Source organism: Psammomys obesus, unplaced genomic scaffold (genome assembly GCF_907164565.1).
Source record: "Psammomys obesus unplaced genomic scaffold, mPsaObe1.curated_primary_1811, whole genome shotgun sequence".
Taxonomy (NCBI): domain Eukaryota; kingdom Metazoa; phylum Chordata; class Mammalia; order Rodentia; family Muridae; genus Psammomys; species Psammomys obesus.
The window spans coordinates 1,619,806-1,755,247 of record NW_026591497.1 but is presented as its reverse complement, the minus strand read 5'-3'; the positions used below and the strand labels follow the sequence as shown (position 1 = coordinate 1,755,247).

The 135,442-nt window shown below is 49.0% G+C and overlaps 6 protein-coding genes and 1 non-coding gene across 12 annotated transcripts in view; 5 read left to right on the top strand and 2 right to left on the bottom strand.

The window, feature by feature from the left end:
• The window catches only part of Tango2 (transport and golgi organization 2 homolog), a 41,012-nt gene extending 23,518 nt beyond the window's left edge, over window positions 1-17,494 (top strand). For 2 of the 4 annotated variants that reach the window (XM_055610227.1, XM_055610226.1), the window contains exons 3-9: window positions 3,341-3,429; window positions 6,589-6,708; window positions 7,662-7,776; window positions 10,044-10,114; window positions 13,777-13,930; window positions 15,138-15,242; window positions 16,606-17,494. In XM_055610227.1, the coding sequence (XP_055466202.1) occupies window positions 3,341-3,429; window positions 6,589-6,708; window positions 7,662-7,776; window positions 10,044-10,114; window positions 13,777-13,930; window positions 15,138-15,242; window positions 16,606-16,726 (775 nt within the window). In that variant the 3' untranslated portion in view covers window positions 16,727-17,494. Of the gene's footprint in view, window positions 1-3,340; window positions 3,430-6,588; window positions 6,709-7,661; window positions 7,777-10,043; window positions 10,115-13,776; window positions 13,931-15,137; window positions 15,301-16,605 lie in introns of those variants that run through there. The other 2 variants (XR_008720533.1, XM_055610228.1) reach the window with 2 other exon arrangements.
• Window positions 17,495-26,719: 9,225 nt separating this feature from the next.
• Dgcr8 (DGCR8 microprocessor complex subunit) lies at window positions 26,720-64,712 on the top strand. Its single transcript, XM_055610257.1, has 15 exons — window positions 26,720-26,826; window positions 31,201-32,200; window positions 32,634-32,793; window positions 42,378-42,520; window positions 42,832-43,114; window positions 46,027-46,224; window positions 46,445-46,546; window positions 47,313-47,411; window positions 50,764-50,846; window positions 59,498-59,598; window positions 60,130-60,236; window positions 61,241-61,368; window positions 62,792-62,905; window positions 63,886-63,970; window positions 64,072-64,712. Exons 2-14 carry the CDS (start codon window positions 31,481-31,483, stop codon window positions 63,967-63,969), a joined length of 2,322 nt encoding a protein of 773 aa, XP_055466232.1. The 5' UTR covers window positions 26,720-26,826; window positions 31,201-31,480; the 3' UTR covers window position 63,970; window positions 64,072-64,712.
• Window positions 64,713-65,932: 1,220 nt separating this feature from the next.
• Window positions 65,933-70,514, bottom strand: Trmt2a (tRNA methyltransferase 2 homolog A). 2 transcript variants are annotated; one of them, XM_055610260.1, is made up of 12 exons: window positions 70,168-70,514; window positions 69,399-69,943; window positions 68,863-68,971; window positions 68,443-68,624; window positions 68,172-68,286; window positions 67,969-68,084; window positions 67,780-67,891; window positions 67,189-67,311; window positions 66,959-67,034; window positions 66,661-66,777; window positions 66,468-66,564; window positions 65,933-66,364 (listed from the first exon to the last, which is right to left on the bottom strand). In XM_055610260.1, exons 2-12 carry the CDS (start codon window positions 69,929-69,931, stop codon window positions 66,139-66,141), a joined length of 1,806 nt encoding a protein of 601 aa, XP_055466235.1. In that variant the 5' UTR covers window positions 69,932-69,943; window positions 70,168-70,514; the 3' UTR covers window positions 65,933-66,138. The 2 variants fall into 2 exon arrangements, with proteins under 2 accessions (XP_055466235.1, XP_055466234.1); XM_055610259.1 differs by having other exon boundaries at window positions 70,178-70,514.
• A 219-nt stretch (window positions 70,515-70,733) lies between these two features.
• On the top strand, window positions 70,734-79,838 carry Ranbp1 (RAN binding protein 1). Its single transcript, XM_055610261.1, has 6 exons — window positions 70,734-70,901; window positions 72,029-72,165; window positions 75,222-75,379; window positions 77,881-78,009; window positions 78,836-78,901; window positions 79,404-79,838. The coding sequence occupies exons 1-6, from the start codon at window positions 70,887-70,889 to the stop codon at window positions 79,508-79,510; spliced, it is 612 nt and encodes a 203-aa protein (XP_055466236.1). The 5' UTR covers window positions 70,734-70,886; the 3' UTR covers window positions 79,511-79,838.
• Window positions 78,950-79,075, top strand: LOC129679305 (small nucleolar RNA SNORA77). The gene has a single exon (XR_008720539.1). It is a non-coding gene; the product is annotated as a small nucleolar RNA SNORA77 (small nucleolar RNA).
• Window positions 79,839-84,260: 4,422 nt separating the features above from the next.
• Window positions 84,261-98,703, top strand: Zdhhc8 (zinc finger DHHC-type palmitoyltransferase 8). 2 transcript variants are annotated; one of them, XM_055610281.1, is made up of 11 exons: window positions 84,261-84,482; window positions 90,503-90,624; window positions 90,787-90,944; window positions 91,026-91,198; window positions 91,389-91,491; window positions 91,819-91,910; window positions 92,073-92,208; window positions 92,543-92,663; window positions 92,746-92,855; window positions 94,114-95,111; window positions 97,745-98,703. In XM_055610281.1, the coding sequence occupies exons 1-11, from the start codon at window positions 84,379-84,381 to the stop codon at window positions 97,953-97,955; spliced, it is 2,328 nt and encodes a 775-aa protein (XP_055466256.1). In that variant the 5' UTR covers window positions 84,261-84,378; the 3' UTR covers window positions 97,956-98,703. The 2 variants fall into 2 exon arrangements, with proteins under 2 accessions (XP_055466256.1, XP_055466257.1); XM_055610282.1 differs by lacking the exon at window positions 97,745-98,703 and adding an exon at window positions 96,042-97,738.
• A 420-nt stretch (window positions 98,704-99,123) lies between these two features.
• Window positions 99,124-101,077, bottom strand: Ccdc188 (coiled-coil domain containing 188). Its single transcript, XM_055610304.1, has 9 exons — window positions 101,067-101,077; window positions 100,859-100,921; window positions 100,638-100,745; window positions 100,328-100,384; window positions 100,183-100,242; window positions 100,030-100,094; window positions 99,863-99,917; window positions 99,567-99,616; window positions 99,124-99,478 (listed from the first exon to the last, which is right to left on the bottom strand). Exons 4-9 carry the CDS (start codon window positions 100,340-100,342, stop codon window positions 99,292-99,294), a joined length of 432 nt encoding a protein of 143 aa, XP_055466279.1. The 5' UTR covers window positions 100,343-100,384; window positions 100,638-100,745; window positions 100,859-100,921; window positions 101,067-101,077; the 3' UTR covers window positions 99,124-99,291.
• Between the last annotated feature and the right edge of the window lie 34,365 nt (window positions 101,078-135,442).

Below are 135,442 nucleotides of genomic sequence, written 5' to 3'. Positions count from 1 at the left end.
CTATCTATCTATCTATCTATCTATCTACTTTCCCTACACTTGGATATCTCTGTATATATACAGTCATATATCTATAGAGGAAACTCAGCTGCCAGCCTACAGGACACTGATCTGTGCTTTGGATGGAGATGAAGCTAAATCAGCCCTGGACAACTGAATGAATACAAGCCATATTTTTCCAACTGGGTGGATAAAGTTTACTTTGGTAGCTGCTTCTGTTCCAGTTCCAGGGATGTCCAGTAACAGTGGCAGGCTGCAGCACCCCCCCCCCCCCCCCCCCCCCCCCCGTCACTCCAATTGCAGCCAAGTAGCCTGACTTGTTCACTGGGAGGACAAGCGGGAGTGTTTTAGATTTGGGCCATGATCCCCAAAACCACAATCTCCAAAGATCAAAATAAACATCCTTAAGGTCTAAAATCTCCTAGATCATAAAACAGTCCTGGAAAAGATGCTTGAAATTCTTGGGGCTTGAGGTATATACAGCTCAGTGGTAGATAGTTGGCTTCAATCCTCAGCACTGCAAAAATAAAATACAACAAAGCAATCATTGGATTCAACCTAGCAAAATGCCTTCTAAAGGAATAGATCAAAAGCAGATAAATATCAAGCACTGCAGTTGGTGACTGTGTGTACCTCTTCTGGCTGTATGGAATACTCTTCCAGACAACCTAACAGATTGACAAGATTGATCAACAACCACAGTAAGTCAGTGTAGCCTGTCCAGTCACCCAAAGAGTCATGATCTGAAGAAACTTTCATTCTTTATAGATGTAAATGCAAGCATTCCCCTCCATCTACCAGGGAAGCTGAAAATGATGCATTCTAATTAAAAATGCTTTTCAAGAGCATGTGGTGTGCATGCATGTGTGTGGGTGTTTGTGTGTGTTTGGTATGCATGTGCACGTGTGTGCATTCATTTGTGCACATGCATGTGGGGGCCTGAGGTTCCTGTTGCAAGGCTTCGATCATTGCCTGCTTTATTCAGAGTCTCTCAGTTGAACCCAGAGCTTGCCAGGATGGGTAGACTTTCTCCAAGGACTGGAATTATAGACAGGCCACCATGCACACCCAGCATCTACACGGGTGCTAGGAACTTGAACTCAGAGCATAGACAGACCTTCATGGTGCTGAAGTCCCTCCAACTGTTAACTGAGGGAGTTGTTTTCTGCTCTCATCCGGGATTGATGTGGGTGCTCATTTGCCCAGCATATTCCTGATTTACAAAACCCCTGCAAGCCATCAACAGTTCAACCCGTGATAACAGTAACCCAGTAGTCAGTGTTCTTGAGTAATTGGGCAAACACCTTTCTTGCTTAAAAATAGGCATTTGAGGGACTGGAGAGATGGCTCAGCAGTTAAGTGCAGTAGCTGCTCTTCCAGAGGACCCAGGTTTGATTCCCAGCACCTGCATGGTAGCTTACAACCACCTGTAACACCAGTTCCAGGGATCCAGTTCTTTGGCTTCCATGGGCTGCAGGTAGGTGATGTATAAACATACAGCCCCATACACAAAAATAATAAAAAGTTCAAGAAAATCTATTTTTAAAATAGAAGTAGTTGGACATCTAAGGATAGAAGATTCTGCTTAGTTAGCTTTTTTCTTTCCCTTTTTATTTATTTGTTTCATGTTTCATTTACTAAAGTTTTGTAAGAATCAGTTCCTGGGGCCAATGGTCCCAGCCTGGTTCTGCCATCAGGAGTCCAAGAATAGATGAAACCCTATTTGAGCAAGGAACTTGCGCAGGACCAGGTAGAAGCTGGGAGAATGGGGGCTCCCAGCGCCCCCCCCCCCCCCCCCCCCGTGTCCTCACTGCAGATCATGCCTTGGAGGCTATGGTTTCTTTCTCCTGGCCGCTGCAGGCTGGCCTCAATGAAAAATATGGCCATGGGCATGCTAGCGTTGCCGCCAAGGTAGGGGACAATTCTACCCTCATAAAGAGGCAGAACAGAGAAAGGAAGACAAGGGCTTGTTGGAACTTGGCTGTTGAAGATGCAGAGAACTGTTCCAACTGCCAGTGTCTGTAGGAAGGACAGTGAACAACCTCTCCCTACCCTAGGTGACTCTGCTGAAGTGAGAGTTGGGGGCAAGAGAATAGGCCTGTCTGGAAGTGGTGAGGCTTCCATGGGAGACCCAGAGCACCCAAGAGCCAGTTCCTGGATCGTTCCCATTCCTCTTCTGAAAGTAAGATGGAACAGTCTCCCAGAGGATCCCCCTACCCCAAAGGGCTTTGGATGTCCAGTGTGTCCTCTCAAGCTCCTTTTTTTTTTTTTTTTTTTCTTTTTTTGAGACAGGGTTTCTCTGTGTAGCTTGGCTGTCCTGGACTTGCTTTATAGACCAGGCTGGCCTTGAACGTACAGAGATCCTCCTGCCTCTGCCTCCCTGAGAGCTGAGATTACAGCTTCTCAAGCTCTTTTTGATGGTCTGCTTGGGCATTTGCCCTGAACGGAGCAGATAGGCAGTAGGACCTGCCCTACTCTCTAGCCTGTTGCCTGTGTGCTTGGTAATGCCATGAAGAATCCTTATTGGTCTGACCCTTTTGGGTGTGGCATGGAATGAGGCTAGCCCACAAGACCTGGTAGGTCTGTCTCCTCAAGCTGAACCACAAAAACCTGTCAGTGGCCATCAGGCAGAGACCAGAGGTACAACTCCATGCTTTCCCACCGCCTCTTATAGCAGCCTGAGAGGTTTCTGCTCAGGTAAGGTAGTAAAGTGTGATAGTGTGATTCTTGTTATTTATTTTTTTAGATGGAGGTCCTATTGTGTGGCCCTGGCTGGCCTGAAACGAAAAAGATTTATTTTATTTTGAATTATTTATGTTTTTATGACTATGTGCACCTAAATACAGGTGTCCACAGATACCAGATGTGTGGGATCTGTGAGCTGGGGTTACAGGTGATTGTGAGCTGCCTAATGTGGGTTCTGGGAATTGAACTGCAGTCCTCTGGAAGAACATTCCATGCTCTTAACTGCTGAACCTGCTCTATGAAGGCAATCTTAACAGTGAATATTAATTATACTAGAGTTTGCAGCTCTGAGTTTGTGAGACACATCAATCCTTTCCATTCCCACAACTCCTTAATTTTCTTTCTATCCTCCCTCATACTTGCATCTTTTCTCAGCACCTGCCTGTCTCCTGAGCAGGGCCTCTGAGTGTGGGTTCTCAGGAGCTGCTAGAGCGTCTGTGGACCTGTGGCACATGGAGAGGACTTGTGGGCAAGGATCTGGTTTATGTTGCCGCTGCTGCAGATTTAACACTAAGCAAGAGAAGCTGCAGCTCCATGGCGGAGCACATGCAGGTCAGCCCCCCGCACATGGGTTCCTTGAACTTTCTTCTCCCAGGCTCATCTTGGCAGCTAACAGAGATGAATTCTACCACAGACCGTCCAAGTTGGCAGACTTCTGGGGAAACAACAATGAGATCCTCAGTGGTAAGTGTTTCTTCACACCTGGTGAGCAGCAGCTCTTCACTGTGTTCCACTAGTTTGGTGAGGCGGTATCCTCTAAACAGGCCCTGCCTCCACACACAAGTGCTCAATTCATAGGTAGGCATGAGTGGCTTTGAGGATCATCCAGCCCCAGAATTAAGTACCTCTCAGAACTGGCTACTCAATATGCCCATGTTTCCTTATGTGCTATGGAGTCCTGGAGGAATGGTCAGCCAGTGAGAAGGGACCACATTGCTTGGTTTGGGGCATCCTCCTTGTGTGTCTCTCTACGTATGTTTTTGTATCTGTGTTCATGTTTCCACCTAAGCCACTGTTTCTCCCTTGACTCCCAGCAAAGACTCATATTGGGTGCATTTTATGTTCCTAAAAATATTGCCATCATCATTAAATCTTTTCTAGATACAGACTAGTTGTTAAGAGAGTTTGATATTTGCTTTAAGACCTGTTAGGCAGGTGAGGAGCCAGCCCCATTAGAACTTAGTATTTTTGACTCCTGAGGCATGGGTGGCCTTCCTGGTGGGTAGTTACTCAGAGCCCCAGAGTTAATAGGTTTTCCAGTATAGCTTCTGAGCGCAGGCAGCCCTCCCTGTCCTGAGTCAGTGCTGTCCACTGTAGTCCTTCTGTGTGGTTCTTTTGCTCCTGTCACAACTTACTCTCTGGAAACAGTTCTGGCCCCTTTGTTCTACTGTCCCATGAACTTTGGCCTTAGCCTGCCTGAACCTCCAGTTCTGTTCTCAGAGTCTGCTAGGTCCTGAGGACTGTAATCACGGGGCTCATGGTCTCATCTCATTTGTTTCTTGTCTCTCAAACTCTTTATCTTTTTGAAATTACATTCATTTATTTATCTGTTTATTAATGAGTGAGTGAGTATGTGTGCGTGTGTGTGCACATGCCACCTTCACACGCACACGTTGCCTTCCTGTATGGGGGTCAGGACAACTTCTTATCTTACCAGTTCCCTTATTGTTTTTGTTTGTCCATTTGTCCTTCCTTCCTTCCTTCCTTCCTTCCTTCCTTCCTTCCTTCCTTCCTTCCTTCCTCCCTCCCTCCCTCCCTCCCTCCCTCCCTCCTTCCTTCCTTCCTTCCTTCCTTCTTTCCTTTCTTCCTTTCATGAAAGGACCTCCCTATGTAGCTCTGGCTAACCTCAAAGTTGGAGAGCCACCTTCTTGTGCCACCACACCCAGCTTTGCTTTCACTTTATTTATTTATGTGTTGTGGGGCTCTCGTGTGCACGCCCAAATGTTGTGTGTGCGTGCGTGCGTGTGTGCGCGAGCGCGCGCGCTCTCACTTTGGCTAGACAGTGAGAGCTCATTCATTTTTCAATTGTTGATTTTTAGGGTTTCTTTATGCATTCTGGATATGCATCTTTTGTTGGATAAATGGGCTGTCCACTAATTTCCTTAGTATCTTATGGTGAGCAGAACACTACTTTTAACAAATATAGTTTTATGGTTTGTTCTTCTTTGTCTTTTTGAGGAAGCCTGTTCCTCCTCCAGGCAATAACGTTTTTCTATAAAAGCCTCTAGTTGACAGTCTGACTTTTGTCTCAAATTTTTATTGTGTGTATGTGTGAGTTCATGTATATGTGTGTGCATACGTGTGCATGGGCCCAAATAACAGCTTCAGGAACACTAGCCACCTCCTTTCAGACAAGTCTCATTGGCCTGAAGCTCACTCATTAGTTTAGACTGGCCCATCAGTGTCCATGATCGTCATTTCTCTGCCAGCACCCCCACACCCTAAATCTTACAGGGTTCTGGAACTCAAACAGGTCCTCATCCTTGCAAGGCAAGCATGTAGCTAACTCTCCCCAGCTCTAAAATCAGTTTTTGTGCCTGATGTGAGCTAAGGGCTGAGATCTCCCCCTCCAGTCATTGTAGTGCTGTTTATTGAAATCGGTTGAGGATACATAGGTGGCTCTGCTCTGGACTCTCGTGTCACACTGATCTGGCTGTGTCACACCGATTTGTGTAGGTCCTGTGCCAATACCTCAGTCTCTGTTACTGTCCTGTGAGCTGAGCACGCTCATCATACCTGATATTTTGAGCCCAAGAGTTCAAATTTTAAATTTCATTTTCTAAGCCAAGTGTGGTGGTGTAGCACTAAAACTGCAAAACTTTTGAGCCTGAGACAGGAATATCACCTTGAGGTCCAGGTCACAGCCTTCCAGACTTACAAAAACAAAGTAGGGATAAGGGTTTGGCTCAGTGGAGTGCTTGCCTAGCATGCACTGCATACACCAGCCATGGGTGGCGCACACCAGTAATGCCAGCACTTAGGTTGAAGCAGAGGAATCAGGTGTTCAAGGTCAGTGTTAAGTGCGTAGTAAATTTAAGAGCAGCCTGAGCTACGTTAGATCTTGACTCAAAGAGCAGCACTAAGTAAGTGTGTGTCTTCTAGTTCTCGAGCCCATTTGTTTGCTAGTTCTAGTGGGTTGTCGGGTTTATTTGGGCTTTCTATGTCTATGAATCTGCTCCCTACCTTTCAGTTTTATTTTCTTTGCTGTGTTTACATTTTATATTTCTTTTTTTTGTTGTTGTTGTTAATATTGATTCTGAGAAATGACATTTTAGGGTCAGGGAGATGCCTCAGCAGGTAAGCACCAAGGATCTGAGTTCAAATCCTAGCACCCACCATCATGGCCATGTGTGTACCTATAGCCCAGTGCTGTCGGGGCAGAGACAGGATCAGTGATGCATGCTGACCCGGCCTAGTTCTAGATTTAGAGAGAGATGCTGCTATAAGGGATGAGGTGGAAAGTGATAGAGCAAGACACTTGTTCTCTTCCTGTAGCTCTCACTTGTGCACAAGCACCTATACTAGCACACAATGTACAAATAGCACATTCATATTACACATACACACTCTATAAACAAGTACTTTCTTCTGTGATGTCTTAATAACTCCTCAGACTGAGTGCAGCGACCTAATAGTCTGACTGTGACCCCTCCTGTTGTCTAGGGTCTCTCTCTCACATAAACACCCCTGGGCCTGGAGAACCTAGTGTAGGACCTCGTGGCAGCAGCATTGACCCTATGAGAAGCTGTATGTCCTGGCATGCCCCATGAGGGCTGGGCAAGAGGGTGCCAGTGAGGCCCATCACAGGAACCTGGCTGGTGGTAATGTTGTCGTCTGCCATAGGGCTCGACATGGAGGAAGGCAGGGCAGGAGGAACATGGCTGGGCATCAGCACGCGTGGGAAGCTGGGGGCGCTCACCAACTACCTGCAGCCCCGGCAAGAGCCAGACACCCGTGGGAGAGGTATGGGGTCTGTGGGCTCGGGTGGGACCTGGGGAGGGCAAGGCACATTGGGGTGGAGCTAGGTAAGACTGGCAGGGCAATGGAAGTGAACAGGTCCTGGTACAGTGGGGAAGGAGTAAAGAAGAGGGCACCTTGCTAGGGCTTCTGCTCGTGAGCCCCACATCCTCCATGTGCCTGTCACAGCAGTGACAGGAAGAAGAGCTGGAGGGAAGAGCTGGCCAAATGTTGCCAATATGATTATACCAGGCAGTGTCCTTCAGGCTTATGACTCCCTGACCCTGGCCGTTGAGTTTCATCTTTTATTTATTTCTTTTATTTTTATTTTTTAATTATTATTGTTATTTTATTTGTTTGTTTGTCTATTTATTTATTTATTTATGTTTTTCTAGTCAGGGTTTTTCTGTATGTAGCCTTGGCTTTCCTGGAACTCACTTTATAGACCAAGCTGGCCTTGAATTCAAAGAGCTCCACCTGTCTCTGCCTCCCAAGTGCTAGGATAAAAAACATGCATCCCATGCTCAGCATTTCTTTTATTTTCGAAAGAGATTGATTTATTTATGTTTATGAGTACATGTATTCCTGCACGCCAAGAGAGGGCAGTGGATCTCATTATAGATGATTGTGAGATGCTATGTGGGTGAGTTGAACTTAGGACCTCTGGAAAAGCAGCTAGTGCTCTTAAGCACTAAACCATCTCTCTAGCCCCGAGTTTCATCTTTCCTTTTTTATTATTATTATTATTTTTTTTTTCAAGACAGGGTTGCTCTATGTAGCCTTGGCTGTCTTGGACTCACTTTGTAGATCAGGCTGTCTTTGAACTCACAGAAATCCAGGTGCTGGAGTCTCAGTGGAACCCCTCTTCCTACGTCCTCCCCGGAGACCCTATCTCAGTCTTTCCCGGGGCAGCAATTCATGTCTGCTGCCTTGGCTGTTGATGTTTTCCCTGCCCGCAGGTGAACTGGTGTCTCACTTTCTGACCAGTGACATGGACAGCCTGTCCTACCTGAAGAAGGTCTCTACAGAGGGCCACCTGTACAATGGCTTCAACCTCATAGCAGCTGACCTGAGGTGGGTTTGCCTTGGAGACTCGGGCTTTAGCACTTCTCTATACAGGCCCCACCCCAGTCAGCTTGGTACCTTCCCCAGGACTTCCCTGGATGGGTGTTTGGCCAGCATCTGATGGTTGGGCCTGTCTCAGATTCACTACCTGAGAACAGGAAGTAAAGCTCAGGGATACTTGAGATGGCATGAAGGCCGCAGGCTCCCTACAGTGAGAGAACTGGGAGCTGGCAGTGCTCAGATTGAAGAGCCTCTGTCTTGGGGTGACTCCAGCTGGGCATCCGTCTCCTCCTCTGGGATGCTTCATAACAGCTGGCATCAGTCTGTCTTGACCAGGTACTTGAGCTTCCAGGTGGTTCTCATCTTGGCGATTGCTTGGCCTTTCAGGGAGTTAAATATCCTTTAATTCTCTTTTCTCCCTGATGTCAGTGAATGCTGTTAGCTGGGGTCTTCCTCCTGAGGTACGCTGCTGTCAGCCTATGTCCAGATGCCTGTTCTGTGCTGCCTCCTTCTGCAGGAGCAGGTCCGTAGGTGAGCCCTAGGCCCAGCATGTCTTGAACATCCATTGTGTAGGGTGTGCCCTGTGTCATTTCTGAACTACAGTGAGCACACTGACTTAATTTGGAAGCTGAGTGAAGTGCAGTAGTCGCAGGAAGAAGGCCCAGAGTAGAAGGGCATGCTTCCATCCTCCCTTCTCCCTTCGGGGGCTCCTGAGGCCATAAGCCTATGCTCCCTCTCCTCTTCAAACATGGAGCTGTGTGTGCATTTTCAGTAGTAGTTCCATGTGTGTTTGATCCAGTCCCAGGAGACTGGAGCCATGGCTACAGTGCATGAAGGAATGGTTATTCAGTGGCTATGTCAAATGCTGGAAACAAGGCTGTTGTTCTCTGAGCAGATACACAGTGGCTCCTGCAGCTGGGCCTCTGGAAATCTGAGTAGCCTTCCTTGCTATAGACCCTGCAGGGTCAGAGGACAGCTAAAGAGCCATCCCACAAGTCAGACTCCTGATGCCACAGCTGATGCTGCAGGGCAACAGTTGGGTACTGATAAACCAAGGTTTAAGCTAGGCGTGACATTGCACACCTTTAATCCCAGCACTTGAGAGGCAGAAACAGGCAGATCTCAATGGGTTCAAGGCCAGTTGGTCTACATGAAGAGTTGCAGAGCAGCTAGGACTATATAGTGAGACCCTGTCTCAAAACATGCAACCAAGGCTGGAGACTGAGGCTGGACAGAGGGTGCATTGGCTAAGAGTGCATACAGCTTTTGAAGAAGACTGGAGTTCAGTTTCGGCATCCATGTCAAATGGCTCCTGAAACTCTAGCTTCAGGGGGTCCTATGTCTCTGGCCTCTATAGGCACCCATACACACACAATCAGAAGTAACACAAATCTTTAAAAACAACAAAAAGAAACCAAGACCTATAATGGAGAAAGATTTGTCCTGGACACAGCTGCCCTTTCCTTTGTCTGGTCCATGGCAATGGTGACAGAGACCCTCACATAGGAACTCGGTTCCATGGGTCCTTACACACCTGCACACACATCTTACACAAAACAGCCTGCACCCCACCTCCAACCAACAAAATCTTCAAAATTTATTATCTAAACATCTTAAGAAAGTTGCAAGGGCTGGGGTGAGGAAGAATGTGAAAGGGATATGAACCCAGACTAGGGCTGGGGGCAAGTCATGCGTGATGCTCGTGTGGAACCAGAGGAGTCATCTCAGTAACCACCCCTGTTTGTATGTCCATTTGGAACGTATTTCAGAATCAATTCTGAGGTCTAACTTAAAGGCTCACTATGGCATGGAGGAGCGGGGGCATTTTCAGCAGGTAGAGCCTTGTAAATAGTTGTAAAATGTTAAAGTAGTAGAATATAGTCTTTGCTACTTTGCTCAAGGGCCTATTCTGAGGCTACGTGTCACAGCACTTAAAGATTACCATATGGGTGGCAGCCGTGACCCTCCAGATGGGCTGAGGTGAGGTGCAGCTGTCACAGCATGCCCATGCCGTGGGACATTTAGAGAAGTATGGGGAATTTCACATTCTGCTGGCTCCAGTAGTGAGCCAGGAATGTACCTGTAAGGCTGGACAGGGCCTTGTGTCTCTGCACCAGCTTTCCAGGCCCCTAGTGGGCTGAATGGTCCATTGTCTTTGTCGCCAGGCCAGGCTAGAGACAGGGCCATGAGATCACTAGGCAGTGCTGGGAACTGCTATCTAGGGGCTGCTGGTGTCTGCTATCTGACCTTCTCTGGCTTTTGGCTTCCATTCACAGCACAGCAAAAGGAGACGTCGTTTGCTACTATGGGAACCGGGGGGAGCCTGAGCCTATTGTCTTGGCACCAGGTGAGCCTGCTTTGGTGTCCAGACAGACAGGGTGGGGGCTGCCTCCTGTGTTGGGAATACTGTGTGCCAAGACTAAGCAGGACCCCCAGACAACAGCATGAATGGGGTCCCACACAACACAGGGTGAACTAACCTGGGGTCAGCTGCTTTCTCCTTCATTCACAGCCTGAGGGTAATCCTTGCTGGTGACATCTTGGGTCTGTGGGCCTTGGACACTGACTTTGGTCCCATATCAAGCATTCCTTCCCCTAGGGTAAGAGTCAGTGTCCTCAACAACAGCTATATCCCACCTCTGTGTGATAGTTTTCCTTCATACTACAATTTCTGCATCCCCAAGTCATGAAGTTTTTCCTAGGCAGTTGGCACAGGCCACTAAGTTATGTTGAGGGCACATGTCACTGCCTCCTACTGGGGATCAGTAGTAGGCCCAAGATGTGTACCAGGTGGAGCTCAAGGGAAGTGGGAGCCCCCAGGATAGCTGAATAGCTCTATCCTGCCTGTGCTATTGGGGGTAATAGTGCTAATAGTCCTGGGTTGCTTCACACCAGAATTTCTAATACTGGGTTTGAACCCCAGAATAGGTAGCCCACACCAAAGCATGGTTTCTAGTCCATTCTACTGGCTCTCTTACACATTCCTCACATAGGGCTCTCTGCAAGCTCTGGGCACCCTAGCCATGGCACCCTCACTGCCCTTGGTGGTGTATATCCTGTCCTTCCTGTGCAAGCCCCAGGACAGGCCCAAGAAGCCCCAGTAGCACTCCCAAGAAGCAGTCGATGCCTGACTTGGGTTCATTTGGGTTCATCTTCAGCCAGGTCTTGCCTCTCTATTTTTCTCAGAGCCCCTTTGTTTCAGCTTCTTGGGGTCTGCAGATCCATTGAATGGGGCTTTGTATCCCAGGAGCCCTTCTCATACCAGCCCAATCTCAAGTGGGAGAGCAGTGGGAGAGCCCAATCTCAATCTGGGAGAGCAGTTGGAAGCCAAGGGATGAGGCCTACTGTTCTCAGAGCTGAAGACTCCCTGATTGGAGCTTATTTTCTGCTCAGTCTTTTATAGTAGAATTTCTTTCCATCTATCTCATGATTTAGTCCCAAGCTTGCCCCTACTTGAGCTATATCCACTTCCCTTCTTTCTGGTGTTGGGAACTGAACTGAGGCAGTCACACCTACTAAACACCCTCTTAGCAAACACTCAGCCCCCTGCCTTTAAGCAGGCAAATTGTCCTGAGTTTAAATCCAGCAATGACTACATAGTGAATGTCAAGCTACCCTGGACTACAGAATGGGCCCCTGTCTCAAAAAAAACAAAAAAAACAAAAAAACAAAAAAACTTCCATTGAAATGTGACTCTCACATTACTGTGCACATAAAATCTGTCACACAGCCAGCTCTGGTGGCACAAGCCTAAAATCCCAGCACTAGTGAGGCAAAGGCAAAAAGACAATCAATCATAATTTCATGTCCAGCTGATCTAGAATAAGTTCAAAGCCAGCCAAGGCTCCATGACAAGCTTTTCTTAGGAAGGAAGGAAGGAAGGAAGGAAGGAAGGAAGGAAGGAAGGAAGGAAGGAAGGAAGGAAGGAAGGAAGGAAGGGAGGAAGTTAGTTCTATACAGGTTGGGGGTGTGAGGCAGGAGGAATTGTCAGGAGGGTGAGGCAGAGGAATTATCCTTTGAGGTCAGTCTGGGCTCCATTTACAATCAAATGTGAAGCTGGATGTAGTGGTGCATACCTTTCAATCTCAGCACTCAGGAGGCAGAGGCTAGCGATTCTCTGAGTTCAAGGCCAACCTGGTTTATACAGCGAGTTTCAGGCCAGCCAAGGTTATGTACTAAGACCCTATCTCAATAAACCAAAAAAATCAATGAAATAAAAAAACAAATGGTGACTTGGGCTTGGTGTGCACACCTTTAATCTCAGCATTCAGGAGGCAGAGGCAGGTGATTTCTGTGAGTTTAAGGCCAGCCTGGTTAATGTAGGGAGCTCCAGGTAATTTCAGAATTTGTCACCCACCAAGAACAAAACAAAACAAAACACCAACAACTAAAACCCAGAATCATCTGCCCTTGCTCCTGCTTATCCACTGTCTCTCAGGATTATACATTCTGGACATTTTGTTCAGATGAACCAGCCATGTAGTGAAGGAAGCTGACTTCTAATTTGGCTCACTTATCTTGATGTTTTTAAGTGCCTTTTTCCCTGAGCCGTCTCACTGGCCCAGAACATCTCCTTCCACTTAAGCCTTTTGAGGAACTTCCACTGGTTTGCCAAAGCACCTGCACCATTTTACGTTTCTGCCAGTGGTTTATAAAGGTTCCTCTTTTCCAAGGTCTCACCAGGAGTTAGTGTTCTCTGTCTTTAGAAGGAGAGGGTTCTAGAGATGGAACCCAGGCCCTGAAACATGCTGAGCACATACTGTGGCACTGAGACACACCCCAGCCTGTCTCCCCATGCCCAGCCTGAGGTGCTGGTAAATCAGACCCAACGCCTCTGGCATACTAGGCAAAGCTCTTTACCTTTGACATCATTACCCCCACCCCTTTCTTTTTTTTGGGGGAGTGGGGTGGGCAGGGGGCTTATGTATCCAGGCTAGCCAGACTCAAACTCAGTGTATATCCAAGGATATATACTGCCACCTTCTGAGTGCTGAATTACAGGTGTGGTCTGACCATTTGAAAATTTTGGTTTTTTTGTCTTGCAGAAGTTCTTTCTTTAATCTACAAATATCATGAGATATCTAACTTTCAAAACTCCTTTCCCACATTTTGTGTTTTATTTAACTTCTCTGACACTTTTTTTAAAATGCATAACTTTAAATTTACATGAGGTCCCATTTATCTCGTTGCTATGCTTTTGTTGACTTACCTAATAAATCATTGCTTGATATAAGGTTATGAAGCTTTTTCTTTTAAAAATGTGTTTACTCTCTCTGGTGTGTGTGTGTGTGTGTGTGTGTGTGTGTGTGTGTGTGCATGCGTGCTGCCTGAGCTTTGGGACACACTCTCACTCTAGCCCAGGCTGACCTGACCTGAATCTTGCTATGTAGGCTAGCCTCAAACCTGCCACAATCCTACCTCAGCCTCCTGAGAATCTGGGACTGTAGATACATGCCGCCACACTTGATCCTAAAGCTGTTCCTTTTTGTTTTGGTTTGGTTTTAGGAGACAGCGTTTCATGTAAACAAACTTGCCTCAAACATTGTGCATATGTGTATATGTGTGCCTGCATGCTCATGACTCAGCTTGCATGTAGAGGTCAGAGGACAACTTGCAGGTGTCAGTTCTCTCCTTCCACCATGTAGACACAGAGCTTGACAAACTCAGGTCATCAGGCTTGGTGGCAGGCGCCTTTACCCACTGAGCCATCTTGCTGGCCTTAATTTTTGTACTGGGTGTGAGATCAGGTCCAATTCCATTCTTTGTGAATGGCCCAGCTCCATTACAGAATGATCTTCCACACTACTTCAACAAGAAAGAAAACAGTGACATTTGGACTGACAGCTTGGCCTTGGGGGCTCCAGCAGAGCCAGAGTGGTGTTCCAGGGATTCAGCTGGACCCACATCAGATTAGGCTTCCCCTGGTGTCTTGTTTGGATGCTTGGCTGGAAGCCATCTGCCCCAGCTACCTGGGGCCTCTGCATGGCCAGGCTGACCTTCTTCCTACAGGAACCTATGGGCTAAGCAATGCCCTGTTGGAGACGCCCTGGAAGAAGCTGTGCTTTGGCAAGCAACTCTTCATGGAAGTGGTGGAACAGAGCGAGGCACTCCCTAAGGACACCCTCGTCACCCATCTCCTAGATGTACTCAACAATGAGGAGGCGTAAGTGAACGCGTCCAGTGGGGCAGCCACACAGGTCTAGTGCAGGGAGGAAGGCAGGCTCTACTACATTTAAGGTTTGCGAAGATGAGCAGGTTGGCTCCCAGCTACAGGAGAGCCTGCCTGACATATTCCTCTGTCTCCTTAAGACTCAGGCTTATTCCTCTTGGGGATGCAGTCAGGGTTTCCAGTAGGGCCCTGGAAAATGAGAGGTAGTGCAGACAGTGCTCTATGCTCTGAGAAACTTGGTGTTTTCTGAAGTCTGGCCTCCTACAAGGAGAGCTAGTGTGATATTCTAGAAGGTTCTAGCTGTTCAACAAATCTTAGGGAGAAGAGCCAGAAAAATACAGAAGCCAATGAGAGCAGGCCTAGGGTTTGACATTGTTTGCTATCCCCTATCTCCAGAAACCTTGGAGCTAAGCATTAGGCATAGATACACCCGTCCCTGGAAGGAACAGACCCTCCCACATACATACACACCTTCCTCCATGCCCATGGACCTCTTCATGGGGTACACTTAGACTCTGGGCCCTTGGCTTCAGCCATCCCAGCCAAGAATCCTGGTGTCCACCATGCTGGCATATATTCTTTCATGATCCCATGCATCTTCCCATTCTCATCTAAGCTTGGCCACTTTCTGCACAGATGACCTAGTATCCTTCCACATTTCTCACCTTGCAGTCTCTTAGAGCAGCCTCTTCCCCACCCCATTCTGTCATCCTTCACAGGGTGAGTTGCCCTGACCCCTGCCTAGTCTCTCTTTTCTGTTGGCCTTGAGCCATAGCATCATTCTCCAGCCTTAGCATCAGCTGCTCTCTTGGGGGTGTTGTGCTGGGCTTTGCTCAGCAAGTGATGGTCCTCAGTCACTTGGACAGGCCAATTGCAGCTCTGGATGTTCTTACTGATAACCCTAGTCATGGTACAAGTTGTGCTGGTTGGTGAGTCTCAGGGTTTAAAGGGGCTCTCGTATATGAACTGATGCCCACAGGGTACCACTAAGACAATAGAGAGTGCATATGCCATTTGGATGCCTAGGCTTAGTGATGGTGTCATAAGTGATGGAGTGGAAGGATGACAAAGTAGAAGGAGCCAAGTAGAACACTTATAAGTAAGCCTCCTTGGGAATCTCAGGCTGCTAGCATTACGAATGGGGTTCCCTGTGTACAGGCAATAAGGAACTAACAGCTTCTCTGACCTTCTATCCTTCTAGACAGCTGCCAGACCCAGCCATTGAGGACCAGGGCCGGGAGTATGTACAGCCAATACTGAGCAAGTATGCAGCTGTGTGTGTCCGCTGCGCCACCTATGGCACCAGGTGATCGGAGTTGGAACTACTGGGCACATTCACTTTGGGTGTCCCTGACCATGACTAGGTACCTCCCCTGACTCAGTGTATTCCAGAATCTGTCTTTAGATTTATCTGCAGGTTGAGTAGATTCCATAGGTAATGTGTCCATGCATACACAGGACCAAGTGGTCAGAACTCCTGAAATGCCACTGTGTCCTAGGTGGGGCTCCTGGCTGCCTTGCCTGTTTAAAGATGAGCTAGGCACAGTGGTACACGTCTGTAATCCTAGCACTCAGTTGGCAGAGGCAGGCGGATCTCTGTGAGTTGGAGGCCAGCCTGGTCTACAAAGCAAGCCCAGAACAGCCACGGCTACACAGAGAAACCCTGTCTCAAATAAAACCAAAGGAAGGAAGGAAGGAAGAGAAAGAAAGAAAGAAAGAAAGAAAGAAAGAAAGAAAGAAAGAAAGAAAGAAAGAAAGAAGAAAGAAAGAAAAGAAAGAAGAAAGAAAGAAAGGAAAGAAAGAAAGGAAAGAAAGAAAGAAGCCAGAGATGACATTTGGAATGTTCCTACTGTCAAGTGTTGGTTATGCTCTGGTACAGATTCTCTAAAGCCTGTGATTTACATGCTGGATGGCAGCTATCAGCTGGTCTTTCCTATGTGTGCCCACCCTTCTGAAAGGCAGGAGCTCACACATGAGAACCTACCATAGGGTGGGCTAGAAAAAAAAGAAAGAAAATTAGCCAGCTGACTTAGCCTGGGCCAGTGGAGGAAGAAGATAAGAAACGAGTTTTCTAGCTAAGCAGATCATGTGCCCAAGTAGTTAGAACTTAACTTCTTGTTCTTGAGTGCAAAACATGGCCAGGTGTCTGGGGGCCTGGTTTACTGCCAGTGGGTCAGTGCTGGGGCCACCCTGTGAGGAATGTGGTGGTATATATATATATTTTTTTTTTGTTTGTTTGTTTGTTTTTGTTTGAGACAGGGTTTCTCTGTGTAGCCCTGGCAGTCCTGCTTGATCTGTAGACCAAGCTGGCTTCCAACTTAGAGATTCACTTGCCTCTGCTTCCTGAGTGCTGGGGTTAAAGCTGGGTGCTTCCACCACCTGGCCTGTGAATTGGTTCTTGCTATAGAAAAAGGTCAGACCAAGCTGGGTTGTTTTAAGCAATGGTAACAGGACTCACTGAGTGCGAGGCTGGCCAGAGAGCCCAAATGCCTCTGGTGAGCTCCCTCATGTCCTCAAAGTTGAGGCTATTATTTTAGTAACCCACCTGAAGGCAGATCTGAGTAGCTAGCTCAGGCCCTGGCTGTGATGGTTATGCCTCCGGGCCTCAAGCCTGGTCCCAGCTGTGGCTCTGAAAGGTGGGGCTGGGACTAAAGGATGCTTTCTTTCAGAACCAACACCATCATCCTTGTGGATGCAGATGGCCACGTGACCTTCACAGAACGAAGCATGCTGGACAAAGATACCTCCCGCTGGGAGACCAACACCTATGAGTTCACTCTACAGAGTTAGCCACTGCTAACTCTGCTAGATTCCTAGGATGCTGTGCCTCAAGGGCCAGGCATAGACTGGAACCTTCTATGGCCACACTTGCACGTCTGGGACTCCGCCAGTATCCCTAGGACCAGGACCTTCTGATCTGTGTGTTACCCATACTCAGCTCAGGGTTTGTCTTTGTGCCAGTGAAGAATGACTAAGTTGAACACTAGATCTGAGGCCTAGGTGAATGCATGGCCACTGCTGCCATGTACACACACGTGTGTCTGACTGACTAGCAGAGTTGTGCCTCTCACTTCTCATCTTTGGCCAGTGGGTCTCCTCCCTGGACTGGTAACAAAAGTAGGCTTTTTATAGAAACTGGCCTTTCCTCTCCTGACTGCAGAGCACAACTGTGTCTCAGTTCTTCATAGTCAGACATCCCCCTGCAGGAGCACTGGCCGTGTTAGAAACTGAGTGAATCAGGCACAAGAGAAGCCCACTCTGATAGAAATGAAGTCTCATTGGAGATCTTGTAGTTCTGTATGTGTTAGGGGATCCCATGTGTGTTCACTGGTTCTGCATGAATGAGAACCCTGTGTGCATTGGTCAGTCCTGTTGTGTGGATCCTGGGATCTCTTGAACTCCTGCTTGCCCAGCAGGCATTGTGGGTTCTGAGCAGGACTGTCTCAATAAGTGGCTCAGCCAGCCCCTGCCATCGCCCTCATCACAAGCCGGACTCCATAGGAATGTGAACATGAATGTCCACTGTTGATAATAAAACTTGGAGGCTGTGATGAGTAAGGCTGTTTCAGAGTTCTTCCTTTGTTTGGTGGCAACAGTCAGAACTGGAACTGTCATGGTGGGTCAGATGCCCACTGGAGGATCTTTCTTTTTTACATACCTTCTGGAGCACTGATGGACACTTGCAGGTCTATCTGTATGCCCGTCTGTCCTTAGGGTAGCCAGGGTGTAAGAGAATGTATTTGTGACTACAGGGTGAGATGCCACCAGGGATTCACCAGATAGAGTCCCTATGATCCTTTTTGGTTTATAAGGAGTCCCCACAAGAAGAGATAGCTAGAGAATGGTGGGGATGGGTGAGTGTGGGGCGGGTGTTCTTAGCCCTGGGCCTTGGGAACCATGCTCCTCCACCCTGCCAGCTAGAAGCCCCATAGCTCAGGCTCCCTTGTAGCTCGCAGCCACCTTTGTGGCATTTCAGAGTAGTGAGCCCAGGGTGGACGTGAACGGAGCGTCCTAGGCTGAATGTGATGAGTTGCTGGTTCCTCTAGAGAAGAACACGAGCCTGTCTTTACCATTCCTGTCTCTGCCACCCTTCTCTGGGTCCAAGAGAAATACTAGGGTTCAAACTAAGGTTGAAGTGGGTAACAAAGCACGTCACCCCGGCCTAAAAAGAAGCAGGTCCTGAGTGTCACACTGGCTCAACCCCCTCAGGTTGTAGCTCCTGCACTCTTGTTCTATAATAGTGTCCACTTTCAGGAGAACCCCTCGGATGTCTAGTCTACCTCTGTGCTACTGGGTAGCCGGTGAAAGCCTTCCAAATCCTGATCATAGAGCCCTCTGACCAAGTCTGCCTGGGGCTTCTCAGTGGCCTCCTGTGGAAGGAGTTGCCCCAAAATATAGCTTGTATTATGGTCTAAGTTACATTTTCCCTAAAAGGAAATCCTTATCCCAGTCTCTCAGAGACTTTCTGGAGACTGTCTTTGCAGAGGCAATGACAATAACATGGAGTTGTTCTTCCACATCCCAAGGGAGTGTGACTTTTTTTTTTTTCTTTTTCAGACCAGATTTCTTTGTGTAGCCCTGGTTGTCCTGGAACTCACTGTGTAGACCAGGCTGGCTTTGAACTCAGAGATCTGCCTGCCTCTGCCTCCTGAGTGCTGAGATTAAAGGCGTGTGCCACCACTGTTCAGCTGTGACTTATATAAAAGGGATAGCAATACAGACACATGCACAGTGCATACATGCTGGAGTTCTGCACCAGGAAAGTTGCACCTGGAACTTGCACAGGGAGCACAGCCTTGCTGCCACCTCCATCCAGACAACCAGCCTCCAAAGCTCTAAAAGAAGTGTCTGCAATACCAATGGGCATCTAGCTCAGTGCTTGTCTAGCAGCCCTGACACTCCAAATTCAGTCCTCAGCCATCGCCCCAAATAAACAAGCTGAATGTAGTGATGTATGCCTGTGATCCCAGCACTCCAGAGACTGAGGCAGGGAGGATACACATCTTTAATCCCATCACTGGGAAAGCAGAGTTTGAGTCCAGCCTTGTCTATAGAATAAGTTCCAGGACATCCAAGGCTACACATTGAAACCCTGTCTCGAAAAACCAAAAAAAAAAAAAAAAAAAAAAAAATGGAGATCAGCCTGGACTACTTAGTGAGATCCTGTCTCATAAAACGAAAACCCTACTCAAAACCAAACCTTGAATAAATATTCTTCTGAATAAGGTATTCATTACCACTGTGTTTGCTGTGAGAGCAAACAGCTTTGTCTGTAAAGAACTTGGCTTGGAAAGCGCTTTATGGTTCCTTGGTTGCCACACAGGTGAGGAAGCAGGGACATGAAGCCAGGAGAGAGGCAAGGCAGTGCCTCCAAGGGTACCCAAGGCTGCAAGCCTCACCTGTCCATGCAGGTCTCACGTGCCCAGCACCCTGCCTTCAGCTCAGGCCCCAGGTTCCTCCCACTGCTCACAGACATAGTTCATGAACTGGGACTTTTATATCCACTGTCCCTGCCCGAAGCACTCTTCCCTCAGGTACCCAAACCGTACCCTTCCTCTCTCCCTGCACTGCTATCTTTGATGCTAGTGTGTATATGCATACAGAAGTCAGGCATTCTCCAAATGCCCTCTTCCCCCACTGGCCTGGAAATTGACAAGTAAGCTAGGTTTGCTGGCCAGTGAAACTCCAGGGATTCAGCCCTCTGCCTGAGGACTGGAATTACAAACACATGCCACTCTCCATCCAGTTTTTTTTTTTTTTTTTTTTTCCCCACAAGGGTTCTGAGAACTAAGCTCAGGTCCCCATGCATGCAAGCTAAGCAAAGCCCCCTTTTACTAATCATGTCTTGGGCAGACACCTGCTTAAAGTTGAAATCTCTGTATAAGTGAGAAGGCTCAGGGGGTAGAAGTCCTTGTTGACAACTCTAGTTCAGTCCCTGAAATCCACAGGAGAGAATCAGCTAAGTTGTTTCCTGTCCTATGCATGAGTGGCACACATACCTTGCAGTCACAGAGATCACACACACAAACACACACACAGAGACAGAGAGACAGAGGGTTGGCCTGATGTGGTGGCAGCACAGGTCTTTAACAACAGCACTCAGAAGGCAGAAACATTAGAATGTCTTGAGTTCGAGGCCAGCCTGGTCTACATAGCAAGTTCCAGGACAACCAAAGCTACACAGAAAGACCCTGTCTCAAAAGCAAAAAGACCAAAACAAAACACCCAAAAAACAAAACCCTGAACCCTCTGACTAGGAATGCAGTTCTGTGGTATAATGCTCCTTGTCTTCACCTTTCATTTCCTGTTTTGGAAAAATCCTTTACTTTAGTACAGAATCTTGTTTTACCAATGGAAAGTCTTTCTGTAATATCAGCAGCCAAAGCCATATGGTGTCACCTCGATAAAAGAAAAACAAAAATCATGAGACAAAGCAACATACAAACAGATGTATCAACTTAGAGTAGAATCCAAATTATATTTATGACAGGTAACACTTTCAAATGACCTCTAAACAGTGTTAAACTACAAGGCTGATGTAGGCAGACTTGACATCTGCTGGGATTGTTTTTTGTTTTTAAGGTGGGGTCTCATTATTCAACCTGGCTGGCCTGGAACTTATAGAGGCCCACCTGTTTCTGCCTTCTAAAATGTTGGGTAAGTGTGCACCACCATGCCTGGCTGCTGCTTGGATTTTTTTTTTTTTAAGGTTTCATCTTTGGGGTTTAGGGGGAATCCCTGAGATGGCTTGGTTTTTATGGGATCATTTAGAGATTTAGAGATTCACCAGTTTGACAATTAATAAATTTTAACAAAGAAGCTTTTATTCAGATACTGGCACTAGGTCTACTATACTCAGGACTCAGGACTCCTGAATGCAGCACACAGCCACCTCAGTCAGGGACTTATAAAGGCAAAAAAACACAAAGGGACTTCTCTGCTTGCAAACAGCTTGTTTACAGAAGCTGGAATGGCAGAAAACAAACAAACAAACAAAAATCCCTAGCAGCCTTTAACATTTGGAGGCCCAGTTTTGTTCTTCAGTTCCCTTAAGCACAGAGATTGAAAACTTTTAAATGTAAGCTTAACCACCAACATAATGGGCAAGGTGCCTGTTGCCTGATCACCTAAGTCAGGCTCTGGGACCCACATGGTGGAAAAGAGAACCAACTCGATAAAGTTGTCTTCTGACTTGGATTACTCACACACCACCACCGCCACAACCACTAGCCACAACGACGACAAGACTTTTTTTGGGCTGACTAGATGGTTCAGCAGGTAAGGGCACCTGCTGCCAAGGGTAACTACTTGAGATGAATTCCAGAACCCACATGGCAGAAACAGGGAACGGATTCCACAAAATTGTCTTCTGGCCTCCACATGTATGCCAAGGGACACAGGCACCCGAAAATATACAGAAGCATACAAAAATAAATGTAAAAAAAAAAAAAAAAGCCCTTTTCAGAATGTTACATTTTAATAAGAGCTGGCTAAGATAGCAAATGGCCTTGGGCAATTTTCTATCTTCGTAGGAAAAAGCAGGAAAGAAAATACACATATGTTGGCCCTGTAACTGTAGTCTTTTTTTTTTTTTAAGATTTATTTATTTATTATTTATACAGCATTCTGCCTGCATGTGTGCCTGCTCACCAGAAGAGGTGAGCCAGATCTCCCTATAGATGGTTGTAAGCCACCATGTGGTTGCTGGGAATAGAACTCTGGACCTTTGGAAGAGAAGCCAGTGCTCTTAACCTCTAAGCCATTTCTCCAGCCCTGTAACTGTAGTCTTGTAGTCCCCTGAAGAACTGGGAAAGCTATTAAATAGTTACTTTTTCTGGAGGTCCTACAGAAGACTTATCCAGCAGTGCATGCTGTACATGAGTCCCAGGACCAATGATGGTAAGCTCCAGCCAGAACATTTATTTATTTTTAAAATAGCATTGTGTCAGGCAGCGGCACTGGAGAGATGGCTCAGCAGCTAAGAGAACTAACTACTCTTCCAGGGGACCTGGGTTCAATTCCCAACATCTACACGGTGGCTCACAGCCGTCTACAACTCCAATTATAAATGGTTCCAACACCCTCTTCTGGCCTCCATAGGCACCAGGCATGCACATAGTACATAGACATACACACAAGCAAAACATCCATATGCATAACAATAAAAAATGAAAAAATAAAAACACAATGAACCAGAGAGAGATGGCTCAGCAATTAAGAACATTTGTTGCTTTTGCAGAGGATCCAGGTTTGGTCTCCAGCACCTATATGGTGGTTTACTCACTGCCGTAACTCCAGTTTCAGGAAATCACTGCATTCTACTCATCCTCACAGGTACTAGGCAAGCACCTGGTGCTCGTAGATACATGTAGGTGAAATGCTGAAACAAAAACAAAACAACAACAACAACAAAAAAAACACCTTAAAAACTTAAAAGGCTGGAGAAATAGATAGGTAGTTGAAAGCACCAACTAGCTGCTCTTCCAGAGGACCCAGGTTCAGTTCCCAGCACCTGCATAGCAGTTCACATCTGTAACTCTAGTTCAAGGGGATCTGGTACACACACACACACACACACAGGCAAAACAATGCACACTAAAAAGATCCTGTTCTTTCTGTTTTCAGATGCATCCTAAGCTTTTGTTTGTTTTTCCAGACAGAATTTCTCTTTGTAGCTCTGGCTGTCTAAGAACGCACTCTGTAGACCAGGCTGGCCTTTAATTCCCTGAGATCCGCCTGCCTCTGCCTCCTCAGTGCTAGGATAAAAAGATGTGTGTCACCACCATCTGGCTCATTTTTCTCTCTCTCCTTTTTATTTATTTAATTTATTATCATTTTGTTTTTTGATAAAGGGTCTTACTTTGTAGCCTTGGCTGGCCTTGGACTCACAGAGATCTGCCCACCTCTGTCTCTGGGGTGCTGGGATTAAAGATGTGTTCCATCATGTCTGTCTTATTCCTTCTCATAAGTGCATTTATATTCCACCTAAAGCTGACTGCTCACTTATTATTTCTAGTGCTAGTGTTTGGATTCTAGATTAACATGCAGAAAAAAAATCAGGAATATCAAATGATCTTCACTGAGGGAAATAAAAAGCCAAGATATCTTTAGTTAGGTTTCTTCATATTCACAAATGCTTTCTTTGCACCATCTTAATTGTCAAACATAAAACCAGCTTTGGGGGCTTAGCTCATGTTGTTCTTAGAGACGGCCAGTTCTGATCCCGGTGCCCACATGGTGGTTTGCAACCCCTGTAACCCCAGTTCCAGGGGATTCAACACCCTCTTCATACCTCTGTGGGTATCCAGCACATATGTGGTACACATACCTATTTGTAGGCAAACACTCATACACATAAATCTAAAACCAAGAAACAGTAAGACCGACTGGAGTACCAAACGGTAGCTTTTTCTCAAACATTTCCTCCTTCCTTGGACCCATTTCCCACCCCTGAAATCTAAAGCTTCTTTATGCTAGCTGGGGATCTGAGTCACCATCAGATTTAGGTGCTCATTTCAGATTGGCACATTCAGCATTCACTCCCAGGTTAGTTCCTCCTGTCGTGCATTGGGTTTTTTCCTAAAGGTTTGAAGAAATGGGACTCTGGTGGTTGTCAGGTCCAACAGAAACTCAGGACAAATGGCTGACTAACATACGAAAGCATTCACAGGCCTCCAGGATTGCTCACTATCTGTAGCTCCTTTTGGCTCTTTTTACCCTACCCCTTAACCGAAATCTCTCTAGTCCATGGCTTCACCCCTCCCCCCATATTCTGATTCCTATAAAAATATGCATTTCCGCCATTCATTCTCCTTTTCCTCTCCTAGCATTTTTTTCCCTTGAAGGAAAAACACAGTATGCTAACATCCCAGGATCCCTTGGTGCTTATCTATGAGTACAAGGGACTACTATGTGTCTCCTACAGCTAGTAGCTTTAAAAATGTTTATTTATGTATATGAGCTTTAAAAATGTTTATTTATGTATACTTGCTCTATCTGCAAGTACACCTGCATGCCAGAAGAGGGCATTAGATCCCAGTATAGATGGTTGGGAGCCACCATGTGGTTGCTGGGAATCAAACTCAGGACCTCTGAAAGAGCAGACAGTGCTCTTAACTCTGAGCCATCTCTCCAAGCTCCTGGTGGCCTTTCATGTTTTTTTGGTTTTTTTTTTTTTTTCCCTAGGTAAAACTACTGTTTGTCATTTGCAATTACTAAGAATTTTGGGAAGAAACTTTCCTACTGTGCTAAAATACACTTACAGTCTCCCAAACAGTAAGGTGTTGTGCTTTTAGCATAACTCAAGTGTGAGTGAGACCTTGAGTTCCAACTTGTCACTTTTTAGCCCTGTTTCTTTTTTTTTCTTTTAATTTTATATTAGTTTATTTACTTTTCATTTTGAAGGTGCTCCCTTCCCCTCTGCCAGAGCCCACTGGCAGAGTCAAACAGTTCCTGAGTGGGGAGTGAGGATTAAAATAATTAAAGCAAGTCACACTACACAGGGGGTCGGCTCGAGAGGGCTGTCAGTAAGACTGCAGCGTGGGTTTATTCCACAATTCCTTTTTTATAGGTAAAACAAAAAACAAGTCACATCAATACAAAAAGAAGTTCGTGGAACTGCCAGACTTGTTTTCTAAAACTACTTCCTTATAGTAGATATGGTCCAGGGTCACACAAACAAGTTTTAAGGAACATGGAGCAAGTTTTAAGGAACTTGGAAAAACTTCCTTTTTTCTCTGTCTCAAGGTGAAGGCCAGGGTGAAAAAAAATTCTTTTAAGATTTATTTATTTATTATTTATACAGTATACTGTCTGCATATGTGCCTACAGGCCAGAAGGGGGGCACCAGATCTCATTATAGATGGTTATAAGCCACCATGTGGTTGCTGGAAATTGAATCAGGACCTTTGGAAGAACAGTCAGTGCTCTTAACCTCTGAGCCATCTCTCTAGCCTGAAAACATGTTTTTCAATAAATAACAAAGTAGCTTGACAAACAAGCAGCTCTCCACACCCCTCCTCCTATCCTCCCTACTTCTCTTCTTCCCTTCCCCTCTCCCTTTTTCCCCAGAAAAGGGGACTCCCCCCCATATTAACCTTCCCCAGCACATCAACCCACATCGGGACTGTGCAAATCTTCATCTCTTGAGGCCAGGAAAAGCAGCCCTGCCTTGGGCAAGTGAGCCAAAAGCAGGCAATAAAGTCCATGTTAGAAACAGCGACCCCCTCCACCCGGCAGTGGAGTGTAGGTAAATGTAGGGATAATGAGGGAGCAAAGATAGAGGGCAAATCTAAACAATAATTGGTCCAACCTGAGACCCACCCTTCAGTAGAGTCAGCCCCTTACACAAATAATGATACTCTGCTATGCGTTCAGATGGGAGCCTAACTTGGCTGCCGTCTGGGAGACTCCAGCCAACAGCAGATCGACACAATGTTGCGACTTGCAGCCACGCATGGGGCGGAAATTTGGGGGTCCTGTGGAAGTGTTGGGGGAAAGATGGAAGGACCTGAAAGGGACAGGAACCTCATAAGACCAACAGAGACAACTAGCTCAGTCACAAGGGGTGTTTCAGAAACTGAGACATCAGCCAAGGAGCATGCATGATCTGGACCTAGGCCTCCCTGCACACATGTAGCAGACAGGAAGCTTGCTTGGTCTTCAAATGGGGCGCCTGGCGAGTGGAGGGGAGAGTGTTTTTAAGCACCCGTAATTTTTCATGTCCAAAAGCAATTACTGAAGTGTTTGGTCAACAAAAGGCAATCTTCTATCACTGTTCTTACATTTATTGACTGAAATGAGAACCGAAAGCGGAATCGTACTGTCCTTTTCTTCATTTACACTCGTTTCGAGGTTCTGGATAGTATTAATATAACTTGGCCCCACCTTAGTCCCTGACCCATAGCAATGGCTTGACAGTAGGGATTTGGAGGGCTCAGGGACAGACCTGGCTAACTCCACTACATACTTCTTCCTTGGGTGTTAGAACAGACTTGATAAACAGCTCAAGTCCCTTAATGGTCTTTGGCAATGAATGACACAGCTCTGCGAGGCTGGTCTAAGGTCCTTGCCAAACCAAAAGGATTATGACCTTTTGTTTTTTCGAGACGAGGTTTCCCTGTTGGGACTCGCTTGTAGACCAGGCTGGTCTCGAACTCACAAAAATTACTCCTGACTCTGCCTCCCTGAGTGCTGGGATTACAGGCGTGCGCCCGGCTACAATTAGGACCGTCCTTAACGGAATCCTCAAAGTGGCCTGTGTTTCCCTTCCGTTTTTGACACGGAGGACGCTGTAAGCACAGCGAACATACTTTCAGTCATTAGACTTTTATCCTTCCCGGCATGGTGACGCTGCGAGTAAAACTCCTTTCCTGTCGTTCTGGGATGGGTGATCCTCCAGCTAAGTCCCTGGGACCATCCAGAGTCGGAGCAAACGCAAGTCACTATGGAGCTCCACAGAGGCCGTTCTCCCTCGCTCCCGCGCTCCCGGGCTCCCGGCAGCCCCTGCGCGCCTCTCTCCCGGCGTGCCTTGCGGCCGCAGACCTCAGCGCGCCCAGCCCCTCCCGGGGCGACGGCCGTTAGCTCTGCGAGGCTTGCGCTTGGTCCCGCCCACGCGGCCGCTACAGCGGCTCGCAATTGGGCCGCGCGCGCCTCGCGCCGCGGATTGGCGGCTTCCTCAGCCCGCTCCCGGCTCCCCCAATGCGCGGCGGCCGTACGCCGGGATTGGCCGCTCTCCGCCAAGGCCCGCCCTCCGCTCGCCCGCGCGGCAGCGAGTCTCCGGAGCCGTGAGCTTGCGAGGGCCTTCGCGGGTTTCGGCGGCGCCGGGGCGGTGAGGGTCGGCCGGCTGTGGTCGGGCTGCGGGCGGCTCGGGCAGGTCGCGGGCGCCACAGGTAGGTGCGGGGCGCAAGGGGCGCCCCGCGGGCGGCGGGTGCTGCGGCCTGGAGAGGCTGCGCCCTTCCCTTTCTCCACCCCCCCATCCCGGGCGAGGCCGCAGGCTGGGGCTCGGGGCGGGGCGCGGCGCGCGAGGCGGGCTGGGCCACGCGGAGTCGCGGCCTTTGTGCAGCGGCGGCCGGGCCCGGAGCCCAGGCGTCTTGGACGTAGGGTGCTGTCGGCCTGGTAATGAAGCCTCTTGGTCGGTGGTCCCTAAGCCATCGCCTCGCCTTCTGGCGGGAGAGGTGTGGGCAGGGACACCTCTCGCCCCGAACTCTGCCTGTTTTTAGCGTTTGGAAAAGCCGAGTAACCGCCCAAGTCTCCACCAAATTACCCATGGATGAAGTGTCATGTAGTTTAGTCAGGATGTGGTTTTTACAGTAACAATGAACGTGGTAGAAATAAATGGGAAGTGGTAACCTGTTGACAGTGATACCTGTCAAGTAGTATCATCCAGTGGACTTGGGTTGCTCGTGGTAGGGATTTGATTTGCCGTCTTGCATGTTTGCATGTACTCGTTGCCGGATGCAGAGATGCCTTTTCTGTGGTTGACTCTTGTAAGCCAGTCACTAGGAGGGGACCCACTCTGCTGGCACAAACTGGACTCCCAGTCTTGAAAGTGGCTCAGTCCCCGCTGTAAGCCATTCCTAACCAAAGGGAGTGAATTGACTGGATAAGTGAGTGTGGCCTGCAAGTTCAGGATGGGAGGATTTGCAGGGTGACAAAGGAATCAATATGGTCATACTGCCTTTGGGTTGAGCAGGAGGCTGTAGTACTGTTCACCACAGCGACATCTCCATGTCAGTCCAGCAAGTAGAAATTGTCCAGATGTGTTGATAATCCCTGTGCCAGGATCCAGGTAGCTGGCTGTGGGTCTGACTTGCTCACAGTCCAATTGGCAAAGCAAAATCTGCATCCACAGGTTCAAAAAGCTGAATAGTGGGGCTAAAGGGTTACCCTTTGAGCTCTGCATGGCCAAACAGTCACTTCACACTTTTACCTGTGAGAAACATGATTTTGACTGGTTTGCCCAGTTTTGGCCTTCTGTTGTCATCATCTTCCTCCCATGTGATCTGATATAGTTTTCACATCAACTTTCCTTGACATCTTCCATGATCATCTTCAACTCTGTCCTCCCTTCTGATCTCCAACTCCCTGATTCTAGTTGTCGTTTTCACTTTGCATAGATTACTTTGATACCAAATAGTTTGATCCAAGCCAAGCTGCAGTCGCAGGCCATGCCGAACAGCCCTTATGCTTGTCTGAAGTCACCTTGGTGCCTCTCTCAGGAAACGTTGCCACCTGTTTCCAACAGCAGACCATTTCTCAGAAACTGCAACTTATAAAAGTCCTGGCTCAAGCTACTCAGTGAACTTTTTAATCCTTCCCTCAAATTTGAACCCCGCTCTTACCCTCTGAGTAGTTTCTTTGGACACAGTGATTTGTTCAATTGCAAGATGTTATAAAATTGAGGTCATACAGAGTCAGGCCTGCTTGTTTGGGTGGCAGAACAGCTGTACCATTTCCTGGCTTTGTGACCTTGAGCACGTTGTTTAACCTTTCTGTCACAGTGCTGAGTGAGTTGCATAAAATCCTTAGAGTAGGGTCTAGGTGAGGGTTGGCTGCCATTGTTAGCCATGGATCAATGAGACCACTATTTTGACCCCTTGTGTGCAGTATCCTGTTTCTCAAGATAAAAAAGGTTAAAAAAAAAAAAAAAAAGACTCCATGATCTGGTCTGCTCTCACTTTCCCTCAGCATACTACCCCACCTTGGCCACACCATGTCTCTGAGCTCCAGGGTCTTTGTTTTCTTCACAATGACCCTTTTACCCTTACTGCCCACTTGGCTCCATTTAGTTCATCTTCAGGTAGGCACTGGCTGTAGAACCTTTTGAAAGCTTCCTATTTCCCAGCCTTTTTCCTTTGTTTTAGCTAGACTATTTCTCAGCATGTGGCATCATTGATACTTCTATTGTAATTATCCCTCTTCCCCACTAATATGTAAGCTCTGTGGGGCAAGTGTTTTGTCGCCCCTGTGTTTAACACATAAATGTGTGTGCCTTATGGAAGGCATTCGGGAAATAGTTGATTAATGAATTCAATTCAGTAAGCTTTCAAAGAAAAAGTACAAAACTTACCTAGGACTCCCTACTGCTGAGCCAAGAGCTAGACAGTTTTCCTGCTCCCACAAGGTGTCCACTTGACTTTCCCAGGGCCTCGGGGTCCCACCTGTGCTGTGTATCTCTTTAAGGGCCCCCCCAACACTTACTAAAGTCTTCATTTCTTGTCTTCATTTTGTAGTTCTACACTGGCCCACAGCTTTTAACTTGCAGTGTGCTTCCCTTTCCTCTCACACTGTTGTCTTACTTAGCATAGTCTATCTCAGAAATCACAGATTTGACTTCCTGTGGTCTCTGCACAAGCTAACAGGCCCTGTCCTCTCATTGGAGGTCTGTTAGAACTAAGAATGCCAACTTGTCTGTCCTCTGCAGTGGTCCTTGGTTGCCAGGAAACTGGCTTTTTTTCCCCTCTGAGTCTCTCCTTGGCTCCTTAGTGATTACTGCTCTTATCAGTCATTCCTAAGCACCTTTGATGGGAACACGTTGGAGAGGTATTTTGTTAAAATTCCCATTGAATTAAAACTGTTAGGTTATCTTAGGTTATAGGAAATAAAGTGATAGTATAGTTTGACCTTCCAGTTATGTCCAGGCTCTAGGGTCATTGTCTCTTGTTTGTGGTAGCACATCTCAGAGTAGACTGTGAGTATTTAAATGGTTTAATTTAAGCTAAACAAGCCTCTGGCTTTTATGTTGTACCTTCAGCAAGGCATAGCCACCTTACTCAATCTTTCACTGCAAGCTGCTTATATAGTTGATGGTTGCTGTTTCTTGTCCTCCCCAGGAGTCTTAGGGGTTGTGTAGGTGCAACCGAGCTGTCGCCCTGGGGCATGGTTGTATGTGTATATCTGCACCTATACCAGTGTACATAGCATGTGCATGTTTATGTGCATGAGGGAGTGTGCATGCATGTGCTTGTGTGCGTGTATGTATTTCTGTTTGTCTGTATGCATGTGTTTCTACCAATAGCCTTTCTGTGGATCTTGGTTTTGTGGCAAGCCTTCTGATCTGCCTTCTCTGTTATGTCATCCCTCTTTGCAAGCATCCTCTGTAACAAAGCTTCCTAGGATTATATCCTTCCCTCTGCTATTTCCCTCTTGTGGTTTTGGTGCTTTACTCCCAGTTCATGTGATTTCCTTCACCAGACGTAGACCTCTTCAGGGCTCCAGAGTTGTGTGGCCTGAGTACTTGTGAGACAGGGCTGCCTGCAGCATCCCTCTGTTCCCTCCAGACTTCTGCCTAGGTACTAGAGTGTACAGAGGAGCTTTTTTCTTCACCTCCTTTTTTCTGCTTTCCACCCCCATAGGGTCTGCAAGCATAGACAATTCCGTGACAATTTCTTATTGTTTCCAGAGCTGCTTCCACATCTTTGTTTTGGAGAACTGTCCCAACACCTGGTGCAGTCATCTATATCTGGTATAGCTGTGAGTCTTTATAAGGAGAGTCACTTTCCTCTTGGTAGCTCCCTATCCTCAACCTGGAGGTAGGCTCCAGGTGGCACCCAGGACCCTTTCTGCCTTGGCTCTAGCTTTCTCCTGTGTTGTCCCACCTATACTCCCCACCCCCAATACTAGCAGGCTCCCTTCCCAACAGACACCCTCTCTCTACTGGGAATGGATCTGTGCTGCCACTCCTGGTGACCTCAGCACGCTGCATCACTGTCCTGTCCACGTGCCACGTTGTGGGCCCAGGAGAGGGGGTCCCTGGGTAGCAGAGTGCCTGGCTATGTCTCTGAGGTCTCTAGTGCCACAGAGTTGAGCTGAGGGTCTCGCTCCCCCTCTGACTGACCCAGACCTTGCAGGTGAGTGGATTGATGGCCGTAAGGAGGCCATGGATTCTACGTGTGCTCCTGAAATGGTGACCTCTCACTGCATGCTTGCTTATCCACTAGGCTGAATTATGGGAGTGCTGTGGGAAAGTTTAGCTTAATTTTAGTCTTAATCCTTTCTGAGCTCTAAGACTATTTTTGTGCCTCTGAAATAGGGATTAAAATGAATAGTTGATAAAATACTTAATTTAGGACTTAAAATTTATATTATAAAACTAGTAAAGTTAGTTTTGTTTTTTTTTTTTTCTGATGTCTAAAAGGCTTCCTTAAAGGCAGTGTTATCTTAGGCCTTTACTATACCATTGATCACATTTGACTTTTAACTTATTACCAGAGAAGTAAAAGGTTTCTGTCATTTTGTGATGATATTTTTAAATTTCTTTGCAGGTGGAAGAAGAAAGGTGTCACTTTGGCATGAAGATAGACTCACTTAGACGTCAATCTTTTAAGCTGAGTGCATTGTGATTTCCAATAATTGAGGCAGTGGTTCTAAAAGCTGTCTACATTAATGAAAAGAGCAATGTGGCCAGCTTGACTAAGCCGCCAGTGTGTGCAGCGCGGGCAGGACGGCACCGGGTCTCCACGGACTTGTGCATGTTAGCAGTATAGATTTATGTAAGGTGGTTTAAAACTCTGGTGTTTTAAAGTAGTCTTAACTGCTCATAATATGGAGACATATGAGAGTCCCTCTCCTCTCCCGCGTGAGCCCGCAGGAGAAGCGATGATGGAGAACCGAGCTTGTCCCTTCCAAGTGCTGCCCCATGAACAGTCTCCACCACCTCCCCTGCAAACGTCCAGTGATGCAGAGGTAATGGACGTTGGCTCTGGTGGTGATGGACAGTCCGAACCTCCTGCCGAGGACCCATTCAACTTCTACGGAGCTTCTCTTCTCTCCAAAGGATCCTTCTCTAAGGGCCGTCTCCTCATAGACCCGAACTGTAGTGGCCACAGCCCGCGCACTGCCCGGCACGCACCTGCGGTCCGGAAGTTCTCCCCTGACCTTAAGTTGCTTAAGGATGTAAAGATTAGCGTGAGCTTTACTGAGAGCTGCAGGAGTAAGGATAGGAAGGTGCTGTACACAGGAGTAGAACGCAGCACTCGGGCCGACTGTAGCCTGCTCCTTAGTCCTGTCAGCGGGGACTTGCATGCTTGTCCCTTTGGCGGGAGTATTGGTAATGGGGTAGGTCTAGGGGGTGAGAGTGCAGATAAGAAGGATGAGGAAAATGAGCTGGATCAGGAAAAGAGAGTGGAGTATGCAGTGCTCGATGAGTTAGAAGATTTTACTGACAATTTGGAGCTAGATGAAGAAGGAACAGGCGGGTTCACGGCTAAAGCAATCGTTCAAAGAGACAGAGTGGATGAAGAGGCCTTGAATTTCTCCTATGAGGTATGTTGGTGACCTGTTCTCTGGAGGGCTCTGAGCAAAAACGAAAGAGAGGTTTGGAAGTGGCTTTATTTTTTTGAAAGCAGGGGAGTCAAAGCAAAACCCTGTGTGAGGTCAAAAACCATTAATGTGGAGAAGAGAAAGTTGTAAGGAGTTTATATTTCTATAGTTTCTTAGTGGAAAGTTTGGGAAACACTGAGCCTTATCTCTTTCCAACCTGAGTCAGCAGGTGCTGAAAAGACTGGCTGGGTGTGCTCCTGGAGTGGGCCTGTTTGTTTCACTTGTCATTTCATCTTGTTTTTCAGATGATCAAATGCCATCAGGGCATACCCAGTCCCCATTGAGGGTTTCCTCTGTGTATTTCCTCACACATGTGAGACTTGTCCTTGGTACAGAAACAAAGAGGGCTGTAGGATCTAAACACCTTATTTTGCAGGATGACTTTGACAATGATGTGGATGCTTTACTAGAAGAAGGTCTTTGTGCTCCCAAGAAGAGGCGAATGGATGAAAAATATGGCGGAGACAGTGATCATCCATCTGATGGAGAGACGAGTGTCCAGCCCATGATGACCAAGATTAAAACAGTGCTTAAAAGTAAGTGAGTCCTTCACAAATCCTGAGTGCTTCAAGGCTCAGAAGAGTTTTATTCCCAAGAATATTTTGCGAGTTCTCTGGTGCCAGTCACAAGTCTAGGTAGAGACACAGGTTGAAGTATATAATAGTCATAGGAGATGAGAAGAAAACAAATTGGACACAAGTACTCACTCTGACATACAACTCAGGTACAGATCTTGACAAATTGCATGGAAGCCACAGAAAGGCTATAGAAGATCCCTTAATGGTGAGCATGGATGTGTGTATGCCAAGATAAAAGATCAATAGCCTGCAGACATGGAGGCCAAGGCCAGACGTAGGTTTTTGGTGTGTTGGCAGGTGATAGTCACCACCTCAGTTTTGGATCTGTTGCAAGTGAATCAGGAAAGCACTAGAAGCAGGCTAATGGTAGATTCTGGGGGGCTGCAGCATGGCACATGCACTGTGGGGCAGGGTGGAAGCTCTGCAAGAATAGACATGTTTGGGAGATGTGCAGAGTGGCACTTACACCTGCATTTGGTGACAGTGGGAGAGCAGCTGGTGAGCACCCACGGCTGTATTATCAGGCTCTGTTTCCAGTGCAGGGAAAGTGTAGGACAAGTTACAGGGGTTTCTGTGTGGACCTGGCTTAGTGGCACCGATTATTTTGATAAGGATGCCAGGATCAGTGGGGGGTAGGAGAGGACAGTAAAAGGCACTTGGCGCTTAGGCACATAAGAGATGCTAAGCTAGGCTAAGGGTGAAGAGGTTACCCTCCTTGAGCTGCTATGAAAAAGGGTCTGCAGGGCTGGGTACCAGATATTACTACACGTGGTAGTGCTAGCTGAGCAGTGGAGATGTCATGATAGGCCATTGCAGACCAGGTGAACCTTAGCCTACAGGTTCTCGGAAGGATGTTTTTTTTGTTTGTTTGTTTGTTTTGTCTTTTATTTTTAAAACAATCTCAATCTTTCAATTTTTGCCAATGAGGACTTGGGAGCCAGGTGCTGGGGTGAAAGCCTGCCAGCTTGGAGAAGCAAAGAAAGCACCCAGCTGACCTTTCACAACTGACCTCCCAGAAGGAATGACTCCTCTTCCATACTGTCTCAACCCCTCAAAATGAGTATCCCTCTCTTCTATTTCCTGTGCATCTCTCTGTCTTCCTGATGTACTCTTGCGCGCTCTCTCCTTTTTTTTTTTTTTTTTTAAGATTTATTTTATTTATTACATATACAGTGTTCTGTCTACACACCAGCAGAGGGCACCAGATCCCATTATAGATGATTGTGAGCCACCATGTGGTTGTTGGGAATTGAACTCGGGACCTTTGGAAGAATGGCCAGTGCTCTTAACCTCCAAGCCATCTCTCCAGCCCCCTCTTTTTTTTTTAAATTAAGTTATTCACTTTTCATCCTGATCATAGCTCCCTGCATCCTCTTCTCCTGATCCCACACTCCTTCATTCCCCCCTTCCCTGTTCCTCAGAAAAGGGGAGCCCCCCTAACCCACCCTAGTTTCATCAAGTAGCATCAGGACTGAGCTCATCCCATTCCCCTGTGGTCTGGCAAGGCAGTCAACTGGGGGTTGAGGGGTGATCAAAAAGTAGGCAATAGAGTCCATCTCGGAGACAGTCCCTGCTCCACTTTCTAGGGAACTCACATGAAGCCCAGGCTGCCCATTGGCTACATCTAGGTCCAGTCCATGCATGGTCCTTGTGTACTTCAGTCTCCACAAGCCCCCCGGGCCCTGGTTAGTAGGCTTTTGGTCTTGTGGGAGTGCTTGTCCCCTCCAGGTCCTTTTATCCTTCCCCCTACTTTTCCACAAGACTCCCTATGCTTTACCCAGTGTTCTATCTGCTGCTGCGAGGAGCCTCTCAGAGAACAGTTATCTTAGGCTCCTGCCTGTGAGCATAGCAAAGTATTGTTAATGGTGTCAGGGCTTGGCTCTCTTCCATGAAGTGGGTCTCAGGTTGGACATTCCCTCAATCTCTGCTCTATCTTTACCCATGCACATCTTGAAGGCAGGGTAAATTTTGGGTTGAAGTTTTTGTGGGTGGGTTGGTGTTCCCCTTTCTCCACTAGGAGTCCAGTCTAGCTGAGACTCCTAGTTGCACAGGGGTCATGGAGACTGAAGAGTACACCTTCTAACTAGACATTCTTAAGATGCTTCACTTGTTCAGTAGTCTCTGGATTCCTTAGTTGGATGCTTTTATTCTCTTGGAAAGATAAACGCAAAACCCTTTTTGGCAGGTTATATCTTTCCTAGGGCAAAATGGCTTTTAGCAACTGAAAAAAATATCGGTTGAAATTTAAAAATTTTTTAAAATTTTGAAACTAAATATACCTTAATATATATGGATAAATATACCTGTAATCCCCTTTCTCTTTATATATAAAATTTAAGGTTTCAATATATTTATTTTTAGACCACAAAGGACATTCACTTTGAATTTTAGCCTGCTTTTGCAAGCAGCTTTTAAATTAAAATTACTAATTCTTATGTGCCTGCCTCTGCCTCCTAAGTGTTGAAATTAACGGTGTGAGCCACTGCCTAGCTATGGATTCCTCATACTTGTTATTTTCATAGGGTTATCTTGGTTTAATTTGGTTCTCCATTTCCCCTTACTTTCTAGTGTTAAGTTTTTTGAGTGTGTAATCTGTAAGTTGCTGATTTATTCTGAATTTGTTCCCTGGCAAATTTTAGTATTCTAGTCTTAATTAAACAGGATGCCAATTTTTTTCACTGTCATTGTTTTCAGATATTTTGCCTGTATGAGGCATATAACATTTGATGTTTTTGCTAACTTTTGCCATTTCCATTCATGCCTTCCATGACCACATATCTTTGCCATTTATCTGCCAGTTAGTGGTTTTTCATTTTGATGACCATTGCACACACGCCATGAGTTGGGGAAGATGGAGATTGCCTTTGCTTTCCTAGTTGTTTATCTTACAGCTGATAGTGCTGCGCTGATTTTGTGGTTCCTTCCTCTTATTGGCCATTACATTTCCTGGTTTATAGGCAGCTGCTTTCCATTAGTTTTAGTTCCATCAGTGATTGAGAACCATCAGTAAACCATGTGTTAGCCAAATGTGACAATTCCATCAGTCCCTACAGTTTAATATGCCTCTCTTGGTGCTGGGGTGAGCAGTTTAGGCAACTGAGTTATTTCCTCAGTGCAGAAAGGCACAGACCCCTTTGCTGCCGAGTCCTGGTCACAAAGGAATTCAGATAGGTGCCAGTTCACTATAATAACTTTTCTTCCATGGCTAATCCTGAAAAGGGCTCTGCTTTTGAACAGCTCTGTCATTGTAACCGGTATTATGACCGTAGGGTGGTTGGCAATGCCTGAGGATAAGGTTCTCCATGCTTTGTAAAATGTCTAGATTTGTTTCTCAGATAATATTTATTCTTCTAATGTGGAAAGTGTTTGCAATAGAAGTCAACAGGCACCAGGTGTGGTGGCCCATGTCTGTAATCCCAGTACCCAGGAGGCAGAGGCAGGCAGATCTCTGTGAGTTCGAGGCCAGCCTGGTCTACAGAACGATTACAGGACAGCCAGAGCTATTACACAGAGAAACCCTGTCTCAAAAACAAAACAACAACAAAAACAACTGAAAAAAGAAAAAGCTGTGAGAGAAGTCAAGTCAACAGGCAGGTTTCGATGGACTCTTTTTAACTTTATAAAGAGTCCCCCGTTGCCAGTTTACCAATAAATATCCATAATTAGGGTACCATCTGGTTCAATATTGGTTGCATGCATAGAGATGAGCTTACCAGCAGTCATAAAAGCTGCTCTTTATACCTATTGGAATTTAGCTGCCTTTCTAGTAACCCAGTAGAGGGTTTTTATAAATATGGTATGAGATTTCTCTAGTGTTACAAACATACCAGTTAGGAGCTACATCTGAGTTTTGTCCCTGAATGGTGGGATTAGAGGTGTATACTACCACTACCTTGTTGACTGTAACTCTAGAATGCAGAAAACTTAATTTATAGAGATCGTCCTGCCTTGCTGGGATTAAAGGCCTGTGCTACCACTGCTCTGCTCAAACTCAAGAGATTTATAAAACAAGTTTGAACTGTAGTAATCCTTTGGATTTAGTTAAAACATTTTAAGTCTTTTAGCTGTGTTTTTTTAATTCAAAAAGCCAAAAATATTCTTTTTATTTAAGAAAACTTAAAAACTGATGTCCAGGATGGTGTGTGCTACATGGCAATCCATTTGCATGGCAAGTTAGTTTGGGCTGAATGACCAAGCTGTTTCCCAATTCAGGAGGTCTTTCCTGTTGAAATCTAACCTTTATCAGTCTTGATAGTAACCACAGCTTTTCTTCTTCTGTGGAAATGAAGGCAAAACCTCTTCCCCAACATATCACATAATCTGGTTTCCATTCTGAGATAAACACATCTTTAAAATATACAGGCTGATTTAATTCAGCAGTTTTTTTCTATTCTCCAGTGTCTCTCCACAGCTGTTTCCCTTTCTCATTAGCATTAAAATTTTTTGAAGTTCTAAAGCACTGTGTAATCTATCTCTGAGGGTCTTTATTACACTTTTCTGTTTATTAAGCTTATCTTTTAAAATGTGGTTAGATCTTTCTATAACTGCTTGTCCTATAGGATTGTGTGGTATAGCTGTAATATACTTTATGCTGTATAATGCAAAAACCTGTTTTATTTTACTAGGGACATATGTTGGAGCATTGTCAAGTCTTAATTTGTACAGGTGTCCCCTAATAACCATAACTTCTAATAAATGTGTAATTAGAAAATCAGTCTTATCAGAACTTAAAGCAGTTGCCAATTGAAATCTTGAATGTGTAGGGTGCACATACTTTAATTTTCCAAATTCTTCAAAATGAAACATACCTATTTACCAAAATTCATTTCATTTAGTATCTTTTGGGTTACCTCCTGGAGGTAATGGAGTGTGGGTATAGAAAGAACTAGTAGGATATTGCCTTGTAATTTCATTGGCTTGTTCCCAAGTGATAGAAAAATATTTTTTTCATATCTTTGCCCATGGTGTTTCTTCTGACATTCTGAGGGTTCTAGCATATTTCCTATTAACAGCTGATCAGTTTCATCTTTACCTTGTGCTAGAGGGCCTGCTGGTAACCCTATGTGAGACCTGATACATGTTATATACAGTAGTTGACTTCTGTTTCTAATTGCTTATTGTAGTTGAATAAATGAAGTTAATTCTGAATCGTCTGGAATGAAGTTTCTACATGTAAAACAATGCCTTTTGCATACTGAGAATCAGTACGTATGTTAAAAGATTCAGAAAAATGAAATAATACCATAAGAATGCCATACAGCTCTGATTTTTTTTAACTGAATTAATTATAAGGGCTCAGCCATTTTACTTACGTTTCCTGACTTATAATCGGCCTTTCCTGATTTATTTGCATTGGTATAGAAATGCAGGGGCTCTAGAAATTGGTGTCCCTTTTGCTATATGAGGGAGAATCCAGTTGTTTTTACAAACTGAAGTCTCTTGCTTTTGGGATATTTGTTGTTAATAGCTCATAAAAAATTACTGCAAGCTCTTTGCCAGTGTTTATTTTCTACTCATCATGAGACAATTTCAGCATTAGTAAAAGGTACCACAATTTCTGCTGGGTCTATTCCAGCTAATTGATGAAGTTTCATTTTTCTTTTCATAATCAATTCAGAAAACTTTTTAAAATAGATCCTTAATTTTTTTATTCTGTTAGTGTGCTAAAAATATACATTCTAAGACATCTTCTCTCTGCATAAGATTTCCTGTGGGAGAAGAAGGCAGAATAACTAAAATGCAATCAAGCTTTGCATCCAAGCAGTCTAAATGTGCATTCTGTAATTTCTAGCAGAGCCAGTTCTCAGCTTGAGCTGATAATTTTCTTGGACTGTTTAAGTCCTTATCACCTTTTAAAGTTTGAAATAACTTTAATAGGAATAACTTTAACTGGAATAACTTGAAAAGTTAATCCAGTTGTGGGCTGTAGCCAGTTAGTATCTCTTAGCAATTTTTGAAAATCATTAAGAGTTTGTAATTGATCTCTCCTGATTTGTACTTTCTGTGGTCAAATTTTCTGTAAACCTACCTTATATTCTAGATAATTGATAGAATCTTTTTAATTTTTCCAGGAGCAATTTGTAATCCCCAGCAAGACAAAATTCTCTTTACAGCATTAAACATTTTTTTCCTAAGGTCTCTTTGACTAAATCAGCCAGTAAGCTATCATCCATATAATGATAAGTTTTAGATTGAGGAAACTTTACAAATTATTTCTAAAGGCTATTGTGCAAAATATTGACACAAGGTGGGGGTGTTTATTTAACATTCCTTGTGGAAGAACTTTCCACTGATATATTTTAACATGGTGAGCATTATTATAAGTAGGCACTGTGAAGGCAATTTTTTTCTTTATCTCTTTTTTGTAAAGGTATAGTAAAAAAGCAGACTTCCAAATCAATCACTATAGTAGACCATTTCTTACGTATTAAAGAAGGCAAGGGAATTCTAGGCTATAAAGAGCCCTTTGGCTGAATCATCTTAAAAGGCTTGCAAATCTATTAATATTCTACATTTTTCAAATTTCTTTTTTAAAGATTTATTTATTATTTATGCAGTACTCTGCCTCCCAAGTGCTGGGAGTAAAGGTATGTATCAGCATGCCTGGCCCATTTGTATTTCCAATTCATTCATCTGTTGGTGCTGATCTTACTTTTTAAGGCCTAATCATCCTTTTGCATTCTGAATTAGCATTTTTCAAAAGTCAAAAATTTGGTTAATATTTTCCTGACTTTTGACTCTGATACTGTTCTATTTACAGTTGAAATCAATCTTTGCAAAAAATCAGTGAAGGCTTTTGAGCCTTATATAATTTTAATAAATGACTCAGACCTTTTACCTGTTTCTTTAACCTTGTCCCAAGCACTTTAAAGCTGCTAAATGACAGTGCCCAGGTATGGTCATCAAATTTAAGCTCCCTTTGTAAGTCAGCATATTGATCTTCACCTAGCAACTGATCTTGGGAAATATTAATACCTATTTTGTTCTATAGTCCTAGCTTCCTCTTTTCAACATGTTTGCTATTGTAACTGAGGATCAGCTTCCAATATTACTGTTGCCAATTCTTTCCAATTTGGGGGGATAATTTTGCTCTTGAGTTTTTCATGAATTTAATGTCTGTTTCATATAAGGTGAACACATACCATATGAAATGACAGATTCCTTAAATCTCACCTCTAGTGTGTCTATAGCATTCAATTTAACTTCTTCATAACTTTAGGGGTACTTATCATCTGCTGGTAGTTCTTGTGTTCTAACCAGATAAACTAAGGTTAATTTTCTTCAAATATTGGGCCTCCCCTTTTTAGTTTCATCATGTGGTATCTCCATAAGGTTTTGTCTAAATTCCTCTGTGTCTGAGTATTTTTATTTTCATTTATAAATCTTTCTAACGGCTTGTATGTTATCGACCTACTTTTCATATTTTGGCACAAAAGCCCATTATGGCTATTAAGGATAAAATATGAATTATCAGGCTGATCGTAGTTATAATTGGTATTATGTCAATCTCAGTTAAGTCATTTATCTTTTCATTTTTTGCTTCTATTTTCAAGTCATCAAAAGTACCACTCTACAGGGTCCTAATGCCCTGTATTATGATATTTCTCATTCCTAACTTGGGAAAGAGTTTTCCTTTTAATATTACTTAATTCCCTCCTGGAGGACTTCCCAGGTGTCTTACCAAATATGATGGTTTCTCAGTTTGCTTGCACCTGGCAAGTGTGATCGTGCCATGAGTTTGAGCGCCAAATTTTTTTTAACAAAATCTCAATCATTCAGTTTTACCAATAAATAACAACTCGGGAGCCAGGTGCTGGGGTGAAAGGTCTGCTAGCTCAGAGGCAGAGAAATCACCTAGCTGGCCTTCCTCATCAGCCAACATCGATGTCCCAGGGGGAATGCCCCATCTCTGATGCTGTCTCAAACAACCCTTCAAACTGAATGTCCCTCCCTTCTACTTCCTAATTTCTTATTCTGTGTGTATGTTTTTTTTTCCCTTAACAATCCAATGTTTTATTCCTGTCAACTGGTTGCTTGCTCTGCCTTTTGACCTATGATTATTTAATCCTGTTTACAATATTCAAGCAGAAAGCCCTTGGATTAAAGGTGCACACTATGGCTGAGCCACACCACAACTAAAACCAGTTTTGTTTTGTTTTGTTTTGTTTCCAGTAAATAACACAAATCTCGGGGCGGCGGTGGGTCACAGTGAGATCAAATATCCTGTGACAGATGGGTCAGGTGTTCTTCACCTTGGTGTTCCTGGAAGAGTGGCTTCATGCTCTTCCCATTGTTCCAGGGGTCTTTTAGCTTCCCACACAGCAGCAGTAGCCCTGTTTACATACCTAGGAGGAGTTGAGGCAGGAACATGATACTTGCAGCCCTTCAAACAGCTTGGTGGGCTTTGCCTGCCTGCTGTCACAGATATGTGGCTGGCGCAAACCTGTGTTACAGTGTGTGGTGGCCTGCATTTTTTTTGCTGCTTCTCCTGAATTAGCCCAGGCTTTGTGTGAAGCAGCTCCCCTTTGGTCAAGTTCCTGGAAGTTGGACCTATGGGTATACTTCTGACTTGCAGGATTCCCTTTGGGTCCATACTCTAATGGTGGCTGGTGTTGAGCCCAGTGGTTCTCCTGCCCTCAGATAGTCAATAGCTCCCTTTGAAAATCATGTCTAGTGTTTAGGTTTCATTTTTATGTATTTTCTTTAGTTTCTAGATAATCATATTGCTCCTAGTACCTGTAAGAACATTTGTTTTAGTTAATTCTTTGATTTTTTTTTTTCCTGGTATTTTATCATTGAAGAGAGGCAAGTTGAAAATAAGTCTGGTACCTAAAACTGCTGGTAAAGCAAAGAAAGCATTAGAAGCAGTGTCTTAAAGGCACTGTAGAATACCAGGTGGTGGCATTGGCGCATGCCTTTTAATTCCAGCACTCAGGAGGCAGAGGCAGGGCGATCTCTGAGTTTGAAGCTGGCCTGTTCTTACAGAGTGAGTTCCAGAACAGCCAGAGCTACAGGGAGAAACTCTGTCTTGAAAAATTAAACAAACAAACAAAAAGCAGCAAGTGCTCTTAACTGCTGAGTCATCTCCCCAGCCTGTTTTGTTTTTAAAGACAGTGCTATGGAATCAAGCCCAGGCTTGGCATATGGTAGTTCTGTAGTGTTATTAGGAACCTGCACCTGGTCACCAGGGGCAACGGCTGATATATTTGCAGTGTATTAGCAAAGCTTACTCAGTCCTCAGGTGCCTGTCACCATGGCTGAGCAGGTAGGGGACTCTAGTGTCCTGTGTTCTCCAACTCTGGAGGCAAAAGCTAGAGTGGGGACTTGTCTTGAGCAACACTATTTGGGGCTTCTTGGACATTGGTTCTTCATGTAGAAGTCCTCACCTCACTCCACATACTATTCTAGAGTTGCAATTTGGGGCTCATCGGGCAGATAGAATCTTGGCAAAACCCACACAAATACAAAAACATGTTTAGGAGGCATTGTCTACAATTTTGTGTTTGTAAAGGGATTGCAGGATGTTTTTGTGTTCTGTGCAGGTCGTGGCCGTCCACCTACAGAGCCACTGCCTGATGGATGGATCATGACTTTTCATAACTCTGGAGTCCCTGTATACCTGCACAGAGAGTCTCGAGTGGTCACCTGGTCCAGGCCCTATTTCTTGGGAACAGGAAGCATACGGGTAAGGAAGTAATCTGTCATGTATTTAGGTTTGTCAGTCTTCTTTCTTTCTTTTAAAATATTTATTATGTATACAATGTTCTGACTGCATGCACACCTACATGCCATTAGAGGCCAACAGATCTCATTATAGATGGTTGTGATCCACCATGTGGTTGCTGGGAATTGAACTCAGGACCTCTGGAAGAGCAGCCACTGCTCTTAACCTCAGAGCTATCTCTCTAGTCTGGCCTGTCAATTTTCAGTGTTTGTCTGCATGTGTTGAAGACTCAAAGGTGTCCTGATAACCCATTTTAATTTCACTATCTACAGAAACACGATCCTCCTCTAAGTAGTATCCCCTGTCTACATTATAAGAAAATGAAGGACAATGAGGAACGGGAGCAAAGCTGTGATCTCACCCCTAGTGGAGAGGTGTCACCTCTCAAGCCCCTGGGTCGATCTGCAGAATTGGATTTCCCTCTGGAAGAGCCTGACTCCATGGGTGGAGACTCAGGCTCCCTGGATGAGAAGGACCCACTGGGGGCTGAGGCAGCCCCTGGAGCCCTGGGACAAGTGAAGGCTAAAGTTGAAGTGTGCAAAGATGAATCAGTTGGTAAGTGTTCTTAATGGCTTTCTTCCCTCCTTGCTACCTGAATTTTCACTTCTACCATATGCTGTGCATCCAGTTCCTATTTGTAACTGAGAGAGGACCTTTGTCTGTACAGCTCACATGCTAGCCAGACAGGTCCATTCCCTGCTTTCAAGAGAAGGCTTGAGTGCAACAGCCCCTGTCCCTACTCCCTGAACTCTGCAGGACCTACCTCACTGCCCAGAGCTTCAATAGACATGATATGGCAATGCTAACTTGCCTTTTAGGTTTTTATATGACCTCTGGTCCTCCTCTTTAGTACAGTGTGCTTCTGTAACACTGCTGTAAAAGGAACTTTCATTCTCATGTTTCAGTTGTCTCAGAGACTTACTGTCTCTTGCTAACCTAGGCCTAGTCCTGGAAGCTTCTAGCCTCCCATACAATCTAACCTAGACCTAGAAAGTTTTCAGCCTCTGAGACTCACTGCTTAATAAACTCACCCTTTCTTGTTCTTTCTGAGCTCTGGGCTGGCTGGTTCAACTCCACTGTTCTAGCTCAGATCCTTCTTCAGCTGAATATTTCAGTCAGGCTTCTCTTTCCACCCCTGAATTGCTCTGCTTGGTCTCAGACTAACTCCAACCACCTGCTCTAATCTCTTGGCTCCTTCTCATTCCCTGGCTCATTCAGTCTTTACCCAAGTTCTCTCTCTGCAACCTGTCTCGATTCTGGTAAAACTGCTTTCTCTTTTCATTCTGTGTTGCTCCCTTAAGTAGCTTCCCTTTCCTCTCCTAATGAGAATTGGGCATATGTTATTCTGTCAACTCTTAATCTGATTCATCACCTTTTTGTTACTTAATTAGATAGCACCTTTTTTTCTTTCTGGTTTTTCTACACAGAGTTCTGTGTAGTAGCCCTGCTGCCCTGGAGTTGGCTTTGTAGACCAGGCTGGCCTGGAACTCACAGAGGTCTACCTGTCTCTCAAGTGTGGGATTAAAGGTGTATGCCACCATCTCCCAGCTAAACATCACTTTCAAACATGGGTGCTTCCTTCTACAAACTAATTTACCTTCATTGTTTGGCAGTAAAGGTGTGTACCACCATGACTGGATCTAAGCTTTTCTTTACATGAAACTTGCTCTATACCAGACTGGCCTTGAACTCAGATCTGTTTCCCTCTGTCTCCTGGATTAAAGGCTTGTTTGATCCAGCCGGATCACACGACCTAGGTTGTCTTTGGGTGTGATCTCTTGCCAGAACAGCTGTGTTCTGAGTTAACATTTTGCTACACCTCTCCTCCCCTTTCTGTTTAAGCTAAAAATTGTACGCAGTTTAATTATCACAATAGAAACATTTATCAATCCCACAGATTTAACAGTCCAAATGTCCTGAAGATCCACTCAGCCATTGATGCATTGATCCTCTATAATTGCAGTTTTGATCATCTGTCCTCCAGCAATAGTCCATTTCAGCATCAAAATTTTCCAGACAGACAGTCTGATGAACTGTCTGTCTCTCCTCAGCTGGTTAGTTAAGCTGTCTCCATGCAGGGGGATCTGCTTTCTGCGTCATCAGCACTGCTGTCTTTCTGATTTGGGAATTGAACTCAGGACCTCAGGAAGAGCAACCCATGCTCTTTATCACTGATCCATCTCTCCAGCCTGAGTCTGCTTTTCATTTGAAAGCTGCTCTTACTTGGATTGGATCTTTATCAATTTTGATGCAATCCATAGTCTTTCATAATCTATGCAAATGTAGCTAAAACTTCTTCCCCAGCATAGCATATATTCTGTATACAGGTTGATGTAGTTTTTTTTTTTTTTTTTTCTTTCACAATCTAGTGTTTTTTGTTTTGTTTTGTTTTTCCTGAGACAGGGTCTCTCTGTGTATTCTGGGCTGTCCTAGATTGACTTTGTAGACCAGGCTGGCCTACAACTCACAGTGAATCCCCTGCCTCTGGCCAGAGTGCTGGTATTGCAGGTGTTCACCACCACACCTGGCTTACATAATCCAGTGTTGTTGTTTTTTAGCTAATCTTACATTGTTTAAATTTGTCTGATGAGTTTAGAATGAGCCTGCAGTCATAAACTCACCACTGTTCTTGTATGGCTGGTTCCCTCATCTTGCTTTTGATACAAGGGTCTGCTTTTTGCCTCTCACATTCTGGTTATACTGCATTTGTCTTGCTATATGCTTGTATTTCTCACTCTATCTTGTGCCTTTGGCTTAGTTCTGTCTCTTAGATCCCTGGTAGTATCAGAGCTCTATCAACCCACCTGCTGTGTCACTTCCATAGAGGTCATGCAGCTTTCAGGATTAGGCTTGTGTGTAGGTATACTGTTGCACTGCCTGGGTGTGAGATGCTGGGAGAAGAAGCTACTACTGAGGGATGAAGTGGTCTAGGAAGAGGTGCCTCAGTACAGAGTCCCTGAGGAGGTGGAGAGCCACCTAGATATGGTTTGTTACTGAGTTTGAAGCACCAGAGGTAAAAGTGAGATGGTCAGAGAAGGTGGTAGACACCTGCTCTTGGCAGTCAGGTATTTGGTATTTATATTGTTTATATATAGTGCCTTTTAGCTCTAATACTCATTTTGTATTAAGGAGAACAGTCTGAAGACTAGTGGGTTTTTTGTTGTTGTCTGTTTTTTTTTTTATTTTAATCACTCCCTTATCATTCTTTTATCTATTTTTTGGTTCAGATAAAGTAATGGTATGCTCAGGATTCTGTCCATAAGGGACTCAACAGAATGATTTGAAATAACTATGAAAGGACCTAAGTTTTTTTTCTTCCCTTGCTTTTGAAAGGGATAGGGAAAGGGAATTGGGTTTCTTGTGTCCTAGACTTGTTTAATGGTATTGCCATTATATACAGGGCTGAGGGAAACATGATCCTTGACTTTGGAAATCTGATATTGTAGTTCTCTGCTATATCTTGACAGATCTGGAGGAATTTCGTAATTACCTGGAGAAGCGTTTTGACTTTGAACAAGTAACTGTGAAAAAATTCAGGACTTGGGCTGAGCGGCGTCAATTCAACCGTGAGATGAAGCGGAAGCAGGCGGAGTCAGAGAGGCCCATCCTGCCAGCCAACCAGAAGCTCATCACTTTATCTGTGCAGGATGCACCCACAAAGAAAGGTGAACCGGGCTTATACTGTTAGCATCAGCAGATGGAACATGTTATTGTCACTTTAATGCTGCTTAGTCTGTGTTTTCGAGTTTCGCTTAACCCAAAGCTGTGTATTTTCTATAATGCAGAGACTGCCATGTTCATAGTGGTAAGCCCCTAATTAATGACTCACTAATATGCATGGGCCAAGTTCCTGAGTGTTACCTGAGATAGTTCTTTTTGTCACAGAGTTTGTCATCAATCCTAATGGGAAGTCTGAGGTCTGCATCCTGCACGAATACATGCAGCGTGTCCTCAAGGTCCGCCCTGTTTATAATTTCTTTGAATGTGGTAAGTTCAAATCCATTTCAGTCTTGAGTCTTTTACATCATTTTGGTTGTGGCTGGAGGTGGGAGTGAGTACATTGGACCTGATGGGTTGGATAGCCATGCAAGGCAAGTACGAAGAGAAGTGCAGTGCAGATAGGGGTCTTATTTTCATGCTGATGACCCTTGTCTAAGAAGGGATGGCTCAGCTTTCCCCTTTGAGTTTTACCACACACACCTCCCCCTCCATTTTTCTTCTCTTCTGGTCTGCCTGACTGTTAAGAACAGTCTGCAATAAAGACCTTCTGTTGTGCATTGAGTTATTTCCTGGTCTTTTGTCCTGTGTCCACCACTCCCCACCCTCCAATGATGAAGGAGCCTTGATCTCACCACACTTCTTGCCAGCTTTGTCATCTCTGCAGTTTGTGAATGCCAGTGTGGTTGCCCTTGGGCACTGAGACCTGGGATCACTCTTTTTTGGGAGGTGCTGTTTCTTCAGATGCCTTGATCCTATGCTTTGCTACTGACAGTCTGTTTGTCTTTCAGAGGCCTTGTTCCTGCCTTGTCTCTGTACTGGGCAGTTCTGCCTCTAGCTGCTGTTTCCCCTTTGGATAACTTCCCGTAGTACCCTATACTATTCAGTTTTTCCATCTGTACCTTTTGCTGTCTGTGGTCTCCAGCCTTGTCTCCATATCTCAGACATGTGATTTATTCAGGGGTATCTTGTCAGGGCTGGCATGCTTTTAATGTTTCAGCAAGTGTGTTTTAAAACCAGTAATTTTAATTTTAAGAGAATCCAAGTGAACCTTTTGGTGCCTCCGTGACCATTGATGGCGTGACTTATGGATCTGGAACTGCAAGCAGCAAAAAACTTGCGAAGAATAAAGCTGGTAATGTGGTTTACTTGGTATATCAGCTACTTTTCCTGTTGCTATGATAAAATGCCCTCACAAAAACAACTTAGAAAGGAAAGGTTTGTCATAGTGGGAAAGGAGCTGGGCCTGGTTGTGCATGCCTGTAATCCCAGCACTCAGGATGCTGAGGCAGGTGAATCTCTGTAAGTTTGAGGCCAGCCTAGTCTACAGAGTGAGCCCAGGACAGTCAGGACTACACAAAGAAACCCTGTCTTGAAAAACCAACCAAGAAATCATGGTGGGAAAGGCTTGGTGCGGGAGCCTGAGAGTGCTAATAACATAGCCTCTGCACGCAGAAGCTGACACTGCCAACCCTCAGCTTTCTTTGTTTCCCTTTTTCCAATGTCGGACCTCGGCCCATGGGATGGTGGCACTTACAGTTGGGGTGGGCTTTCCCACCTCAGTTAACCATATCTAGATATTCTTATACATGTGTGCCTCAGAGGCTAACTTAATTTAGATATTCATCACAGGCATGCCCAGAAGTTGATAATCAATATTAAACATCACATTTGGTGTCCCAGAGACATGCTGATTGCTGAGTCAGTCTCTGGTTAGCAAAGGGGCTGAGGAATGCTTGTAGGTTTGTAGAGGTATGGATAAGACATTTATTCATGTAATTTATTTTTAAATAGGATTTTTAAAAAATTTAATTTTGGTTAGTCTGTGTCTGCATGTATATACATATGTATGCATGTATGTATGTATGTATGTATGTGTACTTCTTGTGTGCTGGTGCCCTCAGAGGATGGAAAAGGGCATTGGATCCTCTGGAATTGGAATTAAGGGAAATTGTGAATCACTTGATAATGGGTGCTGAGACTCAAACCCAGAGCCACAAGAGCCATCTCTTCTGCCCTCTACTTTGATTTCTAAAACATGAGAGTAGAGGTAAATGACTGTACTCCATCCTAAAACTAAGGGTTGGGGTGTAACTCAGCTTTAGAGTCGGTCTGATCTCTAGCACCATCAAAGATAAAATACAATAATTATATGGTTATTGTAAATGGTTTAAACTAAGAAAAGACTTGAGTTAGAAACATGCCTCAGTAGTTATAGTGTTCTTTTAGTGGAACCAAATTTGGCTCCTGTCTTAGTTACTTATTCTACTGCTGTGACAAAGCATCATGACCAAGGCAAATTTAGAATAAAGCATTTAACTAGGGCTTATGGTTTCAGAGAGTGAGTCCATGAACATATGGCAGAGAACATAGCAGCAGGCAGGCATGACATTGAAACAGTAGCTGAAAAATTATATTTGATTCATAAGCATGAGGCAGAGAGAGAAAGAGAGCTAAGTGGAAATCGTGTGGGCTTTTGAAGCCTCAAACCCCACCTCCATGATAAACATTCTTCAGTAAGGCTATGCCTCCTAATCCTTTTCAAAATGTTCTACCACTTAGGGACTAAGCATTCAAAATCAGGAGACTATGGGATCCATTCTTACTCAAATTACCATAATTCCCAGAACCCATGTGGGGCAGTTTACAAATACTTGTAACTCCAGCTCCAGGGTGATCTAATACCTCTGGCTTCTGCATGCATTTATACACACACACACATAATTCAAATAAGATTCTAGCTAGGCGTGATAACATACATTTAATCGCAGTATTCAGGAGGCAGAGACAGGCAGATCTCTGTAGACTTGGAGGTCTATAGAGTAAGTTCCAGGACAGCCAGGGCTCTGTCTCAAAAACATAGGATTATTATTTTTTAAAGTAAGTCTTTACCATAGAGGCTCTTTTGCTATTAGATGACAGAAGTGCCACCTCTTTCTGTCTTGTTCCAACCAAATGCAGATTTCGGCATGCTTAGATCTAATTGGGTCATGTGAGGCACATGCAAATTTGTTTTTGTTATTTTTTGTTTGTTTGGTTTTGGTTTTTTGAGACAGGATTTCTCTGAGTGCTGGGATTAAAGCATGCACTACCACACCTGGCATGCGAGTTCATTTTTAAACACAAAATGTGGGCATGTTAAGAAGGAAAAGGTAGATTGTTATTCTATCACCATCTTGAGGGTTTTTGATATTTATATAAATTATTTTGTAAGTCCTTCAGACTTGAAATTGGGGATTATGTAGTCATTGCACACAATGCTCATCCTAAGAAAACTCGTTTTTTCTTTTATCATATCTTTGCCTCCATGCAGAGATGACATTTTTGCACCAAGCTGTTTGCCCAGCGTGGGGATCATTTGGGTTCTTCTGAGCAATTGAGTGCATTGTAGATTAGTGCTAGGTGTGTACTTCTGGCCCTGGCACATACAGGCCATTCGTGAACTTCAGGCTATTGGGTTATTGTCTTTCAGCACCCTTTCCTGTACAGAATAGGAGGCATGCCAGTTTTCTCAGTCACTGAGTCTTGGGAACTGGTAGAGGATTTTCTACTTCTAAGAATCAGTTCCTCTGTGCTATTTTCTTTAGTGACCAATGCTGAGGACAATAAGAAGTCTTTTTGCATCATGTTGCTGCCTGTTCTCTGTTCAGCTGCCCTTTAGCTTACATATTCTGCCTCGGTCTCCAGGATGTCCTCATATCTATTTTGCTAACTTAATCATTATGTAGAGCTAGGGATTGATCCAGGTCTTCACACACAAAGTGCTCCACCGCTGAGCTAATGTCGAGCTTCAGCTGTACATTGTTGAGATTTTGAGCAGATAACTTTTGAGGTAGAACCTGGTAGACAAGTGGAAAAGTCCTCAGGCTTGTCCTAAGCTATTCTTTCCCAGGTTACCTGTTTATTTTCTGGGCTTTTTTTTTTTTTTCTGCCCATATTTCAGCTACTTGACCAAGCACTGCTTGGTCTTTATCATGAACTTGTTTTGGGAGGGATGTCTTTCCAACAGTTCTGTGCTGGACTAGACAGCCATTAGTCCATGGACTATTGTGTATGTTCTTCCCTCATTGTGACGGGCCTGTTCATGTGGGTGCCATCCACCTGCTTCTTCCAGAGTTCCTCAGATACGCCCATCTATCTACCTGTTCATAGAAACTATGTGTTGCAATCTATAGCAGCCTGCTGTCAGGCCTCCTTGGGTCCAGGTTTTGCCCAGCCATTTTTTTCATACACTATAACTTGATTCCTCTAAAAATATAGATGTAGGTGTGAGTTTCTCCCTTTGTAAAATTGGCATGCAAACCTCTCATTTCACTGTCCCTTCAGGATTCACTTGTTCTTATCACCTCACATTTCTACCTTTTAAAGTGTTGTTGCTGCTTTTGGCTACAAGTGTGGGAGCCAGCATGTAGCTCACTGCTGGCTGGGCAGCATGCCTGGTTTTCTTTTGGGCCCAAGCCTTCACCTCAGACTTTTTCTTTTTATAGCCCGAGCCACACTGGAAATTCTCATCCCTGACTTTGTTAAACAGACCTCTGAGGAGAAGCCCAAAGACAGTGAGGAGCTGGAGGTGAGTGTGGTGATCTTTGTGATCTTGTTCCACTGGGAGCTGCAACTGCTATACAGCCACTAGCCCCAATGCCTCAACTAGTGCTGTGTACCAGGCCAAGGGTATAGTCATTTGCCTGTAAGAGCAACTTGCTTATCTTTGTGAAGGCAGAGGGAAAAGTCTTGAAGAATTTTACCCTTTAGTTGAGTGTGTATTGAACACATAGATCTATAATGGTAATTAATCTGGCAGAGTATATAAGATTGAGATTGTTGTTTACGTTAGAACTGTCTAAAACCCTGTTCTGTGTAAAAACCTTTTAGGATAAATATTGTTCTGCATCTATTCATAGCAAAGGAGTTATGTCTTGGATTTAAATTGATTTCTTTGCTTGTCTTGTAGTCACTGGTCATGTTAAAAACCAGACTTTTGAGTTCTTTGGCCTTTGAACACTTTTGTTATTTTTGGATTCAGGTACGGAGGAGTCCTGAATATTTCTAGAAATTGTGTGCTTGGCTTTTCAGGTTCTTGTGTTTCTACATTGTGTCATGTATATTTGTTGGGCTAGATAACACTTCTCAGGTTTTTAAATTCTTAAATGGGAGGCAGAGGTGGACAGATCTCTATCAGTTTGAGGCCGGCCTGGTCTGTACAGGTGGTTCTCGGTCAGCCAGTGACTACCTGGAGAGACAGCTCCTGTTTCAAAAAACCAAAAACTTTTTTATTTGAATAGATTTTTTAATTTTATGGTGATCTTGTTAGTAGACTCTTATTAGGCTTCTTGGAGTCATGTTTCCCATTTGTGCTAGGAGAGAAAGCAGTTATATTGAATTTATTATTTATTTATTTTGTGTGTTGTGTATGGATGCATGCATGCTTTGGTGCAAGTGTGGAGGTGGAATAAAAACCTGAAGGAGTGGATTGTTTCCTTCTACTATATTCATTCTGAGACTGAAACTCAGGCCCTCAAGCTTATGTGACAGATGCTTTTGCTATTGACCCATCCTGTGACCCTTAACTTCGTTTAACTATGAGGAGAGGAGAAAGGTAGTAAGGTAAGAAAGAGTGGCTTGGTGTGTTATAGTAGTGCATGCCTATAGTCCTAATACTTGGAAAGTAGAGGCAGGAGGATCAGAACATGAACAATTTCAGTTATGTGGGTGTTTAAAGCCTGCTTGAGCTATGTGCAACCCTGTCCCAAATAAACCCAAAAATTTAAAGAGAGAGAGAGAGAGAAAGAAGGGATCACAGAGGAGCACATACAAAAGTTAGAAGGACATTACAATCAAAAGGAAAAGGGGGGGATAAATAAAACATCCTCATTCGTATCTTACTTGCTGAAGACACGAGAAAGGATGCGTCATTTTTCTCCAGGCTTGTTTTTCATAGCTGAGTGACATCCAAAACAAGTCAGAGAAGAAGGCCTTTTCTTAAGCTGCATTGTTTGGTTGAAGTCCTGTACATAGGCCTGGTTATGCTAGAAGTGCAAGAGAGTCTCTCTCATACTGCTACTACTAGTCCAGCTAAAGGACATTCTCTGCCTCTGTGCACCAGAGGCTGTCTGCCTGGTGGGTTTGTGCCAGGCAGTTCTTTTGTGTGTGTGCCCATGTGTGTACATACGAACACAGAGAGACTAACCCCAGATGTTGCACCTCAGGTGTCATCCACATTTTTGAGAGTATTTTTCTGCCCTAGAAGACCCAATAGAGTAGGCTGCTTGGCAAGCTCTAGGAATAAGTCAGTCTTTTCTTGCCTAGTTCACTACCATGCTTAGAGATTGAACCCAGGTCTTCATGCTTATGCAGAGAGCATTTGCCAAATACTTGAGCTGTCTTCCCAGCCTCATACAGCCTGCCCATACGGTTTGTATGCCTAATAGCAGTTGATTTTCTCTGTCCTCTAAAGTAATCAGGCCAAAGCGGTCTGCACTATCTAGCTAAGGAGTTCATCTCGTCTGTCTTGGCCTTAGTTCTTTCCTGTACTTCACTTGTGTCCACACAGCTAGCTTTCTCTTAAAAGCATTTGGTTTACAGTGTCCTTATCTGCTTGCCCAGTGTTTCAATCTGACAGTTGCCATGACTGCCCAAGTATATCTGTCTAACCCTGAGTCACATCCAGTTTCCCAGGTTTACACTCATTCACTTTCCCTCTTTTAATTAAAATATTACTACATCATTTCTCCTCCTTCAAAACTTTTTAGTGCCTTCCCTAACACATTCTTATGTTAGTCATTTGCTTAGCCAGTGGAGAGGAGCAGGCCTTTGGAATTTGGAGATATGAAAATACAGGGATCTCTGCCCAGCTTAGTGGTATATAAGACCTCTCCTGAGATGATTTCCCTCCATGACACCAGTAAGCAAGCTAGAAATACCTGAATACAGTGTCTGTCCACCCTCCCCCCCATACTTTCTTTCATGCTCATCCCTTAGAGTTCCTGCCCCCTTTCCCGCCCCTGCTCTCTTTGTCATTGGGGACAGATGGCTATGATTTCAGGGGGTTTATGGAGACCCATACCAGGCAGTAAAACTTGTTTCAAAAAACAAATCACCAAAGACTGGAGTTTATCTTACTGATGTGTTTAAGGCCCCTGGGTTTGCTTTCTAAACCAGGAGAGGTGCAACAAAACAAAGATGGCCTTCTGAGTACTGGGATTAAAACTGTGAGCCCCCACATGGCTAGGATAATTCCCCTCACCCCCAACTCATTCCCACCAGGTTTCGATGTATAGCCCTGACTTTCCTGGAACTCTCTATGTAGACTAGGCTTCCTCAGACTTGGCTCCAAACACAGGGATTAAAGGCAGGCGACACTACCATCTGGCTACAAATTTTTATACTTAGTGGTACTTTTAATTTGTTGTAAAGGTTTTTGTATTTCTGTTTTTGTTCCTCAGGCAGATAATCTCGATAGATCTACCTTCATGTTTGCTGATACTTCTTTTCCCTGTATGAATCTACTAGAAAACACCTCTAGTGATGAGTTCATAAGCCCCACTCTGCCCTTCCTCTTGTGTTAGGAATGGGATCTAGGGCTTAGACATGCTAGTCAAGAACTCTGTCCCTGAGCCGTCTGTGCAGCCTTATCCCCATTTCCACCTCTGTGTGTGTGTGTATGTCTGTCTTTTTTTGAGACAGTGTCTTACTATGTAGCTTTGCTGGTCTGGAATTCTTTATGTAGACCAGGCTAACCTCAACCTCTCAGAGATTTGCCGCCTTCTGCCTCCCAGTGCTGGGATTAAAGGCAAATGCCATCAACAGTTAATAATACTTACTTTTTTGCAAAGGAAGAACCTAACTTTGGGTGGCTCACAACCAATTGCAGGGGATTCAGGACTTTTGGCTTTATTGGGCACATTCATCCACATCCACATACAAACATAATTAAAAATGATTAAAATAAATAATTAAAAATTAAATGAAAATAAGAATAGAAGCTGGAGAGATTGTTGAATGCTTGCTATCCTTGCAGAGAACCCGAGTTTGGTTCTCTGTCTCTTTCCCTAGCATCCCCAGTCCCCGAGTTCCAGATCTGATGTTCTTTTCTGGCTTCCATGGTCTGTACTTATGTGGTACACAGACATGCATGCAGTCAAAATGTGCACATATAAGTAAATTTTTTTTTTTTTAATAAAGAATAAAGACACTCAAAAGGTAACTCACGGACAATTTACTGGCATTACAGAAAAAAAGAGTGGAGCAGGCAAGCTAGAGATCTCATCAGCTACCAATAGGAGGGAGATGGATAATGAATAGAGAAAATGAGAACAAGGGAAGACAAGGAATACCAGGAGAAAAGAAAAAAGAATCTGGTGCCGTGGGCCTTTGTTCTTTGTAGGGTGTATGTGTGTGTCTGTGTCTGCCTGTCTGACAGTGTCAGAGCTGATGACTGGTGTCTACTCAGCTGCTCTTCTACCTTCTCTTAGAGACAGGTTCTCACTGTATAGCTGTCTTGGTTGTTCTGGAACTCATTATATTGTTAATTCAGTATGTATCGAAGAGGATAATGAATGGATAGTTGTATTTGTGGCTGTTTACTTTCTAATTCTTCTAATTTGTTTCTTGTCTGTGGCTGCATGCATGTGTATGCAGGCTTATCCTCCTATTGTGTGTGTGTGGATGCACATGTGGAGGCCAGAGGACAATTTCATGAAGTTGGTTTTGTCCTAACTTTATTTTGATTCCAGGGATCAAACTCAGATCACTAGGTTTATGTGACAAGCACATTTACTACTGAGCCATCTTGCTGCCACTTCCTTTGGGCCAGTTTAAAATCCCGTTACTGGTTCATCTTTAACCTTGTAGTTTGTTATAAATACCTGTGGATCGTTGTCACTGAAACACCTGTTGTGCTACATTTATAATCTAACAATAGAAGGCCAGCTCTTAAAAATGATTTATTTGCAGGTTGGAGATAGTCCATTCTAGCTCTTAAAACTGGTCTCATTTTAAATTCAAAACAAAATACCGCATCTTTTACATTCATTTATTTTTTTAAGATGGATTGTATTTGTATGTGTGTCTGCCCTGTGAATGTAGGTGCCCAGGGAGGCCAGAAGAGGGCATCATATCCCCTGGAGCTAGAGCCACAGGCAGCTCTGAGCTGTCCAACATGGATGCTGGGAAATAAATTTGGGTCCTCTAGAAGAGCTATAAGCACTCTTAACTGCTGAGCCATCTCTCCAGCCCTGTGTCGGTGTGTGTGTATCTGTTTGCGCATGTGTGTCTTTTGTGTATGTATGTGTATTGTGTGGATACATGCATGCCACTGCAGTATGTGGAGTTCAGAGGACCGCCATATGGATCCCAGGGACTGAACTCAAGTTGTCAAACTTGGCAGTAAGTACCTTTACCCTCTGAGCTATCTCAACACCCTCCTCCTATTACTGACCATTGATCATTATCATATTTGCCTCAGAGTAAGTTGACATGTTACCTGCAAAGGAGATAGTTGCAGAGTTACCCTTTACTCCTTTCTTCCTGTCTAGTGTCCCCCTGTTACCTTTAAACTAGCTGATTGATTGATTGAGTTTATTTTGTGCTACCAGGGATTGAACCCATGGCCTTGTACGAGCTAGGCATGTGCTTAGCTACTGCTGAGCTGTCCCTCTCTAATTCCTATTTTTATTATATTTACTTATGCATATGTATCTGTGTGAGTGTATACTGTGTGTTTAGGGGTGGGAGTGGGGGGGTTGCCTACAAAGGCCAGAGGAGGGTGTTGGATCCCCTTGGAGCTTTAATTATAGGCTGCTCAGCATGGATGCTGGGAGCCCAATTTGGGTCCCATGGAAGCAATAAGTGCTTTTAACTGTTAAGCCATCTCTCCAGCCTCTAGGCATGATTTTTTTAATTTTCTGCTGTGTGTTTGTATAGATCATAGGTCATCCTTAAGTGTCATTTCTTAGATGCTGTCTATCTTGTGTTGTTTTTTTTGTTTTGTTTTGTTTTTTAAATCTTTTATTTATTTTTTATTAATTACACTTTATTCATTTTGTATCCCCCCATAAGCCCCTCCCTTCTCCCCTGCCCATCCCACCCTCCCTCCCCTTTCTGCATGCATGCCACTCCCCAAGTCCACTGATAGGGGAGGTCCTCCTCTCCTTCTTTCTGATCTTAGTCTATCAGTTCTCATCAAAAGTGGCTGCATTGTCCTCTACTGTGGCCTGGTAAGGCTGCTCCCCCCTCAGGGGGATGTTTTTTTTTTTTTTTTTAAAGTCTTTATACTTATGAGTGCTCTATTTGAATGTATGCCTGAATGACAGAAGAGAGCATCAGATCCCATTATAGATGGTTATGAGCCACTGTGGTTGCTGGGAATTGAACTTAGGACCTCTGGAAGAGTATCTCTCTAGCACCCATCTTGTTTTTTGAGATAGGATCTCTTGGCTGGCCTGGAACTTACCAGTTAAAGTAGGATGGCCAACCAGTAAGCCTTAGAGATATGCTTGTCTTCATCTCTCTGATGCTCAGATTGCAGGCAAATGCCAGAGTGCCTGGCTGTTTTTATGACAGTTACAGGGATCAAATTTAGGTCTTCATAGTTGTGTGGTTAGTATTTTACCAACTAAGCAATCTCCAACAACCCCAAGTCTATGGGGGGTTTTTGTTTGTTTGTTTTGTTGTTTTGAGACAGTGTTTCTCTGTGTTATCCCTGGTTGCTTGTAACTTTGTAGACCAGGCTGGCCTGAAACTCAGATTGTTTACTTCTGCATCCCTAGAGTAGTTAAAGGTGTGCTGCAGCCCCCCTCCTCCCATTAAAGGCATATGCCACCACAAAGCCTAGCAGTCTGCCAGAAGAGGGCATCGGATCCCAGTGTAAGTGATTGTGAGCCACCGTGTGGGTGCTGGGAATTGAATTCTGGAAGAGCAGACAGTGCTCTTAACTTCTGAGCCATCTCTCCAGCTCCAGTCTGTGCTCTTTATAATGGGCAATTTGAAGTCTCAAGTCTACCACCCTTAGGAATAGTTTGTATTTCTTGCTCTTTCTCCATATGGGACCATCTATACTTAATGGTTTGAATATCTCGTTTTTTGTTGACAAGTTGACATTTAAAATATTTGGCAACTGTGGAAATAGAACACACACACAGCCCCCTGTACACACACAGCACTACAACCAAAGTTAGTTATTGCTGTTAGTATTTGTGTACTGGTACTAACAAAAGAATGAATCAAACACTGGGCAGCTTAAACCACAGAAATTTAGCTGTGTGAAGGAGGTTAGAAGTCAAATAGTGTGAACCTTTTTCTTCTAGACATTGAGCAGAGGCCTTCTGGGTTCTGGGATGTCTATCTTTGTGTTTAGACTTTTCCTTGAAGGTATCTTTTCCTCTGAATTTCCTCTGTTTATACAGAATGAGTCCTAGGGATAGGGCTGTGTCCTCAAATAGGGCATTTACCCCATGTACTCAAATTCTGAGATACTAAGGTTTAGGCTTCAATTTGGACATCTGGAGCAGTTTCTAGTTCAACTTATAATAATATTCTTCCAGATACTTAATCACAAAGTATTATCTATATTCTTGAGTCTCTTATCTATCTGTATTATTTGTAACATGTCTGCTAAGTCAGTTCATTTAGATTAGCTGATGATTGGACAGTGATTTTCCTGTATTTGGAGCTCTCGTCGCCTTTGTTTTTGTTAGTAGTTGATGGTTTTTATAACACAGATCCTGCTTACATTTTATTGATTCTTAGATTGTCCCACTGTGGGTTTAGTTCATTGCTAGCATGTAAATACAACTTATTGTTTGTGAATTGACTTTTTATCTTCATTTTGCTGAATTTGTGTATTACAGTTCTTCTGTAAGTTTGTTGGGCCATTTTTTGTGGTTGGTTAATAAGAAATGTCCTCCATAGGCTCAGGTATTTAGTCATTGTAGAGAGGTGTGTTACTTAGCTTTTTCATGTGACCCAAGGTCTAGGCTCTGGAGCTCAGCAGATCCTCTGGCTGGTGGGCAGCATTGTTTTAAGCTCATTGATCCTATTTGCTCGTCACCTGAAAGGCCAATCTTGGCTTTCATCTCTTCTGGTATATTGTGGTCTGGGTTGTATTATGTCCCTAAAAAGGATCCATTGAGGGTTAATCTTTAGTACCTCAGAATATTGCTTTACTTTGAAGACCAGGTTGTTACAGGTAAAATTTATTGACATGTGAATGGTTTTCCAGAAGGGAGAAACAAAGTAAGAGACTGAGTAAAGATTGGCTCGGTGCTTCCATAAGCACAGGAGCTGCCAGGGGATTAGAGATTTCTTGATTACCTTAAATTTTTACTTTTTGTCTTTAGAGTTGTGAAAGGACATACTATGGTTGCTTAAAGTAAACCAGTTTGTGGTATAGATGTGTATTGCTCTATACCACACTCTAATTTTCTGTAGAGTGTACCTACATGAACTAGAATGATTCTAATGTTGCTAGGCTATAAAATCCTGTGGTGTATAAGATCCACCATCAACAGCTAGATTTATCAGTGCATGACTGTACTCCGTTTCTGCAGCCCATTCCAGAGGTTGTTTGTGTTACAGAGTGAGCTGAGCTGTCTGGCAGTCTTCTATTTCCTGAATGCAGGCTCAGTCAGAGATCCGGGCAGGGAAGGTTATGTTAACTACTCATTTCTGAGCCTCTATCATTTGTCCCATGTATTTCATGGCTGTTCCTCCTACTCCAAGCCTACCTGAGCCTTGTTGTGCAAAATTTCTCTCCCTATAATGTCTTCATTACTTTCTATTGCTCTGTCAAAGCACAATGACCAAGGCAACTTATAGAAGAGATTATTGGGGCTTATAGTTTCAGAGTGTTAGTCCATGATCATTCTGATGAGAAGCATGGTGGCAGACAGGCAGGTGTGGTGCTCAAGAAGTATCTAAGAGCTCAAATGTCATCCACAAGCAAGAGGTGGGGTGGGGGTGATGCTGGGGGTGCTAATCTAACCAGAATAGTATGGGCTTTTGAAACCTTTAAAGCCCACCCCCAGTGATATACCTTCTTCAACATGGCCACACTAATCTTTTTCAAACAGTTCCTCAGCTAACAGGGATATCTGGAGTATGACGTGTTCTAATGAGTTAACAAGAAAAGATAGATGTTCAGCATGTGAGAGAAACACACAGTGTGGCACAACTCTAAAGGTGTGGACCTGCTCAAAATTCACCATCATGTGCTTTGTGTTTTAGTATTTTAACCACATAAGTATTGAGGATTCACGAGTCTACGAGCTGACGAGCAAGGCCGGGCTGTTGTCTCCATATCAGATCCTCCATGAGTGCCTTAAAAGGTAGGGTAGGTTGGGGTTGGAGAGATAGTGGTTAAGAGCACTGACAGCTCTTTCAGAGGACCCTGCTGCTCTTTCTCAGCACCCATATGGCAGTTCACAACTCTCTAACTCCTGTTCCAGGGGTTCTGACACCCTTACACAGACATATGCAGCCAAAACACCAATGTACATATAAAAATAAATAAAATAAAAAGAAAAGGTAGGATAGGCAGCGCTTCTCTTAAAAAATCAGGTCACGGAGGCTCCTCTGGAGCATCTCAGAACTTCACTTAGCTGTTTGTCCTAAGGTAGGGCCATTATCTGTTTGCCTGGATATACAGGAGCCCCTTGGCTCTGGCTGATAGATGAATATGCAGAGTATAAAATGAGTATGCAGAGAATCTTCCATGGTCAGCTGAACATCTAGGGAGGGGTTTGGGTTTTCCTTAGAGAGCTATTAATGTACTCGGTTATATAGTAGCCTTCCCCAGAAGACGCCATGTATAAGCATAATCCACTGATTTGTTTGTCATCTTTGTTTTCTCCTAAAAGAAACCATGGAATGGGTGACACATCTATCAAGTTTGAGGTAGTTCCTGGGAAGAACCAGAAGAGTGAATATGTCATGGCATGCGGCAAACATACAGTGCGCGGGTGGTGTAAGAATCTGTCTCCTCCCCTGCTTCCCTCATAGATGGGCATGTTTTCAGAGGACTGCTGGCGTGTGGCAAGCAGTTTCTGATAGGAGGGTGTGTGACTTGGTCTGCTACTGCAGTTCTGATAGTCATCTCAACTACCAATTTTGTGTTGGCCACCACACCTTCATCAGAAGCTAGATTGATGGCCATCCTGCCTGCTTTATTCTATTTGTCCCACTCGTTTCTTTTATTTCTAACCAGCCCATCTGTTGGGATGAGGGGCTAGTTTCCCTTGGACCCAACTGAGGTTCCTCCTGATGGCTATCCATCTGTCTGCACACTTAATATTCTGGTCACTGGTTACCATCTTATTCTGCTTTTACATCTAACATAGCTACTTAGTAAAAGCCCATGTAAAGCAAGTGTGATGGAGAATGCCAGTGGTTCCACTTTCTTAGGAAGGAGACTGGGCAGAAGAAACGTGAGGGTGTGAGTTAAATACTAGCTCTAACAACATAGTGAGACCTTGTTTCTTTAAAAAAAAAAAAAAAACAAAAAAAAAACCAACAAAACATAAAATAAAACACTGGAACCACTAGAGGTAGGCTGCTGAGAAAGCTGAGCGAATATGAACAGTCTAGTGATCTGTCAGCTTGAGAAGCTCTCCTAACTCAGGGCATCCTGTAGATGTTCTACCTGGACACCTACCCTCGGGAACTATATAGATTATAGGAGGCTTTGCTGATGGTGCTTTGCAGAAAAGTGAGGTGGAGTAGGTCATTGGAGAGAAGGAAGTGTCATTGTCTTAGCTAATAGCTTTCCCACAAGTACTTACCTGTATCTCTCGAAAGCTGTTCAACAGAGTAGTACCTGGGTCTAGGTCTCAGGACTGAGGACTGAGTCATGGTGTCCAGCACAGTGACAAAGCACTGTCTACTTTTCTGTGTAATGCCCTGCATGGCTCCCTTGGTACCCAGGAAAGGTTCTCGTCTTCTCCTTTTCACCTTTGCTTTTTCTTCTCACAGGTAAGAATAAACGAGTTGGGAAACAATTAGCCTCTCAGAAAATCCTTCAACTGCTACACCCACATGTCAAGAACTGGGGCTCCTTACTGCGCATGTATGGCCGTGAGAGCAGCAAAATGGTCAAGCAGGTAACCACCAGACTTCAAGGTCTCCTGGCAGTTGCTCTGCTTCTCTATTCTTGCTTGGAGCTCATGTTTCGGGTCTTGTTGTCAAGGTCAAGCTTGGGAGCACTGCTTTTGATTATGACTGTCTCTGCGGTGCTGTGCCAGTGATTGTATAGGCTGAGGGTAGGAGCACCTAAGCCTCATCTTCCTCTTGAATGTACCAGGCAGTTAAGTATGAGCCATTGGAAGACATTCTTAAACAACCAGGCCTGCCACACACCAGATGATAGATGCAGGCAATGAACAAACACCACCTGATGCAGAATTCTGTGAAGGTTCAGAGGGCCAGTCCTTTGGAAGTCCCCAAGACTATATCCTTGTTTAGCTGAATATTCTCAGTGGCTTAAATAATATGAGTATTGCCTGTTTTGTTTCTGTGGGTTTTGCCCAGATCTCAAATTTTAAATCAGTCCCCAACCTGATGGTTATTAGAAAGTACTAGGAAGTGGGTGTTGGCTATTTCTTTTTTGAAGTGCTAATGGGAACCCTGTACATGCTAGACAAATGCTCTATCATTGAGCTATATCATCAACATTTTTATATTTTTCCTCCTAATATGTAGAAACTACTTGGGTCATCAGGATCTCATCATTTAGAGGAGTATATGTGGAGACCCTGAAGACTGTGCTGTGGACCCTTGAGCCAACCTGCCTTGAGCTGAGCCAATGAGCAGTACAGTACTTCAGGTTCCCCAAAACTCAGGTCTACCTGGCCCTGACCTTCCTGTAGGTAGGCAATGCAGGGGTCCAAGAGCCACATGGAGAATAAACAATATAAGCCTCCTTTTCCTGATTGCTTTTCCTCCCTACTGCTGGGGATGATACCTGGAGCTTTGTATACCACTGAGCTGCATCCCCAGCCTGAAGCATTTTCTAGGAGTTGAAATGTAGGTGCGATATTTGCTATAGTCTGGGGCTGAGACAGAAAGAACATGGCTGCAACCATGGGCAGAGGCTTCCTTCAACTGGAGAGTGAATGGTCCTTGTCTGGCACAGGAACATGGTATTCCAAGACACAGTGAACATCCTCGGCTGTGGCCTCCAAGGCAAGAAAGGAAGAAAACCAAAGAGAATGGCTGGGCAGGCTGTTTGGCTATGTTATGTTCACCTGGCTTCAGCTATGCCCTTGCCACTATCTGATGGTTGCCAGTATAGTGAGTGCTTGATTTCATACTCAGGTGGTAAACACACAGAAGGGACAGTGTCTGGGCCAGGCCAGGGAGTCCAGGGCTGTTCTTGTACCCTCTATCTGTCAGCAGCCAATGCTTTATCACAGAGGGGCCACTGTTGTGCACTTCTGTGCTCCACCAGGCCCTTATGCTCCTGCTTTGGGTGATCATGAGCATACTGCTGCTTGGCAGTTCTGAGAACAAGCTTTGGGTCCCTAGGAGACCTCTGACAAGAGTGTGATAGAGCTACAGCAGTATGCTAAGAAGAACAGGCCAAACCTTCACATCCTGAGCAAGCTGCAAGAGGAGATGAAGAGGCTGGCTGCAGAACGGGTGATTATCTCCCCTCCTCATCCCTTTTCCAGGCTACCTGCCCTCCCTACCCCCTAAACTCACCATCCACCCAGGCAGTCCCCTATACTGTTTCTGCCCACACCACAGTTACTGGGTCATTAGGATTGCTGGGTCAGCTCCCTTCTTATAGTTAGGAGCCCTTACTCTGAGGATGCCTAATCCTCATTCCAGATGAGGTTGGCTTTCTTTAAGCTTTAGCATGGATGGTGCTTTCCTAAAATGACTTTATTGTTAGTCGGATCAGAAAGCAGACATGGTAGCCTTTTAGTGGCTAAAGGTTCCAATTTGGAGTCAGGTATTTGAGGGCAGGATTATGCACTGGACTTGCACTCTGTAACTTCAAAAATGATCATAGGCCTGGGTAGAACTTTAACTGTGGCTGTTATTGTTTCCTGGCCTCAGGAAATAATCTGTAGTCATTCATACTCCTAGGCCTTCTGGGTTGGGAGCCCCTGATTCTGGTGGTATGGCCAGGGTATAAACACAAACTCCAAGGACCTGTCTATTGCTAGTTGCCTGTCTACTGTTCTCGGGTTGGGGTTGGGCCTTTTTGCTGGAGTACTTCCTAGCTTAACTTTTTCTTGTTGGGAGATTAGTTACGGGGATCAAGGCAACAAGCCCAAGATACAGTTCTCTTTGTGGGGAAATTCATTGGGCTTCCGGGCAAGAAAGTGAGGCTAGGATGACACTCACCATAGGGGATGGATCCCAGCTTGTTGCAAATTCTTCCATTCTGGGTATCTCTAGATTGCCAGGGAAGCTGCAGCACATGGGAATCTACCCTGGCATTCTGAGGAGACCCTCCTGGCTTGGCCCAACCCAGCCCGCTCCCTCTACCTTCCCTCCTAGCCAGGTATCACAAGCATTTGTGCTCTCGAAATTCAGGGGCTTTCATCTTTTCACTCTTGTGAACCTCTTTGCTGGTCCCACCTCTACCATCATTCACCTTTGTTCTTCAGGAGGAGACGCGGAAGAAGCCCAAGATGTCAATTGTAGCATCTGCTCAGCCTGGTGGTGAGCCCTTGTGCACAGTGGATGTATGAGGTAGGCAGCATCTGCCAAACAGTGCTACCCAGGAGACCATCAGCCACACATCATCACTCTGCAGCACCAGGCCTCCAACTTAAGTTTCTTCCCTGTGGCAGTGTCTAGGCTCTGGCACATGGGGACAGCTGTGACCACACAGTACACATGCAAAGAAGCAGTTCTGGAAAAGCTACTCTCAGTGTGACTGGATATATTTAAGGATCAACTCTGAGTAACTGCACAAGTGGAAGCTGATAGACAGCTGTAGATCCTGCTTGTATGTATCTGCTGCGGACTGTTTTTATGAAGGTTTTCACTAATTTTAGTACACTATATGCACTGACAAGAAGTAATACTTCGTTACTAGATGAGATGACCAGGTTTTATAGCTTTGGCTGGCCTATGATGCCAGGTAGTCCCTTTGTTCTTGGCTCCTTCTGGTGGAGCACCGAGACCTGGGGAGAAAAGGTGCAGGTATCCTGTCCTGTAGTATTACCTGCTTTGTGTTTTCCACTTTTCCTCTGAAAACGTTATAACAGAATGGAATATTTTAGGCTATTTTGGCTTAAAATAAAACAAAATTTTAGTACCAGAAACTACTCTTCAGAGATTGTAGTAGAGATACTGAACTGTCAAGATACTGAATGTTAATCTGGTTGACCCTTGGGGTTGCAGTCTACCTTTTGATGAAGTCTTAATGCCCTAACTGTTGTCTTCTGGATACTGAGGTTCCACCTTCAATAAACTCTAGCAAGTTTTTTACAAAAATTTTTGTATAATTGAGCCCATCTGTTCATAAATTTTTAAAGTTTTTGTGATGTTTTAGATTTTGGAAAGTAACTTAAAAAAAAAAACATTTAGAATCGTGCATTTCAACAGATGAACTTATATAAATAAGAAGCAAAGGCCAGGGTGGCCCATCATTAACCAAGAGCTGGCATTGTACATGACATGTGGTTATGGCTTCTCTGGATCGCAAGGGTAGCTGCTTAGTCTAGGCAGGCCTGATGTCTACTCATGCTCATTGGATAGCCCTGTAGTTGGGTATGAGTAAAGGTGTACTCAGTGCCTTGTTCAAGTGTTGGCCCAGCCCCCGTGCCTGTTCAGAGGGCCTTTACTCTTATGTTAGTATGTTTACCTGAAGATAAATGGATGGCATTTGTTGTCAGAAAGACAGCATGGTAGCTGAGGGTTTCTCAACACCATAGTCCTCCCTGTGTGATAGCGAACTTCTGTGTTAGTCTTGGCAAAAAAAAACCCTCAGTGTCAGTTGCTAGAACTGGACACTTTTTTTTCCTTCCCATTCACAGTTGTGTTCAGTCTGAGTGACCATTGCCCTTAAAACAGATTTGCCCAAGAGAAAGCCTTGAGCACATGGTCATGGTGATCCCTCTGTAGCTTCACTGACCCAGGCACTATCATCAGGTGCTGCTGCCACATACTCCTAGTCTGCAATGCTCACCCTGTCATGCTACAAGGTGGGGAGCCTGTGTTGATGCTGCTTCTATGTGCAGGCCGTGGCTGTAAGTACACCCTGAACACATGGAATGGCTGGTTTCTTTCTTCTGATGGCAGTGCCAGGAACTGTCCTGGAGTCAGCTATATTAAGTGCTTTGGCAGACATGCCTAACCCTATGTGAACTCAGCCATCCTCAGTGCTTACCTGGAATACTTGGTTGGTGCTTGGTCCTAAATCCTGGCTGTCTGGGGCTAAATTTAATCATCTTTCATCCTGGCATTCTATTAATAAGCACATGGTGCATAGGCATAGTAGCACAGATTTTAATCCCAGCCCTCAGATCTAGTCTGATCTGCATAGAGATGCACTATGCATCACAGGGGGTGTTGAATATGAATAGAGACTCAAATTTCTAGTCTAGTCTTTCCTGCCTTCCAGAAAGGATTGGCCAAGTCTACACCTGATGACCTGACAGACTACCGAGATATTCTGATGGTGGCAAATAAGGAGTAAGTCAAGGCTCTAGCTATCACCAGACATTAGTAAGTCAGCAATTGTTTATTCTAGAGACTGGTTAGCTTATTATGGAACACAAGTGTTTATACTCCTTGAACTGTAGTACCAGTTAGGTAAACCTCATGTCCCACCACTGTTTGCTTGGTCATCCTCCACTTACTACGAAGCTGTAAAAGAACTCCCAGATTTTGTCCTGCACACATCCCAGGACCTAGGATGAGAGGGGGTGTTCTGTTTCCTGTGGAGTGGTGTCAGGATTTCTTGGGGCTTGAAGGTCTTGATTCCCCAGGGCTCCTATGCCATTAGAGTGTTGTTCCATCCTCTCAAACAGGATAAGCATCTCACAATGTGGAGTCTGTGGGAACAAGTCCACAGCCACAGCCTTGACAGGATGGAATGGGATGCCTTTCACTCGGTTAGATGGAGCCCTGCAGAGGCTGTTGTGGGAAGGAGGTACCAATATTAGTACCACAAAAGTTCCAGTAGGTAACAGATGGGTGTCCACCTGTCAGTCTTTACCCTGCCCACACCAGCACTTACTCCACAAAGTTGCCCATGGCTGCCCGGGGGTTACAGGAAACATAGAGGACCCGCTTGATGTTCTCAGCTCTCCGGATGGCCAGAATCACCTTGGAATCTAACAAGGCACAGAGGGGCTAGTTTCTCCTAGTGGTTGACTACACAGCATAGCTTTTCCCCCCTAGTACTACCTCCCCAAAAGGAAGCCACTCACGTAGGCCAGCCCGTGGGGGGTCTAGAACAGCTACCAGTCGCTGTGAAGACAGTCTGCTCACCAAGCCTGGCACCAGATCCTCAGCCCTGCCGCAATGGAACTCAACGTTGCTCAGCTCTAGAGACAGTGTTGTAGTTGTCAGTGAACTCTGGGACTGGCACTGGGAAGGCCTGTTAGGCTTTTAACACCTTCCTTCTCCAGCCAGCCATAAGTCTGCTTAGCATGCCCATTCCCCGGGTCCTCAGAACCTCAATACATTATAGGTGCAGTAATTTAAGCACACAGCAGAGGTTCTCACCATTGGTGAGGGCGTTCACACGAGCATCCTCCACAGCCTCCTGGCACAGCTCAATCCCCACTACTCTCTTCACCTTCTGAAATGTAGAGATAGATAAGCCCCACTGTTGCTTGGGAAAGGAATAAACAGCACACAACTGGGCTATATCTGGGACAGGGTAGCAGCCAGCCTCAGCCTTCAGGCTCATGATAGCAGATAGAGTAGGGAGGTGTTAGGACTGGGAGGCTTACCGGGGCCAGGGCGAGGCCTATGGTGCCGGTACCACAGCACACATCCATCACCGTACTGCCCCCATCCAGCTGGGCCCATTCCCCGATGATTGTGTAGAGCACCTCAGCTGCAGGTGTGTTTACCTGGAGGTTAGTTAGCCACAGTGTACTCTAGCATAGGCTTGGATCCCTACCTCATCTAGACACCAGTGACCCTTTTAAATAACAAATTTCTTAAAACAGAGAACCCTCACCAACAGGGAGCTTTTCCCCTGGCTTTGCAACTTCCCCCAGGCCAACTGAGAGTGACTTCCTACCTTATTCTAGAAGACCTTGGAATCTCTCTCCCCCTCCATCTCCATAAGGTTTTCCATAAGAGTGGCTCAAATGCCAAGGAGATTGCTATCATAAAGTTCTGGGTTTGGTAGGAGGCAACAAGGCCACATATCACTGAGTTAACTGCAAAGGCCTATCAGTGGCAAATATCCCTTTCTTATCCTTCATCTTTATTCTGGAGCTCCCATTACCTGGATCTTCTCCAGGCTAGTAACTTGCTGCCTTCCCTTTTTCCTCCCTCTGTGTGTGTCTTTGTGTTCACAAGGGGTATGTTACCTGGAAGAATGCATGAGGGGAGATGCGGAAGGTCAGCCCTAGCAGGTCCTCCTGGATGCACTGATCACCAGCCATATGCTCCAGGGGGAGGTCTTTCTGGCTTGGAGTCTTTCTACAAGAGAGGAAGCAGATCTGTCAGGGTCAAAAGGCCTGTCTGGCTCCTTACCAGCCCCCACCTGGGCTCCTTACCTCTGTCCCTCCTCCACAAAGTAGAGGGAGGTCACCCCACTGGCCTTCCCTGGCCCCTCCATGAAGTGGTACACCAAGGATGCCTTCAGTCCTGCCACATCCTCAGCGCTCAGTTTCTGTAGTAAAAGATAAAAAAAGTCCATCAGGCTATGCAAAAGCCAGCCTACACCAGACACCCCAACAGGACTACCGTAACCTGTGACCTGGGGATGGAAGTAGGCAATGGCCATGGCCTGGCCTCGGCAGCTGGTACGGACAGTCAGTTGCTTCCAGTGGCCTGTATATGTCTCAGGGTCATATGCAGAGTATGGCGTAGACCTGAAGAAAGCACAAATGTCTTGAGTACCCAGTCTGTGCCAGTCTGTCCTGGCACGTTGTCTCCTTCCCCCACACAGACAACTCCCAGGGCAGGGCCCACACCCTCTAATCCCAGATGGATTGGGGACTTCCCAGGAGCCCGAGCCAGGTCCCCACCGGATGAATTCCTGGAAGGCCTTCACCACCTGCTTAGTGGCCTCTGGGATGTGCACAGTGTCAAAGGGGGCTGCCACGGCACATGTTCCGCCCTTGTACTTGCCAAGCCGGCAGCCAACAGTGTTGTCCTCTCCATCTACCCCAACTCCGACCAGAAACTCACACTTATTACGATATTCCGTCTGCAGGAGAGAAGGTGGCAAAAAGGCAGCCAGATCTCAAATAATAATGCCAGGCTCTGAAAGAAACACCACAATGAACAAGAGACCCAGACATACCCAAGGGGTGGCAGGCAAAACAAGGCAAGAAAAATGGACCAGTGCCAGGACCTGGGCTTTACCGCAGCACTGTATGACAAAACCAAACAAGGCCAGCCTCCCCTCCTCACCCATAGAATGTGATTTTTTTAGCCAGCCTGACCTGCTGGGGGGATGGCTTGACTCCCTCCAGTGGGCAACAAGCCTTATTGTGCTGTTGTCTCTGTGTGAGCAGCCAGGGTAGCAGGGCACGGTTAGTGTTCCCAATTTCCCTGTAGAATGAAGCACATTCGGTTGGACTTAACACTGTTCTTCACCTACACTGGGGAATTCCCATGCGGCCTCACTATCCCACTAATATCAAAGGGGCCTTAATTACCAGTTCCTTGGTTGCCCACTTTAGACCAGTGGTTCCCAATCTAATACTGCCTGTGACTCTAATATACTTCATCATGTTGTGGTGACCCCCAACCATAAAGTTACTTTTATTGTTACTTTGTAAGTGTCACTTTGCTAAATGTTACAAAGTATAAATATCTGTTTCCGGCTGGCCTTAGGTGAAAGAGTTGGTGACTGGCAGGTTAAAAACCACTGACTAAAACCTAAATAGCCTGTGCATGTCCTGAATAGCCTACAGGGTTGGTGGAGCAGACCAAGAGCAGAACCCAGCTCTGCCCGGAATGTCAGTGTAGCACTCACTTGGCCAGTTTCTGTAGCACCCGCTCACATTCCAGTCGCTTCTGCTCCAGCTGTTCAGTGTAGGGCACTGTCCAAAGGGGAGTCACTACGTCGGCAATTTGCGTTGCCGGAGGCTCACTATCACCTTCCTGACGCCTCTTCCTAGCCATGGGGTCAGCTTTGGGTCGGGCCAGGCGAACGCTGAGTGGATGGCCTTTCCAGAGAGCTCCGTGCAGCACTCGCAAGGCCTTGTCTCGTTCAGCAGCGCTGCGAAATGTTACAAAGGCACATGGTGGTTGTCCAAAGAGTTTGATTTTGTGGGATTGTAGGCCAAAACGGCCTAAAAAACGCCGGACATCACTGAAACTAGCATGGCGAGGCACATTTTGTAGCTCCAGTTTAAAGATCTCTGAAGTGAACAAATCATCCCTTATGTAGCTGTAGAGCCCAGGCTGAGTTCCAGGTCCTGCAGTTGGTCCAGGCCCCTGCTTTTCTTCTTGACATTCTGGGGCTTCAGGGCTGTGTACTGCACTGGTATCCGGGCCGCAGTCCATGTGCTCCCGAACCTGTGTGGGGACCGATGGGCCAGGTGAAGGCTGCACCTAGCATGACTACTGCCTCAGGCTTGCTCCCTAACGCACTGCCACATCTCCATGAGTGTACACTGTACCCAGCCCTGCCCAAGCCCACTTTTTACTCTTAAAACCCAATTCTGCCCGATCCTATCTTGGATCCAGGAGTAATAACTGCTTCCCAACCCCACCTCCGCCCACCCCGTCCACATCTGCACTTTGCTTTACTTCCGTGTCCAGCTTCTCACTCATCGCCTGGCTCGTCTGTTTTCTGGACCAGGGCGTTCACGAGGACCACCACCTAGGCCTCACACACGAAGTGCTCAGAAATTAGGGGCCACGCCGTGAGAGTAGGCCGCGGCTCCACCTCACGCAGGAGGGATTCAAAACTCAGAGCTGGCGCTGAGGATCGCGGATGCACCATCCACTCCTCCCAAGCCAGCGAGGGCCACACGCCTCGCCCGCCTCTACCCGGCCGGCGCACACTAGCCGCGCAGCATTCCTCCAAGGGCCTGGCTTCCGATGACGTCACCGCCACGCGCCGAGTCCTGACTGATCCTTCCACCAGCCCCTCACAGTAGCGTCAGAGGCGCTTAGGTCTTGCAGACGGAAGTGCGCGCGGAGGTCGCCGGGAGAGCGCGTTCCCCAGGCTGAGGCGCGGCCGGGCATGCGCCGCGGGCGTTTTGGCGGGAAGAGCGGGGCGGGTCGGACAATGAATGTCCGCCGTCAGAGCCAATAAAGCTGCACTGGTTTTGAATCACGGCTCGTTTCCCGCCGCTAGGGTCAGGGGTCAGGGTTCGGGTCGGGGGGCGGAGGGAAGAGCGGACGGGCGGGAGACGCCGGCGCCAGACGCGGAGGAAAGGAGCAGCGACTAGCCGCCCAGAGGCCGCCGAGCCAGCGACGCCTGAGCCAGTCGAGCCGCCGTCGCCGCGCCCTCATGGCGGCCGCCAAGGTACGGCGAGGTCCGGGTGGGGCCGGGAAGGCCGGGAGGCAAGGGCCGATATGGGCGGCCACGTGGGCGGCCCGCGCCTCGGCCGCCAACCCTCGCTGGCCTGCGTGTTCCGGGCCTGTCGAGGCGCCCGGGCCTGGGGGCCTCGAGGTGTTTGGGGTCTAGGAGTGGGAGATGCCGGCCAAGACTCGGGTCTCGGGGGCTGCGGGGCGGCGCGTGACCTTGTGGTGTGCGGAAGAGCCGCCGTCGCCACGCCGGGCTTCCCGGCTTCACCTGGGGACCTGGCAGGCGGCCGGTCTCCTTCGTCCTGGCCCCCTTGTGATCTTTCCAGTAGCATTGGGCACCCCTCCTCCAAATGCCCCTAGACCCCTTCATTCATTCGGTCATTACGTCTGGAACTGTCGCCGCCTTTGGTGGCGGAAGCTCGGGTTCCAACGCGGGGTATTGATGTTAGACGTGCGGACTCAGGGCGGAGGCGGCTTTGTTGGTGGCTCGCGTGTCGGCCGCAGGTTAGCCGCAGTGCTGAGAAACCGAACGTAGGGCTGGCTTCTGTTGAGTTAAGTAGTGAGTCTGGGGTTTTTCTGTATTAGGAAAGCACGTGATCTTGTCAGATTTTTAAACGTTGATGCTTTTGTAATCCTCCAAGGTGGTTCAGAATCTTAAGAGTTTATTTGTCAAACTTAGCTTCTTTCAGCTTAAATGTTCAAACTTGGGTAAAATTGCTGGAGGGAGTGTCCTAGTAAATAGCAAATGCTTGGATAATCCTCAACAAAAACTTACGCTTGCTTTTCTTTTTGAGTTTATTATGTTATTTACATGGCGGGTATCATCTCATTTTACAGAAAAGAGAGTTTCTCCCAAGCTACTTTGCCAAGGGCTTTGTTGTTTGTGTATGTGACTGATTGGTGTCTGGATGTGTAGAAGAGGTGTCAAAATCCATTGTCCTGTTGCGTGCTATTCTGTGATTTTTGTGATGCTGGTTGTAAATGCAATCTGGTGATGTAAAAGATTTAATTTCCAATTTAGGGGGAGGCCTGTCTTCGTTTTCCAGGTGCCATTTGAGATTGGTGATGCCCACTGTGGGCCAAGTCCACCAGCCAACAGCATCACTTCTCCCCCTCTCTGCACAGGACAGTCATGAGGACCATGATACCTCCACAGAGAATGCAGATGAGGCCAACCATGACCCCCAGTTCGAGCCAATAGTTTCTCTTCCTGAGCAAGAAATTAAAACACTGGAGGAAGATGAAGAGGAGCTTTTTAAGATGTAAGTCTGCTAAGGTATCCTTTGAAGTATCTTTAGATAGGCTGATCGAGGCAGAAAGAGAGAAAAGACTGTTAAGAAACAAGTCTCTGCTGGGCATTTCTTTGAAAACTTGTAATACCCAATTATCACAGTTACGCTCTCCTCTCTGTTTTCTGGAGGAGCCAGCCAAACTAGGAACTCTGTCTCCTGTGCTGGTTTTTTTGTGCTCAGGTATAAGCTCTAGTGATATCTTACAGCATAACCTCTTTGTGATTTCTATCTGGAACTGCACAGAATTCTCCTGATTTAATTGCTGTCTCTGAGGTTTGCAGCCTCTCTGCTAATCTAGGCCTCGAGTGTTTTCAGCCTTTGAGACTTACTGCTGAATAAGCTCACCCTTTCTATTTTCTGGGCTCTTGATGGCTGGTTCAACGCAGGTATTCTACCTCAAACTCCTCTCCTGGTTGACTGATTGAATCTGTCTTCTCTCTCTCTCAGCCTCTGACTAAATTGCTTTGCTTGGCCTCAAACTAACTCTAGCAATCTGTTCTAATCTTCTGGCTCCATTCTCTGGCTCATACTGTCTTCACCTGTGGCTACCTAGCTTGTTCTCTCTCTTCAACCTCTCTCTGTAAAACTCTCCTGGTGAAAACTGCCTCTGAATTCCATAAACTGAACTACTGCAAACTCAGCTCCACTGCACTGCCTGAGCTCTCAACCAAACTGCCTGAACAGCACTGACTAGAACTGAGGTCTGTCTCCTTAATGCTGGGATTAAATGCGTGTACCACCAAGCCTGGACCTAAGGTTTTCTTTACCTGAAACTTCCTCTATACCAAGCCGGCCTTGAACTCAAGAGATCTACTTGTCTCATCTGGGATTAAAGGCATGTCTGTATTCCAGCCAGAGTAGCCATATTGCTGGATTAAAATTCCTCTAGATTTGGCCCCAGCTTGATAAAGGCTGTTTTAAGAAAGGGCCTGTAGTTGTATGATGACTAGTCTTACACTGGAAATTCAATCATTTGAATTTTGATTTGTCAAACTTGCCTGGTGTCCCTGCTGTCATGTGGCTAGTTGTGTGAAGGGTGTCCCCATCACTATTCTGTCACCTTGGTGTCTCCCTAGCTGACTTTCTGCACCTTGCCTCCAAAAATCCACAATTCTAGCAGGCTGTGGCAGCTCTCACACCTTTAATCTCAGACAGGCAGATTTCTGTGGGTTCTAGATTGGCCTGGTCTACATAACCAAGGTCCAGGACAGCCAGGACTACATAGTAAGACCCTTTCTTGGGGTCTTCCCTTCCTTTGTTGGGCAGGTAGTCTTCTTTGCTTTTTGTTCTCTCTGCTTTGTTTTCTGTTATCTTCTCTGGGTATCCTTAAAAATTGAAGTTTGTTTAGCTCGTTTGTTTATGTATGTGGGTGTTTTGCCTACATGGATGTCTCTATGCAATGTGTAGCCTGATGCCCCAGGAGGCCAGAAGAATACAGTGGATCCCTGGGGACTAGAGTTACAGACAGTGAGTTGCCGTTTGGTCCTCTGGAAGAACAGCCAGTGCTCTTAACTGCTGAGCCATCACTCTAACTTCCAGCTCATGGTTTTGCAGATTAGGTGGTCTGAGGGCATTGTGCTAGTCTCTCCTGTGGACCTCAGTCTCATCTTAATGTGCTAGTGTATCCAGTAGCAATCAAGGGACTTCATAATGCCAACCTTTGCTTTAAATATAAGCTGCTGCTATTTTTGGCCCCCCATCCTCATAGTTTCATCTAACCCTCTAAAGGACACATTTTCAAATACTATTGATGCGAATTTGGAAATTGAGTTAACACATAAACTATAAGGACACAGTCAAACCACAGCAGGCAATTCAGCTGTCTAAAGCCTGTGCATGTCTTGTACAAAATGGCAGTGGAAGTGGCTTAGTTATCAAAGTTGCATTTTTAAAAATTACTGTGTATGTGCCACTTGATGCCCTCAGTGAGGAACTGCAGTAGTAGTTCTGTAATTCTGGATTTGCTGTTGCCTTGTTTTACTGTCCTGCTGATAGAACACATGCTAGGCAGGTACTATACCAATGAACTATATCTCCAACCTCTTTTTTTCCCTCTTTAAATTTTACACACCTGGTCTTGAACCTGTACTATCAGGCCAAGACAGCTGAGCACAAGCTATTTTGTATCTGGTTTCACTTCTTAGCAGAGAGTAGCATGTTGTTGCCAATGCTCACAATAGCTGGGCACTAGGTTCAGGTACATTCTAGCAAAGGTTGTATTGCTCTCTGGTATGCCTTCTTTCAGGTATGCCTAAGGTGTCAGATAAAGGTTCATCCGCTCTGAAGTCGGGGAGGGAACCTGCCCAAAGAGAGCCTTTGAACTACCTAGAAGGTGGTGGGCCGGAGCTCTATTCTGTAGCTCTGGTGAGGGTAGCATGTCCACCTAATCCTGAAAGTGCTCCTGATTTCCTATGCAGGGTCCTGGGTATAGTTCTGGAGACAGTATCTTCTGCGTTTAAATTAGGGCTTTAGGGCTTTCACTTAAGTGAAGAAGACACAGTCCCCTTGACAAGACTGAGTTTGGAAGAGAGCAAAGGCTTTGTCAGGGAGACACAAATGTGGCCTATAGTGCAAGGGTCCTGCCTGGCCCTGAGTGCCTGATCCCTGGAGTCTGTGAAAGCTTTCTCCTGACAGAAAGCTGCTTGCTGGGCCTGTTGATGATATCCTAAGGCTTTGTGTGGTTATAGGGCACTCATGTAGTGTGACCGGGTAGCCCAGCCCTCTGGACCTTCTTTACTGCTCTGGGCCATGTGTGTCCTGAGGAATATCATTTGATAGGAATATCTTTCTGGCTGTGATGTAAAAGCAGCCTGGAATTTGTTGGGTTGGTTATTGTGCTCCCCTAGATTGTATTTTGCCTAGTAATTCATGGCACCCAAAGGCCTTAGAAAAAGGTTTTTGGTGAGGACAGTGCTCAACAGTACCCTTACGTTCAGCACACCAAAAACAGGTGTTCTTTTGGGGCAGTTGGTCCAGGTGTGACTTCCCTCTCTGTCTAAATGTTCCCTTACTGGCTTTTCTTACAGGCGAGCAAAGCTGTTCCGGTTTGCGTCAGAGAATGACCTCCCAGAGTGGAAGGAGCGAGGCACCGGAGATGTCAAACTCCTGAAGCATAAGGAGAAAGGAACTATCCGCCTTCTCATGAGGAGGGACAAGACCTTGAAGATATGTGCCAACCACTATAGTAGGTGGTCGTTCAGGTCTTTATACCCTAGAATTTTTAGAGCTGGTTACTTGGGGGTCGGGTAGGTTTGTGGTGCTTACTGAATTTAAGAGTATTTTTCAAGCTGGGCATGGTGGCTCACATCCGTAATCCTAGCACTCAGAGAGGCAGAGGCCGGCGGGTCTGTGAGTTCGAAGTATTTTCAAACAAGCCTTTGAACTGTACAGAATGCTAGCTGTGGGCAAGATAGGTCTAGGTCAAAAATGTAGACCTCCAGGCTAGACTTAGATGGTCTAATGGCAGGTGTGTGTTTGTATGTTATCTGGGAAAGTTGGAGGTGTCCAGTACCAAAGCTGCTGTTCTCTCACTTTCTGATACAGGATGAAGTCTCAACAAGCCACCCCTCCCCTGTTTGTCTCAGGCTGTTTAGGCCCCTCTTGGGTTGTTCTTGATCCTGGTAGAGAACCCTGGTGCAAAACTTAAAGATTTTCTAAACTTGAAACTTTTTGTGTGGGGGGTGAACTCTGCATGTGGAGGCCAAAGAACAACTTTGTGGAATCTGTTCTTACCTTAACACCTTTACATGAATCCTGAAATAAACTTGTGTAGCTAGTGCTGAGTGCATCGTGGTGGGTGTGCACACACACATGCGCCGTCAGTCCCAGTTTGGAGCATTTCCTTGGGCATCTCAGGCTGCTCCCAAAGCCTGGGTAGGTTCTTGAGTGATCTCTGCAAGCCTCTCCACTTGGACACCTGGTGGAGCTCCTTGTCTAGTGCACCTCCCAGGCCCTGGGGGTTGTGGGTTGTTGGGTACTGTCTTAGTCACTGTTCAGTTGTGTAGAGACACTATGAGCATGCAGCTCTTAGAAGGCATTTAATTGGGGACTTACTTAGTTTACTATCATCATATTAGGAAGCAGACAGACATGGCTCTGCAGCAGTTGCTGATGGGGAGAGATTTACATCCTGGTCTGTAGGCTCTAGACACTGGCCCTAGCATCAGCTTTTGAAACCTCAGAGCCTACCCCTAGTCACACTCCTCCTTAAACAAAGCCACACTCGAACAAGGTCACACCATAACTTTAACCTCTGAAACTGGGAATCCCCAGAAGGACCTCGAGAGCCCAGCCCTCCTAGTGGCCTCTTTTGAGGGTTAAGACACGGAGACAGGATCTCATTGTGTATTCTAGGTTGATCTCAAACTCATGGCAATCCTCCTGCATTAGCCTTACGCCATCCTGACACACATAAGCATGAACCAACATGCCTAGTTCTACAGCCTTCTTTTGCCCACACCATGGCCAGGACCCAGCTCTCCTCTTGTTAAGCTGACAGCCAAGCATGTAAATGTATGAGCCTGTGAGGGCATTCTCATTCAAACCACCGCAGCCATTGAGCCAGGTATTAGGGAAAGTGAGGATGTGAACAGTGTGCAGAATTCCTGAGACCACATTGGGTTGCTGGGGATCAGATCTCTTAGCTTCAACTTTAGCTGTCATGTGTGGTCAGATTGGTTCATGAGTCTCCCTGGAATCCAGGAAATATGGCCAAGGGTACAGGGATCAGTTGCTGGAAGTAGATACCAGTGAATGGTATTCTAGATGAGCAGGTTTTCAGTGGGGGACAGCTATCTGTCAGTGCTGGAAGCTTTCCCCTCAGCTCCCCTTGGTTTTGTAGGACCTGAGGGATTCAGAATAAGCATGTTTGTTTTGAGCCAAGACTTATCTTCCATGATATAATAGCATTTGTCTTGGGATTTTTATATCTACTGCTTAAGTTCTTAACCCTAAGGTCTTCCTGGACTACAGAGGGCCAAGTAGTTACACCATGTGATAGCCTTGCATTCAGGCTTCTTTGCTTCTGTGTTTCCTTCCATCTTTAAGCTGATGTGGTTTTCATCAATGCATAGAGTTGTGTAGGCCTGTATTTTAAAATTCCTTCCCAGGAGCAGATGTAAGCAATGTCTATATGTCTCCTACGGTCCCGATGAGAAATCAAGGTTTGATGCCACCAAAGTTACTCTGGGAACCAGTTTATTGGGCTTTCTTAAAGGGCAAAAGTGAGGAGTTGTTTACAGGGTGTGGGTGTTCTTCACCCCGTCAGGCTGTACCTGGAAAGTGTTGACCTAGCAGGATGGTGGCTTTCATAGGTGGAGCCCCTCTCCCCTAGTCTTTCCCAGCCTAATATTCTAGTCCCTCCTGGAGGAGGGCACAAGCAATTAGGACAAGAGTTGCCTACGACCAGTGGTAGGAAGTAGCTGGATACTCAGGTAAGGCGCTCTGACCTTCTCCGACCTTGAGGGGATATAAACAGTCAAGCCCAGCTGGGATAATTTGCAAGTGGGCATAGTTGCTTGGCTAGTTGCTTGGCTCAGAGGGTAATCAGGTACAACAGCCTGGATCTCAGATCCTAGGCTCCATGATGGCTGAAGTGGGTTCCTTACTTGTGAGCAGATTGCTCTGGGTGAGGTCTGGGTGGTTTGGCCTAGGGTCCTGCTGTCCTCACAAGCTTCTCTTCCCTAGTCACACCAATGATGGAACTGAAGCCAAATGCTGGCAGTGACCGCGCCTGGGTCTGGAATACCCATGCCGACTTTGCTGATGAGTGCCCCAAGCCTGAGCTGCTCGCCATCCGCTTCCTAAATGCTGAGAGTAAGCAGAACTTGCCCAAATGTGGGTCATCTTGGGGGTAGCTGCTGCTTTGGGGGAATTGACGTTGACCCAAAGCATGCAAAGCCTGCTGTGTGAAATTCTAGGGGTCTGTATAAACAGTTGTTGCATCCAGTTGACTCCCATCAGGTGTGTGGAACCAGAGACACACCCTAGAGTTTCCTCCTGCTGCTGCTTCTTCTTGGTTTCTGGTTCCTCAAGACTGGGACGCTGGTGTCCCCTACGGACGCTTAGGCACCTGTACCAGCAAAGACTGCAGAGATCTGCAAGCCCTGGCTGATCTCTCTTCCATGGGGGAATCTTTCTAGTCTGAATTGCCACAAAGCTGTGCCCTGGGGATCATGGAGAGTCAGCAGGTACCATGGCAAATGCCCTAGTGGCTAGTGCTCTTGTGAAAGTGAGCCTTGCCCTTGGTCTGGGAGTATAACATTATCTGGTAGCCCTTTGAATATGAGTAGAGCCTGTAGCAAGAAGGGTCTTGGCCCTTGGTTGTCTGAATGTTTATAGACAGCTAGCTGAACACAGTCACTAGCTTCTAGAGGGACACAGTAACCAGTCACTCAGATATTAGATGGTCAGAGATTGCTATTGGGGCTGGGCTTATTGGCGCATGCCTTTAATCCCAGCACTTGGGAGGCAGAGGCAGGTGGCTCTCTGAGTTCCAGGACAGCCAGGGGGTTATATAGCAAGATCCTGTCTATAAGAAATAAAAAAGAAATTGCCATTGGGGACCATGAGTTGGCTTTTCAGACTCCAGGATCTAGCTACTCTACTCTGAGAACATTCAAAGTCTCTTCTCTTTCTACAGATGCACAAAAGTTCAAAACAAAGTTTGAAGAATGCAGGAAAGAGATTGAAGAGAGAGAAAAGAAAGGTGATATGGTGCTCCTGGGGATGATGAGGATGGGTGGTCCAGCTTCTTGCAGATTCACTCTGCACCTGGCTGCAGCTCCAGTCTGGTGCTTTTGCCATCTGCCAAAGAAATATTCCAGGGTGCTGTGACTGCCTCTGCCTATCAGAGGCAATACAACTGCCTGGGGACACAGCCTGACTCCTTGGAGGCTTTGACCTCATAGTGTTTGTGCTCAGTTTTAGGTAGAGAGCTGAGTCACAGCTCTTTGGAACCCAAGATATTCCTGACTTTCTCAAAGAATTCTGTTTTATGTTCCTCTGGGTCAGATGGGGCCTGGGTTAGTAAGTGACATCACTGAGCAACTCAGTGGGTATCACCAGCATCTTGCGGGGGCTTCTTGAGCCCATCTGGGGTGAGCAGTGGGTGATGCGTAGGTTGGTCCTGCACTGGGTGAGTGCTGAGGGTAGTGCGGTCCACAGGCAGACTTTTCTGTTGTCTTACTGCACTTGCCTGTTTTTTGCAGGACCAGGCAAAAATGATAATGCTGAAAAGGTGGCTGAGAAGCTGGAAGCCCTTTCTGTGAGGGAGGCCAGAGATGAGGCTGAAGAGAAGTCTGAGGAGAAGCAATGAATCATTCTCTGTCCATTTCCTTTCTTTTTCTTTTTAAAAATTTGCCCCACCTTTTAAGGCTTGTTTTTTTTTTTTTTTTTTTTGTTGTTTTGTTTTGTTTTGTTTTCTGTTTTGTTTTTACAAGGGATTTTATAAAGAACTGAATTCCAACCTTCAGGTTGTTTTTTTAAATTTTTTTTCTTCCCCAGTTTTGACACCTTTCAACATGACTTCAGAAATTCATTCCCCAGTCATGAAAATGTACTGTGCTAACTTTCTTTTCCATAGTGGAAACACTTATTTATAGTCATCAAAAATAGTGAATAAAAAATGCCTTTGAAAACCTGGACCATCTGGCAAGGCTATGTGGGGGGTGGAGAGGGTATCTGGACACTATGGCATGGTCTGTCCAAGCTGGTGCTGGAGGCCAGTAGGTTGTGGGATGGCAGCTGAAGGGCCCAGTGGAGCTGCAGCTGGCATTCAGGGCCAAGGTGTGTTGTTTCCTTACTCTGTGCTGTTGTATGGACCACGAGTACTTCTCACCTTCGTGAAGCAGCTAAACAGATCTGGCTATAGGAAACATTGGTTTTGGTTGACTGGTTAATTTAGCAGCCCTCAGTGGAGCGAAAGGCCACCCTGGAGGGGCATATTCATTTTAGTACTGTGCGATAGTGTAGCTGTGGCTAGCCCCCAAAACCCTTATATTGGAAACAATTAGATGCCAATTAGTATCTTCAAATGATACTTTAAGAGTTTGGGCCTTGAAGTCTAAATTCAGGATTGTTACGATTATGGGACTAGTTAATAAAACCAGCCATGTGTCTGGCTGGAGAAACGGCTCATCAGTTAATGAACATTGCTGCTCTTGCAGCAGATCTGAGTTCAGTTTTAAGTACCCACATCAGAATTAGACAACCTCTTTGCTTAGATAGTGCATAAGTGATATGCACATATATGCACAAAAGAAAGGCCTGATATGGTTCATCATGAACTAACAGTATGAACCTCAGGAGTTTCACCAGGCCTGCCCTTCACAGGGTAGGAGCCATGGGGACCCTGATTGTAGAATGATAGCAGGAACTGGTCACTAGCAGACTGCTATTAACGTCAGAGGTGCTTTAGAGTATGGATATTTATTTGTTGTTGTTTGATCTCCATCTTTCAGTTTGTCTATTTAAACACTGACTCTGTTGTGTCTGACCTTGTCTTTTGCAGGGTGTGCTTACAAGTATAGCTTTTATTTGTTTTATCTATGGTTATTTTTTTACTTAATAGTATTTTTAAGACAGGGTTTCTCTGTAGCCCTGGCTGGCCTTGAACTCAGATCTGCCTGCTAGAATTAAAGGTGCTACTACAGTCCATCTTAAAGCTTTTTAAGTTAGTATTCAAAATAAGTTTTCATTGTGACATTGCCATATAGATGTATTTTATCCATGTCCACACCACCCTCTACCTTGTCCACCCGTTACAAAAGTACCTTTTCATTCCTCCAGCCGGTCTTTAAAAGCCAGGCTGTCTCTTGGCTTTCTCCATCCCAGGAAGAGATTTATACACATGGTGGGTCCTAGTGCACTGAAATTGTGTGACATTGACCATATGTGGCCTTCAGTGTACCAAATGGAAGGACTGCCCGTGGGTTTAATCTTCCTCAAGGGAAGCCCTGGACTGAGAGTTCAGGTACACCTTTCAGTATAGTGCAGAATAACCTTTGGGTTGAGTTGTAGTAACAGGCAAATGAACCTTTTAGGTGGGAGAGATGCTCTCAGAAGGGTGTTTGTGTTAAAAAGGAGCTCATCAAATTTCTTCCCAGGACCAGTGTTTGGGATTTTTTTTGCATGTATCTGGCAGTGGAGGATAGCTATGGTAGCCCCCCTATACGGCATTAATCTAGAGCCAGACCCAGAAGGATTCCTTCCATTTGCATATGCAAATACAGAAAGGCCCCTCCAAACTGGCTAGGGGACGATGCTGTCCTCTGCTCAGGTTGTATTCTGGTATACATTGAACTAAGTGGCTTGTTCACACTTGTAGAATGTGTAGCTGAAAAGAAAACCTGCATTGGTCCAAGTCATGAATTCCTCAATAACAAGAGTTTGGAAAACATCAACAGGTTATTGAAGCTATCCAGCCTGTCATTGTATCTTGAGGTGATGGTAGGCAGAGGCTGTGCTAAGTGCAATGAGGTCTTAACAGGTTAGGACTATAAGAAATACAGGAAAAAGCAAAAAACAAACTGGTGTATAGTAGCACTGTGTTATCCATGGGAGGCATTCCAAGACCTCCAGTAGATGCTGTGTATTGTAAGTGTTATAAGGTAGGCATACTGGGAGATTCACAGTAATGAAGCCAGACACGGCAATAGAATCAAGTGGCTATGGTCTAAATAGCTTACTGTAGGTCTCGGCAACCTCAGCACAGATTCTTTTCTAATTAAGTAGAACACTTGTCTTTTGCTTTGCAGGGTCTCTGGCATCACTACTAGTGCACTAGTGGGGATACTGAGACACAGAAGGTTACAAAGTGTCAAATGAGTAGGTAAATCTGAGTGAATTCACATCCAAGGCAGAAAAGAACAGGATGGTGCAGTTGGTTGGTTTGAAATAGTCTCACATAACCCAGGCTGGCCTGGAACTGGCTGTGTAGCTGCGGATAACCTTGAATTTAAGATTCTCCAGTGGGCTGCCATTCTACCAACTGAGCTACATCCTAACCTTTTTTTTTTTTTTTTTTTTTTTTTTTTAATGTAGCTTAGCTAGCCTGGAACTGTGTAGTCCAGGCTGGCCTCAAATTTGAGATCTACCTACCTCTGCATCCCGGGTGCTGGGATTAAAGGCATCTGCTGTCCTACCCAGCTTGTTTGGTTTTTGAGTTGGGTTTCACTGGGTAGCCAAGGCTGGCCAGACTTGAACTGTGACTTGAGACTGCCTGCCTCCATGTTCCAATAGCTACTCGTTACATGAGTTACCACACCCAGCTAACAGTACACAAATCTGAATTATTTGTGGAACTATTTAATAATTTTGGGTTGTGGGTAGCTGAAAACATAGCTTTATACCTCCATCTCAGGTCCCTCTGCTGGGCTGACTGCCACTTTCCACATTTTGTTTCATTCCCTTTTTCTCTATCCTGGGCTGTGGGTTCCATGGCTACTCTGGTAAAGATCTACCTGGGCCTCAAAGTGTTCAAGCCCCCTGCTGCCTTGCCGGCCCTATTCAGGAAGAAAGTTACCATCATCGAACTGAGCTCTACCCCACCCAGGACACCTGCCTGGAATTTTGCACTGAACTGAAGGATCGCACAAACTAGGCAAGCTGGCTTCCATGGCCGGTGTTTGCTATTTTCCTACATGGCTGTGGCAGTGAAGGAATGTCGCTGTCCTGGTACCCTACATACAACATGATAGTAGAAATCTGACCCAAAGGAACTCTGCAGTGGGGTACTGAACCTGTGAGTGATGGAGCCTTCTGAGAGGGCCCTGGGGGTTCTGAGCTTTCTGTATTATGGGCTGCCAGAAGGACAAGGTCAACGTCCAGGCTACAGGTGGGGTGAATTCAGCTGAGTTGTATGCCTGCAGCAGAAGGCCAGCTGGGTATGAACAACAGAAATGAGTGTGTATCCACTCTGCTTGCCACTGTGCCCTGAGGTCGCATCACTGCGTATCTTCTCAATGCTGGAAGAACTCTTGGGTGACTATGTGCTATGTCTTTTGCCATGGGATGACCAACAGAACAGAAATTTGAGAGAAAAACCATCACTGTTTATGCTGTTGAAAAGTTGTTTCTACATCAAGGCATCCAGCCCTGAGCTGTGGAGCTTATGGCGGGGGTTTTAGGGAGGAGGTGGCGGCAGGATTCTGGCTGTACAGAAGCAGATAGCAACAGCCAAGGGATTAAGGGTCCCCAGTATCTCCATCTGGGGAGAGGTGGGAGACAAAAATGTGGCTCTGGACTTGGGGTGACACTGGGGAATCTCTGCCCAGGCCCTGAATAGGCTTCAGAGTAGATACTGCTGCCTTGGGAGTGGCCAAGGCAAGCAGTGGAGTTTGACCAAGTCCCTGCTCAAAACACACCAAGGCTGATCTGCCAGGGGGAGGCAATGCAGCTGCCTAGCCCGCCTGCCCACAGCGCCAGCATCCTTTGGAGGGCCGCTCCACCTTAAGCAGCAGCCTTCTGGCGCTGGCAGGTGGGATTTCCCGCGGGCAGGGAGCATGCGCACCCTCGCTATTAATGGTCTGAGCAGAACACCAGCGCTTTTCCTAGGACACTAGCCTTCTAAAGGCGTTTCTCGTTCTCTTACTTACACATGCCCTCTATCAAGGCTGCGGCCCGAAGCAGGACGCAGAGGAACTCGGTGGCCCAACTCCTAGTGTGTGGAGGGCTGCGAGTTTGGTAAGGTTTTGATAACCACGATGCCCCTACCTTGTTACAGCAGTCTCCCCCACACCCTACAGACTGCCAGGAGACTTGAGCCTGCTCCGCGACTTTGCTTGGGGAGCATGTAGGCACAAGAGAGGTCCTGGGCTGGGGCCTGCAGTCGCAAGAAACAAACAAACAAACAAACAAACAAAAACAAAAAAACAACGGGCTTCCCACGGTCGTGCGGGTCCAGAAGGTCGCGGCGGATGCGTGGACCGCCGTGTTAGCCAGCAGGAAAGGAGTCGGCCGCCGGGCGCTCCGCCCTCGGCCCGCCCCCGCCGAGGCCCTGCCGCCGGGTCCACCTTAAGGGGCGCGCTGACATCAGCGCGCCGCCGCCGCCCGTAGGGTGGGATTTCCTCCGCTGCCGCTGCCGCGGATCCTGCGCCGCGTCCAGCCCGCGCGCCCGACCCCGGCCCGACCCGGCCGGCCCCGCCCGCCCGGCTCGGGGAGGGATGCGGCGGCGCGGCGCCCAGGATGCCCCGCAGCCCCGGGACGCGCCTCAAACCCGCCAAGTACATCCCGGTGGCCACGGCCGCCGCGCTGTTGGTTGGCTCCAGCACCCTCTTCTTCGTATTCACGTGAGTCGGCGCCGGGTCCAGAGCCTGGTGGCAGTGGGGGGCCGAGTGGGCGCATGTGCCCCTCGCCGGCGGCGGCGGACTGGGGAGATTAGTAGGGGCTGGCGAGGGCTAGGGGCTGCATCCGGGGCGCGCGGACAGGTGAATGTCTGGCTCCTCTGAGCGTTCTAGCAGGCCCTGGGTGTGGCTGCAGCCCTTCTTTCCCCCGGGGCTTTGGAGGGGGACGCGTGCCACCCAGAGTCACCAACCCTCCTCGAGGCGGAGTGGGAGATGTGAACTCCTTCGTAGCAGCCAGCATGTAAAATCAAGTTATTCCTGCGATTCCCGCGTAGGTGTGGCCTGCCCCAGAGCCGCGGCTGGCCACTACGGCCTGCCTAGGGCCCTCTGCTCTCTCTGAACACAACATTGTGAGAGGCTCCGGGACATGCTATACCCAGGCTCCAGTACCTACACTTCTAGTCCTGGGGGACAAACTGACCTCAGAGGCCAGGCCACCAGTCGTAGGGAGGGAGCACTTTTGCCAGCCTGGCACCCAGTTGCTCCAGCCTCAGTTTTGTTTTGTTTTTTTTTCTTTTTTCTTTCTTTCTTTCTTTCTTTCTTTCTTTCTTTCTTTCTTTCTTTCTTTCTTTCTTTCTTTCCTTCCTTCCTTCTTTCTCTTTCTATCTTTTCTTTTCTTTCTTTCTCTTTTTTATTATACAGGCTGGCTCACAGGTCATGGGGTGCTAGCGGTCAGTTTTGAGGATCTTGGGTCACTCGTTTCTTTTTACGATTCCAAAGTCTTGGCACAGCTCAGGTGACCAAACGGATGGCTTTTTTTTTTTCCCCAGGTGTGACAATCCTAGATGTGAGTGAGCCTGGGATGGAGCTGAGCCACCCATTCCACTCTGTAGAATCGCATAGCAACATTTGTGGGAGTCTGAATGCTGTGCCTGCTTGAGAAAGAGAGTCCTTACCTGGAGGCTGGGGTTGGGTGGGTGCCACCGGCTGCAAAGAGCAGGTTTAAAAAAGGCCTGTGTGGACGGGCTTATTTCTGGCTCTGGAGAGCCTGTGTGTTCTTGTCACTCAGATGTTGTGGACTGTGGGATAAGGGAGGGGTGGCAGTAGATGGGCTTGGGGAACCAAGACTGGAGGGGACACATCTTGGAAGATCCAGCCCTCCAGAGGTTGAGTGGGGTTCTGTCTCAGTTGGGGGGAGGTTCAGATTGATGTGTCCCAGGTGGAGATTAATGACTTTTAACGAAGCTTTAAAATTAAGACATGCAATATGGGAATAAAAGTTTTAAGAGAAATTGAAATCCTCTGCCCCTGCTTTTATTTCCTCGGAGGACATCCATAGTTTCTGAGGGTCCTTCTGTGGTGTTTCCTGGGAATGACCCAGCCCCAGGCTTTGGTCTCTGAGGTTGCTACTGTTTTCCTGGGCAGCAAGCACTACCTCTGCTGTTCTTGAAGCTGAAGTTCTGGGGCCATGCACGTTGGTGTTCTTGAGGTGTGGGATTCTCTCTAAGGGACAGCCCACTCTGCCTTCAGCTGGCTTTGCACTTGGGAGAATGTGTCATGACTTAGGCCCTGCTCAGTCTATGTGTAACCTCATTTGGCCTTTGGGTGGATCCCTGAGGTATGGGTATAGCTAGCTCTGACCTTACCTGCCCCGCTTTGGCTCTGGGTCACTCCAGGTAGTTCTGTGTCTCAAAAGAGGCTCTGCTGGACAGCTGTGCTGATTTGGGGTATGCCAGGGTCCAAGCACATCTGGTGGACAGACTGGGATAGTATTCAGGATAGTATTCATACCCTACTCTCAGTGCGTCCCCCCTGCCCTGTTTCTGTCCCAGCCCTCCATTACCTCAGACACCAAGGAAAGGAAGTGGTTCTCCCATCCACCCTGGAGGCCTGTGTAGGGTCCTGGAACTTTACCTGGAGGCCAATGACCCTCATGTTTCCTCTCTGCCCTGCTGAGCATGAACTGCTCCTCTCAAGGCACACTTTACTTACATGTGAAGGAGAAGTGGGTCAACCAAGAAGGGGAGCCCGAGGATTGAAGGACCAGGGAGTCCCTCTCAAACCAGCTCACCAAGAGGGTAGTAGGCCCAGCAGACGTGCAGGCTTCTTTCTAGAATGGGCTGGGGATAGGCAGGGACGGGAGAAAGTGGTAGGTTCTAAGGTTCTCTCCAGGGAAACTTCCTGGGCTCCTGCTGGGGTGTGTCTCTCTATGGTACAGTGCCAAGCTGGTTTTGGTGCTGGGATGGCCAGACCATCCCTTAGGTCCATTTTAAAAAGGACACGGATAATGCATGCCAGAAGGTAGAGACGGCTGTCAGGCAGCTAAGCCTATAATTGTGTTAGACCATTTGGGTACCTCGGGTGGTGGAGCTGGTTCCAGTGGGCCTGAGCTCTCTGTGTTGTTAGAAGCCTGCTCTGGGACAGCAGACAGGCCAGGTCTGGCCCCTGGCAGCCACGGGAGAACCTAGGTAGAAAGCAGTTAACTGGGGCATCATGGAAGGGGGCCTAGGTTTGAAAACTCTATGAACTTCCCTACCAGGGCGTCCTGCTGGTGATGGAAATTACTGCTCCTCTGAGTCCGTCTCTCTGTCTAGCAAATGTCTAGGGATTGGACAGGTTGGGTATAGCTGCTTCATGCTCCAAAGTGCTTTGGATGTCCAGGGTGAGTGGCTGCTGTTGCGGGCCCCAGGTGCCCCGTAGGCTAGTGATGCCCTCAGACAGTGTTAATGAAGAACTTGATTAAAAGAAAATGTCTGAGTAAAAATTTTCCATTCCACATTTAGCTTTGGCAGAAGTCACCCCCTTACTGGGCGGTGTCTCTTTGCTGGCCTGGGCGGGCCTCTGAATCTCCACCTGGGTGGGGCACATAGTGAGGGCTTATGTTCTTGCCTGAGTTACTGTTGCTCAGGAGGCATCTTAGACCTGGAGTGCTGGGAGCCCCAGAGCTAGGAACGCAGGAATGTGCACACGGACCTAGTCCCTAGCAGGGCTTGAGCCAGCCAGGAAAGGGTCTTTAGAACTAGAGCAGGAAGAGCCTTCCTGCTTCCTGGAGGCCGGATGTCCCACCTGCAGACCGGGCCTCTTGTCTGCTTGACTTTCTCTGACCATCTTGCAAGCTCAGGGCTCAAAGTGGTACCTGCAGGGGTGTGTGGGCTGGCTCCAGCTGGGCCCTCCTGGAGCTAGGCAGGGTGCCCTGGTGTGTCTGAGGATGGATTCCGCAGGCAAGCACTGTAACTACCTTGGGAAGCGGGCTAAGCAAACAAGTGCTCCTGCCTGCCATATCCTTTGGGAAAGCTGGCATGTCTTCGAGTGTTCCCCTGTGTCCTGTGTGTCCTCACACATCCGTTCAGTCTTCGGTGGTCCTTGTGTTTGTTCATGCTTGCCCTGTGCTTGGGGGCAAGCCCAGAAGGGCAGAGAGTTTGCCTGAGTCCCAGGATAGTGGGCAGCTGACCGAGGTTAGACAAGCCTGAGGGATGGAGGTGGGAGAGGGGGGTTGTACCCCATGGGGTGTATTCATGTGCCCGTGTGGTGGCCTCTGGGCATGAGCAGATGTGCGGTTATGCCTGTATAATGCGTGTGCCCACAGTAAGTGTCTGTATGTGAGTCTTCTTGCAAGTGCCTGTGTCTGCAGCAGTCTGTTGATCACATATTTGTGAGCTGTAAATTTGTGCTTCCGTGTGTGTCTTGGAGCATGCGTGTGTGCACATGTGCTTGTGTCCATGTTCCTGCATGCGCTGGTATGTGCATTGTTCCCCACACAAACCCTGTCCCTGCTCAGCGCACAGGCTTTCCAAGTCTAGACCCTATCCAGACCCTGGTGGGGAGGCCATGAAGCCTTTTTTCCTTGGATGAGGTACCTAGGCCAGAAGGCCTCCAGCAGCACCTGGAGGACAGATGCTTGGTCCTGGACCTAAGTCAAGCTTTAGGGGCTTAGAGATGATGCAAGGTCAGTGACTTAGGTTCCAGCTCAGAGTGTATCAGGCCCTCTGACACCTTGCTGTGAGGCCCCCACTGGCCCTGCTGTACATTTATGCCGATGGTGCTCACGCTGGACAGAGGCTACCCTGTACCTCAGTGCCATTGAGGTGCCCCACCAGTGCAAACTGTCAGACATGGCCCAGGACTGCCCCCTTGCTCCTCAGCCATCTCACTCAGGGCAACCCTCTGGCCCATGTGGTCTGCTAAGGAGCTTGGGAGGCTGCCAGGTGTGTGCAAACACTCCGCCCTGGGAACTCAGCCCTTCCTGCTTCATGGGCAGGGTGCTTCGAGGCTAGTGCACGTGAAAGCCACGAGGCAGCCGGCCCCAGTGCCTGTGTTTCGGCTTCTTGTTGCTACAGAGGGAAGGTAGCAGTTGTCTCCACTTCCTGGCCAGGAAAACTGAGGGCATGATGCATCGTGTAGTACAAGCTCTCCCCACGTACACCCCCACCTGCCCTGTGTCTCCCCTTTGCTGCTGCCCTGGGACCCCTCATCATTTCTGCAGGCGGCACTAGGGTTTGACGCTCTGCCTTTGACTTTCCAACATGGGCTCTGAATTTTCACTTTGTGCCAGTGTGGAACCAGCCCCTCCCATCGGACACCACAGGGAGCTGATATGTCCTACCCAAGTCAGGCTGGAGGGGACCCCGTCCCTAGAAGGCTTGGCTGCTTCTCTCAGGTGTTCCCCCCCACCCCACCCCCACCTCCTGAGCTCTTCACTGCTGGGCTGCCTTTGCCGAACAGCATGGATTGGAGGTCACAGACTTCTTTTCAGTGCCATCTGTGTGTCAGTCAGAGAGGGGGAGTGTGGAGTGAGGAGTGTGAAGGGTGGACACTCCAGGCCGACAGGGTGGGTGTGATCCGCAGCTGGACCCTTGTGGCTGTGGCCTGTGTTGTCATGCCGTATGTCCATGCTGAGGGAAGAGGATGGGGTATCATGGCTGGTGGCCCCATAGGGGTGCTGCCGTGGGAAGCAGGAGCTTTAAATAGCCTCTTGCTTCCCACTAAAAATAGTTCTGCTGCCATGGAGGTGGTTGCCGGGGCGGCGGGCCTGGCTCCTGGCCAAGGCAGGCGTGGGCACACAGCGTGGACTGTGTGCTCGGGTGGCGGGTAGCTGCAGGCCCTGCAGGCAGCCACCATCACTCCATTTTGCGGTCAGGGCAGCTATGAGGGAAACCCCACTGGCCTGGCTCCAGAAAGGACCAAACACAGGCAGGAAAGTAAACCCCTGTGTTACCTCACCACCTGTCTCAGCAACCAGGAACACAGGAAACACTGTTTCCTGAGGCCAGAGAAGCTTCTTGAACCCAGCGGGTAGACTTCAGTAGCCACTGCAAGGTTGGGATTGGGAGTTCAAGGCCTGGCATGTCTCTGCAGGGGATTCTGGGCATGACACGTAAGGTCTGAGGCAGGTGTGCAAAGTCCTTACTGAGAAGCTACAGATTGACCTTCCTGGGAAGGTGTGAGGAGTAGTCAGCGTTGGCTCCAAGTGCTGTGGGCTGGTGAGAGATCAGAAGAGTAGGGGTGTGTGCTTGCTCAGTGTGTTAGGTCTCCTGTGCTGCCACCTGGCAAACAAGGTGACCAACCCAACAGAGGGTCTGCCAGGACTAGGGCTGTGCCTTCCAGAAGAGGAAGGAGGACGTCCCCGTTACTGGCTGAAGCAGGGTTGTGGCTCTCATGCTGCTGGGTAGCTAGTTCGCTGGCCTCTGAGTTCTCCCTCCTGTCTGGGTCCCTCAGGATCGTAGTAGCCTGGACAAGCTGCAGCTGGGCTGGCTTAGCTCTGTGGCCACCCCTAGGTTGACCGGCCCTCCAAGATGTTTCCTCAGCTGTGAATCGTGTTCCGGACAGTGGCCCTGGGGTTGCCAGGGTGAGAGCTAGCCCAAGGAGCTTACACCGGGCATGAGGAACACAGTCAAGGTGTCGTGATGGCTAAGATCTCTGGTGTGCCCGCTGGTGGGTCCAGGTGCATACACGTGGCTGTGTCTCAGCATGTTGACCTTGCCTTCTTGGTATCATACCCCCAGCTCTCCGCCTATTGTCCACTGCAGGTGCCCATGGTTGACAAGAGCTGTATCTCCGGCTATTCCTGTCTACAATGGCATCCTCTTCCTCTTTGTCCTGGCCAACTTCAGTATGGCCACCTTCATGGACCCTGGCGTCTTCCCCAGAGGTAGGGCCCTGTACGGGGCAGCTCACCCTCTTTGCACTAGAGTATGAGTGGCTGGCTTGGGCTTCCCGGTAGGCGGGCTGGGCAGAGATTAGAGAGGTCCTCTCCTGCTAGGAAACTCACCTTCCTGTACTCTTGCCACCCTACTGGGCTCCTGCTGTTCAGCGGACGAGGACGAGGACAAGGAGGACGACTTCAGGGCCCCACTGTACAAGAATGTGGATGTCCGGGGCATCCAGGTCCGCATGAAGTGGTGTGCCACGTGCCACTTCTACCGCCCACCGCGCTGCTCACACTGCAGTGTCTGTGACAACTGCGTGGAGGTGACCGCCCCGCCCCTTCCCACACCAGGCCCCGTGCCCAGTTCCTGCCTTCCCCGTGTTCTGACATACTGCCCCTGTCAGGACTTTGACCACCACTGCCCCTGGGTCAACAACTGCATTGGACGCCGCAACTACCGCTACTTCTTCCTGTTCCTGCTGTCACTCAGCGCGCACATGGTGGGGGTGGTGGCCTTCGGCCTGCTCTACGTGCTCAACCACTCCGAGGGGCTGGGAGCCGCCCACACCACCATCACGTATCCTTATCCTCACACGGTCCAGCCCAAGGCAGCGTGTTCTGGGGGGTCAGTGGGTACACGAGTCTTCGAGCAAAAGAGTGGCTGTGCTTAGATGAGAGGGGGCGGAGAACTGTTGATGCAGTGTGTGTGTGTGTGTGGGGGGGGGTGCCCATTGTTCCTGCCTCAGCTTTTGGCCTTAACGGGCCAGCATGGCTGTCATGTGTGTGGCTGGCCTTTTCTTCATTCCTGTCATCGGCCTCACTGGCTTCCACGTGGTACTGGTCACTCGGGGGCGCACCACCAATGAGCAGGTGCAAACCCTGTGGGCTGGCCTTCAGGAACCCTCCTGTGAGGTTGCTTAGGCGTCTGTGGGAGGAGGGGCTCGGGGCGTGGGGCCACGGCTGCCCATCCCCTACACACTGGCCACCCGTGGACATTGCAGCCACCAACAACTCAAGGCCTTGAAACGCTATAGTTTCCTGCAAGGGCAGGCCAGGATAGCCTGGGTGTAGGGCACTGCTGGGCCCACTTTGCCCATAGTGCTCCCATGAAGACCACTTCTGAGGACCCCACCGACCTTTGCCTGTCTCCCTGCCTGTCCTGAGTGGCCAGGCTGGCTGAGGGTCCCATGTCCACAGGTGACTGGGAAGTTCCGCGGGGGTGTGAACCCCTTCACTCGAGGCTGCTATGGGAACGTGGAGCACGTGTTATGCAGTCCCCTGTCACCTCGGTGAGGCCCGGCCTGGGCAGGGGGCAAGGAGGCCTGTTCTGGGGGTGGGGTGGGCAGCCTCAGACCCTGAGCCTGGTTCCTTTCTGCTCTGGCCAGTTGGGGCTGGCCCTGCCTTTGTCCATTCTGGCTTGTCTGGCCACTGACCCTTCTGCCCTGGCACAGGTATGTGGTGGAGCCCCCCAGGATACCACTCTCAGTGAGCCTAAAGCCACCCTTCCTGAGACCTGAGCTCCTGGAGCGAGCTGTGCCCCTCAAGGTCAAACTTAGTGACAATGGGCTGAAAGCTGGCCGCAGCAAGGTGGGGGTCTGGACTGGAACAGTAATGGGGGGTGAGAGTGGGGCTGTGGGGTGTAGGGGTGGGGACAGGAAGAGGAGGTGGAGGGACTGGGAAAGTTTTGTGTGTGTATCTGGAGCCACTGGAAGAAAACCCAAACTTCTGCTGGGCACGGTGGTGGCACACACCTTTAATCTCTGCCCCTGGGAGGCAGAGGCAGGTGGAGCTCTTAGTTCTAGACCAGCCTGGTCTACAGAGTGAGTTCCAGGACAGCCAGGGCTACACAGAGAAACCCTGTCTCAGAAAAAAGACAACAAAATCACCCAGACTTCACCCACCACTGCTCCCTCTTCCCTAGTCCAAGGGCAGTCTAGACCAGCTGGATGAGAAGCCTCTGGACCTTGGACCTGCACTGCCCCCCAAGATAGAGGCTGCCACCTTTGGGAGAGATCTGAAGACCCCAAGACCTGGCAGTGCTGGTGAAGTGGAGGGGCAGCTGAGGGAAGGGACATGACTGACCTTTGTGTGACTCCTGTGACTGACTATGGTCCCTCTTCCCAGAGAGTGCCCTGTCAGTACAGAGGACCAGCCCTCCAACGCCTGCCATGTATAAGTTCCGGCCAGCCTTTCCCGCTGCTCCCAAGACACCCTTCTGTGGACCTAGTGAGCAGGTAAGGCCAAGCTCTGACTCTGAGGAGGCCTGCAACTCTGAAGACAGCCCCACCTCTAAGAAGGTCCCATCCCCAGAAGGGACCTGCTCCCCTGGGAAAGGTCTGTCCCTGGGGAGAGCCTTGTTTGGTCATGGTGTCCTGATCCCATTCTTACATTCCTGACAAGGCCGTAGTGTCAGTAAGTTGTCATGTGCACGCTGGCAGGTCTCTATCCTGTGGGCATGCTGAACTGGGGTCCCTTGGAGGGGAGCAGGTGAGCTGCTCCTAGCCTGACATCTGTTTCTCTACTGGCATTGTCTGTAGACTAGGTGGGCAGCTTCCCCCTCTAGCAGTTAGGATGTCTGGAATTCCACCATTAGTCATTCTGCAAGGCCCACGGGAAGCCCTCAGAAGAATTGAAGGTTTGTTTGAGAAAGCACATTTATTTTCCTGAGTTAAGTACTTCTTTGTCCATCACTGTGGAAGAGCCAGCAGCAGCCTGTGGAATGACCCAGGGCCCAGAGTATTCCCAAGGCTGCCATCCCTCCCGGAGGCCGAGAAACTAGTTCACACATCTAGACCAACTCTACCCTGGGGGCCTCCTTACCTGTCTGGGACATTGGCTGAGAGTGAGCCTAGGAACCTGTGGGCAGGGGTCCTAGTGGCAGTGTGGTCACCCTGCTGCCCAGCCTGAGAACAGTATAGGTTGGGAGGATGGGCTTTGGATACCCTCCCTGTGCCACCGTCTTCCTGTGACTGTACCCCACAGAGGATTCCATAAGGCTCCCTGAGTATACCAGGACAACAGTTAATCTTACAGGCTTCGGAATCTGAGGGGCCTGTGGCTCAGTGCTAGTCACAGAGACAAAAGAAGCCCCTCTTGCTGTGGCTGTGGCCACTCTGGATTGGAGAGACCCGAGACTGTAGACCTTGTGCCTGGAGAACTCTGCTCTGGTCTTCCACTACAGAGACCCACCGTTGGTTGCCTTAGGAAGGGTCTGTGCAGCTTCTTGGTGACTGTGGATAGAGGCAGGCCCCACACCATCTTTCCTTGGGAGACAAACTCTGGGAACGCAATGCTGGCTCTTCTCTTCCAACTTCCAACCATAGTAGACACTAGAGGGTTGGACGTGAGACGGGGATGGGAGCTTCTCACTTTGTACATTAGTTGCCCCTGCCTCCATTGCTGGTGCATTGAATTGCATGCTCAGAGTTCTTGGTGCTACAGGGTCAAGAGGTGAGGTATGAGCAGTAGTGAGAGTACCCTGTCCTCCTGCAGGTTCCAGGCCCTGACTCCCTTACTCTGGCAGATGACAGCACCCACAGTCTAGACTTTGTGTCCGAGCCCAGCCTGGATCTCCCAGACCACGGGCCTGGTGGTCTGCACCCTACCTATCCCCCTTCCCCACCCCTCAGTGCCACTGATACCCTCTCAGGTGCCTTACGCTCCCTGAGTCTCAAGGCTGCCAGCCGGCGGGGTGGGGACCACATGACCTTACAGCCACTGCGCCCTGAAGGTGGGCCCCCCACCCCCCACCGTGGTCTCTTTGCTTCTCATGCTCTGCCCAACCGAAATGGCAGCCTATCCTATGACAGCCTACTTAACCCTGGCTCACCCAGTGGCCACGCACGCCCCACACACCCCTCTGTTGGCATGGCCGGCTACCATTCGCCCTACCTGCACCCTGGGCCTTCAGATCCGCCGCGGCCCCCGTCCCGCAGCTTCAGCCCTGTGCTGGGTCCCAGGCCCAGGGAGCCCTCTCCCGTGCGCTACGACAACCTGTCTCGGACCATCATGGCCTCTATCCAGGAGCGCAAGGACAGAGAAGAGCGTGAGCGGCTGCTGCGCTCCCAGACTGACTCACTCTTCGGCGATTCTGGTGTCTATGACACACCCAGCTCCTACAGCCTGCAGCAGGCCAGTGTGTTAGCGGAAGGGCCCCGTGGCTCTGTGCTGCGGTATGGCTCCAGGGATGACCTTGTGACTGGGCCTGGCTTCGGTGGTGCACGAAACCCTGCCCTGCAGACATCATTGTCCTCACTGTCCAGCTCCGTGAGTCGGGCACCTCGGACGTCCTCCTCCTCCCTACAGGCTGACCAGGCCAACAACAATGCTCCAGGACCCCGGCCTGGCAGTGGTTCACACAGGTCACCTGCCCGTCAGGGCCTGCCTTCCCCACCAGGCACCCCCCAATCGCCCTCCTACACAGGCTCCAAGGCTGTTGCCTTCATCCACACGGACCTCCCGGACCGGCCACCCTCACTGGCTATGCAGAGGTGAGTGCCCAGAAGTGTAGATGGGTTTCTTCATGCAGGACCCCCTGTCACCTGGTTCTCCCAGCTTATCCTGGAGACCCGTGGTTGTCTCTAAGGACAGTGCAAGGTGGGTAGGCCTTACCTTGCCTTCACGGCTCCTAGTTTCCCCTGTTTGGGAATGTCTGGCCCTGACTTTTGTGTGGGGACATACACATTTGCATGCTGAGCCAACACAGGCGTGGCTGTGAGCCCTCCCGGAACTCGCTTCACGTGGGTCTGTGGCCTTCCAACTCCCCAGGTTTTGACGTATGTTCAGCATGCTGAGGCTGAGGGATAGTGCCTCAACATAACTGATCTGTAGAGAGCATGCTGCCACAGACGACAGCTTAAAAATGGGGAAGGGCAGGTGGGACCTAGGCACCTGAGCACTGCTTTCATTGTTTTGGTCTCAGGTGAGGCCTGAGAGGAAACCCCTGTTTAGGCTATGTGGCTAAAAGGGTCTGTGGGTCATGCCCACCTGTGCAGGAGCCTATTTGGTTTTTTTCAGGAGTGATTTGTTAGGGAAACTAGCTACAGTTCCCTCAGGGGAATAATAGTAGCTCTGGACAGGCCAGAGGATAAGAATTCTACCCCTCATTTTCCTGAAAGGCTGGGGAAAGAGCTACGAGTCCACTACTGGGCTTCCTAACCTCAAGCCCTGTGGGCAAGGTAGGGCCCAGACACTCAGGATAGCTGCTCTTTGGCCTATCCAACTGGGAGAAAGCAAGGTGCCCATGAGGATGAAAGCAGTTCTGGCAATGTTTGTCTGTTCCGTGACAGCACAATCCTAAGGTCAAGGACTGCCCAGGGCCTAGGACACAGGGCTCCAGTCCATATCTGCATGTGTCCTATCGCCTACTGTCCCGTGTTCACTGTGTGTGCATGTGTGTGTATGTGCTTGTTTTGATGCAGGGATCACCCTCAGCTGAAGACCCCCCCAAGTAAGCTTAACGGGCAGTCCCCGGGCATGGCCCGTCTGGGGCCTGCTGCCAGCCCCATGGGGCCCAACGCCAGTCCTGCCCGGCACACGCTGGTTAAGAAGGTGTCCGGCGTGGGTGGGACTACGTACGAAATCTCGGTGTGAGAACTGGCCACCACTCATCTGCTGTGATTCCACGGGGACCAGGACCCCCACAGTAGCTCCCCAACCCCATCAAGTTCTCTGCCCCAGGGAGAGGAGGCTACCCAAGCCTGGTGTGGACACATCAACAGGAAAGAAAGCCCTGCCTCCACGAGCTTGTGCTCCGGCTTCTGCCTGCTCATCCACTTACCTCCTCACAAGGGCAGCTGGATCCACGGCTGTGGGCTGTGATGGGGACCCGGACTGACTCCATCAGCCAAACTCAGCCCTGCACCCTGTTGCCCTCATTCCCCAAGGCCAGCCCCGACAGTCCCACGGGCCCACCCACTCCTGTCTGGATGAGTTGCTGCAGCCCTGTTCTCCCAGCTGCTCCCGATACATGGCCTTTCACTGACCTAGCTGGTAGCTTGTTGCTTGGCAAGGCCTCTGCTTTGCAGGGAGCAAAACCCTGGCCTGCTGTGGGTTGGGATGGACAGAAGGACGGATGGACAGATAATCCAGCTGTAGCAGGGGTCCTAGCTCCCTCTGTTCTGTCTTGCCTGGCTGGTGGGTTTATGTCCCTGTGTCTGTATGCTGTGCTGCCGTGCCACGTCTGATGTGTTAGTGCCCGGCTGCCACTGTTCTTCATCAAAGCCTTAACTTCTGCTTTATGCTCTTGTGGGGGGTGGGGGGATGGGCCAGAGCAGAGAGGGGGCCAGATGCTGCCCCAGGGAATAGTGGGGCCTAGAGCCCCCTCCCTCCCTCTCAGGCCTTCCCTGCCAAACTGGAGAGTCCTCACCCCCAAGCATACAGAGTTCCCAGCACTGGCTTGGCTAGTGCCGCTGGAAAGCACATCAGGGAGGGGTCAGTTCTCCCCCTGGCGTCAGGGACCCGAGTAAGCACATGGCAGCGTCCGCTTGCATTGTGTATGTTCTATGTTTTTATATTTACATCTATATATCTATAATTTTATTAAAAAAAGGAAAAACCATTTTGATCCTTTCCTTGGGCAAGGCTATGGCTGTGGGTGCAGGGTGGGTGTCAGGAAAGGGGTTGGCCAGCTGGCGCAGTGTGGCACATTTCTATTGGCCATTTCTGCCGGCAGGTCAGGTCAGGGCTAGTTGGTAACAGACCTCCTGCTGGTAAGTGCAGAGGCCTCTTAGCCCAGTCTGTGTCATGCTGGACAACAGGGTGTTTGGTGAAAGGTTAGGACCACAGCTGCCTCCTAGGACTCCAAGCTACCAAAAGGGCTTGGAGCAGGTGCAAATGGAAAGTGCGCATGGGGCCAACATCCGGCTGAGAACCCTATAAAAATGACTGTACTTTCTAGAATATACTCTCTTCTGCCATATGCCAAGTGAGTGCCAGAAATTCATGTTTTTCTGAGCTGGGGTTCAGAGCAGGGCTGGAAAGGCCTGGGGCAAGGTCCAGTGTTTCAGGGAGGGATTTTCAGACTCGGGAGATGTCCAGAGCCTTGGGGAGGAGGGGCTCATAGCTGTATCCCCTGCTGACCTCCACCTTTCTGCTTCTCTCTCACACGGACCTCGGCCCACAGGGGGCGAATTGGCACCTGTAGCCGTGGATGGGGGTGGCGTGGTCCTCCTAGGGGGACTCCCGGCCTGCACCTGTGCCACCTCGGTCATCCTGAGGATCACCCGCCGCTGCGGGCCCCCTGGAGCGTGGCTGCCGGGGCGGCCCCCCGTGGGACCATTTGTCGGCTACATTCCGCTGCATCCAGCCTTTTCCCCAGCTTCTCAGGTCCCTAATAGAACACTAGTAGGTGGCTCCAGGGCTGTGGACAACCTGCTGGGGACCCAGAAGACCAGGCTGCTACAGAGCTTGGAGTGGGGATGGATGTAGCCTGGAGATCCCTGTCCATTCCCTGTCAGCCAGCCACATCTTGACTTAACGGTCTGCTAGGGCCCATAACCCCGTGTCCAGGTGACCTCAGGAAGAACCCCCACCTGCTGCAAGGGTCCAGTGCCCTACTGGGGGTGGCCCCAGAGCTACTGGGAACCAGCATGACCTTCACCCCAACCTCCCTACCCCTTCCAAGCACTTTAAACCACTTCCTCCAGGGAGTCCAGGCCTCTGTGGGTTGGGCTGGGGTGGGGGTCTCAGGTCACTGCAGGTTACTGCACCCCTCCACTCCACCCCAAGCACATGAACAGATGCCTTAAAGTCCTGGAGCTGCCAGCCAGCCTGGTGGACCATGGACCCGGTCCATCCGTCTCTGCCTCTTGCCTGCTCTGACCCCACCTGGGTCTTCTGTGTCCCAGGGTGATACCTCTGGAAATAACCAAGCCTGTGGGCCTGGATGCCCATGGGGGGAGAGCAGAACAGAACCCCTGCAGGCCCCCCTTTCACACAGGGGCCCTGTCCTGGGATCACTTCTGGGCAGCAGTTCTGAGTCTCCCACTTGGGGACATAGATCTACAAAGCTGTTGTTTTTCTGTTCTACAGGATTTCCCTCTCTCAACTTCCCTAATAAATTTTTTTCTGTGCTTACCTCCATGGCACTATCCAGTAGTGTGAATTCCCCTTATTTTAGCCTTGGAGAGAGCCAGGAGGCTGAGTTAGACAAGGCCCATTGCTTGAGGGGTTGATAGCCCCGGTCAGCAGATTCAGGGCTCTGACTTGTAAGGTCCTTGGGAAGGTCTGGTCCAGAAGAGCACCAAGGGTGCTAGGAACTCCCCAGCTGTCAGCTTTTAGGGAAGACCATCCTGCCACGCCCTCAAGCTGCAGGACCCTTTGTGGAGAAATACCCTTGGGACCAGACAGGGGCCCAACACCGCAATCTGAGGCAGAGACCCCACCACCAAAACCCTACCACCAGACCAATGGAGTGCCTCAGAAAGGCTCCAAACCTCTGGCCCCCAAAGCCCCGGTTTCCATGGAAACAAGCTTACATGCAAAGTGTGTCATGACTGTATATCCAGCTGCAGGACCAGCCCTCAGGACCAGCCCCTCCTCCACCCTTCTCTGCAACTCCTGGTGGGGACTGTGTGCACGGGTGCTGGAGGCAGGGGCCAGTAAGGCCCCCGGGCCCCTGGGGCAGGACCAGCCACCTGGCCTCCTTGCTGGTGCTGCTGGGCTTCCAGTCTAGAAAGGCAGGAAGTCGTCCACTTCGAGGCTCAAGAAGGGACTCAGTAGGGCCCTGAGCTTCCAGACGGCGGCTCGGCTCAGCAGGGGTGGTACCAGCCCCTCGAAGGGTGCAGGGTCCACCACGTACACGTAGGCCGCTGTGCAGGCCAGCAGAGCGCCCAGCAGCAGCCTCAAGGCCAGCAGCCTGCAGGTGGGCGGTGGCAATTAAGGGGTAGGGAATGCCCATGGGGATGATCCTGGGGGGACCGGGTTCTGCCCAGAGTGTGACCTACCAGAGCTGGCCCTTTAGGCCCTCGGAACATCCCAGCTGTTGCCTGCCTTTCTGTCGGGGAGGGGGCTGGGTCAGAGCCTGTCCTCAGTACCTTGGGGGTCCCTGGGGGAGGGCAGGTCCCTAGACTTGAGATGCTCACAATGAACAGATTCCATTGTGGGTTAACCCAGCTGTGTCCCTGTTTCCCCTCCCTTCCCAGTGCTAATCTCTTAGAACCATTGGGCTCTAGCTCTGAGACCTGGTCCTTGAAGTCCATTTCCCAGAATCTCCCTAGCAGGACCCGGAGTGGGGACTTACCTCCGTGCAGGACATCTGCTGCTTTCTGGCCTGAGTGCGGCAATGGGCCCTCTCCCTGGAGGAATCACACTGTCAGGATCGTGCAAACCCTTGTCCCCAGCCTGGCACCACCCCTGCTATAGGACTGGATATCAGAGAAGGGGCTTCGCCCAGGGTCTCCACATCACCCCAGAATCTCCAGCTGAATGTCCTCCATCTGATCTAACACGCCCCGGATGTCCTTCTTGAGGTTCTAGGAGGCAGAGGAAGTGAAACCAGCCTTCTGTCCTTCCACTGCCTCTTGTGTCCATCATCTCCACTGTGGCCCTCTGATGACCTACCAGGAGCCCAGTGGCCTGGTTGTTCAGAGCCATGTGCACCTCAGCCACACCATCCCACACCTGGGGACAGAGAAATGGAGTCTGCACCACACTCAAGAAGCAAGGCGTAGCAGGAGCTCCCTCCCACCACAGGCCAAACAGGCACCTCAGTAATGGCCATCTTCTTCCTCTCAAAGGACAGCCGGATCTGTTGCAGCTCATTCTGGATGAGGAAGAGTAGTGTGGGCACAAGAACCTGCTCCTGATCCCCAGGCCAAGCCCCTCTCCCCAGGGCCCACCTGGGACTGTTGCACAAAAGACTCTTCCCCCTGGCAGAGTTGCACAGGTGCCCTGTCTTCCAGGGGCCAGGTGCTGGCTGACTCAGGGGACTGTGGGTGAGCCCCCAGGCCATGCCCAAGGCTGTGGACAGCTGGAGGTGCTGCTGCATGGGTCCGGGGCTGTGTGCATCCACTTACCCAGGCCAGGGCTGTGCAGCTTGAGTGGTCAGCACACAGAGGCAGGAACTGCTCCCTGGGCCCCAGGAGGGCTCCTAGCTGCTCCCGAAGGTCCTGGTTCTGCCTTTTCTAGGGGTGGGGGACAGAGAGATGGGGAGCACCTGTTCTGGTGGCCTGTGGGTGGGCTGGGGCAGGGGTCCTGAGGAGCAGTGTGTGCACGTTGGCCCATGGGCTGCACTCACCAGGCTGTGGTTCTCCTGTTCCAACTGCAGAAAGGATTGTTCCGCAGACCCCAGCTTCTGGCCCTGAAGGGGTGTGGGAGCTGTCTTGGGTGAGGCTGTGGCCTCTCCTTCCAGAGGCCTGGCTGGGCATGGGCTGGGTGTTGGGGACCCTGTCTGCCCAAGTGGCTCCTGCTCATGCCCCGGGTGCAGGGACCAGCCCCATTCCTACCTCACCCTCCACTTCTTGTCTGGACTCTGCTGGCTCTCGAGCTCTCTGCTGCGACGTCGCTCCTTCTTCACTTGACAGAAACATCCTACGGGCCTCTCCTCCTACTCTGGATTCTCCTCCCCGTGTCCCTGGAGCTAGGAAACTTCTGGAACACTCTACTGACTGGGTGACCTGATGGGGCATCAGACAGGGCCACCTTACAAATCCCTGACAGGGCTGATCCAGGCATCCTCCATGGCTTCTTGAAACTTGGGCTGAGGGACACTGGGGGTGAGAGTGTCCGCAGGGTCCCAGGGGTTTTGGCCCTTCCATTCCTCCCTGTGACCCCTTCCTGACCCCAGGTCCAGGCTCCGGCCTGGCTGACCTGCCACTCTCTTTGAGGGCACTTTAGATGTCACTCTGGTTCACAAATCTAGCCAGGGTGACAGTCACAAAGGCCTGGGTACAGCCAAGGAGGTCACAATGGGCCGGGGCTAGGGCTAGGGCTGTGGCAGAAGGCAGGCTAGTGGGCCACTCCTACCTCAGTCCTGTTCCCACTGTCCCTGAAGCCCCCGAGACTACATCTTTTCTCTGTGTGTGGAGGAAAGTTCACGGTGCCCAACCAGTCTCAGAAGGCTGGCTCTGGAGAAAGCTGAGCCCTGGGAAAAATCAAGTGTGGCAGAAATGGCGGCTGCCCCTACCCCACGGTCAAACCTCTCTAGGTGGGGAGGGCAAGGTCATCATCACCCCACCCTACTGATTATGCCGTCAGGGCCAGTCAGGTTGCCAGTAACCCTGAGCCCAGGGTTAAATCAGCCATGCTATTGTCTAAGTTTAGAAACAGGAATGGCTAACAGGACACCACACAGGTCTAGAGTCCTTTACTCTGACTTGAGGGCTGGAATGCCACTCTGAGGATGTTCTCTGCTTCCATGAGCTTGAACCCAGTCCAGAGCCTTGAGGGCCCTCTCTGACCCCAGAGGCCCTGGCATTCCATGCTGACAGATGTCTTGCTTAGTGCTCGGTGGCCAAGTGGCATGCTTTATTAGCAGTGCTGGAGATGCAATCTAGGGTCTCAGGTACAAGGCAAGCATTTCATCCCTGAGCTTCTCCTCAGCCTAGATGATTTTTTTTTATTCTTAATAGTTAAAATATTTTTATTCATCTCTCTGTCTCTGTCTCTGTCTCTCTCTCTTTCCTGTGTGTGTGTGTGTGTGTGTGTGTGTGTGTGTGTGTGTGTGTGCACATGCACACAGGGTCCAGAAGAAAGCGCTGGATCCCATGAAACAAGTTACAGGTGATTGTGAGCCCCTGCTGTGAGTACTGGGAACTGAATTCTGGTCCTCTGCAAGAGCAGCAGCTGCTTTTTAACTGCTGAGCCACCTCTGCTACCCCATGGATGTCCCATGTTGGGTGGGACATCTCATAGATGAAATCTCTTCTGCTTTTTCCAGTTGTTTGGAGCTCCCAGGCAGATGTTGGGTCTCTTTGTGTCTTTGATATTTGTATGTCAATTCCTTTAAGTCCCAATGCTCCCTTAATTTAAAATTATTTATTTTGTGTGTATGTAACTTACTTATTTGCATTTTATGTGTATGTGTGTTTTGCCTGCTTGCATGTTCGCTGTGTGCATGCCTTATGTCCATAGAGCCAGAAGAGAGTGTCAGATGTGATGTTCATTGTTTTGTTTGAGACAGAGTCTCCGACTGGGACCCGGAGTGCTCTGATTAAACCAAGATAGCTGGCCAGGCAGCCCCACTGCCCTGGGATTACAAGTGTGAGCCATCACACCCAGCTCCTTACAAAGCTTCTGGGGACCAGGCACCAGTGGCAAGCGCTTTGTCACTGACTGAGCTCTCTTAGTCCTCATTTATACACAGCCTTGTGCCACCTAATGATGGGGTACGTTCTGAGGAAATTGCCAGCAGGTAATCTGTCATTCTAAAGTATACTTGTGTAAGCCTAGATGGTGCCATTTCCTACACACCTGGGCCACATGGGACCTGGGTGTGAGAACCCACCGCTCCTGCACTGCTATAGGGTGTCCTCGGGAGGCGCACGGCACAAGGTGTCAGAGAACCGTTCTCATGGAACTCAGCCGCATCTTACAATAAATTACACATACAAAGACCACACTAAAGCAAGAGTTTCATATAGTAAAAGCGTAAGGGATTAGCATAGCCATTTATTGTCATCTTGCAGTGTTGGGTTCTGCGCCTTGTATGTCTGCACTTTATTCATCTGTCAGTTCAGTGGGAGTTGTTCTTGCTGTCTCCACTACAAGGGTGAGGGATATAACAAAGCAATGCCTACAACAGAAGTAGTTGATGTGAGTTTTTCATTACCACCATTTATTCATTTATTTATTTATCTATTTATTTATTTATTTATTTATTTATTTATTTATTTATTTATTTATTTATTTATTTATTTATTTATTTATTTATTTTAGCAGTGATGGGGATGGAACCCAGGGCTTTGCACATGATAAGCAAACATCTACCATTTGCATTTTCAGTTCTTGCTATTAGATATTGTTATGGGGCCACATGTGACCTGTAGTTGACCAAAGTGTTAGGTAGTTCATGATGGTCTTTATATATATATATATATATAAAGATATATATATAAAGATATATATCTTAAATTTTTTATATTAATTACAGTTTATTTACTTTGTATCCCAGCTGTAGCCCCCTCCTTCATTCCCTCCCAATCCCACCCTCCCTCCCTCATCTCTTCCCTGTGCCTCTCTAAGTCTACTGATAGAGGAAGTCCTCCTCTCCTTCCATCTGACCCTAGCTTATCAGGTCTCTTCAGGACTGGCTGCAATGTCCTTCTCTGTGGCCTAGCTAGGCTGCTCCTCCCTTGGGGGGGGGTGTCAAAGAGCCAGCCACTGGGTTCATGTCAGAGACAGTCCCTCTTTTGGATCCTGAGCTGCCATGGGCTAACTGAGCAGGGGTTGTAGGTTATATCCATGCATGGTCCTTGGTTGGAGAATCAGTCTCAGAAAGGCCCCCTGTGCCCAGATATATTTGGTCCTTGTGGAGCTCCTGTCCTCTCCAGGTCTTACTAACTCCCCCTTCTTTCATAAGATTCCTTGCACTCGGCCCAAAGTTTGGTTATGAGTCTCAGCATCTGCTTTGATACACTGCTAGGTGATGGTCTTTTTTTGACATTGAATTTCAGTGGTCATATTTTTAATTGCTGAGGTGTTACTGTTGGCCCCTGGATACCTCTTCTTTTTTCAAAGTATCCTTTTCTCTTTTCAGGATACAGTGGTTTGGGGGAAAACAGATCTTTTTCTGATTACATTTTCTCTTTTCCCATATGGTTCTTTGGTTCTGTTTTTCTTTTGGTTTGCTCTTGAGACTTCCCAGCAGACACTATTCTAATAAAAACCTATCCAAATTTCCTTTTGTCTCTGTTTATAAAGGAGTTGAGAAAGCGAATAGGTACTTTTTTTTTTTTAACTGTAGGTCCAGGTCTGAGAAGGAAGGCCTCTTGCCACACATCTCCCTACTCCAGCTCTGATGTCTGGAATGAAGACTAGACCTAGGGAGTTTGCCAAGATAATTCTGTTGACAGCTGCCATAATCATTACTGGAGTACACACTTGCTCCCAGCTAGTCCCCAGTTCCCAGAAAATTGTATCCCTGAGTTAGCTCTGTGTCCCATCTTCAGTTTACTGAAGTCCCTTTACAGATAAATGGCCTGTCTCCTGTTGTCTTGTAGACCTGGAATGCAGACCCTCAGGAGCCACTGATAACCTGTGGCAGAGGAAGCAGGGCATACCACAGTACAGCTCAGTCTGGGCCCAGCTGGCCACACTACCAGCTCTGCATTTTTCCAGGATGGGCACATCTGTTCACTCTGTACAGGCAGAGGCTGGCAATCACACAATAGGAAGAGCCCCGAGTTGCCTCAGCATGTCCGAAACTACCCAGCAGCTGCCTACTCAGGCCCCTGGAGGGTCTTCCAAGCCCCCTGCCTGTTTGTTCCTCTCTGGGGTTTCATGGTTACCAGGATATAATGGCCTCAAAGGTGGGGGCCCTTGGATTGCATTTGGCATGAGGTGGCTGTGGTTAGGGGTGAAGGGGCCCCAGCAAAGACCTCAAGCAGTGATTGTTGGTGATGGTGTCTTCATCCTGTGTTCTGTATCTCAAGCCTGGCAAGTGCCGTAGATACACAGAGACTCCTATCTTGTGTGACTACAGTACTACGCAAAGGCTATAGGCTAGGGTCCTCAGGTCACAATCCAGGCGCCCGAGTTGGGCTACAGTTGCTGAGCAGCTGTGGAAGTACCAAGGGCACCCAGATGCTCATATGCTGAGACCCTAGGGTGCCTACCTTATCCCGGAACCCCATATTCTCTGATCACCTTACCTTTGTTGGGCTGTGCTCTATCTGGAAGGCTGGTTTCTCTCAGAGCCAGACCTGAAGATATCTCCCCTCTCTCTATGGTCCTTGTATGGTCTTGAGCTCCAGAATGTCTGGGGGATGGGGGAGTCTAGAAGGCGAGAAGAAGGGTGGGTCTGCAGCACAGCAGCCTCCCGCTTGGGGCATCAGCTGTGCTAACACGTGTTCAACACCCTGCAAATCAGTGTGTTGGGTTGGGGTGAGGGTCTGTGTGGAGCCCCCGCTCCATGCAGGAGAAGGGGCTGCGTCTGAATTGGGTGGGGGCCCCGGACTGATGCAGAGATTCAGCCACACAGAAAGTGTGGGAAACTGGAGTGTGTTTCGAGGCGCTAGAGTGGCCCCAGTCCCTGTTGCTAAGCAGCACACTTCCCTGGACACCAGTTACCATGGCAGCCGCTTCCTGCCCATGTTGCCATGACATCCAGATGGCCTTGAGGAGCCTGGAGTGGTGGTAAGGGGCTGGCTACCCAGACACACTCATCTCTCCTTGGCTGGTGCTTAGGGGACACTGAGAAGAGAACAGAGGAGAAAAGGTTGTGCAAGCCAAGCTTTGTCTACAGCTGATCTGGGATGAAGACAGGGGCCACATGGACTGATTTTACTCTGCTCACATTCAATGTCCCATGCTCATTTCAGGGCCTGAGTAGAACTCAGAATCATAGAGCCACCACACCCCTGAAAGTTTCTCACTTCTGTGCTTTTAACCCAGGCTTCTGGCCCAGACCTGCCCAGTCTGTTCTCTCCACTTGCAGCCCCAGAGCACCCTGTGTAGGACTGAAGGGTCCTAGCAGACCCTGGGTGAATGTGTCTGGGGCTTTGCAGGCATTCCTGGGACAGCCTTGGAATTTCCTTCTTTCACATGGGAGTCAGGCCACTCCTTTCAGCTTCCTCCCAGGACTTAGGCATGAACTCACCTTTGCTCTGTAAGAAATGCAAGGTGACACTTGGCTCTGAGCCACGGCCTTAGACCTCCCAGCTGTTCTTAGACTCATAGCCAGAGGGGCAGATAAAGGATGAGGTGGTCTGGGGCCAAAGGGTAGGGCCTGCTCCTGGCAAGGTAGACACTTGCTTCTGAGAGCTGAGTGACCTCCTTTGCGGTCCCCAGTCTGCAGGGGTGGGGTGGGGGTGCAGAACAAGAGGAGAGCTGGGTCCTGGGACCATGGTGTGGGCAAAAGAAGGCTGTAGAACTAGGCATGTTGGTTCATGCTTATGTGTGTCAGGATGGCGTAAGGCTAATGCAGGAGGATTGCCATGAGTTTGAGATCAACCTAGAATACACAATGAGATCCTGTCTCCGTGTCTTAACCCTCAAAAGAGGCCACTAGGAGGGCTGGGTTCTCGAGGTCCTTCTGGGGATTCCCAGTTTCAGAGGTTAAAGTTATGGGTGTGTGTGTGTGTGTGGAAGGCACACCTTGGGCTTCTCAGTGCCCAGCGTGCCCTTGGTGCTTCCAGGATGTGTGCAGTGACAGGATATTTGTCTCTGTCCTCTCTGGACACCACTGCTCACATTTTTTAAATTTAAGAATCAGAAAGATAACAAGAATTCTAAAGAAAACCTTCCTGTGGATGGCACAGTCTCAGTAGATCACCACCGTTCTGGGATGTTGAGGATTCTGAGGCCTCGGGCTGGGAGGTGGAGGCCGCCATGCTCCTGTCTCCAGGGCTCCAGGAGGTTGCTGGGCTAGAGCGAAACATGACAGCTCTGCTAAGCGGAAGATCTCTCTCCTTCCTGAGGAGTCACATCCCTTCTCTCGTCACTTCCAGGTGGACAGTGGCATCAAGAAAGTCAGCGTAAATGACTGTTAGTCAGTACCGAGTTCCCCTTACCAGGAACCAGAGTCTGGGTTCTTGTCTCTCCTGTTCTGTCCTACCTGGCCCTACTCACTGGCCTACCTATCAGTGCAGGCAGCAGTGCCAGGATGTAAACTCCCAAGGCCTGTTTCTGCATCCTGACACCAGGGCTTTCGGGTTAAAGCGGGATCGTGGACAAGTGAAAGGTCACCTCAAGCTGACCCTCCCATACTGGTGCAGGCAGAGCAGAAGGGTGCAGTTCTTATACTTGTCACTAGATGGCACCTCAACCCTGCAGACCAGGCACAGGTCCCAGCGCCCAGGGCAGACAGCGGCCACTAGGAAACAGATGGAGATCCTGGGATGGAGCGGAGGCAGAGCTTGCACCCCAACTTGGATCTGTGGTTTCCATGAGGGATCTCCATGTGGCCCCAGCTCTCGCTGGTTTGCAGTCATTCTGTTCCCCACTGCTCACTTTGAATCAACATCCTAGACTTCCCCAGCACTGTCCAGGTTTCCCCAGCCTTCCTGTGGGACAGCTCTGGATTGGCTTTCCTCTGTCACAGGCCAATCACAGCTAGAATGAGGAGCCCCAGAGCTGTGTGAGCAGGACAACTCAGGATGGTCTCGGCTAGCATGTGGGAATGCTGTGAAAGCAGATCTTTGACGCCTTGGCGGACAGTGGCCCAGGAGTTCCAAGCTGTTCTCTTCTAGGAGAGTGGGGACCACCCGCTAGATGATGGGCACCCAAAGCTGTGACTCTGCCCTTGGTCTCAGGCAGAAGCCCTGGAGGCTGGACCTGGAGTGAGCACACAGTGCCCGAGGCTGGTGACAAGCCCTCATGGTGTACACATGTTCACTTGGGGGCTGGGGACAGGCCTTTGGGGAGTAGATGCAGGGGAGAGCCCATAGCCTACCCTGCTATTTGGCTGACCTTTATCAGGACCTTCAGCCTTGGCTCTACCCCAATCCATAGGGCCGAGCCAAAGGTCTGAGTCTTCCCTCCTGGGAAGGAATGGAGCTGTGAGGCGAGCCCAGCTCTGTCTCCAAGTAGGATGTCCCTTTCATTCGAGGACTCTAGTATGCTTGTGCCCTGTGCTGTGGTGCTGTGGTGCTGTGGTGGCTCCACATGGTCCCCACGGCAGGAAAGAGGCCGGCTGCACGCTGCTGTATGACCACGAGACTCCTTCAGAGCCTCCAGACGAGCCTTTGGGTGACAGAGCTTTATCAGGATGAGGGAGGCCTGAGTAGGGAAGGGGGATGGGGCGAGGGGCACATTTGCTAGTGTGGCACAGCCTGTGTGGTAATTCCTTATTGCACTCCACACCTGTTCCACCAGAGGGCGCTGCCAAAAGGCCACCGGCCCATTACCTGGGAGGAAGTCCTGCTTTACTAGCCAGAGTTCCAGGCTCCTGGTGAGTCAAGCCTTTGTGTGCCTAGATAGCAAAGATGGGAAACTGTTCTTTGAGGCACCCTTCCTTCCATCTAGAGAGCAGATCATCAGTTCATGCTCGGGCCCTCAGCTCTTCTCTGGCCTCTGGTGGTGGTGGTAGGGGGCTTCTCTGTTGAGCATTGTTGGCAAGTATATAAAGTTTATCCCTGAGCCTGGAGCCTATAGCCTCTCCTCCCTCAGCCATCAAGAGCCATGCAGATTTACCTGCCAGCACCGTGCCTGCCCCTGTTGCCAGTCCCCTCATTAGCCACAGTGCACCTGGCCAGCCCCGAGTGAGAGCACCTGCAGCAGCCTCTCAGCTGCCTGACTTTGAGACGTCATTGGACCAGGTGGGCCCTGGGCTGCCTTTAACCAAAGGGAAAGTATGAAGGGTAAATTCAGGCTTCGTTCTGCTGTGTCCCTCTCCTACTGTCTGGGTTTCCCCCTCTCGGGTCTTAGTCCTCCCCATTCATGCACATCCTGCTCACTGTCCTCCTCAGAGTATTGCCCTCCTACCTGCTGCTGCCACCTCTGCCTGGGTCTCCGGCCTTGCTTTCTCCGGCTCCCTGGGTCAAACTCCCTAGAAAGCTTCTGGGCTGGGGTTTCAAACTTGTTTTTTTTGGAGGGAGAATGGGCTAAAATGGTCCTTCTGCTACCTCCCACAACCTCATCCAACCAGCCAGCTGAGGATCTAGCTACCCCACCACCCACCCACCCTATGGCTAGTGGCTGCCTTCCCACTCAAGCCAGCCAGGGGAAGCCACCAGGCCTCCTGGGAGGCAGCAGCATCTTCTCACTGAACCCTGTATCAGTGATAAAGGGCAGTGTCAGTGCCTCGTTCATGTGCCAGAAGCTGCAATATGAGAGAGATGTTTAATTTATCTCAGGAACTAGGCACGAGTTATAAAAATGGTAATTTCTTCGAGATTCAATTACATGTTTTCATTGTTACCCTGGTAATCAAGGAAAAGATTTTTAATGATAGGCTGGAAGATGGGACCAATCTTGGAGGGAGGATGGGGCAGGAGGGTCCCTGATTAGGGACCAGGACAATGTCTATAGGCAAGTGGGGCCAAGCTACCTCCTGTATCAGTCCCTACAGCTGCCTGGGTTTCCAGTCTCCCCTCCTGTCGGTGAACCCACCTCTGCAGAACGTCAACCAGCTATCTCTGCGGCCTCTGCAGGAGCAACCAGGGGCTCCTCAGTGAGGGGCTGGAATCTGATTTTTTTTTTTCCCTAAGTGATGTCTCAGCTCTAAATAACAGCTCCAGGATTAACATTGCTGGCAGCCAATGGTACCAGGTGATTGGAAAAGGGGTTTTATGGCCCCTTGGGTAAAATTGAACTTGCATCCGACGTGTGTTTCCAAGATGGGATTTTCCTCCTTAGCAATGTGGCACGTTCCACTAATTACAACAGCACTCCAGGCCACACATCACACACAGCGGACAGGCACTCATCGTGGCTGTGCCTATGCCACCTGGAGATCAACGGTGGCTCAGCTACAGGAGCCCAAATCTCTCGATGACCTTGCGTCTGGCTCTGGAGGAATCGACAGTGTGGTCGGAAGAGGAGAGAGCAAGGAGTGATAAAATGAGGGCAGCCTAACAGGACATGCCAGGGAAAACACATTTGAGGCTCCAAGCTTCTGGGGCTGCTTAATCTCATTGGGAACCCAAGGCCCCTCACCCATTTGAACTCAGGGTAGCGCCCCGGACGTGCTACACTGGGACCTGGAGTCTTAGGCTGATGGTGGACTGGGCACATCTTCTTCTGGGCCCTCCTACATGGTCTCCAGGCTGTCCTAACTCTAGCTCCCTCAAACCAGTGCCAGGCTGGGCTCGACAGGAGCAGGCTCTATCTTTAGCCTGCTTTTGGGGGCTTTGGGCTGTGGTTGTCATCCTGTCACAGGGCACAGGGATGTGAAGCCACCTCTGAGTAAGCAGGGAGAGGCTCTAGGGCTTGGGTCAGAGTCTGGGGACAGAAGACAGGCCTGCTCTTTACAGAGACACAGCCACTACCACTGCCCCGCCCCAACTACTGTCACCATCCAGGGTTCACCTGGGGTTGCAGGGCAGATGAGCAAGAGTGAGCTACTACAGGCAACATTGCTGACATGCACCTTGTCACTGAAGGATGTAAAGCACCCTCTAGGGGTGCTAGGCAAATGGATTTGGGTTTTTTGTTTGCTTGTTTGTTTGTTTGTTTGTGACAGTGTTTCTCTGTGTAGCACTTGGCTGTCCTGGAGCTCACTCTGCAGACCAGGCTGCCTTCTAACTCAGAGAGCTGACTGCCTCTGCCTCCCAAATGCTGGGATTAAAGGTGAGCACCACCACTGCCTAGCTCCCTGCAAAGTCTGACTACTAGCTTCCAGTGAACCTGACAGGAGGAAGAGGAGGGATGGCTCCCAGTGTCCTGAAAGGGGACCTTCCCCAGAGTAATTACCTTCCATTTGCTTGCAGTAAATACTAGCCTATTCTCCCCCTTTCCAATAATTCCACTTATTTTTAACCAAGATTAAATATTCTTTCTAAGCTCAAGATACACTAACTGCCCTGTCTTAATCCGTCAGAGCTCTGTTTTTCCTATCAGCAGGGAAAGGCCCAGCCATTCTGGGAGGCAGAGAATGAGCTTGTCTGGGATGCTGAGTCTTTACCATCACTGCTGTGGCCATGAACATGATTACCGTACCACCATGCAACCTCCATCACTTCCAGCACTGCCATAATCTCCATCATTATCACCATCATCACTTGCACACAATATCTACCAGTCTTACCACCAGCATCACCATCACTTTTTTTTTTTTGTTGTTGTTGTTAGATGCAGTCTGTCTGTGTGCTCTGTCTCTCCTGAACTTGAACTCACTATGTAGACTAGATTGGCCTTGAACTCAGATCATCCTGCCTCTGCTTCCAGAATTCTCGGCTTAAGTTCATGCACCACCATACACAATTTACCTCCATCACCACCACCACAACCATCATCACCACCATCATTACCGTTATCATAAGCACATCACCATCATCATCACTATCGTCATCGCCGCTATGGCCACCATCACCATTGTGATTGGCATCATCGTCACATTCACCCCCATACCACCAGCCATCACCACCACCATCATCACACCACAACAGTGTCATCACCACAATCACCACCACCACAATACCATTCCGCACAAATCACCACGGCCACCACCATCTCTGTCATCACCACCTTCACCACGCCTCTATCTAACTGCTGTTTCCTCCACCACTAGCCACCACCCCCACCCCTGCTTTCTTCACAGCCATCATGGCCACCACTACCATCTCTCTGCCACCACCACTGGCTCACAGTTGTGTGACCATCATCATCCTTACTTTCAGCACATCTTCATGTTGCCGTTGTTCCTTTGTAGAAACCTCCATGATGCTTCAGTTGAAGGCTATCTAGCGTAGCTGTTTGTGGGAGCAGATAATGTGAGGAGGGCACAAGGATAAGACAGACCCGATTTTAAGAGACATTTTCCTCTGCCTCAGCGTCGGCCTAATAACTTTCTCCTCCTCCTTCTACCCCTCTTTCTCCTGTTCCTTCTCCTCTTTTCTCTTGAGATAAGTATCACTCTGTAGCCTGGCCTAGGCCTTCACTATATAGCTCTGAGACTCGCCTCACACTTGTAGCAATCCTGCCTCAGACTGCTGAGGACTGGAACTCCAGGCATGTGCAACCATACCTGGAAAAGCTGACCCAGTTTCTGGTACTGACCAGCTTATGGAAAGGAGTGGTGGGGTAGAGAAATGGGCAGAAGTGCCCAGATCTCTCTGTGTGCCCTTCGCCCCTCAGCAGCCTTTATCACTTCCATGGCCTCTCCAGAAGGATGTGCTCCTGGGGGAGCCTTCGCTGCATCAAGTTCACATGGGAAGCCCTGGTGCTGGGTCCCTGCCCTTGAGCTTCACTCTTCTGTTATCTAGTGAAACAGTGCTCACAGATGGTAGGCCACTAGGGCCAGAGGCCAGGACACTCATAGGTGGCCACCAAGCGTGCTTTGAGCCAATGCCATGAGGTCCTTTCTGGGTCATCTCAAGGAGGACAGGGGGAGGTGAGCAGGTGGCTGGGCGCCCTGTAGTGGCAGGCCACTGCTAAAATGTAGACGTCTCATTGGGATTCCCGGCCTGTCAGCCGCGGGCACAGTGGCATGTCCTTTCAGTGATGACCAGAGCGCACAGGGAGGAGCAGCCCTGGAGCCATGGCTTTGCTTTTGGGGACACTGGGATTCCAGGAAGCCAGGTTGAGCTGGGACGGCAGGGCTATGGGTAGCACCTCTCCCGTGACAGGCATTTTGCTATGTCTCACCCTTGCCTGCACTGGCAGCGGTGGCTGAGCATAGCAAAACACTGTGGAGTGGGGGGACCTCAGGCCCAGAGGAAGGGACTGGCACTAGGGCTCAGTTACCCCAGAACCCTGCTGGGGCCAGAGATGTGCTGATGGGAACTCAGCCAGGTAGACCCCCTGCAGCCAGGTGGCCCTAGCCTGCCTCACCTGAGCTGCACTAAATTTCTCTTGTGTTTGGGGAATATTATTAATTAAAAATCTTAAATCTTGGTGACATTCCCGGTGGCCAGATAATTAATACAAGAGCAGGTAATAATTGCTCAATGATTAATAACTGCATTTAATAGTTTTTTCTAAGCCATTCTAATAAAGAGAAAGTTAAATGAATGCCTATGGAAGTTGCTGATGCCCTGAGCACTCCAGGCACTGTGATGCTGTGGAGTAGAGGGTCTGTCTCCTGGCCACATTTGCTTCTAGGCCGTGAGCCAGGGGCTGCTGTGATTCTCGCTGGAAGGTGAGATAGGGTGCTTGTGCCCAGAAAGTTCGTTCTGAGCTAAGTGGTGAAGCCTGTCTCTTTCCTTGTCTTTGTTGGTCGTATGTGGCCCTGGGGTAGGCTCCACCGTTCCCCAACCCTACAGGCATCTTGAATCTCAAGGCTAATAGAGTGGTGCATCTTCCAACATTCATGGGCTGCTCCCTGCCCTTCCTGCTGCCATAAGCCCTTCTAGCTCCTGCCATGCTCTAGGTCTGTCCTAGGGCTATTACACCCACCATTTCTCATGTGTTGGAGGGATCCTGCTATTTGAGGTTGCAGTCCTCCAGGGCCTGATTGCCTCTCTGATGTTAGAGGACTGTCTCCCCCCAGCAGGGCCTCCTACTCTCTGCCTGACCTCACCTGGAGAGTGTCTTCAGGCACAGATGCCTCTAACCGTATCTGCTATATGACCTTTGGCGCAGTTCCCTGCTGGCATTCCTCTCCCTGTGCCTATAGGATAATTAAGTACTGTGTTCTCGTCCATAAGATAGGACCGTACTGCCAAATGCAAATCAAGCATCCTTGGGATTCCTAGCTCCAACCAATTATGTACACCCCTCCTGTGACCCTCCCACCCACTCCCCAAGGACTATATAGCCTTTGTTCACCCCAATAAAGTGGAGCTATCTCGCTGAAGCGGTTTCCAGAGGTCAATCCATCGTACTTGCAGGCCTTCCAAATCCCCACTGAGTCCCTTCTGCTCCCTTGTTCCTGAGAAGCAGTGGCCAACGACCCCAGGAAAGAGGGAATGCCATAATGTGGAGAGTTGCTCAGTGTTGCCCTAGTCCTGTGAGCTTTGTTGCCTGTGTGTTGCTCCACAGGAAGCCTTCACCTGAGGGAGAGGGCAGTTCTGGTGAGAGGGCTGGCACCCTGTTCCTGTGTCCACCTATTCTGCCAGCCGTGGACAACAGCTCAGAGTCTCCCAGGAGCTCACATTGGGACAGAATCCAAAGATCTGGAGCCTCTCCTGCCTTGCCTGGTCAGATATCTCTGTGCTGTCCTCCCTCTCACACCTCCTCACCTCCCCTGGATTCTGAGCAAGGCCATCCCTAGTCACCACACTTGTAAGAGGGATGACAGCCACTGTCTGTGGCTGGTGTCATTATGAGTCCAGAATAAACTGGCTAGTTCTGGGTGTGGGGAACAAAGGACCAGACTTTATACTCTAGAGATGCTGGGTGCTTACCCATGATGGGTCAGAATGGAGAAGGTAAATGCGTGGAAGGCTCCTGGATCACTGTGGGCTCAGCTCTTCAGTCCTCCTAGGATCTAGCCCAAGATGGCTCCATCAGTTCTAAAGTGTGAGTGGCATGTCCCAGAGGCCATGGCACTGCCCCAACCCAGTATTAATGACAATAATGACCATTTGGGCAGAATCACAGATGGGATAGCAATCAAAAAAGTAGACCTAGAAGCTCAGTATTCCACAAGATTCCAATTTCAAAGAAGAGACTGCTCCTGGGAAGGGAGACCTCCGAGTCTCCATGAACCAGGAAGGACAAAAGGTCCCAGTTCCAGCCATCACTCCTACTGTAAAGAGTCCTTAGGAAACAGCCCCAATGGCAGAGATGCCCTGTCCACAACCACCTCCTCTGGTCCAGAGGCCATCATCGCTGTAGCTATGGAAGCTATGTGGTGGTGACCTTGACACCTTGTGATGGGCACACAGGGTAGAAAGAAGTGATTTTAGGCTGCCCCACAGGGCTATTTTTTTAAGGGTTTAAATTTTTTCAAAGCAGAAAAGACACAGCTGGAGAAATAAAGGGCCTGGGGTGGTGACCCCATGAGAAGGGGCCTTCCTGTCATTCAGCACAGACAGTTCCCACAGGCCAGCCTGGTCTACAAAGCGAGTCCAGGACAGCCAGGCCTCTAGTACACAGAGAAACCCTTTCTCAAAAAAAACAAAAACCAAAGAAAGCGTGGGCCTAAGCCTGGCAGAGATGTTCTCCTCACAGAGCCCTGACCCTGTGGGCGGTACAGTGTCTACACTTCTACCTTCCCATGAGCCTCTGCCACCTGCTGGGGTCCTGGAGGTATCCTGCACCCAGAAGCTGGGAGAGAGCTGGTCCCAGTTCTTGCTCTATGTTGGGGCCATGCGCTTCTACCTCCTGTCTTACTTGCTCTGTTTATAAGGTGGTTTTGAACCAAGGGGAGGCACTGTCTCAGGTACTAAGGCTTTAGTTACCACGGGTCCTTAGAGCTCAGCCAGTCAGAGTTTGGCTCTCCCGCACCCCTACCACATCACGGCCATTTGAGGCTTGTGGAGCCTCTTCGCCCAGAACCCCCCTGCATCCTGGCAGTCCCTCCAGAGTCCTGATGCCTCCCCCACACTATTCCCCAGGGATCTGGGTGAGGGTAAATGATTTAGTGGCCTGTCTGGTTAGACCTCCTCATTAATAACACATTTTGGCTAACAACCTGCTCTCCTCCATGTCATTAACTGAGCCCTCCAGCTGTGGCAGGGGGACACTTGTGCCAGAGGCAGGGCTGCCCCCATATAGAGTCAGAGACAATCAAGGCTCCTGGGAATGCCATGAGAAGGCAGGAGTAGGTGGCTGGAGTAACAGCCTTCCCCCCAACATACACCACAGGGCAGCTGAGGCCTGGGAAGGAGTCCACGGCTCCCTCCTCATCCTGTCGCTGGTGAGCTGTAAAAACTCAGGTCAGGATGGTGACGGGGCATGGCACTGGGAAGGGGAGGCTCAGAAAAGGCTATCATGCAAGGTTCAGGCAGGAGGGATTTCAGCAAGCCCCTGGTGGTCCCAAGAGTGACTGAGTGGGGGGTACAAATGCGGAAATGTTCCAGTTGCTTCCAAGGAACCAACGGTGAGGGGGGCTTTGTTCCGGGGTGGGCTGCTCCCCCAGACCCCAACCCAACCACAGCTGCCTGTTGGTTCCTGTCTCATTGGGCCTGAGGACATGGACACTCCAGGGGACAACAGGGGAGTTCCAGATCTGGTCCCAAGAACCTTTGTGGGAAGAATTCAATTCTCACTATCTCTTTGTAGATGGCCAAGAGGAGCCCTCCACAGGGCAAGGCTGCAAAACTCCTAAGACTTAATTAAAATCAATCTCAAATTACTCACACAACATCGATTGGTGCCTCCACTGATGGGGAAAATATCTTCATGGGAAAGGCCCACACTACAGCATCCAGCGTTTGCCCCACTGGATGTGGGGGATCTGCCAAAGGCTGGCTGGTACCCCTGAGCCTCTGTCTCCTAGCCAAGATCCAGGGCTTTGCCGAAAAGGCCAGACCCCTTCCAGGAAGTGCTGGAAGCTTGCTGGTGGTCTTCTTTGTTTTTGACAAGTCTTCAAAGCCCCAGGCAGCTTTGAACTTGCTATGAAGCTGAAGATGGCCTTGAACTTCTGATTTTCCTGCCTCAGCTTCCTCATGCTAGGATGGCAGGAATGTCCCACCAGGCCCAGCTGTTGGCAGTGTTCTTGACATCTGTGAGTCTGAGGATGGCCAGTGTCAGCTATGCTCCACGGAGACTCCCTGCCCTTTTAGAGGCTGCAGTGGTGATCGTGCCCAGCAGCCCAAGTCTCCAGTAAGCTCCTGAAGGAGGAGACGGCGGAGGGTGGTCTTTTGCTCTCCCTCTTTTGCTCCTGTGGCCTTGGGGGACTTGAGAATAACCACTGTTAGCAACCACTGTGTACAAAGTAGCCTTTTGGGTTAACTCCCTCAGATCTAGCTCAGCAGGAGGAGAGAGGTGGCACATCTGAGTGGGAAGATGTTGTACAGTTCAGGAACAGCAGAGCTTCGAGCCTGTCCTGGGCCAACTCATCTGCTTTTAAGGTGACGTAAGGCCTTTCTCCTCAATGCAGCAAAAATTAAAACCTTGGGTGAGCTTTCTTTGCTCCTGATCATGGCAGGGTGCCCACAGCAGGCCTAGCTCCTTCCCCGCTCCCATCTGTCCTCTCTTCCCAATTCTATGGCATCCTCTGGCTTTGAAGCCTTGTCTTACCTCCTGTGACCTTTGCCCTTCATTGCAGCCTCCAGCTTCCCCCTGAGCCCTTGTGCTTCCTGGTGGCAGCTTTCTCTGGGAAGAATGGAGAGGTGAAGGGAGCAAGGAGGGCTTTGTCCCACCTGAGTATTTCAGGAGCTGTTGGTGGCCTGTGTGGTGATTGCTGACAGGCACACATCAGACAGCCTGGACGACACTGGTGATGCCGAGGGCCTCCCCTCTGCTCCTGAGCTCAGCTTCCTTTCAGGCAGGTCCGCGTCATGCTGAGTCTTCTGCTATTTTAATTAATGTACTGCTTTCCAGTGCCTAATTAAACTGCAGTTGCTCCGTGTCCAATAGCCAAACGTCCCATTAGATACAGGTTAATGCAGCCATCGCAACAGCAGTAGAATGAGCTTGTCACATCCCCGAGGAGGACACGAGTGCAGCCAGAGATGGCACAGCTCAGGTGTGGCTGCATAAGGACCCTGAGCCCACCTGGGGACCCCTCGGCAGACTACTAGCTGAGAACCGTGAGACTACCCGGCCCATTTGGCTCCAGGGCCACCCGGGGGCTCCACGTAGTGCTGTTCCTTTTGATTCCATGGGGGCAAAACACAGGCCACTTTCAGGAAAGTTTGAAATCGCAGAAATTAGAGATAAGCAAGTGAGGTCCTCCAGTCCTTAAGTGAGCTGTGCAGTGCCTTGCCTTGGGATACAATGAGGCTTGAAGTAGCTCTCTACTTGCTACAGAGGCTGGGACAAAGTCCTTGGGTGGTAGCAAGCACAAGAGCCAAACGGAAGAACCCCCGGGCTCTCATCAGTCAGCAGCTCCAGGCTGGGGTATGTACAGGGAGCTGGCTGGGGTTGGGGGCATGGTACCCCACTAGGTACCCCAGGAGTTAGGTTGCCCCTTCTGGCCCTTAGGAGCTCTGCCAAGAGGTAGTTCTTGTTGGTCACCCATAATCCTTCACCCATAGTCCCAAGTCAGTCCTTTGGGGCCGCAAGGACTGACCACCTTCGAAGGCTTTTTCTTTGTTCAGACAGGTAGGTATTTGACCCCTGCCTCAGCTTCCCTCAGTGGGCTTCCGGAGGCCATTTCAGGATGGTGTTTGCCTAGGCAGGGCACCTTCCCAGGACAGGTAAGCCTCCTTATTAGGCTGCTGGGCCCTGCTTTCCCCTACCTGCTTATGTCCCTATCTTTGGGACTGGGGCCATGTCCTCCTTGGCCCCGTGTACCCCAATCACAATCAGCTAAGACCTGTCTCAGGACAAGGTATGTGCTCCCAAACCTCCAATTGCTTCGGAATGCAACTTGGCTTGGCATGTTTGGGGGCTAGGGTATGCCGCACTCCTGCCCTGGAGGAGGCCACAGCCCCAAATCCCTGCTTGGACCCACCGCACTCTGAGCTGCTGAGGGGCAGTAGTTGCAGGTACAAAGACACACTTTGGGCATCAGACTCTCCAGGGAGACTTCCTGGGCCAAAGAAGCCCCAAAGCCAATGGCATGGAGGGCTGAGTGTAAGAGAGGGTCCTTTCAGAGTGGCTCTGCCCACAGTCCCAGCCACTGAGGACTTGGCGAGGACCAAGATAACAGATTCCAGCCATGTGTCTGCTTTTTTCTTTTCCTTTTTTTTTTTTTTTTTTTCTGAGACGGGGTTTCTCTGTATAGCCTTGGCTGTCCTGGACTCATTCTGTAGTGCAGGCTGGCCTCGAACTCGAAGAGATCCACCTGCCTCTGCCTCCCGGAGTGCTGGGATTACAGGTGTGCGCCACCGTACCCGGCCCCATGTGTCCTCTTGTTGCAGGTGTCTTACACACAGGCGGCACACTGTACTCTCAGCGTACTTCCTGAGTGTTCAGTGTGGAACAGGCCACGGAGGGGCAGCCTCCTGGCCTCCTGGGCCTTTGCCTGCCTGTGTTCCTTCTCACAGTGGGCCAGTACAGACAGCAGCGTAGACAGCAGTGTGTACGGACTCGGGGAGCATGGCCAGGAACATGACCCTAGAGCTGTGACCTTGGCTTGGGGAGCTTGGGCAGGTGATCTTCCTTTGTAGGGGGGGTGGGGGAGGGACGTATTGGCCTGCAGTGTGAAGGTGAGCAAGGGTTGGCAGGCCCAGGGGTCCCCGGGAAGGTGTCTAGGAATGGTGACAAAGTGCTGTGTTGCAGCCAGCTTGCTTACTAATCTCCAAATCATGTCTGCTTGCCCCACCTGGGGTCCTCCACATGTCCCTGAGAGTCATTTGTTTGTTTTTATTTATTTTTTCTCACATTCTGTCCTCTGGGGAGGAGGTAGTGAACCCCTTGAGTTTTGTTCATCTCCTATCGACATTTAGGTAGGGTAGACCCCAACTAAGATCTTGGAATTGAAGCCGTGCATGGTGGCACAGACCTTTAATCCCAGCACTCAGGGAGGCAGAGGCAGGTGGATCTCAGTGAGTTTGAGGCCAGTCTGGTCTACATAGTGAGTCTAGGACAGCCAAGGCTACACAGAGAAACCCTGTCTTAGAAAAAAAAAAAGTCTTGGGATTGTGCTGGGTCACTTGACTAATCATCCCATTTCTCAGGGGGTGTTATCACCCATGGGATCCTGGCCGATACCGAGATAGCCCTGCTTTCCAGCCCCTCACTGCACTGGTGAGCCTGCCCTACATTCCTCAGGGCCACTGAAGGTGGACAAATATTCTGTGAGTCTTTGTCACAAACCTTTGCTCCCCCTGGACCCACGGCCTCAGATGGCACCGATGTTCAGTGTCCCAAACACGATACCTGCCCCTTCTGCTTCTTGCCCTCATCTCCATGTGGCAGAGTGAGGGAGGCTGTGTGGAGAAGGAGAGCTGCCGAGGCCCTGAAGCCAGCAGACCAAGCTTGTGTAGTCTGTGTGCTCTCCTGGGGGCCCTTGAACCCTGCAGATACTGCAGATAGCCTCTCCAGTCCTTCCTGGCCTCCAACCCTCACGCGGTGATTGTCCACTTCATCAGCCTGTTCCCCTCTTCCTAGCTATGCCCTCCCAGCTTATGAAGAGGCTCTGCAGCTACGAAAGGGCCCTTGTTGGGGGTTTTGAGGTACAGTAGAGGCTGGGGCAGGGGTGACTCAAGGCTCTATTTCTGTCCTGAGTCTGACCCCATGCGGTGTTGGTGAGTCACAGAGGGTGGTGACTGGGGTTTCTAAGCCCATTTCCACAAAGCCCCTGAAGTTCTCCTCAGGACACTCCACAGCATGAGTGGTCTCTGGCATGCTGCACAAGGTTTCACCTGCCTGTCAGCCTGGAGAGACACTGGGCTGCTGAGGGCAGGTATGTGTCTGGCAGCGCTCTGAATCTCCCTGTGTACCACAGGCCACACAGGCAAGGGTGAGGAGGCAGGACAGGGACCGGCAGGCTGAGGGAGGCTCGGCGCCTACCCTCTGCCTCCCATTGTTTCAACAGCAGCCGAGGAGAAAACAAGGACTTTACGGCTGTCACAAATATTTCATCCCACACATTTTACAGTCCACAACTGCTGTGAATGCGCTCCTGTCGGAGCTGGAAGATTCATAAAACGCATGTGAATTTTTATGTCCAATTATTCTAGGTCTCCCGCTCAGGGCGCAAGAGCTGCCCTGTCTGCATCCCGGCCCTCAGCCGCTGCCTATTTAGACCCCCTCTGTGCTCAGTGGAGAAGCCCCCGCCCTGCACCCTCCTTCCAGGCCCTAAACACCACTCGGCTTTCCTCCTCCCTACCGACCTCATTCTAGGGAAGGAGGCTTCCGGGTCTACAGGCGTTACAAGGGAGACGCTGCTGTCCCGCCCAGAGCACCCCAGATAAGGGCTCCTTTGAGTCTGTATACCCAGCAGGAGCCACCACGGGCTCAGCCTTGCTGTTGCTCACTTTTCTCCCGAAAAAAATGGGCTTGGGTTGCGAGAGGACCCTCCCGTGAGGCTGAGCTCCAGGTTTCTGTGGCCAGGGGGCTCCAGGTGGCTGGGGCAGGCCCAGGGCAGAAGGGCACGGGCTGCCTAGGGTCTGGCTGTGCGGGGGGGGGGGCTAGAGGGTGTGGCGGGCACCGTGGGAGCGCCTCATCGGTTGCTGCCTCACGTCCCTTCATTACGGCGCTTGCAGAAGATGTTCTCTGATTAGTGTGCTGAATTATGAATTAGGTTCCGGGTCCCTGTGCAGCTGTTCCTGGCTTGTCATCCCCACCGCTTTATTTCCCCATCTGCTTATAAAACCAGGAGCGCCGTCCTGCAATAAACACTTCAAGCACTTTTTTTAGGGGCTAATTAATTGTGTTGCATTTCCCCAACACAGTGTGCAGGCCGGACCTGCCCTGAATTCCCAATGTGATTCAGCTCCTGTCAGGGTGCCGAGGGAGAGGCCTGAGCCCAGAGGCCGGAACGGGGCACATGGCCTCCACAGGCATACTCTTTCTAAAGTCAGCCCGGACCCCGTGCTGGGCACTTCTCTGGAGGTTTCCCCGGATACTGGCTGGCTGGGCCACTCGCCTGTACTGTATCCCCTTGTTGAGTGGCTGTGCTGGGATTCCCACTCAGTGTCTGCCCTTCCTCGGCATCTGTCCCCCCTTCCATGGTCCCTCGCCCAGAGCAGCTTCTACCTGCTTCTTCCCAATGGCCTGCTTTTAGAGACTCCCTGAAGCTGCCCTAGGAGAGAGGTATTGGGGGGCCCTATGTCTGCCCCGCACCCCATGGCAGTACTCCTTCCGGGAGGACTCGGAGAACATTCTGGAGCGGGCTTCTAGCAACGCTGTTGGTAGAGAAGCAGAATCACAGTCACAGTTTCACAACAGAGCTCGGTGCTGATAAAGCTAGGCAGCTGCTGCGCGCTGCTCTCAACCCTGGGACGAGGTGTTTGCAGAGCTGAGCCTCAGCGCGGGTGCCATGCCAAGGCAGCGAGAGCCTGCAGTGTGGCGCCTGTGGATCTGAATCCACGCTCCTACAGTGCCAGGGCCCTCTCGGCTGGAGATGGGACCTGGGAGGTTCTGCTATTTATGCTTGATGGGGACAGCAGAACCTGTGTATGTGCCACCGTCACTGGAACTGGCCAGCAAGGCTTCCCATGCCTTTGTCCTCACAGGCTGAGCTGAGGCAGCTGAGGGTGATCTGTTTAAAGATATTACAGGGTCACTGAGAAGGCAGAGCTGTGTGTCCACTGTGATGCGGGACCCTGGTCAGCCTTGGTCCCTTGGCTGCAGGGGTGAGAGTGCTGTGAGGAGCGACAGATATCAACTCACCTGTAGGACCTATGAAGGTCCCAGCTGTCTTTGTCCACGGTACACAGGAATGGCTGAACCCAAGGACATGGTGGCCACTTCAGACTCAGGGTCAGGTACACTCCCTCACTTCTAAGAGGCCTTGCTCAACAGCTCAGCTTCCATGCTGGAGGCCCTGTGGGAACCTGGGGAAGCCTTTGTTCTCACTGAGTGTCCAGGCCTGAGACCCCGAGTTTAGCAACCCTGAGGGTAGGAGCAGGTGTCAGAGATGTCAGGGTAGGGGCAGGAGGGGGCTGCAACTTCCCTGAAAGATCCTTGGACCTTGTAGCCCCCATGAGGTCCAGAATAACCCTGGCATGAGGCTGACTGTGGGAGCTCATAGTGACACAGGGCAAAGGGCAGGGTGGGGTGGGAGGTGCTGTGGGAATTGTGGCTCAGTGAGTAGCTGCTTGTACTAACTAGTGACCTCTAGCTGACTGGGGTCAGTGGGCCTGGGGGCTCCTCTCAGTGCCTGCCGTACCAGGAACTGAGGGAACGGCAGGGTTAGGAACCTCGATTCAGGGGCCTTGCCTAACTGGAATGTGGGCCTGGGCAGTGCTGGATCCAGGGGGTCATTGTATCCTAGGAGAGGGAGGTATAGGTGAGGGGCCATGAGCAGTGCCTCCTTCCTGGACTTAACCTCTGTGGGAGCCCCACTAGGGGGTGGGGTGGTGGCCTGTTGGCGATGCTCCCTTAGGAACACTTTTATAGGCTGTTAATTGTTATGCTTCCATTTAATTCTGGGTGTCATTGCATGTCAGCCAAGCCCGACAGGCTGGGATTTATGCCTCCAAATTATGAGGCTTGGGCTGTTCAGAGGTAAAACAATTACCCATCAATCAGCCACCAATCCGCCCGAGTTAGGGCTGGCAGCCCTGTTGGCAGGTGTGGGTGTCCTCGGCCCTGAGAAGACCTTCGGGAGGGAGAAGTGACTTTTGGAAACAAGGTAGGCCGGGCAGGGTCCTGCCTCAGCAAACTTGTCCAGCAGGGCTCAACCGTCCAGGAAGGTGGCCCTCCCATATCAGCCTCCCACATGTGTGCTGTGTGACCTCAGAGCGTGACCCCAGGCATACTGATGGCAACCAGCTCAAAGATGCTGCAGAATCTCGGAGAGGGCAAGGTGATGTGTCCAGCATGCTGAGGGGCCCTGGCTGGTCTCTGTCAGTCTTCCGCCAGGTTAGGGTTGTCCCAAGGTGCAAACAGAATGCCTCCAATGTCAAAGGGACTGCCAGGGGACCCCCAGCCATGGAGAGTATACCACCAGAGTCCCAAGGTCTTTCTCTGGGTATTGAGGAAGATGAGGCCCTGCTAAGTGGAGGTAACCCACCAGTAGGTCACTGCCAGGAACATCCTTTGATAGCAGCTCGGTGCTTAGTCGGGCCTTACCGAAGGCCTCAGAGTCCCTGAGAGGTGCAGAGGAAGGGTGAACTCTCTCTGAGCAAAGGACCGGAAGGCCTGGTTCTTCCTTGCTGCACTTGACCAGGAACAGGGCCCAGGACCTGCTCTGCAGACCCACTTTCCTCTCCACAAGTTCTCAAGTATTAGCTTGCTGCACCTGCCCCACCATCTATCTACACCTGCCCCAGCTGCCCACCACCTGCCCCAGCTGCCCCTGCCCACCCACCTGCCCCAGCTGCCCCTACCCACCTTACCTCCCCACTCCACCCCACCTGCCCCAGCTGCCCCTGCTGCGTGGCTCAGATTTCATCCTGTGATTCCTGAAAACTGCTTCAGCTGTGTGGAAGGGGAAAAGTAGGGACAGCTTGAGTAGACATCCAGGCCCTGACTACAGGGCTTGTCTTGAGAGGAGGGTCTTGGGAGCTTGGTTGGCCGGAGTGTAGACGGTGCCGACAGGACAGGTGGGGTCAGAAAGATGAGCTGGGTGGGAGAAGATGAGGCAGGAGGGGTGGGATGGGAAAGTAAGGTGGGCAAGGGCAGATGGGGCAGATTGGGTAGGATGGCAGAGGCTGTCTCTCAGGGACTTCAGGGCCTTCAGTAAGGCCCGACTAAGCTTCTGGCTACTCATGGAACAGTGGCAGAAAAGTGCTGGCATGTACACTCCCCCAGCCCGAACCTGTAGGTGGGGGGCCGCTCCCATCCCTGCAGTGGTGCCAGCCAGCCAGGCATCCTCTGTTCTGGGCACTGCTTTTTAAAAATTATTTACTTATTTATTACAATTTACTCGCTTTGTATCCCATTGTAGCTCCCTCCCTGGTCATTTCCCAGTCTTACCCTTCCTCTCCCCCCCGCCCCCATGTTCCTCCCCTAGTCCACTGATAGTAGGTCCTCCTCCCCTACTATCTGACCCTACCCTATCAGGTCTCATCAGGACTGGCTGCATCATCTTCTTCTGTGGCCTGATAAGGCTGCACCACCCAGAGGGAGGTGATCAAAGAGCTGGCACTGAGTTCATGTCAGAGACAGTCCCTGTACCCCTTACTAGAAAACCCACTTGAAAACTGAGCTGCCTATTGGCTACATCTGAGAGAAGGGTCTAGGTCTTCTCCATGCATGGTCCTTGGTTAGAGCATTGGTCTTTGCAGGACTCCCTGGGCCCAGATTTTTGGCTCTGTTGGTCTCCTTGTGGAGCTCCTGTCCCCTCCAGGTCTTTCTATCTCCCCCTTCTTTCATAAGATTCCCTGCACTCTGCCCAAAGTTTGGCTCAGCATCTGCTTCAAGACTCTGCTGGGTAGAGTCTTTCAGAGTCCCTCTGTGGTAGGCTCCTGCCCTGTTCCCTGTCCTCTGCCATTTCCGACGTCCATCCTGTGTGCTGGGCACTGCTTTTAACTGGTGCTGAGGGAGGCGCCTATGCTGCTGACTAGCAGCTATCCTGAGAGAGTGTTAGAACTCTTCCTCCCGCACCGTCTCCTACTGCTGACTTAGCTACCCTGTCCCCGGCTAAGTGTCTTCTCACACAGCACAGACAGCTCTCACCATGTGTTGTGCAGCCTCTCAGGACTGGCCCTCTCCTCCATCCTGATTCCTCTCCTGCAGGAAGCTTGCTTCCAGAGGCTGCGCGTGTCCCGGTGCCCATGTTGTGGCCTACGCAGACCCTGTCACTCTGAGTGCTCTGGGTGGTGCTGTGGGTCAGCTCTGCCCCAGAGGCCCTGTCTGTTGGTCTATCTCCTCCTAGCTCCAAGATGAACTGGAGCTGCTCAGAATTGGGTCCTGTCCCCCTGAGCCCTTCCTTTCTCTCGACTGGCTCTAGCTGAGGGTGATGACACAGTGAGGGGTGACACCACTGGACACAGGATGGCTGGTGTTCACTGAGCTGGATGGCATGGTGCCCACCCATCCATCCATTTGGCCTGGAGTAAAGTGAATTTCCTCCCAGACTTACGTCCTGCCGGGTTCGTGTACTACCAGGTCATGTCCCTGGGATCACGTGTACTGAGACGGAAGTGAGTCTCCTGCACAAGTGTCCTCACAGGCAGACTCCATTTAGCAGTAGAGCCTCCTACATTTTGTGTTGAAGTATTTCAAACAGGAGGAAAAAAAAAGTCTTGTTTTCCTTTCCTCAGTCACATGCTAATTGGCCCACACTGCTATGAGCAATTACCACAGTCTAGGACTGACTGCAGTGTATTCTAACTTCCTTGAAAGTCAAGGAGCCGTGTGGCTGTGACACCCGTGAGTCATTCACACTTCATCTTCCAGTCAGTGTCTTTGCTTCCCCACCCTGAATGCCAAACGCTGCTGGTGGGCGAGACCCTCCGGGAACTGTGGAACTGTGGGCGGGGCCTGGCCCCTACCCACAGCCTTATCTTTCAATAGACTTGCCTGGTCCTGAGGGGCTGGCTGTTGCCTGCTGTCCCAGTCCTGGCTGGCTGTCCATGCTGGGCCCAGCAATGTGGTAGGAAACGCTCTCTGAAGTCCACACTGGGACCCTTGGGGTAGCTGTGGCTTTGATTGGTAGGCCAGGCTGCATGCTCCAATGAGAGGTGCTGGCTTACCCAGAGCTGCAGTGGGCGCAGGTCATGGGGGAAGGAAGAGGGGACTTGAAGGGACCTTTGCAGACTTTTGGCCAAAAAGACCGGAGCTGGCTGGCTGGCTGGCAAAGATCGGCTTCTTCTCCCCAGGGTAGCCCCAGGACTCCCACCATAGCCCTTGCACCCACGCCCAGCCCAAGCCTCATCCTGCCACGCCTGGATAGCTACACTGGCATTTGGTATCTGGGGAGCTGCTGACAGTGCGTGTTTTGCCTGCTGACAAAGCATTGCTAGCCTATTTGGAAATGTCAGGCTGGCGGGTGGCAAGCCCGCACTCCACCCCTGACCATGATGCTGGATGAGCGGCAGCTCCAGCAAAGACGAGAGCTGAGAGGGTTGAGCTCTGGGTGGGCTCTAGGCTCTGGGGTGGCAGCGGTGGGCTGAAGCTGCCTCCGTTGGATGAGGGCTCTGTCCTCTTGCAACACAGTTTTGGTGGACGGTTGATGTGGAAGAGTGATGGTTCACTAGAGCTCCTAAGGTCTCTGAGGAAGCTCTATTGGCATCAGCTGATTTCCCAGGGGTCCTCGCTGGCAGTGGCCACTGTATTCCAGAGAACTGTGTCTGAGGGGAAGGTGTGATGTGTGGACTGTCTGCAGCCTGCCTGGGCCTGAGTAGAGCTGTGTGACAGGCACATGGTAAAACTAGAAAAACTGGTGCTGAAAGGTGGGCCAGAGGAGGAGAAACAACCTCTCAGGGTATGGGATGTCGCTTGGAGGGTGACATAAGGCAGGATCCTAGAGGAAACCAGGAAGGCAGGATGACAGACTTAGATCTGGGGGTACCAGGACAGACTCCTGGCTTGGGACTTGGCCTGCTTTCTCGTCCTTTGTACAAGGGCTGGCCTTTGCAGCCAAGATTTGGCTCTTCTGTCCTGTCTACCCTCATGACAGCCAATTTCTTTGTCACTGGCAATCCAGATACTTTGGGCCCTGAGTCCTGCCACACTGCTGTGCCTAGGCCGTGACTGTGTATAGGGGGACAGCTACCACCCAAACAGGGGAATTTCAGTTGGCTCTTACAGCACCGGTCCAGGAACAAAGCCACGTACACACAGTCTTTCCCACCTGTGTCAGGGTGCCCTAGAGTGCTCACAGGGGGCTGTCACTGCACAGAAGGACTGGAGAAACGGCAGGAGCCCCACTGTGACCCTGGAGAGTGTTTTTATCTGCCAGGGTGGTGATGGCTTCATGGGACACACAGCAGTTGGAGACAGAGAGGGATGTATGGTACTGTGTGTGGGCCAAGGGCGGTTTGGATTCCTGGAGACATAGTGTCTTCTGTATTACTTTTCCCGTCGCTATGACAAAACACCTGACAAAAGCAAATTAAAGAAAAAAGGTTTTATTTTGGCTCATAGTGTGATGGTGCCATCCCTCATGTCAGGGAAGTGATGGCAGCAGGAACTGGAGAAGGCAGCTGGTTATAGTCAAGAAGCAGAGAGAAATGACGGCTGGCACGCTCTGGCTTCTCCTTCCCTTTGTATCCAGTCAGAGGCTTAAGCCCACGGGAAGGCGCTCTCCACCCTCGGGGTAGGCCTTCCCTCCCCAGTTAAACTCTTTGGAAGTGCACTTACAGATACTCCCACAGTGCTGTCTTCTGCATTATTTTATTTTTTAAAATACATTTTAATTTATTCTTTGAGAATTTCATACATGCATACACTATATTTGATTACATTCACTTCCGTTCCCTGCTCCAACTTTTCCTAAAACCTGCCTCATAGCCCACTTCCAACTTCGTGTCCTCTTTGTTTTTTTAAAGATTTGTTGTCATTTTATGTGTATGTGTGGATGCCGGCACGGATGTGTGTGCTGGTCCCGGCGGAGGCCGTCAGGTTCCCTAGAACTGGAGTTTCAGGTGACTGTGAGCTGGTAGTTGAACCTGGGACCACCTTGGCAAGAGCCGTCTCTTTGGCCCCCTCTTATAAAAACCCCCCACACGGTTATTCTAAATCCAGTGAATTCTAAATCCAGTGATGATGAAGAATGGCTCTGGGATACTGTCAGCCGTGGGGCCCCATCACAGGTGGTATGTCTCCATGATAGGGAGGTGACCGACCCCACCCTGGCCACTCCTTCACCTCAGCCCACTCCCCTTGCAGGGGATGCCACACCCATACGGGGCTCTATCCTGTGAACCCTGGCCCCTTCTTTACTTCAGTTTATCCATCTGGGCCAGTCTTGTTGGTCCTGGACATGCACCCCTAAACTTGGTCTATAAGAGCCCACCTTCTCTGGCCTCCCAAGCTGTCCTTACCAGTCCCAATCCTCACAGTGTCTTCTCATCATTAGGGACACTGTGACTCTGTTCAGATACCTACCCAAAAGTCCCTTACATAGTGACTCTGGTCCAAAGTTGGGGTGAGTATGGTCACCGGGTGCCACAGAGGACCAGAGTTGGCCCAGAGTCCACAGCTAGGGCCTGGTTTTCTGCATGGGGAACCCTAAAGGCTTCCAGGATGGAGGGGGCAGAGGAGGCCATTTTGAAGTCCCCAGTGGCAAAGCCTGCCAGGATGTTAGGCACACAGAAAGAATGGATGGCTCTTTGTACAACATATGTCTCAACCCTGCGGGGCAGCCCTGAGCTGGATGTAAATGAGGCTTATGCAAACGGCATTCTGGGTTGGTGAGAGCCAAGGCCCGGAATGGCAGAGATAGGCTGCCCCTGCCTGGTCCTCCTTCTCCTGTGACTGCTGAAGGCCCAGGATGCTGGGGACCCTTTTACCCAAGCACCCAACCAGCAGGCCTGGCTTCAGAACAATCCATTAAAATCAATAACCCACCGGGAAGTGGCAGCACACACCCATCATCCCAGCACTCAGGGAGGCAGAGGCAGGCCGATCTCTGTGAGTTCGAGCCCAGCGTGGTCTACAAAGTGAGTCCAGGACAGAAAAGGCAACACAGAGAAACCCTGTCTTGAAAAACAAAACCAAAATTGATAGCCCAGGAGACTAAACCCACACTGGCCCCTCCATGCTGCTCTACCGGCCCCTGTAAGTCACCTGAACCAGGTGCTTCTAGCACCACCAGAACCGCCCACACAGGGTTTCAGGGGCCACCCAAGTTCCTGGCACAAGGATGAATCACAGCTTCTGGCTCTGGGGAGAAAGGCCCTGGAAGTGTTCCGTCTTCCTCTATGGGTCCAGTGGCTCATCCGGGGTCCACCGCTTTGGTGGTGGCAACTGGGAGGTGCAAAGCCGCTGCGTTCCCATCCTCTCTCACCATCTTGGGCTCTGACTTAGGGCATACTGTCAGCTGGGCCTTTGCCTGGAGTGTCCTCTGGGTCTATATGGGGCGCACAAAAGCTTCCTGCCACTTTCACAGGTCTGGGGATAACTGAGCTTGGGCCCTGAGTTCAAATCCCGCTTTCAACACTCCTGGACCTATGTGTCCTTGTCTGCTGGAGGTGGACAGTGCAGGCTGGTGGCTTGTGGGCCTTCCTTAGAGCCTAGGAGATGGGTTCCCAGGGTTATTCTGGGGACATAGTCAGGGAAAGGGGTCTCGTGGTCCCTAGAAGACCTAGAGTGACAAAGAGACAGCCGCTCTTCAGCCACTTGGTGGAACAAGTGTTCTCTTTTTAGGGATGAAAGTCTGGGCTTGCCTGTGGCATGTCAGCAGCATCCTCAGGGCCTGGATGCTCTGAGGGCTTTTGTCACAGGGACCAGCTGAGGCTGGCTGAGGGGGAATGGGATAGGAGCACAGCTCATGAGCATTAAGGTTTTAAAACAAAAGACCTGTGCAACAGGGGAGCCAGAAACTTCAAAGGAGCCAGGCATGTGTGCATGCACGCGCGTGCAAGCTCACGCATGTGTGTGCACACACGGAGGCTAGGGACATGTGTGTATCTGAGTGAGGATGCTGGGCATGTATATTGTTGGCTCTGGTCCCTTGTCACTTTGGGGGCATCAGTGGGTTTAGGGGTCTTTCGGGTGAGCCGTGGTTCATCTCCAGCACCTTCGCCTTCACGGCAGGACCAAGAACCTTATGGTTCTCCGTGGCCCCTACGAAGTTCCACAGTCTCTCCAACAGCTGCCACCCTGTGGCTACCCACCCAGCACCACCCTCATTCTCTGGGTCCTGAGAATACATCCGAACCCCACATAAGCTGCATGTAGCTGGCTCACACCCTCAGTCTCAGCACTCAGTCATCAGAAGTAGGCAGATCTCGGAGAGTTCAAGGGCAGCCTGGTCTACATAGTGAGTTCTAAGACAGACAGGGTCATATAGATACTCGATCTTTCTTGAAAAGAAAGAAAGAGAAAAAGGAAGGAAGGAAGGAAGGAAGGAAGGAAGGAAGAAAGGAAGGAAGGAAGAGACCCACATACAGAATGATGACAGGCTGCCAATCAAGTGGCAGTGGTGACAACTGAGCAGGCTGTGGTAGTGAGGGAGACTTTGGCACTAAGTAGTGACACACCCATTGGGCCTCTGGAGTTTGGGGCTGGAGGGAAGGTCGACCCTGACTTTTTTTTTTTTCCAGTGCACCTTCTTAGCCTGGGATCCCGAAAGTCCAACATAGCCGTGGCTCTGGCCGAGGACGCAGGCCACACCCTCCTAGGGTGGCTCTTCCCAGATGAGCTGGAAAGCAGCCAGCAGTCTAGATTGATTCTTGTCACACAAAAGGCCATACATACGACAAGGGCTAGGAGGAAGTGCTGAGGGCCACCTCACCGCCCACTGTCAAGACAGCAGCGTGTGTGTGGCCGCTCCTCTCTCACAGCTCCAACAACCTTAGCCTATATGCTCTCCACTCTGACCATGGAAGCTTCTGCCTCCTTGCCCCACCGGGAAGCTGCCAGAGGCTGGCCAGGTTTTGACATGCTCATTCTCAGGCCTAATGCCTGCAGACAGCTGCCACATCCTGAGGGCCCCACATACAAATGCTGTCCTTTCAAGTGGCTTCTGGTGTGGGCTTTGCTGGCTGCAGTAGAAGGGCCAGGCCTTGCTAGACAACCATGCATGGGTCCCAGGCCTCCCTGGGCAGGTCTGGCTCCAGAACCAGGGAACAGTAGCTTGTCAGAGTTGTCTGCAGGTTTGTGTGACCAAGTTCTGGCTGTACTTAGTGTTTTCCATGCCTGTGGACACCTGAGAGCTGTGTATATCTCCCTGGGCCACGTGGACCAGACCTAGGAATCAGTTTGGGAGAGGCAAGTCTGTCTTTGAACTAAGGAAGGGCCTTTTCCAAGTCTAAACTTTTATCCTGACCACCTTTTCCTGGTTGCCGAGCTTGAGGTACAGGGGCATCAACCAAGGCACTTGATGAGGCCTGCAGGGAGAGCACTGTTTAAGGGCGGAAGCATGTGGAGGTTATCTCTCCTCTCCAGGCAAGTGGGTGGGCTGGTTGTCCTACGGCTTTACTGAGAACAACAGGAAAAGCTGTCAGCTTTCATTTGGTGGGAGTCTTCTTCTTGCTGCTTACGTGAAGCTGGGCTTTGAGGCATGCTCACTGATTGGATGGATGCAGTCTGGCCAGAAGGCCCCTACAGGTCCATCTGGAAGAAGAGATCACCAGGAAAGCCTGAGCTAAAAAGCTTCTCAGTGCTTGTAGCAGATAGGTATGGTTAGCTAAGAGACAGGCAGGGGGGTAGTGTGGATGGGAGCTGTGCCAAGCTGTTTCCCAGCCACAAGCAGGGGCTGTTTAGGACCCCAGAGCCTAGGCAGACAGAAATGGTAATCTCTGTCCCCAGAACAGAACCCAGAATTCAGTGTTTCCAGCACTCTGGGGTATGGCTAGAGCCTAAGACAGATATAATAGGGCTCTACCTATCTCCTCAGTGGATCTGGGGCTGCTGGCCATGAGCTTCCGTGCACAGCAGCAGGGACCTCAAGGGATTTCACAACAATCTAAACTGTGATCAAGATTCAGTCATTTCATGTCCACGCAAACGGTGCTTGCTGGTAGTCTTCTGCAGTGCTGCGCTGCTCACAGGAAGGAGGCCCTGGCCATGGTGTGGGGAGCTCTCCTTGTGAGCGAGCCTTTGAGGCAGATCCTCCTCCTCCACCATGTGGCCAGAGGAGAACCCAGCATGGCCCAGGGACTCCCAGAACCAACCGGTGAAAAGCACCCAGAGTTCAGGTAGACTAAAGCTGTGACTAGACCCAGAAACCAGAGATGATCATGTGATCCAGAAACCAGATGTAACTGTGATGCAACAATCCAGGTATCGATCGGTCTAGAATGGAGACATACTCAGGGCCCAGATCTGAGTAGCCTCTTGGATTAACACTGTGACTGGACCCAGGATCAAAGTGACTGAGAAACCACATTTAAACAGGACTCTTAACTCTCAGGATTAAAGGTGTGATTAAACCCAGTACCAAGATCCAGAAGATCTAGGATCCAGAATCAAGGTATGTCTGGGACTCTGGTCACACCTACAACCAAGGTGTGACCAGGACCCAGAATCTGTGTGTCCAGCACTCCGGAGTGTGACTGAGGTCTGAGCCTGAGGTGTGAGTGGGCCCTGCAGCTTCTCCTGGCCTGAGCAGATCCGGGTTGCTGGGCTTGGGCTTCATCCTACTCCAGCCAGGGCCTCGTGGGACTTTATAACATGCTTTGTTTTCATTCTGTTTGTGCGGATACCTTCTATTTGCCACCCTCGATGCTTGTTTTCCATTTCCAGTGTTGCTGTAAGATTTCCTTTCAAAATATAATCACTTAAGTGAAAAAAAAAATCCATTTGAAAACCCTCAAGTAAACAGCAGGGAGGTGGGTGGGCAGAGCTTGGGCCTCTGCCAGGCCGTGGTAGGGCATTATGTGGAAGAGGGCAAAGGAGGAAGAAGTTGGGGAATGGGTGAAAACTGTCCAGTGCAGCCAAGGCTGGTACTGGCCAAGCAGGACCAGCATGGCAGTGGCCTGTCTAGCCTGGCCTTTCTGCCCTCTCTAGTCTCATGGATTTGAACTGAGGCTCAGCATGTGCCCACCTGCCTTCTCCACCCTGAGGCAGGGCCAGCACTGTCCATTCACACGGACATTGAAGACGGAGGAGCTGATGTCTGGCTGCAGACCTGTGAGTGGTCACCAATGCTTCTCTGTTTACAGGTGCTGAGGAGGCCATGTTGGCCCAGCATCTACTGCCTGTTACTAAGGCACCTAGGGCCTTGTCATTGGCTAATCTGCTCTGTGCTGTGTGAACCTAGGGACTAGATCTGTCATGTGCATGTGTGATAACATATATGAAACCCCAAGCTCAGGATGCACAGGTGACAGAAATTGCTCCCCACGGCATAACCTTGCGATGCAGGCCCATTTGCCTCCCACCCCAGCAGACAGGGACCTTTCTAGAAGGTCAGGGATGCCACCAGCCAATAAATCAGACTCCTTGCCTCCACCTGGAAGTTCTGTCTGACAATGAGTTGTAAATTCTCCTCTAGTGAGGCCCTAAAGGTGCTACAAGCAGGCTGGAGTGGGGCCTAGGGTCATAGTGGGTTCTTGGCTTTGAAATTCTTCTCAAGACTGCTGTGTCCTATGCCCTCAGCTTCCTCTCAGCCTCTGAAATGTGTCTGGGGTTGCTGGCTGCCATGCCTGACTGCCTCCGGGCCTATTAAGAATGTCTCCTCTTGTCTTTTGCCCAAGACTCAGGCTCTGGGGGCAGCAGTAACTGTTTTTTCTGGAGGCCACCATGTGCTGCAGCCAGCTCTGGTGACTGAGAACTGACCAGAGCAGTGACTCCCATTAGAACACTAGAGTTTGCTGAATAGGCACCTTTGTACCTTGGCTTTTGCACTTTGGCACACTTTCTAAATCAGAGACTAGGCCCATATCCAGGGGAGCCTGGAGAATCCACCCTTCCAGGCTGCCACCCTCACAGAGCCTCGGGGGTGAAGGGTAGTCCTCTGCCAGGACATGGGAACTCATGGGTGGCCTCTGCATGCTTGCTGATGGTGTCCACAGCTAGCCTATGAAGGGAGCTCTAACAGACAAGTGACTGTCTAGGCACCTGAGTGGACAGGAAGTTGGGAAGGCCTGCAATGGCCAGTCTTCATTGTCAACATCTACGAGACAACTTCTGGACATGTCTCTGAGATGTTCTGAGAAGTCTAACAAATGAGAGAAGGCCTGCTGTGAGTATGAATGGCAGGCGCTGGAGTGTGGGAGAGAGAAGACAGACTGAATCCCAGCGTTCTGTTCCCTCTGCTTCCTGACTGCCACAGACTATGACCAGTCATCTGACCTTCCAGCTGCGACTCCTTTCCAGCACAATAGATTAAGACTCTCAAACTGTGAGCCAAAATAATTCATTGCTAGACAGTGGTGGCGGACACCTTTAATCCCAGACAGGCAAAGCTCTGTGAGTTTGAGAGCAGCCTGGTCTACAGAGTGAGTCCAGGACAGCCAGGGCTACACAGAGAAACCCTGTCTCAAAAACAAACAAACAAACAAACAAACAAACAAACAAATAAACCAAACAAGCCTTTTACAAAGTTGATTTGGTCAGGTAATTTTTTGTTTTGATTTTGTTTTTGTCTTTCCAGAAGGGGTTTCTCTGTATAGCTCTGGCTGTCCTAAAACTCCCTCTAGAGACTAGGCTGGCATCAATTTCAGAGATCTACCTGCCTCTGCTTCCCAAGAACAGGAATTGTGTACCATAGCTGTCAGGCTAGGTCATGTTTTTAATCAGAGCAAAGAGGAAAAAAACCTACAAGAGCCTACCTAACCCAGGGTCTACCTAACACAGAGTCCTATATAACACAGGGCCTACCTAACACAGGCTCTACCTAACA

What these genes read in the sequence shown, in the direction of transcription:
- Dgcr8 (XM_055610257.1), top strand. Translation starts at nt 31,481, where the DNA reads ATGGAGACATATGAGAGTCCCTCTCCTCTCCCGCGTGAGCCCGCAGGA. An exon ending in TTATAATTTCTTTGAATGTG is followed by an intron (nt 46,547 to 47,312) that starts GTAAGTTCAAAT and finishes TTTAATTTTAAG; the next exon opens with AGAATCCAAGTGAACCTTTT. An exon ending in ACTTGCGAAGAATAAAGCTG is followed by an intron (nt 47,412 to 50,763) that starts GTAATGTGGTTT and finishes TTCTTTTTATAG; the next exon opens with CCCGAGCCACACTGGAAATT.
- Trmt2a (XM_055610259.1), bottom strand. Translation starts at nt 70,201, where the DNA reads ATGAGTGAGAAGCTGGACACGGAA. An exon ending in GTGAGAAGCTGGACACGGAA is followed by an intron (nt 69,944 to 70,177) that starts GTAAAGCAAAGT and finishes GTCCCCACACAG; the next exon opens with GTTCGGGAGCACATGGACTG. An exon ending in TAGGCCTCGCCCTGGCCCCG is followed by an intron (nt 67,035 to 67,188) that starts GTAAGCCTCCCA and finishes TCTACATTTCAG; the next exon opens with AAGGTGAAGAGAGTAGTGGG.
- Ranbp1 (XM_055610261.1), top strand. An exon ending in GAAGAGGAGCTTTTTAAGAT is followed by an intron (nt 72,166 to 75,221) that starts GTAAGTCTGCTA and finishes CTTTTCTTACAG; the next exon opens with GCGAGCAAAGCTGTTCCGGT. An exon ending in CCGCTTCCTAAATGCTGAGA is followed by an intron (nt 78,010 to 78,835) that starts GTAAGCAGAACT and finishes CTCTTTCTACAG; the next exon opens with ATGCACAAAAGTTCAAAACA.
- Zdhhc8 (XM_055610281.1), top strand. Translation starts at nt 84,379, where the DNA reads ATGCCCCGCAGCCCCGGGACGCGCCTCAAACCCGCCAAGTACATCCCG. An exon ending in TGCAGTCCCCTGTCACCTCG is followed by an intron (nt 91,911 to 92,072) that starts GTGAGGCCCGGC and finishes GCCCTGGCACAG; the next exon opens with GTATGTGGTGGAGCCCCCCA. An exon ending in TCTGTGGACCTAGTGAGCAG is followed by an intron (nt 92,856 to 94,113) that starts GTAAGGCCAAGC and finishes GTCCTCCTGCAG; the next exon opens with GTTCCAGGCCCTGACTCCCT.
- Ccdc188 (XM_055610304.1), bottom strand. An exon ending in ACCAGGCCACTGGGCTCCTG is followed by an intron (nt 100,095 to 100,182) that starts GTAGGTCATCAG and finishes TCTGCCTCCTAG; the next exon opens with AACCTCAAGAAGGACATCCG. An exon ending in AGCAGATGTCCTGCACGGAG is followed by an intron (nt 99,617 to 99,862) that starts GTAAGTCCCCAC and finishes CCTCCCCGACAG; the next exon opens with AAAGGCAGGCAACAGCTGGG.